At 46.6% G+C, this 142,711-nt stretch overlaps 7 protein-coding genes, 3 non-coding genes and 1 pseudogene across 18 annotated transcripts; 1 reads left to right on the top strand and 10 right to left on the bottom strand.

Moving 5' to 3' along the window:
• Window positions 1-2,190: 2,190 nt before the first annotated feature.
• Window positions 2,191-3,156, bottom strand: LOC140905584 (olfactory receptor 51G2-like). Its single transcript, XM_073329106.1, has one exon. The coding sequence runs from the start codon at window positions 3,154-3,156 to the stop codon at window positions 2,191-2,193; it is 966 nt and encodes a 321-aa protein (XP_073185207.1).
• Window positions 3,157-24,184: 21,028 nt separating this feature from the next.
• Window positions 24,185-25,150, bottom strand: LOC140905583 (olfactory receptor 51G2-like). Its single transcript, XM_073329105.1, has one exon. It carries the CDS (start codon window positions 25,148-25,150, stop codon window positions 24,185-24,187), a length of 966 nt encoding a protein of 321 aa, XP_073185206.1.
• A 14,053-nt stretch (window positions 25,151-39,203) lies between these two features.
• Window positions 39,204-40,160, bottom strand: LOC140918113 (olfactory receptor 52N4-like). The gene has a single exon (XM_073361852.1). The coding sequence runs from the start codon at window positions 40,158-40,160 to the stop codon at window positions 39,204-39,206; it is 957 nt and encodes a 318-aa protein (XP_073217953.1).
• Window positions 40,161-51,316: 11,156 nt separating this feature from the next.
• On the bottom strand, window positions 51,317-52,282 carry LOC140905582 (olfactory receptor 51G2-like). The gene has a single exon (XM_073329104.1). It carries the CDS (start codon window positions 52,280-52,282, stop codon window positions 51,317-51,319), a length of 966 nt encoding a protein of 321 aa, XP_073185205.1.
• Window positions 52,283-71,367: 19,085 nt separating this feature from the next.
• LOC140907314 (olfactory receptor 52P1-like) lies at window positions 71,368-72,854 on the bottom strand. Its single transcript, XM_073332960.1, has 2 exons — window positions 72,803-72,854; window positions 71,368-72,350 (listed from the first exon to the last, which is right to left on the bottom strand). Exons 1-2 carry the CDS (start codon window positions 72,852-72,854, stop codon window positions 71,368-71,370), a joined length of 1,035 nt encoding a protein of 344 aa, XP_073189061.1.
• Window positions 72,855-84,940: 12,086 nt separating this feature from the next.
• On the bottom strand, window positions 84,941-116,275 carry LOC140907299 (olfactory receptor 52B2-like). Of its 8 annotated transcripts, none has more exons than XM_073332904.1 (4): window positions 116,215-116,265; window positions 91,149-91,256; window positions 89,932-90,095; window positions 84,941-88,660 (listed from the first exon to the last, which is right to left on the bottom strand). In XM_073332904.1, the coding sequence occupies exon 4, from the start codon at window positions 88,614-88,616 to the stop codon at window positions 87,666-87,668; it is 951 nt and encodes a 316-aa protein (XP_073189005.1). In that variant the 5' UTR covers window positions 88,617-88,660; window positions 89,932-90,095; window positions 91,149-91,256; window positions 116,215-116,265; the 3' UTR covers window positions 84,941-87,665. The 8 variants fall into 8 exon arrangements, with proteins under 8 accessions (XP_073189005.1, XP_073188980.1, XP_073188990.1 ...); XM_073332879.1 differs by having other exon boundaries at window positions 89,948-90,095; XM_073332889.1 differs by having other exon boundaries at window positions 89,948-90,092.
• On the top strand, window positions 102,836-104,086 carry LOC140905581 (olfactory receptor 52P1-like; annotated as a pseudogene).
• On the bottom strand, window positions 116,176-124,038 carry RPS11 (ribosomal protein S11). 2 transcript variants are annotated; one of them, XM_073332973.1, is made up of 6 exons: window positions 123,942-124,038; window positions 123,235-123,366; window positions 122,572-122,647; window positions 120,973-121,102; window positions 116,742-116,882; window positions 116,176-116,276 (listed from the first exon to the last, which is right to left on the bottom strand). In XM_073332973.1, exons 1-6 carry the CDS (start codon window positions 123,954-123,956, stop codon window positions 116,258-116,260), a joined length of 513 nt encoding a protein of 170 aa, XP_073189074.1. In that variant the 5' UTR covers window positions 123,957-124,038; the 3' UTR covers window positions 116,176-116,257. The 2 variants fall into 2 exon arrangements, with proteins under 2 accessions (XP_073189074.1, XP_073189084.1); XM_073332983.1 differs by lacking the exons at window positions 116,176-116,276; window positions 116,742-116,882 and adding an exon at window positions 118,709-118,880.
• On the bottom strand, window positions 120,049-120,143 carry LOC140905691 (small nucleolar RNA SNORD35). The gene has a single exon (XR_012156930.1). It is a non-coding gene; the product is annotated as a small nucleolar RNA SNORD35 (small nucleolar RNA).
• LOC140905692 (small nucleolar RNA SNORD35) lies at window positions 122,051-122,141 on the bottom strand. The gene has a single exon (XR_012156931.1). It is a non-coding gene; the product is annotated as a small nucleolar RNA SNORD35 (small nucleolar RNA).
• Window positions 122,819-122,912, bottom strand: LOC140905694 (small nucleolar RNA SNORD35). The gene has a single exon (XR_012156932.1). It is a non-coding gene; the product is annotated as a small nucleolar RNA SNORD35 (small nucleolar RNA).
• Window positions 124,039-142,711: the final 18,673 nt, after the last annotated feature.

The raw sequence follows: 142,711 nt of genomic DNA, 5'->3' as shown, positions 1-142,711 counted from the left end.
TCTCCCTGTGCTGGGCCATTTGCAGATGTCCCCACCTTACTCTCCCCAGCTGCTCATTGTGCTTGGCTCCTGGGTTACTTGTGACATGGCCGCCACCCACTATCTTGGCTTTGGCCCCACAGATCATCTGCCTTTCTTTCTCTCCCCATGAGATACTCTCCTTTTGATCAGAAGAAGTGCGTGAATTGGAGCCCTCTCTGTTGAAAAGTTGAAGGGTTTCCAACTCGACTTTGGAACAAAAATGCCCCCTCGCTTGCAAAGGAGCTGGAACTGGCCTGCGTACCTGGCCCACTGCCTCCAGAACTTGGAGATAGGCCTAGTTTCTAGACAGGACCCCAAACTGCAAAAGACCTGGGCACTAATCAGCACTCTCAGGAGAGGGAGAGTTAGAGCAAGAGAGGGCCTTTAAATCTATGAAGAAGAGTATGGCAGACTGTGCAGAACAGAGTAACAGAAGGCTTCATGGTATGCAGATTTCATTTATGAAGGGCATATTAAGGAAGGATTTCAACAAATAAGTAAATATTAATCACAATGATTTACTATGAAGAGCAAGGTAAACATGCTGAAAATTTATATTTTATTATGATGGTATCAATAATGAAGCCACAGTTAAAGTTGAGACAACTTTTGCTCTTAGAGCATGGATTCAATTTCTGTATCTATGAAATATGGTGTAGCCTTACCAGCACGACAAGACTTACTCTCTGAGTGCAGAATGAGTTTTCAGAGAATTTACAAGTCAACCTGCTAAGTAGTTTAGGAATGCATACACGTAGTCTTCCTCCCTTAAAACTCCTTCTTCCTTATACATATTCCACTGAACACCCTAATTCCCTGGACAAAACAGGATACTTTATTCCAGAAGGAGAAGCTTTAAGGGTACAGGACTGCAGTTTTGCTAACTGGGCTTTTTGGGGGTGAAGAATACAAGCTTTCCTTTTGGGAGGCTGTGACCATGGTCGCTGGAGGGGCTATACTGAGAATGCTCAATCAGGGCAAACTACAAGGAATAGGGCAGACAATCCCCAAATCTGGTGCCTTATTCTTATAATTGATTCACCAAAACAGTAACCAAACAGCTTCTATAATACCTTCCTGGTTCCCAAGAACCCAAAATACAGTTCTCTTTAAGCAATCTAGCCCTTGGCTCTCACCCACACAGCCAAATCCATCTATTAAGGGTTATATAAAATCTTATTCACCATCTGTAAAGTTCTACTACTCTCAAGAGATCGGACACATTTCACACCATGTCAAATAAACACTTACAGACAATTCTTATTCACAAATCTAAGATTTATTTTAAACAAAAAGAAAGAGAGTTATTGTGGTATGAATCCAGATATGAATCCAGTTCACAGGTCAGTTTCAAAGCAGAAATGGTGAGGCTGCCGATTTGTAGAAATCCTTCTGGAATTAATGGAAAAACTCATAGTCCAATAGGCAGTGAATAAGCAGAGTGTTTTCAAATTCTTCCATGAGAATTGCAGGGCTAATTCACAAGTCCTCCATCTTGTTACTTGAACATCCCCTGAAAAAGCTTAAGCAGATCTGAGATAGTAAGGATCAGGCCCAAAAGTCCCTTTATAGCTGAAATTCAGCTGATTACCTCTTGTCCCCAAATGACCACAGCAGGTCTTCTTTGGGTGAAGAATAAGTAATGTGCATTTTTCCTTTGAAATAAATCTCGATTTGCTATGTCTACACTGATAACTAGCAGCATTGATTAGCAAAAGGCCATTAACCATTGAAATGGTTCACAGGTAGTTGACTAAAAACTTCAAAGAGAAATAAAGACAATGATATTATTACAACACAAGTTTCATCAAAATGGTAATATCCTCTTTTGACCTCTGAGTCAAGAGAATAGGTCATGAAACATGACTTACAGGAACTGAAATTTATCATCTACAAGCTAATTTGGTCACACTGTTGAACTTGTAATAAGATATCGGTAAACCCAGACAAATACAATTAGTATCTACTTTTGATTCTCCAACAATACAGGCCTATATTTCAAGAACTCTAGTTTATTTACAGTGGCTTTCCTAGCTATACATGAGGAATGGCCCAGGTTTACCATTTCAATACTTTTCTTATATGTCCTTAAGGGTTCCTTTTAGTGACAGAGGCACTTGGACACCATGGGCTATATTGGCTCCGAGAGAGACAGATTAGACAAACCAATCAGTGCCCACATTGGAGTCTGTTAGTGGAATAGTTTTGAAAGATCTTCATGATCCGTTTACGAATCTCTTTCGTTTTCATGCTGTATACAACGGGATTGAGCACCGGGGGGAAGAGGAGGTGGAGATAAGACAGAAGAATTTGACTCTGAGGGAGAGCCTGTTTCTTGAACCTGTGAAGCATAGACAAACTGATCAGCGGGGTGTAGAAAAGCAGGATGACGCAGATGTGGGAGACACAGGTGTTCAGAGCCTTGAGACGCTCTTGCCGGGATGTGATACTCAATACAGTCTGAAGGATCATGATGTAAGACAAGACAATGAGCACTGAGTCTAATCCCAGAGAGGAAAAGAGAATAAACATACCATAGAAGCTGCTGGGTGTTGTGTCTGCACAGGCCAACTTCATCACATCTGAATGCAAACAATATGAATAAGAGAGAGGTTGGATCGTGCTGTATGGCCACCTCTTGAGAAGAATGACAGCTGGGATATGCAGAACACTACCCCTGATTATTATCGCCAGCCCTATGTTTCCTATCCTTTCACTGGTTAAAGTCGAAGCGTATCTCAGCGGGTGGCATATTGCAACAAAGCGGTCAAATGCCATGGCTAATAGTACAGAGGATTCCATCATGGAGAAAGTGTGAATAAAGAAAAGTTGGGTCAGACAGACATCAATGCCAATTTCTCTGGTGTTAAACAGGAAGACGCTGAGCATTGTTGGCAAGGTGGAAAGAGATAAGCCAAGGTCTGTGACAGACAACAGAGAAAGGAACAAGTACATGGGCTGATGGAGATTCTGCTGTGTCTTGATCACAAACAGAATCAGACTGTTTCCTAGAATTGCAATGAGGTGCATGGAACAGAAAGGGATGGAGATCCAGGGGCCATCAGCTTCCAGCCCTGGGATGCCTGCCAGGAGGAATCTTGCAGGACTGATGTTGGTTTCATTGCAGGTTGGCATGATGCACTGGGAAGGTTCTGGTCAGTTTATTCAACCACATCCCCTACAATTAAAAGCAACATTATTAAAAATTTGTGACACCATGACAGAAAATATGACCCATTCTGCCCCAACTCTTCAGACAGGTTGGAGTCAGAACCTTGATTAAAAACCCTGGTGGTACTCACACATCCCCAGATCAGTTAGAACATCCCATTACTAATAATATCCTGTTCTTATATAGAGCTTTGCATTTATAAATCTCAAAGTGATTTACAAAGGAGCATAAGTATCAGTGGGTCTGAGTCAAAGCCCATTGACACTCATAAGAAGGAGGATGTAGATCCTCATTTAACTGAGGGGAAAACTAAAGCACAAAACAGGTAAGTAACTTGTGCAAGGTCACTCAGGAGATCAGTGACAGAAGTGAGGTCTCCCGGCTCTCAGCTGACTGCCCCGTCACTATACTAGTCCACACCCTCTCCCCTAGATGGAGCTTGACATATGAAGACTTGTGTAAACTCATTATTAAAGGGAACATAACAAAAGGCGAGTGGACCTGCTCCTAAACACTGGATCAATGATGTGTATCGTGAATGGTCCATGGGCTGAGAAGCGTTCATAGAAACTACTCAGTGATGACTGACAGGGACTTGTCCAAAGCCACACAAGGAGGCTGTGGTGGAACAGGGAACACAATCCAGCTCTGCTGTGTTTTAGCTCTAAATAAGGATGCCCTCGCTGTTGTACATGATGTTATTATTGGAGGGGAAGGGGCCGAAAAGAAAAGGAGCCTCTGAACTCTGTGAATGTTAGCTCTGTCCTATCTTCATTCTAGATGCCTCCTTTGCTCACACTGGGTGAGATCCACCCCTGTGGAGAGAGCCAGAATTTCCTCAACCGCAAGTGTTGCCATGTGCAAAGTTTACTGTGAAAACCCCTATCCTCAGTTCTATGCATGACTCCGAGGGACATCAAGGGGTCCAACAGGCCCTTACCCAGCAAAACCCTCATTGAAATTAAATTTTGTTGGAGCAATGACAAAATGCTCCATTTTTCCACTTATGGTATCCTAGCAGACACTCCGGGGGGGTTATATGCCAAGCAAGCACCATGCCTCCAGAAGCTGCAGGAAATGCAGGGAGTGCAAGTCACCCTTTCAGAGGTTACTCACACTCTCCCATTGGCTAGAAACTATGGTCAGATTATTCAGTATTTGCCACTGCAGGGTTAATTGCCCCCCTTCCTGTTAAGCATCTGGTGCTAGTGACTGTCAGTCAGGTTATGGGTCTAGATAGACCACAGCTGGGATGTGGTATGGCCATGCTTAGGCTCCTTCTTGCCATACACAGCCCCAGGCAAGTCAATGGTACTTACGAAAAAGTGCCGCAGGGAGTTAAAAACACAATCTGGCTTTCACTGGGTTTTGGTTCTTTACTCATGGAAAATTCCGTGCTACAAGGGTAATGTTTGCACCATCTGGGCCCTCAGCTTGCAAGCACCACAAGGGAGGCACCTGTCTTCCGAGGAGTTTGGGTCCTGTATACAACAATGAATAACGATGCTGATCATAAGAATGTGCAGGTCTCATTGGTTACAGATTAAACGTTCCAAGCAGTTGAGACTGCCTGTCCCTGTCCGTGAAATAACTCCAGTGTGATCAGCGCACTTACCAAAGCCACGAAAGTAGCAGCTGCAGAGTGTTCATCCTTGACTCCTGAGGAAGCAGAGCCTGAACAGCCTGGGCAGCAGCATTCCCTCTCTCTGTCAGGCACGCAGTGCAGCAATGTTTATAACCCAGTGGGTAAAAGCTCTGGAGGACAGATAATCAATTGGGAATCACAGTTGATCACATTGTTACCCGTTTTAGCTCGACCAGCACAAATGGAAAAGACTTAAAAGGTGAATGATTTGAAGTCTTTCTGAACCGACTGGTGCAGTGTCCTGGATTTAGGGGTAACCCAATTCACAAGATGTTTCGCAACATTCAGCAATCGCCCATCTCAGAGCTGGGGTAAATGGTGTAATGCATGAGTCAGAGGACTGGCACTGACTTGCTTTCGGTCAGGATTTGACCCTAATATTTTTTTCTCAAAGAGACGTTAGTTCTTGAAAGGTGCCAGCTTGACAGACCTGGAGATGCCTGTGCTATAAGGAGCCAAAATTCCACACATACTATTGTGGATGGACAGCACCAAGGGTGTACTGTTCGGCACGTGGGCGAGTGAACTTGTAGTCTTTCCATTACCTGGATTTGAAACAATTTATTTTATTGTGCAACTTAAACAAAGCAGCCAGATCTCCCCACAGTTCCAGGGAATCTCCCACAGCCCCCAGGTATATTCTGCAGCCACAACATACATCCTCCTAGGAACAGCCAAAGCCAACCCCACATCCATCCATTCTCTTCTCGTCTCCATCAAGCCCCGCTCCAACCATGAACTCATTATGCAGCCCCTTCTCCAGCCCAGTAATCCTCTCTCCCCAATCCCCTCCTCACCCTGTCACCCGTTTCCCCACTCCAGGCCCAAGAGCCTTCATCCTGCCCTCTCAGTCCCTCCGTGCTGCCCTGCAGCCCCCTGTCCTCCTTTGTCTGTGTTTTCACCTACCTGCATGGTTCCATTCTGGACACCAGTTCTCCTACTCCTGGCCTCTTCCACCTCCTCCCTGTCCCGACTCCAACTGCTCCCCCCAATTGGATCTTTCCCCCAAATCCCCATGAGCAGCTCCCCTCAACTTCTCGTCAGCCCTGTTCCCCAGCCCCTCACACACCATCGGCCCCGCCATATCCCCTGCCCTGAGGGCACAAGGGGGCCTGTCCCCTCTCCTGCCCCTCACACACCAACAGCCCTGCCAGATTCCCTGCCCTGAGAGGACAAGGGGGGCTGCCATTTGCCCTGCCCTGAGATAATCAATATTACTATGTATGAATATATCTCATAATATGTTAATCTATAGAGTAAGTGTACCCGAAGGTGTCTCTGGGTAAGGAAAAAGGAAATTGGGCATGATAGGCTGTGTCCTGATTGTGGAAGGGCCAGCACCCTATAAGAGGGCAAACAACCATGCAGGAGGGGGGCTCTCTCCCCACTCTGTGGTACTCTCTTCACACCAGACACTTCCCTGACCCACTGATCACTACATTAAGTTCAAACCAAATATAAGTTATTAAACAGCAACTGTAAGAAAAATTTGCAAAAAATGGGAAAGGTTCAAGGAAACAAGGAACATCGCTCAGTGGGCACAGGGACATCACAGACAGCTGTCTCTGGGACATAAGGAAAGATCGCAGGCTGTTCCTCACATGTCCCAGGCCTCCTGCCCAGGCACTGACTGCTCTGCTGTGATACTGCAGGAAAGGCACCTTCTCTGGCAGTGGCCACACACGTTCAGGGTCTAGGTGGCAGGACCCTTCTCCCCAGCATCGGCCCTTTCATCAGCTGGGGAGAGCAAGGTGGCTTAGAGAATGACCCATTACAGATAGTTGACAAGAAGACATGAGTAACAGGAGGGAGACATTTGTATTGGAGAAATTAAATTTAGGTTTTGTAATGACCCAACCACTCCCAGCCTCTGTTCAGGCCTAATCGGATGGTATCCAGTTTGCAAATTAATTCCAATTCAGCAGTCTCTCGTTGGAGTCGGTTTTTGAAGTTTTGCTGCTGAAGAATTGCCACTTTTAGGTTTGTTTTTGAGTCATCAGAGGTATTGAAGTGTTCTCCAAGTGGTCTTTGAATGTTATGATTCCTGATTTCAGATTTGTGTCCATTTATTCTTTTGTGTACAGACTGTCCGGTTTGGACAATGTACATGGCATCGTTATTTTTGCCGACACAGACTTTCACAGCTACCACTCTGAAACCTGACAATCCTGAAGAGTACAAGTCAACTTGCTGCTGAATTTCTGCCCAGATCGTTCTTGACATGAACCTGGAACGCTTCCTGAGCCCTCAGGAATAACTTAAATACAGAAATAGGCAACTCACCAAAATGCCACTCTGCAGAGAGACAATATCTCCTTACTGCACCAAGAAGGCAGAGCCCTGAGAATCAGTGTATGAAACTCATGTCTGACACTTGCCATGCTGAACAGCAACTTTATGATTTTCCTGAACAGTCCCTGAAGACTGCCAGATGATTCCCAGACAATTCCCTCAGCTGTGTGAGCAGCAGGAGGAGCAGAAAATAGACATTAGAGAACTTCAGCTGGAGAGCCTCCCCCGGGAGTGAAGAAATGATTCTCTGATCCCAGGGGCTCAGGCTGTCAGGACAAACTGAGTCTTCCAAATTGTTCAGCCTGCTGACAGATGTTTGGCTGTTTGCCTTCGTTCCTTCTGCCGGCTGTACTGACTCTGGCCAGATAGCCCACGCAGCAGGCTCCAGTTGAACTGCCCAATAAATTCTCAGAGTCGGTTCTCAGTGAAGGAAATTGGTCAGTTTTATTGCCAAGGAGCCACTGTGCTAATGCCCCATATCAGTGGTTACATGTACACTAGCACATGTATGCCAAAACAGTGGACTGGCTACATGAATGGCGGGACTTTCTATTCTCTCCTCATTCACAGAAAGACATTGCCTCTGAGATACATCTATATGCACAGACGCAAACAAGTTAAGTATTATGCCTGATGTATCGGGGTACCGCCCTCTAATGTATTGAGATAGCACCAATTTATGTGTCCAGGTGCCATCCATTATCTTGCACATATTGGTTTCCTCAAATATCTCTATCCATTATGCCGTTATCCTGACCTTATCCTTCAGATGGGTCAGCGTCTTCCTGTTATCTTTGGAGAATGGGTTTGGCATCCACGTATTCTGGTATCAGCTTTCTGGAAACTGTTTGCATGTTTATTCTTCTGCCGAGCACAACATAGGAATGTGTGTTTCTGCAATATCAGTCCTGTTCCTGCCACATTCTGTAAGCCGGGCCTGTCCCTTGATCACAACTTAACTTTGCTTTAGAGCTGCAAAGTTTTGACTCCTTTAACCCAGGTCTCATGGCCTCACACCAGGCCTCAACTACACGGGATTATGTTTCAGGCCCTCTTCCTCCTACACAGCTTAACAACTGATGATGGCCTTCTTTCCTGTGTGTAATATACTGCCATCTGCACGATGTGTGGGAAATGATTCCATAAGCTATGGACCAAAAAGCATTTTCAATGGATCGTAGCAGCATAGCTCTGCATACCACCCATGCAGTAGCTATATTTCGTCAATTAGCTGTGAGGTGGAGGCCAAATGACGTGATCCAAAATTAATACAGGCCAAAGGGCACGGAAAATGATTTCTTCTCCCAGGATACTGCCATCCACAGTATTTGTCAGGGTCTTGTTATGAGGTATAAAGTGGATATGTATCTGGCAACTCCCAGTTGTTCTCGTAATTCATCTTCTCTTTTGATTGGCGAAGCATCAAATTTCAATAGTGTGTAGGAAGAGGTTGTGCTATCCTGTGTCAGAACTAGTCCCATGGGGACTTCTCCTCTCACTGTATGATTCCTTCACCACTCCCAGGGCCAAAATCACCTGGCGTTCCTCTCACACGGTATCCCACATTGTACAAGGGAACAGCCAGGGAATTTCCCCAATCTTTGCCCTGCAGCAATTTCAGTACGGTAGTATTTTAGGTAGGTGTGCCCTGCCAGGGTGAGAACACAGGGGAAACGAATCCAACATCTTTTACTTCTGGATCTTTTGTTCGGGCTGCCCTGGTGAGTCATAGCAGCAATTAGCCATAGGCAGTCTGGAGGGTTTTCAGGAAGGCTCACCAGATGGGGGATAAGGCCAGTTCATTACCATGAATAGGTCCTTCACAATCCATTGTCAAGACTGGAAGCATTTTGCCTCGTGGGCATCATTCAGTTGTAACTACATTTGAAATACAGATACATAGTCAATATTCATAACTCCACATACAAAAATGATACATGCACACAAAGAGGTTAATCCTTTTCAGCAAATCATAACTTCTCCAATGACACCTGACAAGACATATCTTGTACAAAATGTATGATAATTATGTCAGAATTATATTAGAATCATTCAAATATGAAGAATATGGGGCACGGTGTCACAACGAGGTCATGAGGAGAATTCCCTCCATGGCTTTTAAGAGATTCAAATGATAGCAGTAAAGCACATTAGAAAACAGAATCTCAACTACACATAGAAAATGATGGGGTCTAAATTAGCTGTTACCAATCAAGAAAGAGATCTTGCGGTCATGGTAGAGAGTTGTCTGAAAACATCTGCTCCATGTGCCACAATAGTCCAAAAAGTTAACAGAATGTTGTGAACCACTAGGAAAGTGATTGATAAGAAGACAGAAAATATAATAATGCCACTCTATAATATAATATAGTATAAAATGCCACACAACAGTCAGCCTGCAGAACTCTTTGCCAGAGGATCTTGTGAAGGCCAAGACTATAACAGGGTTTTAAAAAGAACTCGATACGTACCTGGAGGTTGGGTCCATCAGTGGCTATTAGCCAGGATGGGCAGGGATGATGTCCCTAGCCTCTGTTTGCCAGACGCTGGGAATGGATGACATGGGATGGATCACTTGATGATTCCCTGTTAGGTTCCTTCCCTTTGGGGCACCTGATAATGTCCACGATCAGAAGACAAGGAACTCAGCTAAATGAGCCTTTGGTTTGTCTCAGTATGGCCGTTCTTATGTTCTTATAATCCTCTGAAAGAACTCAATGGGTTTAGATACTAAGATAGGGTGTCTTGTTTCGAGGGGCTGGTGTAGCATGCAGGGCCGCATCTTGTTCTTTGTCAATACTTTGCAACATACAACTCATGGAGGTCTCGGTGCATGGCTGGACCCGCGCCATGTTAAGCCTAGTTTGAAATAAGCTTCATCATATTTTCAGATTCTGTGTTTTGCCAGAACCTCCACTGCTGCCCTCACTTTGGCTTGTGTTGTACACTTTTCTCCCATGGTCACAAAATGATCCATTTCTCAGGTAAGTTGTTTCTCCCTGTAAGCGCGCTGCTGATACTGGTTTTAAGTTTGTTTTTAAGTACTTGGGGGAACCACACAACGGACATCTGAGGTGTCACAGTTGCTAAGAGAGCCCTTCACGGGACTACTGTAGATTCCTACAGCACCTGGTGTGTCATCCCAGGCTTCCGCTGCCACCCTGTGTTGGCCGAGGCTCCGGCTGTCCCCTTTATGCCCTCCTCTGGGTGTGCACGGCCCTTCTGCCTGAGTTACAGCTGCCTGGGTCTGAGAGCTGGAGCTCTTTCAAAAAGAACCACATAGCTTGCGCCTCCCTTTACACATTCCCGTGCCTCCCATAGTTTGAGAACTGGTGCTCTAAAGGGATCGGACTGAAAGCAACTGTCCAGGAAAAGCCCAAGAAATGTCTGTTAGAACCATTGAACTCCCATGACAGCGGCGTCATCATAACACTGGACTCGGACCGGCAAGTTTGCAGTCACCGATGTTTGTAAGTACTGCTTAAAGTTGTGATAGATGACGCCAGCATCCCCTTGCTCAGAGCAATCAATGAATCCTACAAATCGTCCCTTTATTCCCAGATTTTCTGTGTCTCTCTCACACAGAATGCATTTCTTCTGGTTTAAAACTGTGCGCTTCATCCACAATAACTGTGCAGAACCCATTCTCCTGGACTTTCTGAATGATTGCGCTTTTCACAATGTCAGCAGCAGCAACTTGGAAGAACTCTTTCTAGTTAGCGGCTTCTGAGATGGAAAGGACCCTTCGTTTTCTTTCTGAGTGCTTCATCACACTGTGAAAAGAACTTTTCATAGTTCCAGAAAGTTTCCATAGTTTGCTGATTCTTCTCTCTCCTCCTGCCCCCGCCGTGGAATTCCTTGGTTAGACAGGGAAAGAAATATATTGGTGGTTTTTGCAGCATACTCTCCGCTTTCATCTAACACCATCTTGTGAGAATGTGACAACTGTGCCACTCGAGAGCCCACGTCTTTTTACTGTTTGAAAAACTGCCACCTTTCCGATCACTGCTTGTGTATGGCAGATTGTCTATTTTTCCAGCCTCTTATTCCACTTTCAGTGAACGCAGGGGTCTCTCAACTGGAAAACTGTCTGCAAGGAAAAGAGAAAACTGCAGCTGCCTTCTCACTGTACTCTAAAAATGTTTTGTTATATTCCAATGTAAATGAGAAAGACTGAGACACAACTTTGCTTAACATAGTGTCCGTAGTTCACTTTCTCTACTTCTTTGGACTTTATGCCTCTTGATAATCTCAGGCATTTGCATTTCTCTGCTCTTTATTTGGTGTCTTGCTCCTATTACCTGGCCCAGCTGTGGGACTCTTGCTGGTGTTTTTCACTGGCCAGCGGTGGGGGCCTCGGTGGAGCAGGTGTTGGGGGTAGACAAGAGGAGAGGAGGCAATCAGCGAGCAGCAGGCTGGGGAGCCATGGAGGAGGGGTCATGGAGGACAGGAGGGAGTCAGGGAGTGGTGATTGGTGGGCCATGGAGGTGGGCGGAGGAGGAGGGGAGGGACTCAGTCAGTGTTGAGTGGCAGAGTCAAGGGGGTAGGGGTGGAGGAGAGGATGGACGCAGCAAGCGGCAAGAGTGGGTCCGTGGAGGAGGAGAGTCAGTGAGTGGTGGGTGTGGGGCCACAAGGGTTGGAGGAGGGGAGAGACTCAATGGGTGGCAGGGTCTCTCGGAGGAGAAGAAGAGGCACTCAGGGAGAAGCGGCAGGTGGCAGGGGCCTCAGGGGTGGGTGCAGTAGGGACAGGAAGAGGTGGAGCCTGGGCAGAGCCATGGGAGAAAAGCAGAAGGGTCCTTGGGGCAGAGCACAGGTAGGGTCACCATGACCAAGGTGTCCGCACTCTCAAAGATAGCGGGTTAGAGGCTGCATGGCTGGGGAGGTTTAGCCTCCACTGGCCTATTCTGCCCACCACCTATGTAAGGTGGCCCTCCCTGGGCTACTTCCTACCACCGCCCTGCGAATGTCCCAAGGTCTCCATCTGGGGTACGGCAGCATGAAGGGTGTCTGCTCACCCCAAGGCACTTTCTGGTGGTTGTGTGTAGCAAGATCATTCTCCTACTCTCTTGGGAAGCAATTGCCTCTTTCTTTGGTATGGCCGAACCACCCGGGGACAGCTCAGTTCAAACAACAAATAAAGGGGATCAATCAATCCAGCTTTCATATGAGAGATGAATGATTTCCTCTCAGGCTGTCCCTGCAGCACCTCCCTTCCCACAGGGAGGGAGCTTTGGGCAGTTGTTCATGGGGAGATTCTGCCTTCTGTCAGCTCACCTCCCCTGGAGCTGCTGGGAGCAGGCCTGCTCTGCTCGCTGGTCTGCCACAAAATGAGCTGCTCCCCTGCCTTTCTGCCTTTATCAAGCACTCCTTTTCGGACTTGATTTGTCTACCCCATTTTCCAGATAATTTACTGGCTAAATGTTTGGCTTCTTTGAACTCAATTGGAAATGTAGCTACACGTTCAGTGGCTTTGGGAAGTAATCCTGCTGCTTCGTATCGATCTGAGTCTTTGGATTGTCGCAGTTTTGAAACAGCATTTACCATTTCCAGAATCTTTCTTTGGAGCACAATGAAAAACACAAAACTAAAATTTTCCATTAATTTCTTTAATGCTGAAGGCTTGTAAAATTCAACGGCATTTTTGCTGAGAAGAATGATGTCCGTGAGTGCCTTCATTGTGTCTAAACACTGCATGTGAGAGGAAGGAGTGATTCATACTGGTTGTTGATAGGTAAGAAGTTTTTTGCAGGAGTGGTGCGTGAAATTCTGTGGCCTGCGTCGTGTAGGAGGTCAGACTAGATGATCATAATGGTCCCTTCTGACCTAAATATCTATTAATCTATCAATTGTGTAGTCAGTTGCTTGACCAAGTTTTCATTTCTTATGAAATATTTTTCAAATGGCCAAATAAACAATGTCTGGTTTCCTACTCTAACCTCATAGGAAAATAGCGCAGAAAAAGGGATTTATCTGATTCCAGTCTCTGGGAAGCCGTCTCATGCAGTGGTGTTAAATTCACCTTACGCAGAAAGTGTGCTTCCCAAAGTTATACCTTTCAACTTTCACCATTTATTTGAAGATTTCACAAGGTACACATCTCTTTAAACGTCACTAAAATCCAACCCGTCAGTTTGTCCCATTCCCCAATGTAAGCAGGGGAATGCTCCTGCTATTGTGGGAAACTTTCCTGGTTTCTGCACTACCCTGGTGGAGTTGGCGAGTCTGAATCCTCACTTCCACTTCCTTTACCCAGAGGTCTGCCTGACCTCAAGGACTCGCCTTCCACTCTCCTGTGTGGCAGAGTGTAGCCAGACAGCCAGCCCCCCCCCCCACCCCCCCACCCCTCAGACCAGCATTGCTGGAAACACAGGAGGAAGCAGGAACAGGGCACTTAACATATATTCCAGCACAGCCTTTGAAGCTGTGAAAGCACAGGTGTGCTGCTACAATGTGCCTCTGGGAGCAGATACAAGGATTAAGCTCACAGCAGGCAGAGGTCCTGTGACAGACATGGCTCTTAGCCCCTACTAAATAGCGTGATGCACACACACCAACATCCTAGGTGGGAAAATATTTACCCTGATAAAAGAAATGTCCAGTAGTTGAAACTTATTGTTTCTCTCCTTTGCAAGTGTAAACTACTCTTGCAAAAGCTGGCGTCACCCCGACAGACCAGCCTTAATTTGGCATAAGAAAGGAGAAAGAGAATAAAGGAGTACAGAGGTATAAGTAGGGGACCTACAGCACCATGATTTTTGAGTGCTTTTCACTGTCTATCTGCTGGTCAGATAAGTGACAGCCTCCCAAGGCTTCTGCAGCTAAGAGGGTCCCTACGCCTTGTCCCTTATTCGTCTTTCCGCGGAATTGAGTGGCCGATCCTGGCTTGGCACCGCTGGAATCGAGAGATGCAAGGAGGGTAAGAAGCACCCACACCTGATCTCCTATCTTTAGTGTACACATATTTTGAAATAGAGCTCTATACTTTGTTTTCTTTCTTTGGGATTGTGGCTTCAGTTTTGTAACTTGTTTGTGTGTGTAACATCTCTACATTTAAATAAGTAGGCACTAGCAATTTTGTAACCACATGATTAGAATCTAGCTTAATAAATTTTGGTAACCATTTGTGCATAAGCCTGACTTGTTTTCTCTGGTTTACTGTAAAGCAGCCAACACAATTAAAGAACCTCAGCCGTTTTGGCTCTAAAGCCTGGCCATTAGGTGAGAGTACTAAGAGCCTAGCGTTGAGTTGTGCCGCCTCCACGGGGCAAACTCTTGGGGCACCTGTCAGTCAATCCTGGCTGCCCGCTGCGAAGGAGCTCTGAGCTCTAGCAGTTAAAGTCACGGGTGTGGAGAGGCTCTTAGTGCTGCCATTGGGGCACCTGTCAGTCAGTATTGACTGCCCGCTGCGAAGGAGCTCTGAGCTCTAGCAGTTAAAGTCACGGGTGGTTAGGACCTTGGGGCATCCGTCAGCCTAGCCCGGGCTGCCCGCCGCGAAGGGACAGTGCGTCCTAGGGTTAAAGTCACGGATGGTATAAACGGGCATAGCTGGCACCTCACCAAACATCCTTGGCCGTCGGCTAACAGAAATTGGCGTCACGAACAGGATTGTGATATAGGCTGCACTACAGTAACACAATGAAACCAGTCATGATAAACACCACAGAATTCCCTGAGCTAGAGAAAAGTTTGACCCAAGAGGGATGGGGAAATCCTCTGTGGAGCAAAGAACTGCTGGAGAAATATTGGGGAAAACCAGCAGAGATCTGGCAGCATTTCTGTAACTGGAGAACTGCCTGCAAGATGAAGAAAGGGAAAGGAAAAGGTGCTTGTATATGGCTGCTTACTAACGTTTGGCAAGCTGCCTGTAAGGATTATCATGGTCTGGCAATAGAATTTAATAGGCTACAACAGGAAAGGGACACACTGCGCCAGGAATGCCAGAATTTAGATACCAGAGTAAGAACACTGAATAGGGATATGAAACATCTTCAGAAAAGATTACTTCCCTTAATTGAGAAAGAAGGGATAGAACGAAGGGAAAAACTGGAGACTAAAATACGCAGTATCAACCGGGCTAAAGTTGAGACTGCTCTCTGGCTAGACCCTGAGGAATGGGATGGAGACATTTGGGATTCAGCAAATGAGTCCCCCTCCTCTGAGGAGGAAGGTCCCTCTGTAAAATTAAGACCAGCTATCACACATCAGAAATCAGAAGAACATGAGGAAAATTTGAGTGGGGCAGAGCTGGATGAAGAAGGGGATGACAATTATCCATCCACCTCTTCAAAAACAAAGAAGGGAGGTAAAAAGGGAAAAGGGAGTAAAGCTCCAACACACTTTACCAAAATTACCACCCGCCAATATACTCCCATGGAGTTAAAAACAATCCAGGGAGATTTTGCTAAAAAGCCTGAGGAAGGTATAATAGAGTGGCTGGTCCGCCTCTGGGACACTGGGGGTGGATATATACGCCTGACAGCCCAAGAAACTGAGCGCCTTAACTTAGGTGCAGGAATATTCCTGGAACACTCAGAGGGGAACACCCCTAAAACACTTTGGTCTCTGGCTTGTCGATGGGCAAGAGGAATTTACCCAGCAGACCGAGATGAACCCACAGTAATGCACTGGACCAACATAGATGAGGTAAAAACAGCTCTATTAACTGTGGCTGTCATTAGCATGCTTGGCCAAAACCCTCAAGAGTTAGCCTATGAAAGCCCATGGGAGGGTCAGGTAAATGTAGATGATCTCAGACCCCTGCTTAAGGGAGTTCCGAGTAACCACAGGGCTATGGCACTGTCCCTTAGATCAGAAGCTGCAGCACATAACAGTACGTTTCGGGCACTGCTAAACCTTCTGGTGTCATACTTTAGAGAATTCGGAGACATCAGAGCACTGACAGGCAAAGCTAAGATGCGTTCCCTTCAGGGAAACAAGGGGGCACCATCTAAAGGACATAAAAACAAGCGAGAGCCAACCCCAGAGGAAAAGGAGCTTAGAGCCAAGTTGTGGAGACAATGTCTGGCTTTAGGTTATCCCAGAGATGTGATAAATGGACTGCCCACAGAGCGGCTAAAATTATTCACCACCTTTAAAAGAGCTGACTGGGAGACAACTCATGCGACTCCCAGTGCACCTCTGCAGCTCTCTCCTCTTTCCCCACCTGCAGACACCCGGTATACTCCATTGCTGCGGCAACTGCAAGAGTTACCAGAGCAGGGAAACTAGCTTGCGGGGGTCAATCTCCTCTCCTAATAAACCAGCTTAAATCCAAAGAGGAGAAAACAACAGCAAAAGACCCCCGGATACATGTAACTGTAAATGACAAACACATTATTCCTTTCTTAATGGACACAGGGGCTCAAAGGTCCATGATTAAGCGAGAAAGTTTTCAGGGCTCGCCACCTACTGGCGGAAAGCAGGTACTTGTTACAGGGGTAAATGGCAGTACCATAACTTACCCATTAGTTAAGATAAAACTGGATATTCCCTTGCAACCCCACCATCAGCCCCGAAAATATGAGGTGATTTTGGGCAATGCCAACATACTGGGCATGGACGTTTTAAGAGGAAAGAAGGGAAGGATTAATGGGGAAAGATGGGCTTTTGGAGTCAGTTCTGTTCCTCATGCCACCCACCTGGAAGAGGAAAGCCCTCCCCACTATTCTGTAAACTTACTTAGCAGCACGCCTGCTCTCCCGCCCTCAACAGTAACAAACACAAAGCAGTATAATGTCCCAGCTGAGGCCATAAGCCCTGTTACTGACCTGATCAAAGATTTGGAACAGCGAGGAATTTTAATTCGTACCCACTCTCGCTTTAATTCTCCTGTGTGGCCCATCAAGAAACCAAATGGCAAATGGAGACTCACTATAGACTGTAGGAAGCTAAACAGTAACACTGGACCATTAACTGCAGCAGTCCCTAGCATAACAGATATTGTAAACACCATACAAACCTGGGATAAACCCTGGCTAGCAGCATTAGATGTAAAGGACATGTTCTTCATGGTCCCTTTGCAACCAGCTGACCAGGAAAGATTTGCTTTTACTTGGAAAGGTGTACAATACACTTTTACCCAAATGCCACAAGGGTTTAAACACTCACCCACTATTTGCCATGGGGCACTGGCAAAGGTCCTAGATGACCTTATCCTGCCACCCAATGTACAAACTGTGCAATACATTGATGACATCTTAATAGGTGGGAAAACCTCAAAAGAGGTACAGGAGGCTATGAATCAAATCAAAGGAGCACTAGAAGCCCTTAATTTAGAGTTACCAGCTGAGAAATGCCAAGGTCCCTCCCAAGAGATAAAATTCTTAGGTACTGTATGGATGGGAGGTAGGAGGTCTGTGCCTAATGACACTGTGCAAGAGCTAAATCGGGCACCCTCCCCTGAAAGTAAAGATCAATTGAGACAGATTTTGGGAACCCTGGGGTTTTGGAGAAAACATGTACCTGGCTTTGCCATTATCACCAGACCATTGTACAATTTGTTAAAGAAAAGTGCTGCCTGGGAATGGGCTCCTGCACATGAGGAAGCCCTCAGGCAACTGATAGGGGAGATACACACCTATCAGGCTCTGGGTCCCATACATCCTGAAGCCCCACTCCATTTGTACCTAACTGTGGGAGCCACTGGAATGTCTTATGCTCTCTGGCAAGAAAGTGACACTGCTCCCAGACGACCAATTCAGTTTGGTTCCACGTCATGGCAAGGGTCACAGGCTAACTACACGCCTTATGAGAAGGTGCTTCTGGCAGCTTACACAGCCTTGAGAGAAACTGAGGAATTAACTCAGGATAAGGACATCACAATTCACACTCCTCTTCCAATCATTAAACCTATATTGGAAGGGAAAGAGTTACCACCTGGTGTAGCACAAAAGATGACTATCCAAAGATGGGCACTTTACATACACCACAGGGTAGGGAGTGCAGACACTGCACAAAACCCCACTATGATTCAGGAATCCCTATGGAAAGTAGGAATGCCTGATGAATACCGCCTACCTCCACAGCAGTCTCCCATTAAGGATGCTGCCCCATTTGATCCTTCTAAGCCTGAGGGAGTATGGTTCACTGATGGCAGTGCCAGGCTGGTCAAAGGCAAATGGAAGGGAAAAGCTGCAGCAGTGCCTGCAGACCTCTCTGCAGCACCCCTAACTGCTGAAATTGATGGGTCAGCACAACTTGCAGAATTAGCTGCAATTAAACTGGCCTGTGAAGCAGGAGCCACCGCAGTATATACGGACTCCTATGCGGTATGGACAGGTGCCACTCAGTGGATCACTAACTGGAAAAATAGCCACTGGGAAATAGGAGGTAAACCAGTCTGGGGACTGGAATACTGGAAGTGGTTATATCAGCATGCCCTGCAACAACCCCTGTCTATAGGACATGTCTCAGCTCATCAGAGGAATAATACCCCAGCTGCACAGTTAAACGATTTAGCCGATGCAGCTGCCCAGCTCTTTACCACACAAGTAGAATGGGAACGCTTATATTCATGGTTACATGATAATTTAGGACACACAGGAAGTGATGAGTTAGTGCGGCAAACACATATCAGGGGGTGGCCTATCACCCACAGACAGGCTAGAGACCTGGTGCAAGCCTGCACTATTTGTGCTGAGACTAGAAAACATATAGCAGAAGGACAAAGGTTTGCCAGGCTAAGAGATGGAAAAACACTATGGGCAACCTGGCAGGTCGACTATGTCGGACCACTGCCCACTACAAGGCAGAGGTGGAAATACATCTTGACTGGAGTAGAAATTGTTTCAGGGATTGGTTTTGCATATCCAACCCGATTGGCAACAGGGTTGTCCACAGTTATGGGACTAAACCGCTTAACAGCAATTGTCCCAATGCCTCAAGAAATCCAATCAGATAATGGTTCGCATTTTAAGAATAAACTTGTAAGGGAATGGACCCTTAACCATGGAGTCCAATGGACCTTCCACCTTCCATATCGACCTCAATCTAATGGCATGGTCGAGCACTGGAATGGGTTGCTAAAGAATCACTTGAAGCCTACTGATGGCACATGGGGAGACAGACTGGACGAAGTGGTGCAGAGATTAAACAACAGACAGACTCCTACAGGAAGTCCAATCAGCAGGGGATTCTTCCCTACAGGGAAAGCTATCTCCCCTGCCAGAACACCACTGCACAGTTCCAAGTATGCTCCCGGAGATACTGTTGTGATTAAACACCCAGCCCTGGGAACCTTTACCTGCGTTTTGCACGCCTATAAAGAGAAAGGTGTATGGAGTGCCTTAAATGCTGATAAAAGGCTAATAACCATTACAGAGGCTTGGATCGCATCCAAGACCGGCTGACCATGTGATTTATTGCAGGAATGGTCCCATGGTTCCGAGCAACCTGCCAGCTAACCTGTCAGCAAAATGGACCATGCAGCAGACCTGTTTGATCACTAGAGACTACTATGGACTGTTGATATATTTGCCATTACTTATAATAGCAGGTGTAATTTTTGCTTTTGGTTTTAAAATAAGTTTTTTAGCTAGAACACGACCCACCAGAGATATGTTCCTGCAAGCCCTCATGGTCCTTCTGTTGGCTCCAGTCACCTTGGCAATACCAGAACATCCTCTTCGGGGAGCAATCCAAACCATCGCCTCAGCTGCTGGTGCTACAAATTGCTGGATGTGCACCTTGCTGGATTCAACCAATGGACTGGGAATTGAATTTGTACCACTACATGCAGTGGCTGAGAATGGACAAACCTCATGGATGCAATGGTTAGCTCAACACTTGGGATTTTCCCTCTCCCCGTTTTTACATTCGGTTGTAAATACTGTTTTAACCATTTTAATTATTGTAATTGTTTTTTGTGTAACTTTATGTATTATGAAGCGTTTGATTCAAACTGCTCTTTCCTCCACGCAAATCAGATACCTAGAGCTAAAAAGGGATCCTACCCAATTCCGCGAACCCTCATCCTCTAATTTGGTTGTTGGGTATTTCTAGATTTCCCCAAGGAGGGCAAGAGGTGCTGGCATCACCGCCACCTTGCAATCTGGGATGTAGTGTGGTGCATCAGGGGGTGGAATGTAGCCAGACAGCCAGCCCCCCCCCGCCTCAGACCAGCATTGCTGGAAACACAGGAGGAAGCAGGAACAGGGCACTTAACATATATTCCAGCACAGCCTTTGAAGCTGTGAAAGCACAGGTGTGCTGCTACAATGTGCCTCTGGGAGCAGATACCAAGATTAAGCTCACAGCAGGCAGAGGCCCTGTGACAGACATGGCTCTTAGCCCCTACTAAATAGCGTGATGCACACACACCAACATCCTAGGTGGGAAAATATTTACCCTGATAAAAGAAAATGTCCAGTAGTCGAAACTTATTGTTTCTCTCCTTTGCAAGTGTAAACTACTCTTGCAAAAGCTGGCGTCACCCCGACAGACCAGCCTTAATTTGGCATAAGAAAGGAGAAAGAGAATAAAGGAGTACAGAGGTATAAGTAGGGGACCTACAGCACCATGATTTTTGAGTGCTTTTCACTGTCTATCTGCTGGTCAGATAAGTGACAGCCTCCCAAGGCTTCTGCAGCTAAGAGGGTCCCTACGCCTTGTCCCTTATTCGTCTTTCCGCGGAATTGAGTGACCGATCCTGGCTTGGCACCGCTGGAATCGAGAGATGCAAGGAGGGTAAGAAGCACCCACACCTGATCTCCTATCTTTAGTGTACACATATTTTGAAATAGAGCTCTATACTTTGTTTTCTTTCTTTGGGATTGTGGCTTCAGTTTTGTAACTTGTTTGTGTGTGTAACATCTCTACATTTAAATAAGTAGGCACTAGCAATTTTGTAACCACATGATTAGAATCTAGCTTAATAAATGTTGGTAACCATTTATGCATAAGCCTGACTTGTTTCTCTGGTTTACTGTAAAGCAGCCAACACAATTAAAGAACCTCAGCCGTTTTGGCTCTAAAGCCTGGCCATTAGGTGAGAGTACTTAGAGCCCAGTGTTGAGTTGTGCCGCCTCCACGGGGCAAACTCTTGGGGCACCTGTCAGTCAATCCTGGCTGCCCGCTGCGAAGGAGCTCTGAGCTCTAGCAGTTAAAGTCACGGGTGTGGAGAGGCTCTTAGTGCTGCCATTGGGGCACCTGTCAGTCAGTATTGACTGCCCGCTGCGAAGGAGCTCTGAGCTCTAGCAGTTAAAGTCATGGGTGGTTAGGACCTTGGGGCATCCGTCAGCCTAGCCCGGGCTGCCTGCCGCGAAGGGACAGTGCGTCCTAGCGGTTAAAGTCACGGATGGTATAAACGGGCATAGCTGGCACCTCACCAAACATCCTTGGCCGTCGGCTAACACAGAGTCCGTGTAGTGGGGACACAGCTCGGCCCAGGATTCCTGGGAGGCTGAACCCCCAGTCTCATCGTGGGGGCTAGGGTGTTCCCTCGGACTGGGGCTAGGGTGTCCCCACTCCTGGGTACTCTCTTCACACCAGACCCTTCTCGAACCCACTGATCACTACATTAAGTTCAAACCAAATATAATTTATTCAACAGCAGCTGTAAAAAAAGGAAAAAATGGGAAATGTTCGAGGAAACAAGGAACCCCGCTCTGTGGGCATGGGAAACACCACCAACAGCCATCTCTGAGATGTAAGAAATTTTTCCCAATTTGTTCCTCACATGTCACCGGCCTATTGCCCAGGCCCTGGCTGCTCCGTGGTGATATTGCAGGGAAGGAGCCTGGTCTGGCAGTGGGCACACTCCCTCACGCTCTAGGTGGCAGGACCTTTCTTGCCAGCATCTGTCCTCCCAGCAGATTCACATCTCACCTTCTGAGTCTAGCCGTCAACGCCGTCTTCTCTAGTGACGTCTCCCTGTGCTGGGCCATTTGCAGATGTCCCCACCTTACTCTCCCCAGCTGCTCATTGTGCTTGGCTCCTGGGTTACTTGTGACATGGCCGCCACCCACTATCTTGGCTTTGGCCCCACAGATCATCTGCCTTTCTTTCTCTCCCCATGAGATACTCTCCTTCTGATCAGAAGAAGTGCGTGAATTGGAGCCCTCTCTGTTGAAAAGTTGAAGGGTTTCCAACTCGACTTTGGAACAAAAATGCCCCCTTACTTGCAAAGGAGCTGGAACTGGCCTGCGTACCTGGCCCACTGCCTCCAGAACTTGGAGATAGGCCTAGTTCCTAGACAGGACCCCAAACTGCAAAAGACCTGGGCACTAATCAGCACTCTCAGGAGAGGGAGAGTTAGAGCAAGAGAGGGCCTTTAAATCTATGAAGAAGAGTATGGCAGACTGTGCAGAACAGAGTAATAGAAGGCTTCATGGTATGCAGATTTCGTTAATGAAGGGCATATTAAGGAAGGATTTCAACAAATAAGTAAATATTAATCACAATTATTTACTATGAAGAGCAAGGTAAACATGCTGAAAATTTATATTTTATTATGATGGTATCAATAATGAAGCCACAGTTAAAGATGAGACAACTTTTGCTCTTAGAGCATGGATTCAATTTCTGTATCTATGAAATATGGTGTAGCCTTACCAGCACGACAAGACTTACTCTCTGAGTGCAGAATGAGTTTTCAGAGAATTTACAAGTCAACCTGCTAAGTAGTTTAGGAATGCATACATGTAGTCTTCCTCCCTTAAAACTCCTTCTTCCTTATACATATTCCACTGAACACCCTAATTCCCTGGACAAAACAGGATACTTTATTCCAGAAGGAGAAGCTTTAAGGGTACAGGACTGCAGTTTTGTTAACTGGGCTTTTTGGGGGTGAAGAATACAAGCTTTCCTTTTGGGAGGCTGTGACCATGGTCGCTGGAGGGGCTATACTGAGAATGCTCAATCAGGGCAAACTACAAGGAATAGGGCAGACAATCCCCAAATCTGGTGCCTTATTCTTATAATTGATTCACCAAAACAGTAACCAAACAGCTTCTATAATACCTTCCTGGTTCCCAAGAACCCAAAATACAGTTCTCTTTAAGCAATCTATCCCTTGGCTCTCACCCACACAGCCAAATCCATCTATTAAGGGTTATATAAAATCTTATTCACCATCTGTAAAGTTCTACTACTCTCAAGAGATCGGACACATTTCACACCATGTCAAATAAACACTTACAGACAATTCTTATTCACAAATCTAAGATTTATTTTAAACAAAAAGAAAGAGAGTTATTGTGGTATGAATCCAGATATGAATCCAGTTCACAGGTCAGTTTCAAAGCAGAAATGGTGAGGCTGCCGATTTGTAGAAATCCTTCTGGAATTAATGGAAAAAGTCATAGTCCAATAGGCAGTGAATAAGCAGAGTGTTTTCAAATTCTTCCATGAGAATTGCAGGGCTAATTCACAAGTTCTCCATATTGTTACTTGAACATCCCCTGAAAAAGCTTAAGCAGATCTGAGATAGTAAGGATCAGGCCCAAAAGTCCCTTTATAGCTGAAATTCAGCTGATTACCTCTTGTCCCCAAATGACCACAGCAGGCCTTCTTTGGGTGAAGAATAAGTAATGTGCATTTTTCCTTTGAAATAAATCTCGATTTGCTATGTCTACACTGATAACTAGCAGCATTGATTAGCAAAAGGCCATTAACCATTGAAATGGTTCACAGGTAGTTGACTAAAAACTTCAAAGAGAAATAAGGACAATGATATTATTACAACACAAGTTTCATCGAAATGGTAATATCCTCTTTTGACCTCTGAGTCAAGAGAATAGGTCATGAAACATGACTTACAGGAACTGAAATTTATCATCTACAAGCAAATTTGGTCACACTGTTGAACTTGTAATAAGATATAGGTAAACCCAGACAAATACAATTAGTATCTACTTTTGATTCTCCAACAATACAGGCCTATATTTCAAGAACTCTAGTTTATTTACAGTGGCTTTGCTAGCTATCCATGAGGAATGGCCCAGGTTTACCATTTCAATACTTTTCTTATATGTCCTTAAGGGTTCCATTTAGTGACAGAGGCACTTGGACACCATGGGCCATATTGGCTCCGAGAGAGACAGATTAGACAGACCAAATCAGTGCCCACATTGGAGTCTGTTAGTGGAATAGTTTTGAAAGATCTTCATGATCCGTTTACGAATCTCTTTGGTTTTCATGCTGTATACAACGGGATTGAGCACCGGGGGGAAGAGGAGGTGGAGATAAGACAGAAGAATTTGACTCTGAGGGAGAGCCTCTTTCTTGAACCTGTGAAGCATAGACAAACTGATCAGCGGGGTGTAGAAAAGCAGGATGACGCAGATGTGGGAGACACAGGTGTTCAGAGCCTTGAGACGCTCTTGCCAGGATGCGATACTCAATACAGTCTGAAGGATCATGATGTAAGACAAGACAATGAGCCCTGAGTCTAATCCCAGAGAGGAAAAGAGAACAAACAAACCATAGAAGCTGCTGGGTGTTGTGTCTGCACAGGCCATCTTCATCACATCTTGATGCAAACAATATGAATAAGAGAGAGGTTGGATCGTACTGTATGGCCACCTCTTGAGAAGAATGACAGCTGGGATATGCAGACCACTAGCCCTGATTATTATCGCCAGCCCTATGTTTCCTATCCTTGCACTGGTTAAAGTCGAAGCGTATCTCAGTGGGTGGCATATAGCAACAAAGCGGTCAAATGCCATGGCTAATAGTACAGAGGATTCCATGACAGAAAAAGTGTGAATAAAGAAAAGTTGGGTCAGACAGACATCAATGCCAATTTCTCTGGTGTTAAACAGGAAGACGCTGAGCATTGTTGGCAAGGTGGAAAGAGATAAGCCAAGGTCTGTGACAGACAACATAGAAAGGAACAAGTACATGGGCTGATGGAGATTCTGCTGTGTCTTGATCACAAACAGAATCAGACTGTTTCCTAGAATTGCAATGAGGTGCATGGAACAGAAAGGGATGGAGATCCAGGGGCCATCAGCTTCCAGCCCTGGGATGCCTGCCAGGAGGAATCTTGCAGGACCGATGCTGGTTTCATTGCAGGTTGGCATGATGCACTGGGAAGGTTCTGGTCAGTTTATTCAACCACATCCCCTACAATTAAAAGCAACATTATTAAAAATATGTGACACCATGACAGAAAATATGACCCATTCTGCCCCCACTCTTCAGACAGGTTGGAGTCAGAACCTTGATTAAAAACCGTGGTGGTACTCACACATCCCCAGATCAGTTAGAACATCCCATTACTAATAATATCCTGTTCTTCTAGAGAGCTTTGCATTTATAAATCTCAAAGTGATTTACAAAGGAGCATAAGTATCAGTGGGTCTGAGTCAAAGCCCATTGACACTCATAAGAAGGAGGATGTAGATCCTCATTTAACTGAGGGGAAAACTAAAGCACAAAACAGGTAAGTAACTTGTGCAAGGTCACTCAGGAGATCAGTGACAGAAGTGAGGTCTCCCGGCTCTCAGCTGACTGCCCCGTCACTATACTAGTCCACACCCTCTCCCCTAGATGGAGCTTGACATATGAAGACTTTTATGAACTCATTATTAAAGGGAACATAACAAAAGGCGAGTGGACCTGCTCCTAAACACTGGATCAATGATGTGTATTGTGAATGGTCCATGGGCTGAGAAGCGTTCATAGAAACTTCTCAGTGATGACTGACAGGGACTTGTCCAAAGCCACACAAGGAGGCTGTGGTAGAACAGGGAACACAATCCAGCTCTGCTGTGTTTTAGCTCTAAATAAGGATGCCCTCGCTGTTGTACATGATGTTATTATTGGAGGGGAAGGGGTCGAAAAGAAAAGGCGCCTCTGAACTCTGTGAATGTTAGCTCTGTCCTATCTTCATTCTAGATGCCTCCTTTGCTCACACTGGGTGAGATCCAGCCCTGTGGAGAGAGCCAGAAATTCCTCAACAGGGAGTTTTGCCATGTGCAAAGTTTACTGTGAAAACCCCTATCCTCAGTTCTATGCATGACTCCGAGGGACATCAAGGGGTCCAACAGGCCCTTACCCAGCAAAACCCTCATTGAAATTAAATTTTGTTAGAGCAAAGACAAAGAGCTCCATTTTCCCACTTATCTGAGCAGACACTCCAGGGGGTGTTAAATGCTAAGCAAGTACCATGCCTTCAGAAGCTGCAGGAAATGCAGGGAGTGCAAGTCACCCTTTCAGAGGTTACACACACTCTCCCATTGGCTAGAAACTATGGTCAGATTATTCAATATTTGCCACTCCAGGGTTAATTGCCCCCCTTCCTGTTAAGTGTCTGGTGCTAGTGACTGTCAGTCAGGTTATGGGTCTAGATAGACCACAGCTGGGACGTTGTATGGCCATGCTGAGGCTCCTTCTTACCATACACAGCCCCAGGCAAGTCAATGGTACTTACAAAAAACTGCCACAGGTTGTTAAAACAAGCTGGCTTTGACTGGGATTTGGGTTCTTCACTCATGGAAAATTCTGTGCTACATGGGTAATGTTTGCACCATCTGGGCCCTCAGATTGCAAGCACAACAAGGGAGAGACCTGTCTTACAAGGAGTTTGGGTCCTATATACAACAACAAATAATGATGCTGATCATAAGAATGTGCAGGTCTCATTGGTTACAGATTAAACGTTCCAAGCAGTTGAGACTGCCTGTCCCTGTCCGTGAAATAACTCCAGTGTGATCAGCGCACTTACCAAAGCCATGAAAGTAGCAGCTGGAGAGTGTTCATCCTTGACTCCTGAGGAAGCAGAGCTTGAACAGCCTGGGCAGCAGCATTCCCTCTCTCTGTCAGGCACGCAGTGCAGCAATGTTTATAGCCCAGTGGTTAAAAGCTCTGGAGGACAGATAATCAATTGGGAATCACCGTTGATCACATTGTTACCCGTTTTAGCTCGACCAGCACAAATGGAAAAGACTTAAAAGGTGAATGATTTGAAGTCTTTCTGCAGTGACTGGTGCAGTGTCCCGGATTTAGGGGTAACCCAATTCACAAGATGTTTTGCAACATTCAGCAATCGCCCATCTCAGAGCTGGGGTAAATGGTGTAATGCATGAGTCAGGGGACTGGCACTGACTTGCTTTCAATCAGTATTTGACCCTGATAGTTCTTGTGAAAGGTGCCAGCTTGACAGACCTGGAGATGCGTGTGCTATAAGGAGCCAAAATTCCACACATACTATTGTGGATGGACACCACCAAGGGTTTACAGTTCGGCACATGGGCGAGTGAACTTGTAGTCTTTCCATTACCTGGATTTGAAGCAATTTATTTTATTGTGCAACTTAAACAAAGCAGCCAGATCTCCCCACAGTTCCAGGGAATCTCCCACAGCCCCCAGGTATATTCTGCAGCCACAACATACATCCTCCTAGGAACAGCCAAAGCCAACCCCACATCCATCCATTCTCCTCTCGTCTCCATCAAGCCCCGCTCCAACCATGAACTCATTATGCAGGCCCTTCTCCAGCCCAGTAATCCTCTCTCCCAAATCCCCTCCTCACCCTGTCACCCATTTTCCCACTCCAGGCCCCAGAGCCTTCATCCTGCCCTCTCAGTCCCTCCTGCTGCTCTGCAGCCCCCCATCCTCCTTTGTCTGTGTTTTCACCTACCTGCATGGTTCCATTCTGGACACCAGTTCTCCTACTCCTGGCCTCTTCCACCTCCTCCCTGTCTTGACTCCAACTGCTCCCCCCATTGGATCTTTCCCCCAAATCCCCATGAGCAGCTCCCCTCAACTTCTCATCAACCCTGTTCCCCAGCCCCTCACACACCATCAGCCCTGCCATATCCCCTGCCCTGAGAGCACAAGGGGGCCTGTTCCCTGTCCTGACCCTCACACATCAACAGCCCATCCATATCCCTTGCCCTGAGAGGATAAGGGGGCCTGTCCCGCACTCTGCCCCTCACACACCATCAGCCCCTCCGTATTATCTAACCTGAGAGGACAATTCTATTTGCCCTGCCCCTCACAGGCCATTGGCCCCTCCATTTCACTCTTTTGGGCAGTTGTTCAGTGTCATAAATATAAAGGGAAGGGTAAACCCCTTTAAAATCCCTCCTGGCCAGAGGAAAAATCCTCTCATCTGTAAAGGGTTAAGTAGCTAAAGGTAACCTCGCTGGCACCTGGCCAAAATGACCAATGAGGAGACAAGATACTTTCAAAAGCAGGGAGGAGGGAGAGAAACAAAAGGTCTGTGTCTGTCGGTACGCTGCTTTTGCCGGGGATAGAACAGGAATGGAGCCTTAGAACTTTTAGTAAGTAATCTAGCTAGGTATGTGTTAGATTATGATTTCTTTAAATGGCTGAGAAAAGAACTGTGCTGAATAGAATGACTATTTCTGTCTGTGTGTCTTTTTTGTAACTTAAGGTTTTGCCTAGAGGGATTCTCTATGTTTTGAATCTAATTACCCTGTAAGGTAATTTTACAGAGGTGATTAGTTTACTTCTATTTACTTCTTTTTCTATTACAAGTCTTCTTGTAAGAAAAATGAATGCTTTTTCCTTGTTCTCAGATCCAAGGTTTGGGTCTATGGTCACCTATGCAAATTGTTGAGGATTTTTATCAAGCCTTCTCCAGGAAAGGGGGTGTAGGGCTTGGGAGGAAGGTGCGGGGGAGACATTTCCAAGTGGGCTCTTTCCCTGTTATATTTGTTAGATGCTTGGTGGTGGCAGCAATAAAGTCCAGGGACAAAAGATAAAATAGTTTGTACCTTGGGGAAGTTTTAACCTAAGCTGGTAAAAGTAAGCTTAAGGGTTTTTCATCCACATCCCCACATCTGTACCCTAGAGTTCAGAGTGGGGAAGGAACCTTGACACCACCAAATGTCCAGGTGACTGAATCGCTTTCAGTACTAAGTCCTTCACGACCTAGGTTGGCTGATAGCTGATTTTCCCCATAGTTTTGTGGAGACCTTGGACAATTGGAGCAGCAGTGGAGATATTTGCCTATGGTTCATTGCCCTCATACTCAGAACAACCAAGTAGAGCAGATTTGGGTTGAACGTCTCAAACGCGTGGATGCCACTCGGGACAAAGACTTTATTGAATTTGACTTCTTTTCTCTTTTCTTGCTCTTGCTACATTTTAGCAAAGTTACATTTGAAATACTGTTTTCTCAGATGAACTTGATAAAAACAAAACTGTGCAGCAAGAGGAACTTTTCGAAAACATTCTTCATATTTGGGCGCATATGCCGTCAAGGTTCCTCCCCCACTCCTAACTCTAGGGTACAGATGTGGGGACCTGCATTAAAACCTCCTAAGCTTACTTTTACCAGCTTAGGTTAAAACTTCCCCAAGGTACAAATTAATTTTATCCTTTGTCGTTGGAATATCCACTGCCACCACCAAACTCTAACTGGGTTTACTGGGAAACGTAGTTTGGACACGTCTTTCCTCCCAAAATCCTCCCAACCCTTGCACCCCACTTCCTGGGGAAGGTTTGGTAAAAATCCTCACCAATTTGCATAGGTCACCACAGACCCAAATCCTTGGATCTGAGAACAAGGAAAAAGCATTTTGTAAGAGTTTTCTTACAAGAAGACTTTTAATAGAAGTAAAGGAATCACCTCTGTAAAATCAGGATGGTAGATACCTTACAGGGTAATTACATTCAAAACATAGAGAATCCCTCTAGGCAAAACCTTAAGTTACAAAAAAGGTACACAGACAGGAATAGTCATTCTATTCAGCACAACTCTTTTCTCAGCCATTTAAAGAAATCATAATCTAACACATACCTAGCTAGATTACTTACTAAAAGTTCGAAGACTCCGTTCCTGTTCTGAAGCAGCATGCAGACAGACACAGAGCCTTTGTTTCTCTCTCTCCTCCCAGCTTTTGAAAGTATCTTGTCTCCTCATTGGTCATTTTGGTCAGGTGCCAGGGAGGTTACCTTTAGCTTCTTAACCCTTCACAGGTGAGATGATTTTTCCTCTGGCCGGGAGGGTTTTTAAAGGGTTTACCCTTCCATTTATATTTATGACACGCCCCCCAAATCTCAGCTAGGGTGAAACACTGGCTGGGATTTCTTCCTGGAGCTCTCGGAAAAACAGAGTTAATAAGACACCTGCATCTCTAAATATACTACCAAGTACATAAAGACTAACAATATTTTCCACATCTCAAGGACGATTTTAACCAGTTGATTCTGGGAAACTTTCACGGGAGAGTTCATCAGCCACTTTGTTAGAAGCTTCTGAGATGTGTTGGATGTCAAAATCAAAATCTTGGAGGCTAAACTCCACCAAAGAAGTTTTTTGTTATTTCCCATGGCGGTATGAAGCCACTGTACCGCACTGTGGTCGGTTTGCAGGTGGAAATGCCGTCCCCAAACATATGGGCGTAGCTTTTCCAGAGCATAGACAATGGCGTAACATTCTTTTTCAGTGACTGACCAGTTGCTTTCCCTCTCAGACAGTTTTTTGCTGAGAAACACTACAGGGTGGAATTCTTGGTCAGGTCCTTTCTGCATTAAAACTGCTCCCACACCACGCTCGGACGCATCTGTGGTTACTAGGAATGGTTTGTCAAAGTCTGGGGACCTTAGTACAGGGTCAGACATGAGTGTCACTTTAAGCTTATTAAAGGCCTTCAGACACTTTTCGGTCCACTGAATGGCATTTGGCTGTTTCTTTTTGGTTAGGTCTGTCAGTGGGGTGGCGATTTGGCTGTATTGCGGTACAAATGGTCTCTAATAACCGGCCAAGCCTAAGAAGGATAGAACCTGTTTCTTTGACTTTGGGACAGGCCACTTTTGGATAGCATCCACTTTGGCCTGTAGGGGGCTGAAAGTTCCTTGACCCACCTGGTGTCCAAGGTAAGTCACTCTGTTTAGGCCTATTTGACACTTCTTAGCCTTAAGAAGTTAGTCCTGCCCCCCTTATGTACTCAAGGACTTTTTGTAGATGTTCCAGGTGTTCTGCCCAGGAATCTGAAAATATGGCCACATCGTCAAGGTAGGCGACTCCATATTCTCCTAATCCCGCTAGGAGACCATCTACAAGTCTTTGGAAGTTGGGGGGTTCATTCCACAGCCCAAAAGGGAGGACATTAAATTCATGCAGCCTGACATGGGTGGTGAAGGCTGACCTTTCCTTGGTGGATTCATCTAGCGGTACCTGCCAGTACCCCTTGGTTAAGTGCAAGGTAGAGATGAACTGGGCCCATCCCAGTTTCTCTAATAGTTCATCTGTGTGTGGCATTGGATAGTTGTCTGGGCGAGTTACAGGATTTAGCTTAAGGTAGTCCATGCAGAAAAGTATCTCCCCATCTGCTTTGGGAACTAGAACCACTGGAGATGCCTAGGCACTGCCAGAGGGGCGGATTACCCCCATCTGTAGCATATCCTGGATCTCCCGTTCTATAGCGGTTTTAGCTTGAGGAGACACCCGGTAAGGTTGGGCTCTAATTGGGTGAGCATTACTTGTGTCAATGGAGTGGTATACCCGTTCAGTCAGTCCTGGGGTGGCTGAGAACGTTGGCGCGTAGCTAGTGCACAGCTCCATGATCTGCTGTCACTGCATACGCCCAAGGGTCATGGAGAGGTTCACCTCTTCCACACCACCAGCACATTTCCCTTTGTAGTAGACACCTTCAGGCCTCTCAGCGTCATCTCCTCCCTGGGCTGTAAACTGACAAACCTGTAATTCTCTGGAATAAAAGGGCTTTAGAGAATTAATATGGTACACCTTAAGCGTTTGGTTGGAGGTGGGGAATGCTACGAGATAATTAACAGCTCCCAGGTGCTCCTGGACCGTGAATGGCCCTTCCCACAATGCTTCCATTTTATGGGCCTGGAGTGCCTTTAAGACCATGACTTGGTCCCCTCTTTTGAAGGAACGCTCTCTGGCATGTTTATCATATCAGGCTTTTTGCTCTTTTTGAGCATCCTGTAAGTTTTCTTTAGCAAGGGCTAAAGAAGTTCGGAGGGTGTTTTGTAGGTTGGTTACAAAGTCCAGAACGTTCGTTACTGCAGAAGGTCTAAACCCCTCCCATTGCTGCTTCACCAGCTGTAATGACTCCTTAACCTCACGGCCATATACAAGTTCAAATGGTGAAAACCCTACACTGGGATGTGGTTCAGCTCTGTAGGCAAAGAGCAACTGCTGCAACACTGGGGCCCAATCATTGGAGTGCTCATTTACGAATGTACGTATCATGGCCCCCAAAGTCCCATTAAATTTCTCCACCATGCCATTTGTTTGATGATGGTAAGGGGTGGCAACCAAGTGATTCACCCCATGAGCTTCCCTAAGGTTTTCCATCTTTCCTGCCAGGAAATTAGTCCCTGCATCTGTGAGGATGTCGGAGGGCCAACCTACCCTGGCAAAAATGTCTGTTAGTGCCTGGCACACACTTTTAGCCCTGGTGTTGCTTAGAGCTACTGCTTCCGGCCATCAGGTGGCAAAATCCATGAAAGTCAGGGTGTCCTGCTTTCCTCTGGGTGTCCTTTTCAGAAAAGGACCCCGAATATCCACAGCTACTCGCTGAAATGGAACTTCAATGATGGGGATTGGCTGGAGAGGAGCTTTGAACTGGTCTTGGGGTTTTCCCACTCTTTGGCATACTTCACAAGACCGGACATAGGTAGAAACATCCTTGCCCATTCCCTCCCAGTGGAATGACCCCCCCAAACGGTCTTTGGTACTGTTCACCCCAGCATGGCCACTAGGGTGATCGTGGGCTAAGCTCAAGAGCTTTACCCGGTACTTAGTTGAAACTACCAACTGTCTCTGAGGATGTCAGTTTTCCTGGTGTCCAGCAGAAAGAGTTTCCTTGTATAAAAGTCCTCTTTCTACAACAAACCTGGTTTGATTAGAAGAGCTGAGGGGCGGTGGATTGCTCCGTGCCACCATCCAAGCTCTCTGGAGGCTTTCATCTGCTTCCTGTTCGGTCTGGAATTGTTCCCTTGATGCTGGAAACATCAGTTCCTCATTAGATTGTGAACCTATGTTTGGTCCCTCTGGAAGCGATGTTGGGGATGGAGCTGTTTCCGTTGACTGTGAACCGCTCTCCGCTGGGGCACTACATTGGGGTTCAGGCTCCGGCTGAGACTCTTGTGTAGGGTTATCGGCTGCTGCCAGTTCAGGTTCGGTGGTGCCCTCTGGTGTTGGGGTTGCAAGTAGGGGATTCAGTGCTGGTAATGGGTCTGGTGCTGGTTGTTCCGCCGGTTCTGGTTCTGGGACTGGCTCTGTCTGGGTCTCTGGGACTGGATCCACTGCTGCTGTTGCAGACGTTGGCATGGGGTCCGGTTCCATCACCTGTGACCGGGTCCTGGTAGAAGTTTCTGGAATAGAGCTAGGCGTCACGGCTTGCTTAGCCTGGCTGTGGGTGACCATTCTCACCCTCTTAGCTAGCTTCACATGATTGGCCAAGTCTTCACCCAACAGCATGGGGATGGGATAATCATCATAGACTGCAAAAGACCATGTTCTTTTCTTTTTCTTGTACTGGACAGGCAACTTGGCTGTAGGCAAACTGAAAGAGTTGGACTTGAAGGGTTGAATTGTCACTTGGATCTCTGGGTCGATTAAATTTGGGTCCAATAAGGAAGCATGGATAGCTGACATCTGTGCTCCAGTGTCCCTCCATGTGGTGATCTTCTTCCCGCCCACACTCACAGTTTCCCTCTGCTCCAAGGGTATCTGGGAGGTATCTGGGCCTGAGGACCTCTGGTGTGATTCCGGTGCAATGAACTGTGATCTGCTGGGGTTCTTGGGGCAGTTGGCCTTTACATGCCCCTGCTCGTTACATTTAAAACATCATCCAGCTGACAGGTCACTGGGGCGAGTTGGGTTGCTGGAGAACGGTGTGGCGGGACGATAAGGTGTCTGGAGTATTCCTTGGTGTGTAGTTGGAGCCTTGGGCTGCCCCCGGTAGTAGGGTGTGGTCTGAGGGTGTCTCTTCTGGTATCCGCTCCAACTGCAACCAGCGTTGTTCCTCTCTCCTCCCTCGACCCGTTTTGTTCCGGCTTGCCCCGCCTCTCTGGCCATCTGGGACTGCTCGTATCGTTCAGCAGAAGAAGCAAGACTTTCTGCTGAGTCCATTTCCTTATCCCATTAACTCTGTTTTATTCCCTCCTTGGACGTAGTCAGGAATTGCTCCTGAGCTATCAAATCACACATTCCGTCAAAGCTAGTGACACCCCTTCCTTGGACCCATTTATCTAACAGATCCTTCATCTGGTTTTGATAAGCCACATTACTTAGTCCAGGCCCTCTGTTAAGGGTTCATAATTGTACTCTGTACGTTTCAGATGTAATTTGAAATTGCTTTAAAACCAAATCCTTGAACTTATTATAGTCAGAAGCCTCATCAATATGCATCTTATTGAATATGTCCAGAGCTCTTCCAGTTAATTTTGTGAACAATGTGGTCATCTTGTCAGCTTCAGGAATTTGATGGAGAGTGCACAATCTCTCCAAGGTGAGAAAATATTCAGCAATATCACTGTATTCATCATACTGTGGACATAGTTGGTCCCATTTGTGGATTGTTGGGGAAGGATGGTTAGGGTTATCCAGTAGATTCCGCTCAGCCTTTGCCTTCTCCATCTCCAGGGCATGCTTCCTCTCTTTTTCCTTTTCCTCCATTTATTTTTCCTTTGTCTCTATAGCTCTACTGTGGGCAGCCTCTTTGCCTGTTTCTGCCTTGGGCTCTGTCATGTTTGCCTCTCTGTTTTTAACTAACTTTACACCCTAGAGTTAGAAATAAAACAAACAAAGAAAGAAAGAAACAAAACTTGGCTTGTCAAAAACAAAAATAGGTTGTGCTGTAGCCGAAGATGGATGTTCTCTGATAGTGATTGTCAGCCAACAGAAAAACCCTTTAAAAAAAACATAACACTTTTGCATCTGATGAAGTGAGCTGTAGCTCACGAAAGCTTATGCTCAAATCAACTGGTTAGTCTCTAACGTGCCACAAGTACTCCTTTTCTTTTTTGTGAATACAGACTAACATGGCTGCTACTCTGAAACCTAACACCTTTGTCTCCAGGCAAATAGACAGAAAAAGACTCTCGTTGCTCTTAGCTAAAAAAAAGAAAAAAAACTTCGGGTCTGTAAAGACTTGTGCATTTCCCTGCAGGAGGTTAAATACCCTGCCTTTAGGAAGAGAAAACTCCAGCTCACAAAAGACAATCCCCTTTTGTCTCTGCTCTGGCCCCCAAGCAGAGACAAAAAAACCTCTAACTGCTTTCTGCTTAAAATCTGCTTTTTAGCAGCCCAAAGGAAAAAAAAAATCCTTTTAAAATCTGTGCTTCTGGTTCAAAAAATCTCAAAATGATTTCAAGTTAATCCCACCGCTCTGCCACCATGTCAAGGTTCCTTCCCCACTCTGAACTCTAGGGTACAGATGTGGGGACCTGCATGAAAAATCCCCTAAGCTTACTTTTACCAGCTTAGGGTAAAACTTCCTCAAGGTACAAACTATTTTACCTTTTGTCTCTGGACTTTATTGCTGCCACCACCAAGTGTCTAACAAATATAACAGGGAAAGATCCCACTTGGAAACGTCTTCCCCCCCCCCCCTTCAAATCCCCCCAAGCCCTACACCCCCTTTCCTGGGGAAGGCTTGATAAAAATCCTCACTAATTTGCATTGGTGAACACAGACCCAAACCCTGGGATCTTAAGAACAATGAAACAGCAATCAGGTTCTCAGAAGAAAAATTATAATTAAAGAAAAAGTAAAAGAATCACCTCTGTAAAATCAGGATGGTAAATACCTTACAGGGTAATCAGATTCAAAACATAGGGAATCTCTCCAAGCTAAACATTAACTTACAAAAAGACACAACAACAGGAATACACATTCCATTCAGCACAGCTTATTTTATCAGCCATTCAAACAAAACAGAATCTAACACATATCTAACTAGAGTGCTTACTGACTCTTTACAGGAGTTCTGACCTGCATTTCTGCTCTGGTCCCAGCAAAAAAAACCACACAGACAGAGAGAACCCTGTGTTTCCACACACACCCCCCTCCTGCTTTGAAAGTATCTTGTCTCCTCATTGGTCATTTTGGTCAGGTGCCAGCGAGGTTGTCTTAGCTTCTTAACCCTTTACAGGTGAAAGGGTTTTTCCCTCTGGCCAGGAGGGATTTAAAGGTGTTTTACCCTTCCTGTGGCGGTTCAATACAAGACAGGACACGGCTTTAGGCAAGCAAGTGGCTGGTCTGCTGACGGGGTTCTTCTCTGTCAGCTTTTCCACCTCTCTTTTATTTCTCTCCCCCCTGCGCATTACATACTCCGACCGCAAAAGGCATCAACAAAGGAAATCATAGAATCATAGAATATCAGGGTTGGAAGGGACCCCTGAAGGTCATCTAGTCCAACCCACTGCTCGAAGCAGGACCAATTCCCAGTTAAATCATCCCAGCCAGGGCTTTGTCAAGCCTGACCTTAAAAACCTCTAAGGAAGGAGATTCTACCACCTCCCTAGGTAACGCATTCCAGTGTTTCACCACCCTCTTAGTGAAAAAGTTTTTCCTAATATCCAATCTAAACCTCCCCCACTGCAACTTGAGACCATTACTCATCGTTCTGTCATCTGCTACCATTGAGAACAGTCTAGAGCCATCCTCTTTGGAACCCCCTTTCAGGTAGTTGAAAGCAGCTATCAAATCCCCCCTCATTCTTCTCTTCTGCAGACTAAACAATCCCAGCTCCCTCAGCCTCTCCTCATAAGTCATGTGTTCTAGACCCCTAATAATTTTTGTTGCCCTTTGCTGGACTCTCTCCAATTTATCCACATCCTTCTTGTAGTGTGGGGCCCAAAACTGGACACAGTACTCCAGATGAGGCCTCACCAATGTCGAATAGAGGGGAACGATCACGTCCCTCGATCTGCTCGCTATGCCCCTACTTATACATCCCAAAATGCCATTGGCCTTCTTGGCAACAAGGGCACACTGCTGACTCATATCCAGCTTCTCGTCCACTGTCACCCCTAGGTCCTTTTCTGCAGAACTGCTGCCTAGCCATTCGGTCCCTAGTCTGTAGCGGTGCATTGGATTCTTCTATCCTAAGTGGAGGACCCTGCACTTATCCTTATTGAACCTCATCAGATTTCTTTTGGCCCAATCCTCCAATTTGTCTAGGTCCTTCTGTATCCTATCCCTCCCCTCCAGCGTATCTACCACTCCTCCCAGTTTAGTATCACCCGCAAATTAGCTGAGAGTGCAATCCACACCATCCTCCAGATCATTTATGAAGATATTGAACAAAACCGGCCCCAGGACCGACCCTTGGGGCACTCCACTTGACACCAGCTGCCAACTAGACAAGCTCAGACAATAATATGACTTTGATTAATATTCTTATTTACCAGCCTCTATCTACTACAGTCTTTATTCTCAGGCCTTGAGCCTAGGCCGAGGAAGCTTCACACGATTGATGTCCTTATTTTGACTTCCCAGATGGTCCATGTTTCCATGGTCCATGTCCTTGGACAGAGCAGAGCAATGTGTGCATTGCTCCTATACAACAGTCAGGGTGTGCCCTGACTGTTTCCAGGTGCATGAACGCTACATGAACTCTTCACCCTTCCCTTTATATTTGTGACAGGTTGCAATCTCTGTTTAGAAAGCTTATGCTCAAATAAATTTGTTAGTCTCTAAGGTGCCACAAGTCCTCCTTTTCTGTTTCATCTGTTTCACAAACTCCAAGATGAAATCTTGACACCTATTTTTGATGTCTTGGACAATGGGAATGGTTAGTGTGTATTTTGAAAGTTCCAATTGAAAGCAACTTCAAAATCGACTGCGCAAAGCGGAAAGTTATTGGACTCCAAGGCGATATTGCAGTTTAACACAGCACTCCATTACCCAAGTTGTTCAGAACCCCCAGCAGGGGCAACCTAACTATTTCATGCCAGGCGGTGTCAGGAATAAATCAATGGAAACACAGAAATTCTGTCTGATCAAGGATTAAATGCAAGTAAGCATGCTCTTGTCTAAAACTGCAGTTTATTCAATTTTTAGGCACACACAGACATTAGACCAGCCTCTATCTACTACAGTCTTTATTACAGGTTTAGAACTTCCCAGATATTTACCTAACATCTGCAACACTATTTAACAAACGACAGCAGGTTCTCAGTGGCGAGTTGCTCACCAGCAGGGAAGAAAGGATTTCACGAAAAACATTTCTCAAGATGGCTTCAGAGGATTGCTCCATACACTGTATTATCTAAACTTTTTCAACTTCTACAAAACACATAGGTCATAGTGACCTCTACTCAATCATCACTTTTCCTAAGTTTCAATGAACTTTATTTCTCACTTATTTACTTGTCTCATAAGTCCAATCCTTCCATTCTGATTAGCAGAAACTGACAGCTAAATGTTTACTTTGCATCTAAAATCCTGCTTTAAAATTAACCCCAAAGTATGTAATGTTCTATTTTATTAATTCATTGTGGCTGAGTGCACATCTTATGGTTACAATTGGCTTGATCATATTCTGGGGTACACATCCCTGAAATCCAGGGTAACACAATGCAGTTCTCAAAAACACAGTTTCACAACGCTCACCAATAAGCACTAGTAGAATGTCTTCAATTCTTGCAGCACCTTTCCTGTATTAGAACTATCCAGTGGAAACTTTTAGTTTGTCCTCCAGGCTTCCTGAAGAATTGGACATAGGAAAATAAGGCAAATTTTGTTCACTGGATCATTGTACATGTGATAAAGAAGTTCAGTATTGTAGTTGCTTCCTTTGTCTTCGTCTATCAGAAAGCGTACCTTCAGTTTTTCAAGGTGATCAAGAAGTCTGTTCGCACAGGGTCTAATGGAAAGTCACCTTGCTTCAGAAAGATGCAGTATCTTCTAGAGGTCTGGATGTCACTGAAAGGCCGAGTGATACGGTATGTGGAGGTGGGGGTGGATGCGTGACACTGAAAGGGATCAGGTGATGGTCAGAAAGAGGGAACTCAGAAGTGGAGAGAGCAGTGCTTGGTGATGGAATGATAAGAGGTTAGGTGTGAGATGCTTCTCAGACTCTGAACTTCCACAAAATGAGAAGCTCAGACAAACTGGGACAGAACGCCCTTGGTTGACAAGGAAGTATCCTTTCCCCCTCTCATCATGCAGGTTTAAAGTCAGTGGCCCCCAAGTGAGTACATTCTGCAGGTGTATTTGCCCAATTTCTCACGAAGCTCTTTGGTTTTGGCCCCATAAATGATGGGGTTGAGTGTGGTGGGGAGGAGGAAATAGAGGTTAGCCATGATGATGTGAATGTGGGGAGCGATGCCCTGACCATACCGGTGTGTCACAGTGGAGAAGAGGACGGAAGGATAAGACATCATCATCACACAGATGTGTGCTGTGCAGGTGTTGAGGGCTTTCTGGTGGGCTTTCTTGGAGGAGATTCTGAGGACAGCCCTGATGATCAGATCGTAGGAGAGGGCAATGAGTGTCAGGTCTAACAAGTTGATGACAAATGATATCACCAAGCCATACATCCTGTTCACTGTGATGTCCCCACATGACATCTTTGCCACAGCCATGTGGTCGCAGTAGGTATGGGGGATAATGCGGTTGGCACAGAATGTCTGCCTGCTCAGGAGCAGGGGTAGGGGCAGAGCAAAGAGAACAGCTCTCATTAAACACACTAGCCCTAGCTTAGCTATTCTTTCGTTGGTGAGGATGGTGGCATATCTCAGAGGGTTACATATGGCAACATAGCGATCGATGGCCATTGTCACAAGGATGGCTGAGTGCATCCCAGTCCCCGTGTGAAAGAAGAACATCTGGGTGAGACAGCCACCCACCGAAATAACTTCCAATTTGAACCAAAATATACACAGTGCCTTTGGTATGACAGAGCTAGACATGCTGATGTCTGTGAGTGCCAGCATGCAGAGCAGCAGGTACATCGGCTTGTGTAGGGTCTGCTCTTTACCTACAACAAACAGAACCATGAAATTTCCCAACAGGCTGATAATGTAGAACATAGAGAAAGGGATGGAAATCCAGACGTGGGCAGCCTCCAGGCCAGGGATACCCATAAGCATGAATGTTGAACCGTCAGACGGGGTGAGATTGAAAACTGCCATGACTTGGTTGATGTGCACATCAGGCTCAGAAATGCTCAATGTGCCTGTGAAGGGAGAGAAGAACAGTGACGGGGGTTACACACTTTATAACACATAGTAAAGCAAACAGTTTATAGTTCTTACCAATCTAGAAAGGGGGGTGATAAGTGAGGTGGCAACATTTACAAATGGCACCATGTTATTTAGGTGATAGTCAAGTCCACAGAAGTCCTCAGAGAGAGCTGACCAAGCCTGGTCAATGGGTGGCACGATAGCAGATGAACTTGGATGTTGTCAAGGTTCCTTCCCCACTCTGAACTCTAGGGTACAGATGTGGGGACCTGCATGAAAACCTACTAAGCTTACTTTTACCAGCTTAGGTTAAAACTTCCCCAAGGTACAAATTAGTTTTATCCTTTGCCCCTGGATTTCCACTGCCACCACCAAACTTTAACTGGGTTTACTGGGAAATGTAGTTTGCACACGTCTTTACCCCCAAAATCCTCCCAACACTTGCACCCCACTTCCTGGGGAAGGTTTGGTAAAAATCCTCACCAATTTGCATAAGTGACCACAGACCCAAACCCTTGGATCTGAGAACAAGGAAAAAGCATTCAGTTTTCTTACAAGAAGACTTTTAATAGAAGTAAAGGAATCACCTCTGTAAAATCAGGATGGTAGATACCTTACAGGGTAATTACATTCAAAACATAGAGAATCCCTCTAGGCAAAACCTTAAGTTACAAAAAAGGTACACAGACAGGAATAATCATTCTATTCAGCACAACTCTTTTCTCAGTCATTTAAAGAAATCATAATCTAACACATACCTAGCTGGATTACTTACTAAAAGTTCTAAAACTCCATTCCTAGTCTATCCCCGGCAAAAGCAGAATACAGACAGCCACAGACCCTTTGTTTCTCTCCCTCCTCCCAGCTTTTGAAAATATCTTGTCTCCTCATTTGTCATTTTGGTCAGGTGCCAGCAAGGTTACCTTTAGCTTCTTAACCCTTTACAGGTGAGAGGATTTTTCCTCTGGCCAGGAGGGATTTTAAAGGGGTTTACCCTTCCCTTTATATTTATGACAGATGTCAATAACTGAAATGTGTATGCACATTGGAGGGAAAAGCTTGAACTCATCAAACACATAACAAGGTTCTAATTAAACTGTATGAACTCAGGACATGGATCTGCGTGTCATGGTACACAGCTCTGTGAAAGCCTGCTCAAAGTGCAAGGTTTGACAGAAAATAAACAAAACTTTGGAATCCAGGAGGACTGGGATTGGGACTCATATAGAAAAAACAATGTCATTCGATCAGTCAGTAAATGTTTCACCCTCCTCTGGACACCTCTGTGTAGTACTGGGCACCCTTCTCACACATGATATTGCAGAATTAGCGGGGCTCAGGCAAGGGCAACAAGAATGCCGAAGGGTTTGTGGAAACTGTCATACAGTGAGAGGTGAAAAAGACTGGGATTGTTTCCTTACAAAGGAGATCAATTAAAGGGGACATGAGAAAAGTCTATAAAATACTGACTCATAGAGAGTGGATTGAGAATGTGTCTCCCTGTCTCATAAAACAAGATCAAGAGGACATTCAATTAAACTGAAATGTGGTAAAGGAGAAATGGTCTGAAGTAAATAGGATGAAATTCAATAAGCACAAATGCAAAGTACTCCACTTAGGAAGGAACAATCAGTTGCACACATCCAACATGGGAAATGACTAACTAGGAAGGAGTACTGCGGAAAGGGATCTAGGGGTCATGGTGGACGTCAAGCTAAATATGAGTCAACAATGTAACACTGTTGCAAAAAAAGCGAACATCATTTTGGGATGTGTTAGCAGGAGTGTTGTAAGCAAGACACGAGAAGTAATTCTTCTGCTCTACTCTGTGCTGATTCGGCCTCAACTGCAGTATTGTGTGCTGTTGTGGGTACCACATTTCAGGAAGGATATGGACAAATTGCAGAGAGTCCAGAGAAGAGCAACAGAAATGAAGGAATGTCGAGAAAACATGACCTATTAGGGAAGAGCCTCATAAGGTCCCTTCCAACCCTGATATTCTATGATTCTATGATTCTATGGAGGAGGTATAAATACATGAAAGGATGGGGGTCGCTTTACCAAGTGTGAGGTAAGTCTAACAAGATAAATCAATTAACAGAAGGATAACAAGGGAGGAAAATTACCTTTTGAAGTGGTGAGAGAATGGCCCGTTACAGATAGTTGACAAGAAGGCATGAGTAACAGGAGGGAGAAATTTGTATTGGGGAAATTAAATGTAGGTTTCGAAATGACCCAACCACTCCCAGCCTCTGTTCAGGCCTAATCGGATGGTATCCAGTTTGCAAATTAATTCCGGTTCTGCAGCTTCATGTTGGAGTCTGTTTTTCAAGTATTTTTGTTGAAGAATTGCCAATTTTAGGTCTGTTATTGAGTGACCAGAGATACTGAAGTGTTCTCCGACTGGTTTTTGAATGTTATGATTCCTGATGTCAGATTTGTTTCCATTTATTCTTTTGTGTAGAGACTGTCCGGTTTGGCCAATGTACATGTCATCGTTATTTTTGCTGACACAGACTATCACAGCAACCACTCTGAAACCTGACAATCCTGAAGAGTTCAAGTCAACTTGCTGCTGAATTCCTGCCCAGATGGTTCTAGACATGAACCCTGGAACCTTTCTTGAGCCCTCAGGACTAACTTAAATACAGAAAAAGGCAACTCACCGAAATGCCACTCTGCAGAGAGAGGATATCTCCTTACTGCACCAGGAAGGCAGAGTCCTGAGAATCAGTATATGAATCTCACGTCTGACACTTGCCGTGCTGAACACCAACCTTTATGATTCCCCTGAACAGTCTCTGAGGACTTTCAGGTTGGCCAGGATTCCCAGACAATTCCCTCAGCTCCGTGAACAGCAGGAGGAGCAGAAAATAGACAATAGAGAACTTCAGCTGGAGAGCCTCCCTCGGGAGTAAAGAAATGATTCTCTGATCCCAGAGGCTCAGGTTGTCAGGACAAACTGAGTCTTCCAAATTGTTCAGCCTGCTGACAGATGTTTGGCTGTGTGAGTTTCTTTTTTCTGCCTCCTGTACTGACTTTGGCCAGATAGCCCACAGAGCAGGCTCCAATTGAACTGCCCAATAAATCCACAGAGTCGGTTGTCAGTAAAGGAACTTGGTCAGTTTTATTGTGAACGAGGCACTTTGCTAATTCCCCAGATCAGGGTTACAGGTACACGAACACATGTATGCCAAAACAATGGACTGGCTACATGAATGGCGGGACTTTCTATTCTCTCCTCATTCAGAGAAAGACATTGCCTCTGAGATACATCTTTATGCATAGATGCAAACAAGTTAAGTATTACTCCTGATGTATCAGGGTACCACCCTCTAGTGTATTGACGTGCCACCCATTGATGTGTCCAGGTGCCATCCATTCCTTGTACATATTGGTTTCCTCAAATATCTCTATCCATTATGCCGTTCTCCTAACATTATCCTTCAGATGGGTCAGTGTCTTCCTGTTATCTTTGGGGAATGGGTTTGGCATCGAGGTGTTCTGGTATCAGCTTTCTGGAAACTGTTTGCATGTTTATTCCTGTGCTGAGCACTACTTAGGAATGTGTGTTTCTGCAATATCAGTCCTGTTCCTGCCACATTCTGTAAGCCGAGCCTGTCCCTTGCTCACAACTTAACTTTGCTTTATAGCTGCAAAGTTTTGACTCCTTTAACCCAGGTCTCAGGCCTCACACCAGGCCTCGACTACAAGGGATTATATTTCAGGCCCTCTTCCTCCTACACAGCTTAACAACTGATGATGGCCTTCTTTCCTGTGTGTAATATACTGCCATCTGCACTGTGTGTGGGAAATGATTCCGTAAGCTATGGGAGCAAAAAGCATTTTCAATGGATCGTAGCAGCATAGCGCTGCAGACCACCCATGCAGTAGCAATATTTCGTCGATTAGCTGTGAGAAGTAACTGCCACCCTGTGAAGGCCAAATGACGTGATCCGAAATTAATATAGGCCAAAGGGCATGAAAAAGGATTTCTTCTCCCAGGATACTGCCATCAACAGTATTTGTCAGTGTCTTCTTGTGAGGTCTCAAGTGGATATATATCTGGCAACTCTCAATTGTTCTAGTAATTCATCTTCTCCTTCGATTGGGTAAGCATGACATTTCAATAGTGTGTACATCTTTCAGAAATCGATGTAAAAAGAGGTTGTGCTATCCTGAGTCAGAATTAGTACCATGGGGACTTCTACACTCACTGTGTGATTCCTTCACCACTCCCAGGGCCAAAATCACCTGGCGTTCCTCTCACACAGTATCCCACATTGTACAAGGGAACAGCCATGGAATTTCCCCAATCTTTGCCCTGCAGCCATTTCAGTATGGTGCTATTTTAGGTAGGTGTGCCCTGCCAGGGTGAGAACACAGGGGAAAGGAATCAAACAACTTCTACATCTGGATATTTTGTTCGGGCTGCCGTCTCTCCCCCATACTTGCAGGTGTTTCCAGGAGTTCTCTTGTTTGGGGAGGGAAGTCACTAGATGATATCTCACTCCACCTTATGTAGAATTAACATCGAGTGGGAATCCTTTGTTCCAAAAACAGTTCCCAGTCCAATTTGTGGAAACATACAGGTACCCAAAATGGAATTCAGTGTCATGTGGTCTATTCACATGCTTTTGCATGCCCTGCTGAGTCATAGCAGTGATTAGCCATACGCAGTCTGGAGGGTTTTCAGGAAGGCTCATCAGATGAGGGATAAGGCCAGTTCATTACCCTGAATAGGTCCTTCACAATCCATTGTCAAGACTGGAAGCATTTTGCCTTGTGGGCGTCACCCAGTTGTAACTACATTTGAAATACAGATACATAGTCAATATTCATAACTCCACATACAAAAATGGTACATGCACACAAAGAGGATAATCCTTTTCAGCAAATCATAACTTCTCCAATGACACCTGACAAGACATATCTCGTACAAAATGTATGATAATTATGTCAGAATTATATCAGAATCATTCAGCTATGAAGAATATGGGGCACAGTGTCACAACGAGGTCATGAGGAGAATCCCCTCCGTGGCTTTTAAAAGATTCAAATGACAGCAGTAAAGCACATTAGAAAAGAGAATCTCAACTACACATACAAAATGATGGGGTCTAAATTAGCTGTTACCAATCAAGAAAGAGATCTTGCGGTCATGGTAGAGAGTTGTCTGAAAACATCTGCTCCATGTGCCACAATAGTCCAAAAAGTTAACAGAATGTTGTGAACCACTAGGAAAGTGATTGATAAGAAGAAAGAAAATATAATAATGCCACTCTGTAATATAAAATATAAAATATAATATAATATAATATAAAATGCCACACAACAGACAGTCAACCTGTGGAACACCTTGCCAGAGGATCTTGTAAAGGCCAAGACCATAATAGAGTTCAAAAAAGAGCTATATAAAGGATAGGTCCATCAATGGCTATTAGCCAGAATGGGCAGGGAAGGTGTCCCTAGCCTCTGTTTGCCAGAAGCTGGGAATGAGCAACAGGGGATGGATCACTGGATGATTCCCTGTTCTGTTCATTCCCTCTGGGGCACCTGACACTGGCCACTGTCGGAAGACACAATACTGGGTTAGATGGACCTTTGGTCTGACCCAGTAGGGCCATTCTTATGTACTTATGTTTATTTTTGTGCTGAGCTGTCATAAAAATAAAGGGAAGGGTAAAACCCTTTAAAATCCCTCCTGGCCAGTGGAAAAATCCTCTCACCTGAAAGGGTTAAGAAGCTAAAGATAAACTCGCTGGCACCTGACCAAAATGACCAATGAGGAGACAAGATACTTTCAAAAGCTGGGAGGAGGGAGAAAAACAAAGGGTCTGTGTCTGTCTGCATGCTGCTTCAGAACAGGAATGGAGTCTTAGAACTTAGTAAGTAATCTAGCTAGGTAAGTGTTAGATTATGATTTCTTTAAATGGCTGAGAAAAGAACTCTGCTGAATAGAATGACTATTCCTGCCTGTGTAACTTTTTTGTAACCTAAGGTTTTGCCTAGAGGGATTCTCTATGTATTGAATGTAATTACCCTGTAAGGTATTCACATCCTGATTTTACAGAGGTGATTCCTTTACTTGTATTAAAAGTCTTCTTGTAAAAAAACTGAATACTTTTTCCTTGTTCTCAGATCCAAGGGTTTGGGTCTGTGGTCACCTATGCAAATTGGTGAGGATTTTTACCAAACCTTTCCCAGGAAGTGGGGTGCAAGGGTTGGGAGGATTTTGGGAGGAAAGACGAGGAACCCAGATAAATTTTGATGGTGGCAGTGGAAATTCGAGGGCAAAGGGTAAAATAATTTGTACCTTTGGGGAAGTTTAAACCTAAGCTGGTAAAAGTAAGCTTAGGAGGTTTTCATGCGGGTCCCCACATCTGTACCCTAGAGTTCAGAGTGGGGAAGGAACCTTGACAGGTTGAGGAGAGGATGGACGCAGCAAGCGGCAAGCATGGTTCCATGGAGAAGGAGAGTCAGTGAGTGTTGGGTGCAGGGCCACAAGGGTGGGAGAAGGGGAGAGACTCAGTGGGTGGCAGGGTCTCTCGGAGGAGAATGGGAGGCACTCAGAGAGAAGCAGCAGGTGGGAGGGGCCTCAGTGGAGGGTGGAGCATGGACAGAAAGAGGTGGAGCCTGGGCAGAGCCATGGGAGAAAAGCAGAAGAGTGCTTTGGGCAGAGCACAGGTGGGGTCACCATGGCCCAGGTGTCCGCACTCTCAAAGGCGGCGGGTCAGGGGCTGCATGGCTGGGGAGGTTTAGCCTCCACTGGCCTATTCTACCCCCCACCTATGTAAGGTGGCCCTCCCTGGGCCACTTCCTACCACCGCCCTACGAATGTCCCAAGGCCTCCTTCTGGGGTAAGGCAGCCTGAAGGGTGTCTGCTCACCCCAAGGCACTTTCTGGTGGTTGCGTGTAGCAAGACCATTCTCCTACTCTCTTGGGAAGCAACTGCCTCTTTCTGTGGTATGGCCGAACCACCCAGGGACAGCTCAGTCCAAGGACTCTCCCTGCTGGGATAGTCCAAACAACAAATAAAGGGGATCAATCAAGCCCAGCTTTCACAGAAGAGATGAATGATTTCCTTTCAGGCTGTCCCTGCAGCACCTCCCTTCCCTCAGGGAGAGACCTTTGAGCAGTTGTTCATGGGGAGACTGCCTTTCCTCCGATCATCTCCCCTAGAGCTGCCGGTAGCAGGTCTGCTCTGCTCCCTGGTTTGCCACAAAATGAGCTGCTCTCCTGCCTTTATCACGCACTTCTTTTCAGACTTGATTTGTCTGCCCCATTTTCCAGACAATTTACTTACTAAATGTTTGGCTTCTTTCAACTCATTTTGAAGTGTAGCTACACTTTCAGTGGCTTTGGGAAGTAATCCTGCTGCTTCGTATAGATTTGAGTCTTTGGATTGTCGCAGTTTTGAAACAGCATTTACCATTTCCAGAATCTTTCTTTGGAGCACAATATAAAACACAAAACTAAAATTTTCAACTAATTTCTTTAGTGCTGAAGGCTTGAAAATTCAACGGCATTTTTCCTCAGAAGAATGATTTCCGTGGGTGCCTTCATTGTGTGTAATCACTGAATGTGAGAGGAAGGAGTGATTCATACTGGTTGTTGATCAATTGTGTAGTCAATTGCTTGACCAAGATTTCATTTCTTAGGAAATATTTTTCAAATAGCCAAATAAACAATGACCGGTTTACAGCTCTAACCTTGTCAAAGTTTGACTCAGACTCACAATTTATCAGACCACTCTGTTTTATTAGCAAAGCTGCTCTGCTATTACATTTAGAAGTGAGGCCCCCGAGTGGGGCCTGTGTCTTTTAATTTATACAGTTTTTTGGAGAACAAGTTACAGAGAAGTTACAGACAAAAGAAGAAAAAGATTTTAGTCACCACCCTTCGAGATCCCTGAGACCAGTCACGTATCTTCAATTACCTGCCACCCTTAACAATCTCCTTTAACAGCTTCCAGTTAACTTAACTAATTGCCCTTCACACCTTCCATTCTGATGCCTGCTTCTTAGACGCGCTGGCTCTATCTTAATTGCTTCTCCATTCAAAAGCTAACTGTCCCTACGTGTGCTCCCTCAGATACTTTGTAACATGTTTTGGCATGTCCTCTCTTATACAATGTATCCAGCATGTCCCCTTATACAACGTTATACTTATACAATGTTATACTTCCACACCTCATAAGAAAATAGTGCAGAAAAAAGGATTTATCTGATTCCAGTATCTGGGAAGCCGTCTCGTGCAGTGGTGTTACATTCACCTTACGCAGAAAGTGTGCTCCCCAAAGTTACACCTTTCAACTTTCACCATTTATATGAAGATTTCACAAGGTACACATCTCTTTACACGTCACTAAAATCCAACCCATCAGTTTGTCCCAGTTCCCCACTATAAGCGGGGGAATGGTCCTGCTATTGTGGGAAACTTTCCTGGCTTCTGCACTACCCTGGTGGAATTGGCTAGCCAAAGAGTCTGAATCCTCATTTCCACTCCCTTTACCCAGAGGCCTGCCTGACCTCAAGGACTCCCCTTCCACTCTCCTGTGTGGCAGAGTCCGTGTAATTGTGACACAGCTGGGACCAGGATTCCTGGGAGGCTGAACCCCCAGTCTCATCATGGGGGCTAGGGTGTTCCCTCGGACAGGGGCTAGGGTGTCCCCATTCCTGGGTACTCTCTTCACACCAGACCCTTCTCTAACCCACTGATCACTACATAGTTCAAAGAAAGTATAATTTTTAAACAGCAGCTGTAAAAAAAGGAAAAAATGGGAAATGTTTGTGGAAACAAGGAACCCTGCTTTGTGGGCATGGGATACACCACCAACAGCCATTTCTGGGATGTAAGAAATGTTCCCAATTTGTTCCTCACACATCCCCAGACCAGTGCCCAGGCCCTGGCTGCTCTGTGGTGATACTGCAGGTAAAGAACCTGCTCTGGCGGTGGGCACACTCCCTCCGGCTCTAGATGACAGGACCTTTCTCCCCAGCATCTGTCCTCCCAGCAGATTCACATCCCACCTTCTGAGTCCAGCCTTCAACGCCCTCTTCTCTAGTGACGTCTCCCTGTGCTGGGCACCACAGATCATCTGTCTTTCTTTCTCTCCCCACAAGATACTCTCCTTGCGATCAGAAGAAGTGCTTGAGTTGGAGCCCTCTCTCTTGAAAAGTTGAAGGGTTTCCAATTTGACTTTGGAACAAAAATGCCCCCTCTCTTGCACAGGAGCTGGAACTGGCCTGGGTACCTGGCCCACTGCCTCCAGAACTTGGAGATAGGTCTAGTTCCAAGACAGGCACCCAAACTGCAAAAGACACGGGCACTAATCAGCACTCTCAGGAGAGGGAGAGAGAGAGAGCAAGAGAGGGCCTCTGAATCTGTGAAGATGAGTATGGCAGACTGTGCAGAACAGATTGAGAGAAGGCTTCATGGTATGCAGATTTCATTAATGAAGGGCATATTAAGGAAGGATTTCAACAAATAAGTAAATAATAACCACAATTATTTACTATGAAGAGCAAGGTAAACATGCTGAAAATTTATATTTTTTTATGGTGGTATCAATAGTGAAGCCACAGTTAAAGTTGAGTCAACTTTTGCTCTTAGAGCAGGGATTCAATTTCTGTATCTATGAAATATGGTGTAGCCTTAGCCAACACGACAAGACTTACTCTCTGAGTGCAGAATGAGTTTTCAGAGAATTTACAAGTCAACCTGTTAGGTAGTTTAGGAACGCATATACGTAGTCTTCATCCCTTAAAACTCCTTCTTCCTTATATGTATTCCACTGAACACCCTAATTTCCTAGACAAAACAGGATACTTTATTCAAGAAGGGGAAACTTTAAGGGTACAGGTCTGCAGTTTTGCTAACTGGGATTTTGGGGGCTGAACAATACAAGCTTTCCTTTTGGGAGGCTGTGACCATGGTCGCTGGAGGGGCTATACTGCGAATGCTCAATCAGAGTAAACTGCAAGGAATAGGGCAGACAATCCCCAAAACAGATGTCTTATTCTTACAATTGATTCACCAAAACAGTAACCAAACAGCTTCTATAATACCTTCCTGGTTCCCAAGAAGCCAAAATACAGTTCTCTTTAAGCAATCTAGTTCTACTGCTCTCAAGAGATAGGACACGTTACACATCAGGTCAAATACACACTTTCAGACAATTCTTATTCACAAATCTAAGATTTATTTTAAACAAAAAGAAAGAGAGTTAATGTGGTAAAAGATTGTTATACATACAGATATGAACAAAGTTCACAGGTCAGTTTCAAAGCAGAAATAGTGAGGCTGCCGATTTGTAGAAATCCTTCTGGAATTAATGGAAAAAGTCATAGTCCAATAGGCAGTCCATAAGCAGAGTGTTTTCAAATTCTTCCATGAGAATTGCAGGGCTAATCCACAAGTCCTCCATCTTGTAATTTCAACATCCCCAGACAATGCTTAAGCAGCTCTGAGATAGTAAGGATCAGACCCAAAAGACCCTTTATAGCTGAACTTCAGCTGATTAACCTCTTGTCCCCAAATGATCACAGCAGGCCTTCCTTGGGTGAAGAATAAGTAATGTGCATTTTTGCTTTGAAATAAATCTCTATTTCCTATGTCTACACTGATAACAAGCAACATTGATTAGCATAAGGCCATTAACCATTGAAATGGTTCCCAGGTAGTTTACTACAAACTTCAAAGAGAAATAAAGACAATGATATTATTACAACACAAGTTTCATCTTAATGTTAATATCCCCTTTTGACCTCTGAATTAACAGAATAGGTCATGAAACATGACTTACAGGAACTGGAATTTATCATCTACAAGCTAATTTGGTCACATTGTTGAACTTGTAATAAGATATAGGTAAACCCAGACAAATACAATTAGTATCTACTTTTGATTCTCTAAAAATACAGGCCTATATTTCAAGAACTCTAGTTTATTTACCATGGCTTTGCCAGCTATCCATGAGGAACGGCCCTGTTTACAATTTTAATATTTTTCTAATATGTCCTTAAGGGTTGCTTTTAGTGACAGAGGCACTTGGACACCGAGGGGCATACTGGCTCAGAGAGAGACAGATTAGACAGACCATATCAGTGCCCCCATTGGAGTCTGTTAGTGGAATAGTTTTGAAAGATCTTCATGATCCGTTTATGAATCTCTTTGGTTTTTATGCTGTATACAATGGGATTGAGCACCGGGGGGAAGAGGAGGTGGAGATAAGACAGAAGAATTTGACTCTGAGGGAGAGCCTGTTTCTTGAACCTGTGAATCATAGACAAACTGATCGGCGGGGTGAAGAAAAGCAGGCTGACACAGATGTGGGAGACACAGGTGTTCAGAGCCTTGAGACGCTCTTGCCGGGATGTGATACTCAATAGAGTCTGAAGGATCATAATGTAAGACAAGACAATGAGCACTGAGTCTAATCCCAGAGAAGAAAGGATAACAAACAAACCATAGAAGCTGTTGGGTGTAGAGTCTGCACAGGCCATCTTCATCACATCTGGATACAAACAATATGAATAAGAGAGAGGTTGGATCTTGCTGTAAGGCAACCTGTTGAGAAGAATGACAGCTGGGATATGCAGACCAATACCCCTGATTATTATCGCCAGCCCTATATTTCCTATCCTTGCACTGGTTAAAGTCGAAACGTATCTCAGCGGGTGGCGTATTGCAACAAAGCGGTCAAATGCCATGGCTACGAGTACAGACGATTCCATGATGGAGAAAGTGTGAACAAAGAAAACTTGGGTCAGACAGACATCAATGCCAATTTCTCTGGTGTTAAACAGGAAGACACTGAGCATTGTTGGCAAGGTGGAAACACACAAGCCAAGGTCGGTGACAGACAGCATAGAAAGGAACAAGTACATGGGCTGATGGAGATTCTGTTGTGTCTTGATCACAAACAGAATCAGACTGTTTCCTAAAATTGCAATGAGGTACATGGAACAGAAAGGGATGGAGATCAAAGGACCATCAGCTTCCAGCCCTGGAATGCCTGCCAGGAGGAATCTTGCAGGACTGATGCTGGTTTCATTGCAGGTTGGCATGATGCACTGGGGAGGTTCTGGTCAGTTTATTAAACCCCATCCCCTACAATAAAAAACAACATGATTAAAAATATGTGACACCATGAGAGAAAATATGGCCCATCCTACCCTGCTCTTCAGACAGGTTGGAGTCAGTACCTTGATTAAAAACCCTGGTGGTACTCACACATCCCCAGATCAGTTATAAAATCCCATTACGAACAATATCCTGTTCTTATATAGAGCTTTGCATTTATAAATCTCAAAGTGATTTACAAAAGAGCACAAGAATCAATGGGTCTAATTCAAAGACCTTTGACGCTAATCAGAAGGAGGATGTAGATCCTCATTTAACTGAGGGGGAAACTGAAGCACAAAACAGGCAAGCAACTTGTTCAAGGTCACTCAGGAGATCAGTGACGGAACTCAGGTCTCCCGGCTCTCAGCTGAGTGCCCCTTCACTAGACTAGACCACACCCTCTCCCTTAGGTGGAGCTTGGCATATGAAGACTTGTATGAACTCATTATTAAAGGAAACAAAAGAAAAGCAGAGTGGACCTGAACCAAAACATTGGATCAGAACACTCGTACGTTCTGGAAGAAGATTTCAGTCTGGATCCAGATTTCAACTTTTTAGCTTTGGTCCATGATAAAATACTAAATGGTTTAGCTATTTAACAATCCTGTGAGAGGAGAACAATGATGTGTATTGTGAATGGTCCATGGGCTGAGAAGCGTTCATAGAAACTACTCAGTGATGACTGACAGGGACTTGTCCAAAGCCACACAAGGAGGCTGTGGTGGAACAGGGAACACAATCCAGCTCTGCTGTGTTTTAGCTCTAAATAAGGATGCCCTCACTGTTGTACATGATGTTATTATTGGAGGGGAAGGGGCCGAAAAGAAAAGGAGCCTCTGAACTCTGTGAATGTTAGCTCTGTCCTATCTTCATTCTAGATGCCTCCTTTGCTCACACTGGGTGAGATCCACCCCTGTGGAGAGAGCCAGAATTTCCTCAACCGCAAGTGTTGCCATGTGCAAAGTTTACTGTGAAAACCCCTATCCTCAGTTCTATGCATGACTCCGAGGGACATCAAGGGGTCCAACAGACCCTTACCCAGCAAAACCCTCATTGAAATTAAATTTTGTTGGAGCAAAGACAAACAGCTCCATTTTCCCACTTATGGTATCCGAGCAGACACTCTAGGGGGTGTTATATGCCAAACAAGCACCTGGCCTCCAGAAGCTGCAGCAAATGCAGGCAGTGCAAGTCACCCTTTCAGGGGTTACACACACTCTCCCATTGGCTAGAAACTATGGTCAGATTATTCAGTATTTGCCACTCCAGGGTTAATTGCACCCCTTCCTGTTTAGTGTCTGGTGCTAGTGACTGTCAGTCAGGTTATGGGTCTAGATAGACCACAGCTGGGATGCGGTATGGCCATGCTGTGGCTCCTTCTTACCATACACAGACCCAGGCAAGTCAATGGTACTTACGAGAAGGTGCCACAGGGAGTTAAAGACACAAGCTGGCTTTCACTGGGATTTGGGTTCTTCACTCATGGAAAATTCTGCGCTACATGGGTAATGTTTGCACCATCTGGGACAACAGATTGCAAGCACCACAAGGGAGGGACCTGTCTTCCGAGGAGTTTGGGTCCTATATACAACAACGAATAACGATGCTGATCATAAGAATGTGCAGGTCTCATTGGTTACAGATTAAACGTTTCAAGCAGTTGAGACTGCCTGTCCCTGTCCGTGAAATAACTCCAGTGTGATCAGCGCACTTACCAAAGCCACGAAAGTAGCAGCTGGAGAGTGTTCATCCTTGACTCCTGAGGAAGCAGAGCCTGAACAGCCTGGGCAGCAGCATTCCCTCTCTCTGTCAGGCACACAGTGCAGCAATGTTTATAACCCAGTGGGTAAAAGCTCTGGAGGACAGATAATCAATTGGGAATCACCGTTGATCACATTGTTACACGTTTTAGCTCGACCAGCACAAATGGAAAAGACTTAAAAGGTGAATGATTTGAAGTCTTTCTGCAGCAACTGGTACAGTGTCCCGGATTTAGGGGTAACCCAATTCACAAGATGTTTCGCAACATTCAGCAATCGCCCATCTCAGAGCTGGGGTAAATGGTGTAATGCATGAGTCAGGGGACTAGTACTGACTTGCTTTCGGTCAGGATTTGACCCTGATATTTTTTTCTCAAAGAGACGTTAGTTCTTGTGAAAGGTGCCAGCTTGACCGACCTGGAGATGCCTGTGCTATAAGGAACCAAAATTCCACACATACTATTGTGGATGGACACCACCAAGGATGTACTGTTCGGCACATGGGCGAGTGAACTTGTAGTCTTTCCATTACCTGGATTTGAAACAATTTATTTTATTGTGCAACTTAAACAAAGCAGCCAGATCTCCCTATGGTTCCAGGGAATCTCCCACAGCCCCCAGGGATATTCTGCAGCCACAACATACATCCTCCTAGGAACAGCCAAAGCCAACACCACGTCCATCCACTCTCCTCCCTACTCCATCAAGCCCCGCTCCAACCATGAACTCATTATGCAGGCCCTTCTCCTTGCCAGTAATCCTCTCTCCCCAATCCCCTCCTCGCCCTGTCACCTGTTTCCACACTCCAGGCCCCAGAGCCTTCATCCTGCCCTCTCAGTCCCTCCGTTCTGCCCTGCAGCTCCCCGTCCTCCTTTGTCTGTGCTTTCAGAGTCCACGTAATGGTGACACAGCTGGACCCAGCATTCCTGGGAGGCTGAACCCCCAGTGTCATCGTGGGGGGGTTTGAGTTTTCCCTAGGACAGGGGATAGGGTGTCCCCACTTCTGGGTCCTCTCTTCACACCAGACCGTTCTCTATCCCACTGATCACTACATTAAGTTCAAACCAAATATAATTTATTAAACAGCAGCTGTAAAAAAAGGAAAAAAAATGGGAAATGTTTGAGGAAAAAAGGAACCCCGTTCTGTGGGCATCGGAAACACCACCAACAGCCATCTCTGGGATGTGAGAAACGTTCTCAATTTGTTCCTCACATGTCCCTGGCCTAGTGCTCAGGCTCTGGCTGCTCTGTCGTGATACTGCAGGTAAGGAACCTGCTCTGGCGGTGGCCACACTCCCTCAGGCTCTAGGTGGCAGGACCTTTCTCCCCAGCATCTGTCCTCCCAGCAGATTCACATCCCACCTTCTGAGTCCAGCCTTCAATGCCCTCTTATCTAGTGACGTCACCCTGTGCTGGGCCGTTTGCAGATGTCCCCACCTGGCTGTCCCCAGCTGCTCATTTTGCTTGGCTGCCGGGTTACTTGTAACACGGCTGGCATCCACTGTCCTCGCTCAGGCCCTGCCTCTCCACACTGTAGCTTAGCCTTGGGACCCATTGGCGCAGCTGGTCTGTGCCGACCTGGCTCTGGTCTGCTCCAGCTTCCCAGCTCTTCCTCCGACTCGACTCTGCCTTTTAACTCAGAGCTTCTTCTCTGGCTCCAGTCCATCTGTAAAGGGTCCCAGATTTCTCCTGAATTTGGAGTCTAAAGTCATTTAAAAACTCTATTTCTTGAAACAACAGATTGGGTTTTTTTTTTAATTAATACTTTGGTCTATACATCAAGAAAGAAATGGAAAATTTTGTTAGCTATCTAGTACAGATTTGATTTTTTTTTAAAAAAAGCAACAAGCCCCAGCAGGACTTGGCCCACATTAGCTATAAAACTTTGAGATGACAATCAGATTCAAAATCAAGAACCCAGTACTGGTACTTGTATCTCGACTGAGGGTTGGCAGCTGTTTAAAAAAAAACCCAGAGAATGACGATCTTAAAAATAATCCAAAAGGAACCCAAAACATATGGAGTGCAAAAACAACAATAGCATTATTATATTGTTTATTTCTAATTGCATTCAGTGATGGTAGTCAATGTCCATATTTGAAGTTGAATTAGTTTGTTACTGTTAGTCTCTAAAAAGCAACATTTCATCCTTGCTGTCTTCATCAGAAGTAGGATGCTTCTGCTGTTGGTCATACATGTAAGCAGTGACCAGTGCAATCATTTCTTTCATTGGTGCATGTTACGATATAGATATTCCGGCCTGTCTGTAAAGGCCAAACTCTAAGAATTTAGGTGTATTCTTATCACTTAGCTAGTTCTAGAGGTACAAAAGACAGAATCAAAATCACTGTCTGCCGGTGTAAGGGCCTTCTCCTACTGTGACAGTCTGAGGCCCTGTGCTTATGCTAAGGTCTTTGACTAAGCAGCAGAGGCAGCCATAAGCTGGGAAGCGAACGGTCACCTCCTCACATTCCAAACTAGTCACATTGAAAGAAGGTGCTATTGGGCTGTTATAATACAATCCTGTCCTGATAATGCCTATCACCTCTAGAGAAAGGGAAATGCCTAGAAAATGTAAAAGGAAACTTAGTTTGATAGCATCCTGTCTGGCAAGAACTCACTTACCAATAGCTGGAATGTGAAATCTTCATTTCTGTGTTGTTCTATCATTGTAGTCCCCATATCCCTATTGTTTGCTTGTATAAACTCTGTCTGGTTCTGTGATTGTTTCTGTCTGCTGTATAATTAATTTTGCTTGGTGTAAACTAATTAAGGTGGTGGGATATAATTGGTTACATAATCATGTTACAATATATTAGGATTGGTTAGTTAAATTTCAGGAAAATGATTGGTTAAGGTATAGCTAAGCAGAACTCAAGTTTTACTATATAGTCTGCAGTCAATCAGGAAGTAAGGGGGGGAATGGGAACAGGGAATGGGGGTGGGGAAATTGGAATCATGTTTTGCTAAGGGGGGGAATGGGAACAGGGACACAGGTAAGGCTCGGTGGTGTCAGAGCTGGGAAGGGGGACACTAAGGAAGGAAACTGGAATCATGCTTGCTGGAAGTTCACCCCAGTCAACATTGAATTGTTTTCATCTTTGGACTTTGGGTATTGTTGTTCTCTGTTCATGCAAGAAGGACCAGGGAAGTAAGTGGGTGAAGGAATAAGCCCCCTAACAGTGCAAACTGTTCACAACAGATTTTGTGTAGTTGCATATATGCCCTAACAAGAATATTTTATAAAAGTTCCTCTTGCATCTTGTTGCTCAGTTTTGTTTTTATCTAGTTCATCTGAGAAATCAGTATTTCATATTTAGCACTGCTAAAAAGGTATCAACAGCAATGAACGATTAAACAAGCCAAGTTCACTATAGCCTTTGTCCCCCAGTATCATCCCTGTGTTTTAGACCATTAACCCAAATCTTCTCTACTTAGTTGTTCTGAGTATGAGGCCAGTGAACCATAGGCAAACCTCTACACTGCTACTCTAATTGGTCAAAGTCTCCACAAAACTATGGGAAAAATGAGATATCAGCCAATCTAGGTCGTGAAGGACTTAGTACTGCAAGCGATTCAATCACCTGGACATTTGGTGGCAATCTCTGTTTCATCTGTTTCACAAATTCCAAGATGGACACCTACTTTTGACATCTTGGACACAGGGAATGGTTAGTTTGTATTTTAAAATTTCCAGTTGAAAGCAACTCTAAAATTGACTGCGCAAAGCAGTAAGTTATTGGACTCCAAGGCGATGTTGCAGTTTAACACAGCACTCCATTCCCAAGTTGTTCAGAACCCCCAGAACGGGCAACTTAACTATTTCACGCCAGGCAGTGTCAGAAATAAAGCAATGGGAACTCAGAAGTTCTGTCTGATCAAGGATTAAATGCAAGCATGCACTTGTCTAAAACTAAGGTTTTTATTAGATTTAACCACACAGACACATAAGGAATAGGTTTAGAACATCCCACATATTTACCTAACATATAACATGGAACATGTTATGATAACATGGAATGATATTTAGTAAATGACAAAAGGTTTGCAATGGCCAGTTGCTCACCAGACAGAGAGGAAGGGTGTCAGGAAAAATGTCTCTCAAGATGGCTTCAGAGGACTGCTCCAAAGTACACTGTATTGGCTAATTTTTTATAACTTCTACAAAACACATAGGTCATAGTGACCCCTACTCAAGCATCACTTTACCTAACTTTCAATAAACTTCATTTCTCACTTATTTACTTGTCTTATATGTCCAGTCCTCCCATTCTGATTAGCAGAAACTGACAGCTAGATTTTGACCTTGCATCTAAAACCCTGCTTTAAAATTAACTCAAAAGAATGTAATGTTCTATTTTATTAATTCATAGCGGCTGAGTACACATCTTATGGTTGCAATTGGCTTGATCATATTCTGGGGTACACATCCCTGAAATCCAGGGTAACAGTGCAGTTCTCAAAAGCACAGATTCACAACTCTCACCAATAATCTCTAGTAGAACGTCCTTAATTCTTGCAGCACCTTTCCTGTATTAGAACTTTCCAATGGAAACATTTGGTTTATCCTCCAGGCTTCCTGAAGAATTGGACATAGGAAAATAAGGCAAATTTTGCTCACTGGATCATTGTACATATGATAAAGAAGTTCAGTATTGTAACTGCTTTCTTTGTCTATCAGAAAGTGTAGCTTGTCAAACTGATCAAGAAGTCTGTTCACACAGGGTCTAATGGAAAGCCACTTTGCATCAGAAAGATGCAGTATCCTCTAGTGGTCTGGATGTCACTGAAAGGCCGAGTGATAGGGTGTGCGGAGGTGGGGGAGGATAAGGGACGCTGAAAGAGATCGGGTGATGGTCAGAAAGAGGGAACTCAGAAACGGAGAGAGCAGTCCTTAGTGATGGAGTAATAAGATGTTAGGTATGAGGTGCTTCTCAGACTCTGAACTTCTACAATGATAAGCTCAGACAAACTGGGATAGAGTGCCCTTGATTGACGAGGAAGTATCCTTTCCCCCTCTCATCACACAGGTTTAAAGTCAGTGGCCTCCAAGCGAACGTATTCTAGAGCTGTATTTGCCCACTTTCTCGCAAAGCTCTTTGGTTTTGGCCCCATAAATGATGGGGTTGAGTGTGGTGGGGAGGAGGAAATAGAGGTTAGCCATGATGATGTGAATGTGGAGAACAATGCCCTGACCAAACCGGTGTGTCACAGAGGAGAAAAAGAAGGGAGTATAAGACATCATCATCACACAGATGTGTGCTGTACAGGTGTTGAGGGCTTTCTGGTGGGCTTTCTTGGAGGAGATTCTGAGGACAGCCCTGATGATCAGACCATAGGAGAGGGCAATGAGCATCAAATCTAACCCGTTGACTACAAATGGTATCACCAAGCCGTAAATCCTGTTCACTGTGATGTCCCCACATGACATCTTTGCCACAGCCATGTGCTCGCAGTACATGTGGGTGATAATGCGGTTGGCACAGAATGGGAGCCTGCTCAGGAATTTCAGTATTTTGCTGTGCTGGAGGGAATGGATATTCCTGTTTTTGTGTCTTTTTGTAACTTAAGGTTTAGCCTAGAGGGATTCTCTATGTTTTGAATCTGATTACCCTGTAAGGTATTTACCATCCTGATTTTACAGAGGTGATTCTTTTACCTTTTCTTTAAATAAAATTCTGCTTTTACGAACCTAATTGATTTTTCATTGTTCTTAAGATCCAAGGGTTTGTGTCTGTGTTCACCTCTACCAATTGGTGAGGATATTATCATCAAGCCTTCCCCAGCAAAGGGGGTGTAGGGCTTGGCGGGATATTGTGGGGGAAGACATCTCCAGGTGGTCCTTTCCCTGTTCTTTGTCTAAATCACTTGGTGGTGGCAGAGTATCAGGTTTTTAACCTAAGCTGGTTCCCAAGGCAAGAAAGAAATCTGTGCCTTGGGGAAGTTTTAACCTAAGCTGGTAAGAATAAGCTTAGGGGGTCTTTCATGCAGGTCCCCACATCTGTACCCTAGAGTTCAGAGTGGGGAAGGAACCTTGACACAACAGTTACAGCTAAATAAATATTTTAGAAAGCCTATACACCAGGGGTGGCCAACCTGTGGCTTCAAAGCCACATGAGGTTTTTCAGAAGTTAAGATGCGGCTCCTTGTCTAGGCACCAACTCCGGGCTGGAGCTGCAGGCACCAACTTTCCAATGTACCAGGGGTGCTCACTGCTCACCCCCAGGCTCTGCCACAGGCCCTGCCCCCACTCCACCCCTTCCTGCCCCCTCCCCTGAGCCTGCCGTGCCCACGCTCCTCCCCCCCCCAGAGCCTCCTGCACACCACAAAACAGCTGATCAGAAGGGAGAGGGAGGCACTCATTGGCAGGGCTGCCAGTGGCCAGAAGGCACTGGGAGCAGGATGGGGGAGCTGCTGACATATTATTGTGGCTCTTTGGCAATGTACATTGGTAAATTTGGGGTCCTTCTCAGGCTCATGTTGGCCACCCCTGCTATATACCCACGGATTTCAAGGCACAAGAAAATCTCTAGCTGTTAAGCATTAGGGTGACACCCTCATGATCGTCAGGTCATCCTCTGTATCCACCCACTGCTGGGTTTCTTACACCTTCTTCTGCAGCACCTGAGAGAGAGAGGACACTGGACTAGATGGACCGTCAATCTGATCCATGATGCAATTCCTATGTTCAAAAGGAGCCAGGTTTCCCCCATGGAAACACAAATTATCATGCTAGGCTATGACTTTGTGCTCAACAGAATGGGCACGAAGGTCACAGGGTCTTGTATTTAGGGCTACAGGCCTGCACCGCTGTTACTTCGCTTGTTTCGTTTGGTGAGACACTTTCTTGCAAGCACCCAGACTTCTCGGAGACATAAGTTATAGGTGTTAACTAACAAGTGTAAGCAGAAACAAGTGTCAGCAACTCAGCCCTGTTGCTGACAAGTGTCAGCAACCAGCTAGTCCTGCTCATACCTGAATATCGATGAAGTTTGCAGATGACAAAAATTGGGGGATCATAAATAATGAAGAGGACAGGTCACTAGTTCAGATCAATCTAGATTGGTTGGTAAAGTGGGTGGAAGCAAACAATATGTGTTCTAACATAGCTATGTAGAGATCTACATCTAGGAACAAAGAATGTAGGTGATGCTTACGCAACGGGAGAATATTGGGGAAAGCACAATAACTGAACAAATTAGAGGGTGTGAAGGCATAATTAGTTAAACATGAGCTCCCAGTGTAACCAGGTGTCCGAAAGAGGCAATGTGATTTTGGGATGATAACCAGGGGAATCTCAAGGAGAGATAGAGAAGTTATTTTACCTCTGTATTTGGCAATGGTGCGACTGCTGCAGAAATCCTCTGTCCAGTTCTGGTCTCCATGATTAAAGGTGAATGTTGATACACTGAAGAGGGGTCAGAGAAGAGTCACAAGAATTAGTAAAAGATTAGAAAACCTGCCTTATAGCGATCATAGAATCATAAAACTGGAAGGGACCTCAAGAGATCATCTACTCCTGTCCCCTGCGCTAAAGGCAGGACTAAATATTATCTAGACCATCCCTGATAGGTGTCCAACATGCTCTTAAAAATCCCCAGTGATGGAGATTCCACCACCTCCCTAGGCAATTTATCCAGTGCTTAACCACTCTGATAGTTTGGAATGTTTTCCTCATTTCCAACCTAAACTGCCCCTGCTGCAATTTAAGCCCATTTCTTCTTGTCCTATCCTCAAAGGTTAAGAAGAAATTTTTTTCTCCCTCCTCCTTGTAACAACCTTTTATGTCCCCTCTCAGTCTTCTCTTCTCCAGACTAAACAAACCCATTTTTTTCAATCTTCCCTCATAGGTCATGTTTTCTAGACCTTTAACCATTTTTGTTGCTCTTCTCTGGACTTTCTCCATTTTGTCCACATCTTTCCTGAAATGTGGCACCCAGAACTGGACACAATACTCCAGTTGAGAACTAATAAGCGCAGAGTAGAGCGGAAGAATTACTTCTTGTGGCTTGCTTACAATACTCCTGCTAATACATCCCAGAAAGTTGTTTGCTTTTTTTGCAACAGTGTTACACTGTTCACTCATATTTAGCTTGTGAATGCATCCGATGAAGTGATCAGTAGCTCACAAAAGCTTATGGTCAAATAAATTTGTTAGTCTCTAACAAGTGCCACAAGTACTCCTTTTCTTTTTATTATGACCCCCAGATCCTTTTCCACAGTATTCCTTCCTAGGCAGTCATTTCCCATTTTGTACGTGTACAACAGATTGTTCTTTCCTAAGTGGGGTACTTTGCATTTGTCCTTATTGAATTTCATTGTATTGACTTCAGACCATTTCTCCAGTTGGTCCAGATCATTTTGAATTTTAATCCTATCTTCCAATGCACTTGCAACCCTTCCCAACTTGGTATCATCTGCAAACTTTATAAGTGTACTCTCTATGCCATTATCTAAATCATTGATGAAGATATTGAGCAGAACCAGACCACAAAATGATCCCTGTGGGACCCCACTCCTTATTCCCTTCCAGCATGACTGTGAACCACTGAAACTACTCTCTGGGAATGATTTTCCAAACAGTTATGCACCCACCTTATAGTAGCTCCATTTAGGCAACAGACTCAAAGAATTTAATCTGCTAAATTTGATAATGATGGTTAAGGTGTGATTTGATAACAGCCTGTAAGTACCTGCACAGGGAACTAGTATAAATTAATAGGCTTTTCAGCAGAGCATACAGAGGTGTAACAGGATCCAATGGCTGAAAGTTGAACTTCAAGAAATTCTGACTGGAAATAAAGTGTACATTTTTTAAATGGTGATAGTAATTCACCATTGGAACAATTTTCCAAGGGTCTTGGTGGATTCTTCATTGCTGAGAATTTTTAACTATTTCCAATACATTGGTAGTTCCAATTTTACTAGGTAAGTCCCTTGATGTTTCTGACAATACTGAACATTTCAAGTCACTTTGCTGATGAATTCCTGTGCAGATAGTTCTTCACATGAACCCTGGAAACTTTTCTGAACCATCAGCACCAACTTTAATCCCAGAAAGAGGCAACTCACTGAAATCCCGCGCATCAGTGAGGAAATCTCCTTACAGCGACAGGAAACCATGACCCTGAGAATCAGTGTATGCGTTTCACATGTCTGACACTCGCCGTGCTGGACAGCAACCTTTATGATTCCCCTAAACAGTCCCTGAGGACTCTCAGGTTGGCCAGGACTCCCAGACAATTCCCTTGGCTCCATGAACAGCAAACAGGAAAAGCAGAAAACAGACCATAGAGAACTTCAGCTTGAGAGCCTCCTGTGGGAGTGAAGAAATGATTCTCTGATCCCAGGGGCTCAGATTATCAGGACAAACTGAGTCTTCCAAACTGTTCAGCCTGTTGACAGATGTTTGTTTGTGTGTGTTTGTTCTTTCTTTGTGCTGTACTGACTCTGGCCAGGTAGCCCATACAGCAGGCTCCAATTGAACTGCCCAATAAATCCACAGGCTCGGTTTTCAGTGAAGAAACTTGATCAGTTTTATGGCCAATGAGGCACTGTGCTAATGCCCCACATCAGTGGTTACAGGTACACTACACATGTATGCCAGAACAATGGACCGGCTCAGGGAAAGGTAGAACCTTCTATTCTCCCCACATTCAGAGAAAGACATTACCTCTGAGATACATAGAATCATAGAATATCAGGTTTGGAAGGGACCTCAGGAGGTCATCTAGTCCAATCCCCTGCTCAAAGCAGGACCAATTCCCAATTTTTGCCCCAAATCCCTAAATGGCCCCCTCAAGGATTGAACTCACAACCCTGGGTTTAGCAGGCCAGTGCTCAAACCACTGAGCTATCCCTCCCCCCAACCTCTTTATACACAGATGCAAACAAGTTAAGTATTACTCCTGATGTATCAGGGTGCCACCCTCTGATGTATTGAGGTGCCACCCATTGACGTGTCCAGGTGCTATCCATTACCTTGTACATGTTAGTTTCATCAAATATCTCTATCCATTATGCCGTTATCCTGACCTTATCCTTAAGATGGGTCAGCGCCTTCCTGTTATCTTTGGGGAATAGGTTTGGCATCGAGGTGTTCTGGTATCAGCTTTCTGGAAACTGTTTGCATGTTTATTCTTGTGCCGAGCACTACTTAGGAATGTGTGTTTCTGCAATATCAGTCCTGTTCCTGCCAGATTCTGTAAGCCGAGCCTGTCCCTTGCTCACAACTTAACTTTGCTTGAAAGCTGCAAAGTTTTGACTTCGTTAGCGCAGGTCTCAGGCCCCACACCGGGCCTCGATTACAAGGGATTATGTTTCAGGGCCTCTTCCTACTACACAGCCTAGCTATTGATGATGGCCTACTTTTGTGTGTGTAATATACTGCCATCTGCACTATGTGTGGGAAATGATTCCATAAGCTATGGGACCAAGAGGATATGGGACCAAAAACCATTTTTGATTGATCGTTGAAGCATAGTGCTAGTTGATTAGCCTCTGAGAAGTAACTGCCACCCTGTGGAGGCCAAATGATGTGACCCAAAATTAATACAGGCCAGAGGGCATGGAAAAGGATTTCTTTTCCCAGGATACTGCCATCAACAGTATTTGCCAGTATCTCTTTGTGAGGTCTAAAGTGGATATATGTCTGGCAACTCCCAATTGTTCTAGTAATTCATCTACTCTCTGCATCGGGTAAGCATCAAAGTTCAATACTGTTTTGGTATCTCAGAAATCTGTGCAGAAACCAATTGTGCTCTCCTTCATCAGAACTAGTACTATGGGACTTCTCTACTCATTGTGTGATTCCTTCACCACTCCCAGGGCCAAAATCACCTGGAGTTCATCTCACAAGGTATCTCACATTTTACAAGGCAACGGCCATGGAATTTCCCTAATCTGTTGTCCTGCGGCCATTTCAGTATGGTGGTATTTTATGTAGGTGTGCCCTGCCAGGGTGAGAACACAGCTGTAAAGGAATCAAACCACTTCTACGTCTGGATCTTTTGTTCAGGCTACCATCCCTCCCCCATACTTTCAGATGTTTCCAGGAGTTCTCTTGTGTGGGGAGGGAGGCCACTAGATGATGTCTCACCCCACCTTATATTGAATTAACATACAGTGGGAATATTTTGTCCCAAAACCAGTTCCCAGTCCACTACAGGTACCCAAAATGGAGTTCAGTGTCATGTGGTCTGTTCACATTCCTTTGCATGCCCTGCTGAGTCATAGCAGTGATTATCCATAGGCTGTCGGGAGCGATCTCAGGAAGGCTCACCAGGTGGGGGATAAACTTCTCCAAACGCTTTTTGTTTCCCCTAATGGCCCATTACCCTGAATAGGCCCTTCACAAACCGTTGTCTAGACTGGAAGCATTTTGCCTAGTGGGTGTCATTTAGGTGTAACTACATTTGAAATACAGATACATAGTCAATATTAATAACTTCACATACATAAATGGTACATGCACATCAATAGGATAATCCTTTTCAGCAAATCATAACTTTTCCAATGACACCTGACAAAACATATCTTGCACAAAATGTATCATAATTATATCATAATAATACAACTATGAAGTATGTGGGGCACAGTGTCCCAATGAGGTCATGAGGAGGATCCCCTCCTAGGCTTTTAAAAGGTTCAACTGATAGCAGTAAAGCACATTAGAAAACAGAATATCAACTATACATAAAAAATGATGGGGTCTTGTCAAGGTTTCTCCCCCACTCTGAACTCTAGGGTACAGATGTGGGGACCTGCATGAAAACCTCCTAAGATTACTTTTACCAGCTTAGGTTAAAACTTCCCCAGGGTACAAATTAATTTTACCCTTTGCCCTTGGAATTTCCACTGCCACAACCAAACTTTAACTGGGTTTACTGGGAAACGTAGTTTGGACATGTCTTTCCCCCCAAAATCCTCCCAAACCTTGCACCCCACTTCCTGGGGAAGGTTTGGTAAAAATCCTCACCAATTTGCATAGGTGACCATAGACCCAAACCCTTGGATCTTAGAACAATGAAAATGCATTCAGTTTTCTTACAAGAAGACTTTTAATAGAAGTAAAGGAATCACCTCTGTAAAATCAGGATGGTAGATACCTTACAGGGTAATTAGATTCAAAACATAGAGAATCCCTCTGGGCAAAACCTTAAGTTACAAAAAAGACACACAGACAGGGATAGTCATTCTATTCAGCATAGTTCTTTTCTCAGCCATTTAAAGAAATCATAATCTAACACATACCTAGCTAGATTACTTACTAAAAATTCTAAGACTCCATTCCTGTTCTGTCTCCGACAAAAGCAGCATACAGACAGCTACAGACCCTTTGTTTTTCTCCCTCCTCCCAGCTTTTGAAAGTATCTTGTCTCCTCATTGGTCATTTTGGTCAGGTGCCAGCGAGGTTACCTTTAGCTCCTTAACCCTTTACAGGTGAGAGGATTTTTCCTCTGGCCAGGAGGGATTTTAAAGGGGTTTACCCTTCCCTTTATATTTATGACAGGTCTAAATTAGCTGTTACCACTCAGGAAAGAGACCTTGCAGCCATCGTAGAGAGTTCTCTGAAAACATCTACTCAATGTGCCACAACAGTCAAAAAAGTAAACAGAATGTTCAGAACCACTAGGAAAGGGACTGATAAGAACACAGAAAATATAATAATGCCTGTATATAAATACCACACCATGAATACTGTGTGCAGTTCTGGTCACCTCATCTCAAAAAAGATCTATTTGAAATGGAAAGTGTGCAGAGAAGGGCAACCAAAATAATTATGGGTATGGAAGAGCTTCCATGTGAGGAGACATTTTCAGCTTGGAAAAGAGACAACTAAGAGGGGATATTATAGAGATCTATTAAATTGTGTCTGGTGTGGAGAAAGTGAATACGGAAGCTTTGTTTACTCCTTCACATAACAAGAGAACCAGCGGTCACCCAAGGAAATTAATAGGCAGCAGGTTAAAAACAAAGAAAAGGAAATACTACACACAACACACAGTGAACCTGTGGAACTCATTGCCAGGGCATGTTGCACTGGTGAGCCCACGTACAGAGTATCACATCCAGTTTAGGGTCCCACACTTCATAAAGGATGTGGACAAACTGGAGAGAGTCCAGTGGCAAGAAAAATGATTAGGGGGCTGGGTCACATGACTTATGAAGAGTGGCTGAGGGAATTGGGCTTATTTGGTCTGAAGAAGAGAAGAGTGAGAGGAGATTTGATAGCAGCCTTCAACTACCTAAATTGGGGTTCCAAAGAGGATGGAGCTAAACTGTCCTCAGTGATGGAAAATGACAGAACAAGAAGTAATGGTCTCAAGTTGCAGTGGGGGAGGTTTAGGTTGGATATTAGAAAAAAACTATTTCACTAGGAGAGTGATGAAGCACTGGACTGGGTTACCTAGGGAGATGGTGGAATCTCCATCCTTAGAGGTTTTTAAGGCCTGGCTTCAGGAAGCCCTGGCTGGGATGATTTAGTTGGGGTTGGTCCTGCTTTGATCAGGGGGTTGGACTAGATGAGCTCCTGAGGTCTCTTCCAACCCTAATCTTCTATGATTCTAAGCCAAAAATATAACTGGTCCAAAAAAGAACTAGATAAGTTCATGGAGGATAGGTTAATCAATGGCTGTTAGCTAAGATGTTCAGAGATGCAACCCCATGTTCTGGGTGTCCCTGGACTCTGACTGCAAGATGATGCGACTGAATGACAGGAGTCAGATCCCTCAATAATAGCCCTGTTTAGTTATTTCCCTCTGAAGCACTTGGCATTGGCCCCTGTCAGAAGACTGGATACTGGAGTAAATGAACAATTGATCTCACCCAATGTTTCCATTCTTATGTTCTTATGAGAGTCTCCTTTTTATTCTTTGCTTACTGGACCTCATAGCCGATGGGGCCTACATGCCCCACTATCTCAAATGGTCCCTGCCATTGAACCAGTAATTTTAACAGTAAACTTGGTGTTAGGGGCTTATTCCTTCACCGGCTCACTTCCCTGGTCCTTCTCGCATGAACAGAGAGCAACAATACCCAAAGTCCAAAGGTGCAAACAATTTGATGTTTATTGGGGTGAACTTCCAGCAAGCATGATTCCAGTTTCCTTCCTTAGTGTCCCCCTTCCCAGCTCTGACACCACAGAGCCTTACACCTGTGTCCCTGTTCCCATTCCTGCCCTTAGCCAAACATGATTCCAATTTCCCCACCCCCATTCCCTGTTCCCATTTCCCCCTTTAGCAAAACATGATTCCAATTTCCCCACCCCCATTCCTGTTCCCATTCCCCCCCTTACTTCCTGATTGACTGCAGACTATATAGTAAAACTTGTGTTATATCCCACCACCTTAATTAGTTTACACCAAGCAAAAGTAATTATACAGCAGACAGGAACAATCACAGAACCAGACAGAGATTATACAGACAAACAATAGGGAAATGGGGACTACAGTGATACAACAACACAGAAATGAGGATTTCACATCCCAGCTATTGATAAGGGAGTTCTTGCCAGACAGGATGCTGTCAAACTAAGTTTCCTTTTACATCTTCTAGGCACTTCCCTTTCTCTGTTGGCGATAGGCATTATCAGGACAGGATTGTATCCTAACAGCCCAATAGCACCTTCTTTCAATGTGACTAGTTTGGAATGTGAGGAGGTGACCGGTCGCTTCCCAGCTTATGGCTGCCTCTGCTGCTTAGCGAAAGGCCTTAGCCTAAGAACAGGGCCACAGACTGTCACAGTAAGAGAAGGCCCTTACACCGGCAGACAGTGATTTTGATTCTTTCTTTCTTTTATACCTCTATAACTAGCTAAATGATAAATATATAGCTAAATTCTTAAAGACTAGGCTTTGCAGACAGGCCAAAATATCTATATCCTAACACTTGGTAATAACAATAACACCCAATCACCCAGTCTGAACACTTGTAGCTGGACCCCTTGATTATAGGCCTTCTCTGTACCCATTGTGCATTTAGCAAAATTCTTCTAGAAAATGCCCACAGAGGCTTGAAGAGATTTCTTATCTGAAGAATGTATTGTACTATGTTCATTGCCTGGAGTCTTTGCTCTTTCATATTTCTCCAAGCAGGTCTGAAAAGCCTCAAGACTGCTTCCCAGACAGCAGTTCAAAGGGAGAAAACTTGGAGCCTTGACGCACGTTCCTGATAGCAAAATGGAGTTCGACCTTCACGGCCCTCCTGTCAGGCGACGTCTTCATCCACTGGGCCTTCTTCCCATGGCCCCACCTTGCTCTCCCCAGCTGCTCATCACGCTCGGCTGCCATGTTACTAGTAGCATGGCTGGTGTCCACTACAATGGCTGTTGCCCAACAGGTCCCTGCTGTAGCTCATCCCTGGCTCCCTGCTGGTTTGTGCTGTGCCAGATCCCGGCTCTGGTCTGCTCCAGTTCCACCTCCCCAGCTATGCCTCAGTGCTGCTGCTCTGCCTCCATCCCAGCTCTGGCTCTTCTGGGTCATGGCTGCCATTCTGCCTCTGGCCCAGCTCTGCCTTCTGGGCTGCTTCTCTGACCCCTCTGGTTCTGGCTGGGGTGGCCAGATTCCTACTGCTTTAATAGCCCAAAATCACTTAAAAAATCACCTAAAAGTCTATACATCAAATAACAAATGAAAGCTTTCTTTAGATACCTAGTACTGGTTTGATTTTTTTTAAAAGCTAGAAGCCCCAGTAGGAATTCATCCACATTATCAACAAACCTTTGAGATGATAACCAAATTCAAAATCAAAATCCCAGAACTGATACTTGTATCCCAGTTGAGGGTTGGCAGGTGTTTCAAACAATAAATGGTAAAGGACGGCATCAAAAATAGCCCAAAAGTAGCCCAAAACGTATGTAATGAAAAAAACCCAATAACATTATAATATTATTTATTTCTAAATGCATTCAATGATGGTAGTCAATGTCCACATTTTGTGTTGAATTATTTTGTTACTGTTAGTCTTTATATGGTTTATCCTCCAGGTTTCCTGAAGGATTGGATGTAAAATAATCAGATAAATTTTGCTCACTGGATCACCGTACATGTGATAAAGAAGTTAATCATTGTAGAGTTTCTTTCTTTTCTCTTTGGCTATCTGAAAGTATGGCTTCTGTTCGTCAAACTGATCAAGAACCCTGTTCTCACAGGGACTAATGAAAAGCCACTTTGCATCAGAAAGCTGCAGTGTCTTCTGGTAGTCTATGAGTTAGGGAAAGGCCGAGTGACAGGATGTGTGGAGCTGGGGGCTGAAGGGTGACAATGAAAGAGGTCAGGGGATGGTCAGAGAGAGGGAACTCAGCAACAGAGATATTGCTATATAGTCTTGCTTGTCAGCCAGAGATAGAATTTTGGGTTTGACTTTTTGATACTCTTATACCTTATACTAATTTGTGTGAACAAAGCAAAAAGACCCTGTGTGTGTTGCTTCTGCCTGGCCAGATGGGTTTGTTAGTAAAATGGCAAGAGATAAGGGATAGAACTAAAAATGTTACAGGGTGTGATGGGAGTGTAATATCTGAGCATACGCTGAAAGGCTGCCTGGCTCCTTTCTCAAGCCAAGGTCGAACAACTCATTAGGAGGGGCAAGGGAGATTGAGGGAGGAGGCATAAAAAACACTAAAGCCAAAGAAAAGACTGGCCTTGGTCAGAACTCAACCTCTCTCCTTACCTCTCTGATGGGATATAAAAGGGGTTGGATGAAGACCCCAAATTCACGACTTTCCAAAACAGAACATGACCATAAGTTGTAAGGGGTGGGATTGGGGTTTGCACTGCAGGTATATTTGGGCCTGCGAAGGAGGGGGAGGTGGAAAAATGGGAATGGGGAACACTGGGTAAAATGGGGGACACGGGGTAAAGGCTCTGCGGAGTCAGAGCTGGGAAGGGGGACATGGGATAAAAGCTCTGTGGCATCAGAGCTACGATCAGAACACGGGGTACTGGACTCTACCAGTGTGTAGTGCTCTGGACATGCTTGTTTGGAACTAACCCCAGTAAACACTGTATTGCTTGCACTTCTGACTTCTGGTCTTCTGCTTTCTGTCTGCATGACAAAAACCAGGGGACGGGTGAAGGGAAAGCCCTCTACAGGAGGGAGCAGTGTTTGGTGATGAAGTGATAAGCCATTAGGTGAAAGGAACTTCTCAGACTGTGAACTTCCACAATGCTCAGCTCAGACAAACTGGGACAGAGCACACTTGATCAATGAGGAGGCATCCTTTCCCCCTTTTGTCACATAGGTTTAAAGTCAGTGGCCCCCGGTGATCACCTTTTGCAAGTGTATTTGCCCACTTTCTCACGAAGCTCTTTGGTTTTGACCCCGTAAATGATAGGATTGAGCATGGGGGGAATGAGAAAGAAGAGGTCGGCAAAGATAATGTGAATGTGGGGAGCGATGCCCTGACCAAACCTCTGTGTCAGAGTGGAGAAGAGGAAAAGAATACAAGACGTCAGCATCACACATATGTGTGTTGTGCAGGTGTTGAGGGCTTTTGGGTGGGCCTTCTTGGAGGAGATTCTGAGGATGGCCCTGATGATCAGACCATAGGACAGGGCAACAAGCATCAGATCTAACCCAATGACAACAAAAGCCATCACCAAGCCATACGTCCTGTTGACTGTGATGTCCCCACACAACATCTTCACCACAGCCATGTGCTCACAGTAATTGTGGGGGATAATGCGGTTGGCACAGAATGGCTGCCTGCTCAGGAGCAGGGGCAGGGGCAGAGCAAAGAGAACAGCTCTTACCAAAGCCACTAGCCCTAGCTTAGCTATTCTTTCGTTGGTGAGGATGGTGGCATATCTCAGAGGGCTACATATGGCAACGTAGCGATCGAAGGCCATTGTCACAAGGACGGCTGAGTGCATAACAGAAACCGCATGAAGGAAGAACGTCTGGGTGAGGCAGCCACTCACAGTAATTCCTTTCAAATTGAACCAAAATATACACAGTGCCTTTGGCACGACAGAGGTAGATATGCCTATGTCTGTGAGTGCCAGCATGCAAAGCAGCAGGTACATTGGCTTGTGCAGGGTCTGCTCTTTGCCTACAACAAACAGAACCATGAAATTTCCCAAAAGACCGATAATGTATAATGTAGAGAAAGGGATGGAAATCCACATATAGGCATCTTCCAGGCCAGGGATGCCCATTAGGATAAATGCTGAAGGGTCAGAGTGGGTGAAGTTGAAAGATACCATGAGGTGGTCAATGCGTCCATCAGGCTCAGAAATTCTCAAGGTGCCTGTGAAGGGAGAAAAGCACAGCAAGGAGTGGGGGTTACACACTTTATAACAAATAGCACAGAAAATATTTTATAGTTATTAACAATCTAGAAAGGGGTTGAGCAGCGAATGGCAACATTTGCAGATGGCTCCAGATTAAAGTCCAGAGTCCTCAGAGGGAGCTAACCAAGCCTGGTGAATGGACAGCATGATGGCAGTTGAACTTCACTGTCAATAACTGCAACGTGAATGCCCATTGGAGGGAAAAGCTTTAACTCCTCAAGCATGTTACAAGGTTCTAATTTAACAGTATGAACTCCGGACATGGACCTGGGTGTCATGGTACACAGCTCTGTGAAACCCTACTCACAGTGCAAGCAGAAACTAAGCAAAACATTGGGATCCTTGAGGAGTTGAATGGGGAATCATACAGAAAATGCAATGCCATGAGATCTGTCAGTCAATTCTTTACCCTTCTCTGGACTCCTCTGTGTAGTACTGGACACTTTTCTCACACAGGACATTGCAGAACTAGAGGGGTCCAGGGAATGATCAAGGGCCCGCGGAAATTCTCATATGGAGACTGGGATTGTTACCTTACAAAAGAGAGAAATAATAGCCGGTATGAGAACAGACTATAAATTACTCTTAGAGAGTAGATCAGAAATGTGTTCTCCCTGTCTCATAACACAAGATCAAGAGGACATTCAATTAAACTGAAATGTCGTAAATTCAAAACAGATAAAAAGAAGAATGCTTTCTTCACTCAATGCCTAATTAGACTGAGGAACTCATTACTACAAGAGATAATTGAGGCCATGAGCTAAGCAAGAATCAGTAAGGTTTGGACATTTACATGGATAGTGAGATTATCCAGTTATAATAGTTACAGCTAAATAAATATTTTTGAAAGCCTATACACCCATGTTTTTCAGGGTACAAAACAATCTCTAGCTGTTAGGCATTAGGGTGACACACTCATGACCTTATACACTCCATCCACCCACCAGCCGGGTTTCTTACACCTTCTACTGCAGCACCTGGGACTGTCACTGTCAGAGAGAGGAAACTGGACTAGGTGGACCATAGGTCAGATCCGTGATGCAATTCCTATATTGGAAAAGAGCCAATCCCTCATGGAAACAGACATTATCCTGGTTGGCTATGACTTTGTGCTCAACAGAATGGGCACTAAGGGCACAAGGGTTTCGGTATTTAGGGATAGAGGTTCCTCCCCCTCCGGGTCCATATATTATTTAAATGGTGAGAGTAATTAAACATCAGGACAATTTACCAAGGGTCTTGGCAGATTCTTCATCAGTGAGAATTTTTATATCAAGGTTGGTTGTTTCTCTAAAAGATCTGCTCTATAAATAATTTTGGAGAAATTCTTAGGCCTGTGTTATACAGACTAGATGATCACAGTGGTCCCTTCTGGCCTTGGAATCTATGAACATGTCCCCAGGAGTCAGCTGGAGGCATTTTCCTTGCAAACTCCTGTCTGAGCTTACGGAAGGCAATTTTTTCTATTCATGACCATGTTGAATTTAGCCCTATGGGGAGAAATTCTTATTTGACTGTGGAGCCTTGGACATGTTACATGAGGTGTGTATTTCACGAGGCTGAGAGATCCCATGAGGCTCTGCATGGATGAATGTTTTAGGTGAGAAAAATAATCACTTGACCCCATAAAATCTCTGCACTGAGGAACGAATGTACAAGTGTCACCATGAATGGCTAACAGAGCTGGCTAACTAATGGTCCCAGAGCATCCTGGGTTTAACATCTGTGTTCCAGTGGCCCACTCTTTCAGACAGTTGCCAGTGGCTACTGCACATGGCAGCTGTATTTACCTTGGCCCTCACATGTCCCAGAGTTGCCTGCTCTCATTATACAATGTGCATGCTTCTCAGCTTGCTAGTTATTCCTGTGTAGCAGTCCCTGAAGCTGCACACGGTGTGTATGGGTGTACCCAGAGCAACAGCACAGCTTCCCTGGCATTTGCCACTCCCTGTGTGAGATTTCTCACAGGTGAGACACAGTCACTGATCTTCCCCGTGCCAAGGGAGCAGGCATGACGGGAGACACCTCAACCCCTGCAGAGGAAGATGTGTGGGGAGCGTGGAGTGCCTCGACAGTTGTGGGAGCCAGGGGTGACTGGGGAACATGGAGAAGACTCTGGCGACCAGCGTGTTGTTGGAATCGGGGCAGCCTGGGATGGGGAAGAAGAGTATGGGCAGGGGGTCAGAATATGATGGGAGATAGGACCACCTGAGGAGCAAAGATCAACGGTTCTTTCCACCGGTGAAATGCCTGAAGTTATGTAATTAGCATTCAACAACAACAATTGGAAACACCCAGGATGCCATTCTGTGGCTTGCCAAGGCAAAGAGACCCTGAGACGCTCCCAAATGCATTCGGGGCCAGGAAAGGTCCCAGCACTGGCCTTGGACCAACAATCACACAGAAAAATTCAATTTCACCAGCGCTGCCTGTCCGTGTACATGCCGCTCTGTGCAGCTACAACCACCAGCGCTGCCCGGCTGTCTGTATACGCCCCCTGTCTTTCCCCACAACCCCAAGCGCTGCCCGCCTGTCCGTCTATGTCCCCCACCCTCACAACTTTCAGCCCTGCCACACAGTGATACCCCTCACTGAGGACCAAATCCAGGTGCCAGACCCCACAGTGACAGCTCACAGAAATCCCTCCTCAGACTCGGTTAAACTCAGTGCCTGCCTGCACCGGGAAAAGGGGGAGATCAAACTGAACTGCCTTTCTGGGGGCAAAAGGAACCCCAGCAGCAGCTCAGCCTGTGCTGGGAAGGAGAGAGGGAAAGACCTGGCGGGAGGGAGAGAGGACGTAGAGACTAAAAGGAGCCAGCATGAGTAACTCTGCCTCAAAGTGACCCAAAGCTTTAACGTATCGCAGCCCATTAGAAATCCAGACACCCCTTCCTGAGGCTGCTTTTCCATGTTGGCATTTGCTGATGTTACCACAAGGCTGTAGTGGGGCTGCTCATGGGAGGAGAGATGGTCCGAATGGGGGACATTGTCAGAGACAATCTGTTACTGTGTGGTCCTCGTTACATTACAGTCTGAGATACACACACACCTGCCCCAGGATGCCTCGTTACGCCTCTTCGGTCTGTGCATGAGCAGGATGTCCATTCCCTATTTCACCCAGTTTCAGGACTCCATGCCACTGTGATCTGGCTACTGCATGTCCCCCCACCGTTCCACAAAGACACAGACACTTTATTCCTGGACCTCCCCTTAGTGAGATTTCCAAAACCGCCTGCTTTCCTCTAAGCCACAAACATGTTTTTCTTTTTCCTGCTTTTTGGTGCTTCTCGTCCTCTCCAAAACCAGATATGCAGGGGCACAAAGAGAGCAGACCCCTCTCCCCCCTACCAAGTAATTGTTTTGAACCTCTAAGCCTGCGAGTTTGAGATTTCAGCAACTCTCCTGTCAGTTCCTCTGTGGTCCAAACAAGCTCACCTGTCCTTAGATGCCACTGGATGACTCCAGTTGAAGTCACTGGAGGCTCATGGCTGGTGTAAACCAGGCCATTTTTTTAACTCCCTCAAGTGGATTGAGGGTGAAGTCCTGGCCGAGTTCGGAGTTTTGCCATTGAACTCAATGGGACCAAGATTTCACCCTTAGTGTTTAACTTTTGGCTGCCAGCTGTGAAAATCACGGCTTCAAGTCCTCCTGCAGAAAGCACTATTCTGTTAGGGTGCTGAAAGAGTCTGAAGGAAACCCCCAGTTCATGTGGCGTTCTGAGACCGGGCATGAGAGATGGGGATTTCAAAACACAGGGGCCCTGATTTTGCTCTCAGGGTGGCCAATGGCAATCTGGAGTGACCCACTGAAGTCAGAATGTGAGAGTAAAATCTGGCCAGTGTCTGACCCACTCTCATTGTGAACCCTCTTTTTAACACAGATGCACACTACAGAGGCTTTGGCTGCACTTCTTAACAGGACACTGACATTTGGAAAACTTGAGCGAATCAGAGGAAAATCCACACAGCCCAAAAAACAGGAAGCTACTGAAATGGATAGAAGGACACAGTAAGAGACAAGGAAGTAATCTTAAAAACGAATATTTGTCTAAACTATTTACAATAATTGTTTTGCTCCAATTTTACCAGGTAAATTCCTTGGTGTTTCTGACAATACTAAACAGTTCAAATTGCTGTGCTGGTGAATTCCTGCCCAGATGGTTCTTGCTTTGAACTCTGGAACCCTTGCTGAGCCCTTAGCACTAACTTTATTGGAGAAACTGGCAACTCACCGCAATCCCACTCAGCAGAGAGAGGAAATCTCCTTACGGCGACAGGAAGGCAGAACCGTGAGAAGCAGTGTATGAGTCTCACATGTCTGACACTCGGAGTGCTGGACAGCATTTATGATTCCCCTGCACATTCCCTGTGGACTCCTAGTTTGGCCAGGACTCCCAAACAATTCCCTGGGCTCCTTGAGCGGTGGGGGGGAGCAGAAAATAGACCTTGGAGAACTCCAGCCTTCAAGCCTCTCCCAGGAGTGAGGAAAACAGACCTGGAGAACTTCAGCCTGCAAGCCTCTCCGAGGAGTGAGGAAATGATTCACTGATAATAAGGGCTCAGATTGTCAGGGCAAACTGAATCTCACAGACTTGATAGAGTGGTCCGGCACTACTGAAACCCCGGAGAGAAAAGAAACAGCCAAGGCTTAGACGTACTCATCTCTCTATCAGCATTTCCGTGCTGCTGCCCATCGTCATAGAATCTAAGCATCTCCTCCTCTCCTTCCCGCTGACGAGCCCTGCGCTGAATCCCTCATAACGCAACACGCAATGGAAAGGCTCTCGCACATCCTTGTTTCAAACACAGAGTAATAGCCCCTCCCATTTGATAGCCTCTCTCTGACAGAGTGCAGCACTGATTCCCCTGCTCAGTCATAAACCCCACCTAGTGCAATATTGTGTCATGGGCAGGACCAGCTTCCTTAGCCCTGTCGGTGATCAGCATGTGCCCTGAAGCCTGGGGACTGCTAGAATCACTGCACCAACTATAACTGGGACAGGGAAGGTGAAGGGAGATGTTCAGAGGCACAGATGTGGGTTAGGTGTCCAGTATCCATCCGCATTCAGTGCAATTCTGATGCCTACTGCCTCCATGCCTTTGACAACCTCCCGCTATGGTCTAGTGGATCGTGCTCTGGCTTGGAACTCAGGAGACGTGGTAAATTCCTGAGTTGGCCACAGTCGTCCTGTGTGACCTTGGACGTGTCAGCTCAGAAGCTACTCTGTGCCTCAGCTTCCCCTCTGTAAAAGAGGGATAGCACTTCCCTTCCTCGTGGGGTTGTTAGGATAAAAAACCTTTAACTATGATGCCCCCAGATGGGGACCAACAGTGATGAGGGTCATATGAGGACCTGGAGGTAGAGCTGTGCTTGTTAATCTCAAAAGGCATTCTTGCCTATTTCAGGACTCCGCTCCATGGTGATCTGGAGACTGCACACCCTGCCCCACACACTAGGACCTCCCCCAGTCAAAGCAGGAACAAGGGTGTGAAGTCCTGCACCCCTATGCTCCCTATCCCCTTCCCCACAGCTCCTGTTGATAACACCTATCCAGTCTTGTGGGAACTTTATTAAGTCTATAGCTTTGAGAGTGTCCGTGTATTGTTTTCATTGGCCTCCCAGCACACATGCTCCCATTTTCAACTGTCCATAAAGTATGGCTGTGGAGAGTCACATATCATCTATACATACAAGATGACCAGTCCAGCAAAGTTGTGCTTCTGTGATGAGGGATTCAATATAGAGCGTCCCTGCTTCATAGCTGTAGAGAAGAGTGCTTACCATGACAGAAACTAACTTTGGCGTGAAGTCAAATGCCTCTCCCATTCCGCAGGTGGCAACAAAGCTAACCGTAGGCAGAACTGGCTTTGGAAATGTTCTACACAAGTCCGTCATTGATCATGGTATCATTAGATAAAGTGCTGCCAAGATACCGCATTTTTTTCTACTGCATCGAGCAGTGGGCCATCAATTGTGATTTTGGGGGCAGACTACATTTTTTCTGGAGGAGGCTGGTAAAGCAGTTCAGTTTTCAAGAGTCCAAATTGCTTTGCTGATCTAGAAAAGCAGTTGATTAGAAGCTGCATGTCTTCAACGGTACGTGCTACCAGTGCACAGCCATCAGTGAAAAGGAACTCCCTAGCAAGCAAATTCATCACTTAAATGTGTGTATGAAGGTGACGGAGGCTGAAGATGCTGCCGTCTGTGTGGCATTGCATATAAATACCCTGGTCGAAGTCTTTCAAAGTATCTAGCACAAAAGAGAATGGTAAATAGTGCAGGTACGAGCACACCACCCTGCTGAACACTGTTTATGACATGGAAAGGCTCTGATGAAACACTCTTGCCAGCATGCCAGCATGGAATGAGTGTGCGATGGTGATGAATTTGTGCAGGCTCCCAGCTTTGTGCAAGATCCACCAGAGACCCTCATGATTAATAGCATTAAAGGTCTTCATCAGGTCTACAAACACCATCTAGAGATCCCAGTTTTGTTCCCAGCACTTTTCTTGTATTTGGCGAGAAGCAAAAATCATATCCGCTGTTCTGTGTTCCACACAAAGGCCACACTGACGCTCTGAAATGATGTTATCGGTGCCAAAATCTTCCCAGCAATGGAAAGAAAGGAGATACCATGATGGTTGTTGCACATTGCTTGATCACCTTTCAGTTTGTATATATGAACAGCTGAGGCATCCTCGAAGTTTTGAGGCATGGTCTTCTGCCCCCAGATGGTGTTGAAGAGCCACATGAGCACTGGAGACATGTGGTAGTCACCATGCTTATAGACTTCTGGCAGTATTCCATCTAAACCAGGTGCCTTTTCTTGTGACAATTATTTGATGGTATCTTCTGTCACCATAATACTTGGCGGCATAGCAAAAATTATTTAGGGTATGGAATAGCTTCCATATGAGGAGAGATTAAAAAGACTGGGAGTTTTCAGATTGGAAAAGAGACCTCAACTAAGAGGAGATATGATAGAGAGTTATAAACCTGTGAATGGTGTGGAGAAAATGAATACAGAAGTGTTGTTTACTCTTTCACATAACACAAGTGCTAGAGGGCACCAAATGAAATTAATGGGCAGCAGGTTTAAAACAAACAAAAGGAAGTATTTCTTCAGACAACGCACAGTCAATCTGTGGAACTCATTGCCAGGGGACGTCATGAAGGCCAAAATATAATGGGGTTCAAAAAAGAATTAGGTAAGTTCATGGACGATAGGCCCATCAATGGCTATTAGCCACATGTTTAGGGATGCAACCTCATGCTCTGAGTGTCCCTAGCCTCTGACTGCCAGGTGATGGGACTGGATGACAGGAGATGGATCCCTTGATTGCCCTGTTCTGTTCTTTCCCTCTGAAGCCCCTGGCATTGTCCATTGTCAGAAGACAGGGTACTGGACTAGATGGACCATTGGTCTGATCAAGAATGACCGTTCTTATCTGTGTCTCTTTTTTCTTCTCTGGGTGTTGGACCTCATAGCCAATGGGCCCCACGTGCCTCACTACCTCAAATGGTCCCTGCCATGGAACCAGTCATTTGAACAGCAAGCTTGATAGTAACAATAACACAAAATCAACAAGTTTGAACACTCACCGCTGGACTTTTTGTTATAGGCCTTCTCTTGTACCTGTTGTGCATTTAGCAAAATTTTTCTAGCAAACCCCCCACAAATTCTTGAGGTATTGAACTATTTTCATCATTGTTCTTCCCTGTTTCTCTTAGCAGGCCTGGAAAGCTTCGAGGCCGCTTCCCACACAGCAGTTCAAAGGGGAAAAAATTTGGAGGCTTGAGACACCTCTCTGACAGCAAAAAGGAGGTAGGAGAAGAGTTGGTCCCAGTATTTGGGATCCGAGGCTACAGACTTCTTTAACGTCACCATCAAAGTTCTGTGAAATCACTCCACCAACCCATCCGTTTGGGGATGGTAGACTGATGTTCCTAATGTTGTTACCCTCAGTAGATCACACAGCTCTTTCACTGGTTGTTAGGTCCTTGAACAGTAAGGATTTCTCTCTGTATTACCTCCTTGGAGAAGAATTTCATAAGCTCAGTTGTGATGTTAGGTGTGTAGCCCCTCTCCTGTTCCCGGCCTAGTATGAGGTTGCTCAAGATAGGGCAAGCCTGCCTTGCAACTTTTTACACAACTTTGGGAAATGGGCCTGAGGCTCCTTCTGTGTTCTATTTTGTGTGTCAGTGTGTGTTCGCCTCAGGCCAGACTCGCTCAGACAAACCACCAGGAACAAGGCTTTATTCTGTAAAGAACATAGGACAGGATTACAGTCCAGCAGCCTCCTCTCTGCTTGCCTGCTATGTGCTCCCGGCTCAGTCAATGCTGAGACCTGCTGCTGGGCGGGCAGAGGGTACGTCTTGGCAAGAACCAGGAAGTTCTCCCAATATGCCACAGTTTGTAGTCCACAACTGGTAGTTCCCAGGGCTGCTGTTGAAGCACACTGGACCTTGGGCTACAGCTCCATTGGTGGGTTAGCTTTGGGGTATGTAGCGCATAGTCAAGGATAATGAAGACATATTGATACCTCATCGTGCTCTTTTCTACAGTCACCACAAAGTCCATGCCTATCATTTTGAATAGGTTATCAACATGGGGGAGTGGGATGAGAGGGACTTTAGGTATTCCCCTAGGGCTGGCCAGTGTAATAGAGACAGAGAGTCTGGAGCATTGGGCCTGGTGCAAGATCTGAGGCCTGAACAAGAGGCTGTGAACCAAAGTCAGGCCATGTATTAAAGCAGATGCTCAAAAGTTCATTGTCCAGACATGGACTTGGCAAAGTTGTTGCTCGTGTACTAGGCCCTAGATAGTTACCTAAATGTATTCCAGGTAGTGCAGATACATCCCAGTCTAGTACAAGATAAGCTGCTTTGACTAAATAATAAATAGGGATATTTTGTCTAAGATATCAGGAACAAGAGAAGGTAACAAACAGGCGTCCTGAAACACAGAAGATGGTATGTAAGTTGTTTATCCCAGTTGTTTGTCTCAGTCTGTAAATGTTGGGGTAACTCACCTTAACCCTTTGTGTGGCCTTGGGGACAGCAGAGTCTCCTGCTGCTGACTGAATCACTCCTTGCCCCTGGGCACTCATGTGTTAATATACTTGTGACCACTGAGCTCGGACTGTGTCTTGAGGGCAATAAACCTTGCCGAGTGCCTTTGTCACCAAACCGTGCCTGTGATCTTTCTTCATGAGTAACACTGAGGTCTGTTTGAATGAGCAGGCTGCCTTGTCTGCTAATACCGATAATGCTGGAGCTCCAAGGCCAGAAGCACTGAGCAGCCTGAACCGCGTTGACATGGGCAGAGGGGGAATCTGCAGCTCTGAGTTGCTGCGGGGAGTCGGGGGACCCGGAGCTCTGAGCTGTTGGGGCTGCAGCAGGGGCCACAGAGCTCTCAACCACCACGGCGGTGATATGTGCTGGACCACCGCTTGGGCTCTCATCCCCCTGCTCGGGCTTCAGTCTCCCATCCTTAAACCCTCCCCCATTATTTTTAGTAAAGATCACAGACAGGTCACAGGCTTCCGTGAATTTTTGTATATTGCCCACGACCTGTCTGTGACTTTTACTGAAAATAACCCCATCAAAATATTAACCTTAGGCATGAATGATCATCTGGTCTGCCACGCATTCCTGAACAAACTTGTGTTACCGGCCAGCATAGCCATTCCCTGGCTGAATGCATTCTGGATGCTGTCGAGGGCTGTGGTTATTGCAGGCTCACTGACCTGGCTTGACATGTCATCCACAGCACCATCTTGTTCCCTCCCCTGTTCCTACCAACTCTGTCGGTTCTGTGCATCCTCTCACCGAGGTGTCAGCCTCCATCTTGTCAGTCGGCCGTTCCCCCCATTCTTTCAGAACTTCACCAAAGTGGTTCTAGTCCCTCCCCAATGTGACCAGAAAGGCCAGATACTGGAAATAATTTCCCTAATAAGTTTATTAAGGTTTAGCACAATTAAGTTTCCACACAAGAAGTCCTTTATTAGTCCAAAGGCCACTTGGTGTTGATTACACCCAAAATATAATTACAAGCAGATCCGCACTTACATGTTATATCCTAGCAACAATACAGTTATATGCATTAGTTAAATATTGACAAAAGGATCAGGCTAGGGAAATACCTTCCCATCATGGCGTGACTCCAGAGGGGTAAGGAAAACCTCTGACAAAGGAAACTCTAAAAAAAATTTGCTCTTTATACACTATAGCAGCATTTCCCAAACTGGGGTCCGTGGTATTCCAGGGGGTCTGTGGGCCCCGTTGATGAACTCCTCCCCCTCCTTCCCTCAACTTCTCCCTCTCCCCCCAGCACCTCTTTCATGCCGGGGAACTGCTGTTCCCCAGCGTCAAGGAGGTGCTGGGAGGGAGGGGGAGGAGTAGGGACTCTGGCTCCCCGCTCCTCCCAGAAGTGGCTGGCTCATCCCTGTGGCCCTTGGGGGTTTCCAGGGGGGCCTCTGCCTGCTGCCCCGCCTCAAACGCCTACTCCACAGCTCCCATTGGCTGGGAACTGCAGTCAATGGGAGCTGCAGGGCAGTGCCTGTGGGCATGGGCAGCACGTGGAGACCCCCTGCCCCCCCTCACCTAGGAGTCACGGCCAGAGAAATGTGCCGGTCACTTTCTGGAGCCACCTGAGGTAAGTGCCGCCTGGACGGAGCCTGCACCCCTCACCCAAATCCCCTCCCAGAGCCCACACCCTGCTTGCACTCCTGCACCCCAACCCCCTGCCCCAGCCCAGAGGCCACACCCCACACCCAAACTCCCTCCCAGAGCCCACATCCCACACCGTGTCCCGCACCCAAACTCCCTCCCTGAGACCACACCCCACAACCACTCCTGCACCCCAACCCTCTACCCCAGTCTGGTGAAGGTGAGTGAGGAGGGGGAGGGGGAGCAATGGAGGGAGGGGAGGGGGAGTGAGCAGAGAAGAAGGGGGGAAGGGGTGTGACCTTAGGGAAGGGGCGGGGAAAGGGCTGAGTGGGGCTGAAGCCTGCCCTTTGACCCCATTAACACAAGACTAATGAGTGGGTCCCTCTTTTCAAGGTTTTCTTATCTCATTTGCCATATCTCTCCCTAACTACTGGACTAAGAATTTCTTTTAAAACAAACTTACATAATTATTTACTGCACCTGGTTCCAATTAACCATGTTTTCTTTCTTTTTATCATGTCAACCCAAACCTTAAATAAGATAGGTTTCAGAGTAGCAGCCGTGTTAACGCTGGTAATTCAAGGGTCACTATAAGCCAGCCCTGATGGAGCGTTCCCAAAAGTGGGGGGGCCAGGGACCCCACCCCTCTGTGGCCGTACCTCTGCCCCTTGCACCCGAGGCCCCGGCCCTGGCTAAGTCGGAGCGGTCTGAGAGCCATGGACCTTCATCTGCCCATAGTCGGGGGACCAAGAGCAGCCCCCGACCTGTGGGCCTCCTACCCAGGGCAGGTGGAGGGTTCGCAGCGGCAGCTGTCTGGATGCATGGCTCTTACCCTGACCCGGCTCCAGATGCGGGACAGAGCCTCGGAGCCACAGCCCGGCTATGATAAGAGCCATGCATCCAGGCAGCTGTTAGGAGCTGCAGACCCGCCACCTGCCCTGGGCGGGGGGCCACAGGGGTGGGGACACGGGCCAGGGCTGCTCTCTGCCTCTTCCCTACCCTGGGCAGGTGGAGAGTCTGCGGTGCAGCACCCCCTGCTGCCCGGGCTCCCCGTCCAGGCTCCAGCTGTCAGCCTGGCCAGGGGGGCAGGACCTTGGGGGGAAGAGGATGGGCCAGGGGCCCATGGCGAATAGTGGATGGACCATGACCCCTGTCCCGTCCCCACCCCCATTCTGGCATCGATGCTACAAACTTAACACAAACTACCCCTTTCTTTACAAGAGCAGGAACTGGGGTCACAGTGGGTAGGGTAGTAGCACGCTGTGCCCTGTCCCAGGGAGGATATTCTGGATGTTAGGCTCTGGAGTTCTAATGGCAGATTAACCATTAAGTAGGTGGGGCCTGCCTGCTGTGACTGCCATGAAACCCAGCTCCCTTTCTTTGAATCCCTCATCGCCTATCCCCGCTCTCCGGCGTTCTGTTTGTAACTGTTTCCTGTTTCCACAGTTGTACTTCAGAGAATGCTGACATTCCTGGCCCAAGGCCTTGGCTAAACTGTTGGTCAAAGCGCTGCACATCAAGAATAAGGAAACTTCTTTCTTTTATTCCCATCTCTGACTTCAATGTGTGAGTGTGACATCAAGTTTCAGGCCCTTAAACTGAGAGATCTCTCTAATGGGGATAGACTCCCTCCCCACCCCTCTATTCCCTCCCCATACTTCCACCCTGCTGCTCTGGTGGCTTATAATTAGGCTTGGTAGAATTCAGTTTTTAGTTTCTTATAACTTTGCTGGGTAGTTTCAACTGTTTGTTTTTAAGCTTTTTGGTATTTTTATAAATTTTAATTTTCACAGTTGTTGCCGGCACCCAGTGCCAGAGGCGAGCAACAGCAGGGGGTTCGCTGCCCAGTGTGCGTCACCCAATAATCACAATGGGGTGGAGAAGCAGAAAAGTTTATTTGAAGCTTCAAAGAAGGTACAGGGAGATTAGAATCTCAAATCCTGCACACAGAGCAGGAAGTTACACAGGATTTTATACATCCTTTCTTCAGCATACTTATCCAATAGCAAGCTGCCCTAAGTATCCATATAGCCAGCCAATCCAGTTACCAGCTAGTTCCCTTGTTCTCTATACCAGCTGTTAAACCATACATAAAGCTGCTTTATTCAGCATTGTTCTTCCATATCCGTCTTGTTTGGCCTTGTTTAGTTTCAGGCAGTCTGACTCTGCAACATATTGTTGCAGATCCTCAGCATAACTGCTGCGAGTGCCTCCAGGCAGGGGGCCCAAGGACACTTGGGCCTGGTGCGAGGGGGCTTCATCAACACTCGTGGTCTTCCATCCCCTCGAGTTACCTAGTGGCCATGCCCCAGTGTCCCCAGCACAGTTGTGGGAAATTAATGGGGGGAGGTCAGATACATTTTTAATGACAGTAGAAGTTGAGATTTCAAAGAGTTCAAGCTTTTATACACAGAGAGGTGGGTGAGGTAATATCTCTGTTTGGGTCAACGTCGGTTGGTGAATGGAGGGAGGGATAGCTCAGTGGTTTGAGTATTGGCCTGCTAAACCCAGGGTTGTGAATTCAATCCTTGAGGGGACCATTTAGGAATCTGGGGCAAAAATTGGGGATTGGTCCTGCTTTGAGCAGGGGGTTGGACTAGATGACCTCCTGAGGTCCCTTCCAACCCTGATATTCTATGAATGAAAGAGACAAGCGTTTGAGCTCCACAGAGCTCATAGGCACTCAGACCCGGAGAAGAGCTCTGTGGCCCTTGAACACTTGTCTCTTTCACCAACAGAAGTTGGTCCAATAAAAGATATCACATCCCCCACCTTGTGGCTCTCATATCCTGGGACCAACAGGACTGCAAAAACCACAAGGTGCCAAGATATAACAAAGTAAATATCCTAAACTCAGAAATGATTTGTTGAGTTATCATTCACTAGTCCATTTGTAACAAGCCTAACTCAGAGTCTAAATTACTGGATTTTGACTCTAAGACTATGTCTACACTTTTGTTGGTATAACTTATGTCACTCAGGGGGTGTGAAAAAAATACACCCCCGGAGCAACATAAGTTTCACCAAAAGAAGCGTCCATGTGGACAGCGCTATGTCGGTGGGAGAGCTTCGTCCACCAACATAGATACCGCCGCTCATTGGAGGTGGTTTAATTATGTCAACGGGAGACCTCTCCCATCAGCACGGAGCAGCTACATGAGTGATCACACAGTGCAGCTGCAAGCTCACAAGTGTAGACATGGCCTGACAAGTTCTCAAGCAGCGTTTTTCTGGCTTCCTCTTCCTGTAAATTTCAATTATGATCAATGGAAATATGTTAGTGGGTTTGTGTGGGTACAGTAAAATCAACAGCTAATTTCTACGTTATTATCTGCAAAAACCACAGAGTTTTCAGGTGCGAAGTTATCTTAGATAACAGCCTAAGTCTTCAATAAACATTTAATTAAAAATGAAAAGAATGGAAAATATTTTGGATAGGAAGAGCTAACACCTCCCATCAGATCCTTACGGTGGAATTCAGCTAAGAGCTGAACACAAAAGGGGCTGTACAATGGGAATGTGTATCTGGTAGGTGCTTCAAAGTGTGAAATAAGGATTTACAGATGCTCTTCTTACTTCTGGACTGTGGTAAATGGAGTGTCAAAAGGAACTATTTTGGGGAGTCACATGTGGGGCCCAATCCTGCATTCCATGCACCCTCAAAACCACCATTAACTGATTTAATGGGGGTGCAGTGACAGCTGAAAGGCCCCTTGATAGAAAATCCTGGCTGTTGGGTTACTTGTCTCTATTTGTCATGTGCATAGTTCACATAGACTAGGTCATCTCTTTCATCTTCATCAGACCACATGACTGATTCCCCTCCTACTGGTACAGGGAAGCGAAATCACACCTGGGCCCCAGAGGGGATTCACTGCAAACCCTCTCTCAGGGATTATATTTCTATTTTTCCAGAGGCTCCACAGGAGTCCAGATGCCCCAGAGACATGCTGGCTGGCTATGGATCCTGGCCTGACACAAACCTCACCACTGGACTTTCTACTGCAGGTACCTTGTGCAGTGCTTAATTTGTGCCAGGCCTTTCATTACAAATTAAGCCCTGGGAGGAGGCAGTGGGGCCCAGGTGCAATGAGGGGGTGGGAGCCCAGGGTGCCGTTTTCCTAAAGGCCAGCCCTGGCTCTGTCCAAGTCTACAGTTAAGAAAACAAATCCAATATTTTTGAAAACTTTGAGATACAAGAGTAAAAGACATGACCCAACACAGAGTTCAGCAGGGCAGAACGTGGGTAAAAATGTACCTCTCAGAAATACAGTAAGGGCCACATCTTCAGCAGGTGCTTATCAGCGTAGTGACTCTGACTTTAATGGAGCAATGCCAGTTTACACATGCTGAAGATCTGGTCCTTAGGTCCTATCAGCTTCCATTTGTGATCCTTTGTTTCTCTTTGTTTTCTAACTGCCATGCTTTAGTCTTAGGAGAGTCTCACAATTCCTCTGACCAGCAAACACTACACCATGGAGCCTGAGATGAGGAAGAGACCATCTAAAATGGTCTAACACCAAGTTTCCTGACGGGCCTCACTGGAGCCCACAATTTCCATCTGGTTTATTTCTAAGGGGATAGCATCCCAGTCACAGCATTCAGCACCGCTGCCCTGCCTTGAAGAACAGGCGGACCACCTTTTCCCAAATTAGCTTCGTTTTCACTGCATAGACGATGGGGTTTAACATGGGTGGAAGGAGCACGTAGAGATTGGCCAGTAGGATGTGAAAGTTGTGGGGGACGTTGTGGCCAAACCGATGTGTGAAAAAGGTGAAGAATGCTGGCATGTAAAACATGGATATGACACAGATGTGGGAGCTGCAGGTCCCAATAGCTTTGAGCCGGGCGTCCTTGGTCGGGAGCCTAAAGACAGCCCTGAGGATGAGAACGTAAGACACAACAATGAGCACAACATCCAATCCTGGTGATAAAAGAGTTGTAGTAAAACCATACCAGATGTTGACAGCTATATCGGCACAGGCCAGCCGGGCTATGCCCATATGCTCACAGTACGTATGAGGCATAATGTTGTGTCCACAGTACGGTAGCCTCCAAAGGAGAAGTAGTGTTGGGAACATCACACAAAAGCTTCTAGCTAGAGCCGCCAGCCCTATTTTGGCTATTACTGAATGTGTTAGCACAGTCGTGTATCTCAAGGGATCACATATGGCAATATACCGATCATACGCCATGGCCAGCAGGATTGTTGACTCAGCAATAAAACTAATATGTGTAAAGAGCATCTGGGTCAGGCAGGCATCGAAAGAGATTTCCTTGGAATGTGCCCAGAATATGCTCAGAGTTTTGGGCACTGTAGAGGAAGACAATATTAGATCAGAGATGGCCAGCATGGCCAGGAGAAGGTACATGGGCTCATGGAGGCTTCGCTCCGTCACGATGACAAATAATATGGTAAAATTTCCGAAAAGTGTGACGATGTACATCAGGCTGAATGGGATGGAGATCCAGATGTGCAGCTCCTCCATGCCTGGGATGCCAATCAGGAAGAAGGAGGCAGGATGAAAGCTGGTTTGATTGAGAGCTGACATGATGTGACGAGGCTTCCTGTCTGAATTCACCCAGAGTCCCTTCCCTATAGACAAATAAAATATCACATGCCATCAATAATGAGAAGTACTTTGGATTTCTATAGCACCTTTCCTCTGGGGATCTGTGACAAAGTGGAAATGTTCTTAACGTTTTCTCTGAATACCGTGTGCCTCCGTTTCCCCTATGTGTTACTCAAGTATCTAGGTGGTGGGACAGGGGTGTGTGATCGTTGCAGAGACCCCTAGAGGGCAGATGTGACTGCACACTGGCTGCCTTGGCACAGACAATGGGTGACACTCTGTATCCTGGCAACTGATAGCCAGAGCCCACCCTCTGCAGGGAGCCAGCTGAAGGTGTTGGAGAACAAAGGGAGAGGTGTAGGCCAGGTGACCTGTTTGCCCAGGACAGATACAAAGCAGGGAGGCAGGGCAGCTGGGAGTGATGGAGCCCATCTCCTGGTTTGGGACTCAGGGGCAGAACCCAGGGCTCTGGATCCCCCCTCAAGGTGGACTTTGCTGTAACTTCCTGCTTTTTTGTGCTAAAAAGATCTGTTCTATGCTGTGTTCCCAACGACTAATTAACCCTTCTGTTTTACAGTGGCGGCTGGGTCGCTGCTGACTGCAAAGTTGGTGTGCAGGGTCCCTTTGGGGGTGCGTGAGGCTTCCCCAGGTATCCCCTTCAGGTGGACTCGCTGCAGGGCGCTCACGGGGTGAGCAGGGGCCTGAATGCTCAGAGGTCAGACCCAGGAGGCGTGGAAGCAGAGCAGGCTTCTTCCCTGGTGATAGGTGCCCTGAGGGGAGACGCTGCCCCAGAGTCCTGTTTGACTTCATTCAGAGCGACGCCAGAGCACCAGCCTGTCACTCCGTGACAGGATCCCAAAGTGATTTACAAATATCGTTGAATTAGCACTCACAACCCACATCTGAGCTGAGGAGCCATCCATGTACACGTTTTCACTATAGAAAGTAATAAAGGCAATGCAAATACGTGCATTTTACAGATGGGGAAATTGAAGTACAGAGAAGATCATCGACTTGCCATGTGCACTGAGCAAATCAGTACTAGAGAGCAGAATAGAACCCAGGAGTCCTGACAGTTCCCTGCTCTAACCAGACCGGCTATTATTATTATGAATTTGTTTTCTAGTACCCAAAAGTCTACCTGTCAGGTGGCAGAAGATGATTACAGGGGGTTGGACTAGATGACCTCCTGAGGTCCCTTCCAACCCTGATATTCTATGATTCTGTGATTACATAATAGTGGTGCATTGGGACTGATTGCTATTTACTGTGCATAACATGTTAATTCTGTTACCTATTCATCCACCCACCCTCTTTTGACTCATGTTTTTGTCTGTTTCTTCTGCCTCTCATGCCTTATCTTTGTCCCAGAGGGTGAGCCCTTTGAGGCCGGGACTGTGGTTGTGCAGAGCCCAGCCCAGAGGAGGTCTGATCATTGATTCGCAGCTCTCGGGACTGCTGTAATACAAATAATGACAATAATGCAAGCGTCTTTGCAGTACATATAGCAGACAAGGACCATGCCCTAAAGAGCTTGCAGTCTCAGACACCAAACCTGTAAAGGCCACAAATAGAGGGAAAAAATAGCTGAACTTTGAGGGCCAAATTCAGAAGCAGAGGTGTAAGGAGGTATAAGTCTGATGAGATGTGTCAGTTACACCGCTCAGGGAAAGTGAGCCGGCAAAGCAATTCAGGGGCTTAACATTTGCCCACCCCCAGTTTGTGCAGTCGGGGCTCAAACAGCAGCCTGCTGTCTAAAGAGCTGCCTGGTGGTTTGCATCACTGCCCTGACTGAGTGCTCTGCAGCTCTTTGCATGCCATTGGTGCAGACATTTAATCTGCCCCTTGCATTTCATAACATCTTCCTGCGTGGCCTCTGAATGTGCTCAGCTGACCAAGCCTGTACATCACACTGGCCAAATGTCACATTCCCCTCTAGTGACTGGGCCACTGGAGGATAAAAGCCTACTATTGCTCCCACCTAACAGAGTTACCTCTTCAGTGCAGATGGTAACCGTTCTGATGAGCCAGGCAGGGAGGTGTTACACCTACTTTCCTTTAATCCACACTCCAGTCCTTTTTGGTCTTGTCTACACAGGGGAGTTAATTTGCACTGAGTTTGTTCACACTAAGTGGTGCATATTAGATGGTACACACTGACTGTGTGCACATTGTCAACTGTTTTCTTATTCAGTATGTATCTCGATGGCTGGGCAGTGTAAATGCTCAGCATTCTGGGTGAGTATCCCATGGTGCTTTGCTTCACGGCTGGGCTCTATGTATTCTGGGACTTTTCTCTTTGCAATTGTGGGATTCGTAGCAGCACTTTGCCAGAAGGGAGTGGAATCCTTAGACCTCCTTCCACCTGCTTTGCCAGTTGTTTGCACTGTCCCCCATGGTTGCATGCACGCCTCTAAAAAACAGCAAAGCCACTAATATGGACAATATTTAATTAAACTAATAAAGTTCTGGTGATTAAAAACTGGGGTATAGAGAGATTTAGGGACTCACCCAAGGCCACACAGGATGTCAGTTGCAGAGTCTCGACCGGAGCTCAGACTGTCCAGGCTCCTAGTCCCTTGTCTATCCATCAGCGCAAGAGACTCTGCTGCTATTTGCCTGTTGCATTGAAAGAAATATCCTATTCCTATCCTAACTTTACAGTGAGGACAAAAAACAAACAAACAGATGATGTGGTCATATTATACGGTAACACTCTTTCCATTCCACTAGAATCTCAGGAGGACACTAAACAGAAGATACTAACTACCGCAATGTTTAAATCAACAGCTCCAGATAACTTGCCACCAAGAGTTTTCAGAGCTGGCTGAGCAGTTCACCGGACCATTAATATTGATTTTCAAGATGTCTCAAAACACCAGGGAATTTCCAGAAGACTGGAAGAAAGCAAATGTGACAATATTTAAAAAGGGTAAATGAAATGACTGGGTAATTATAGGCTTGTAGGTCTGACAGATCCCGGGTGAGATAATGGAGCAGCTGATATGAGATTCAATTAATAAAGGAGGTTAATATAATTAATGTCAATCAACATGGGTTTACAGAAAACAGATTCTGTTGAACTAACTTGATATCTTTTTTTGAGTTTGGTTGATAAAGGTAATAGTGTTGACGCAACAGACTTAGACTTCCATAATTCATTTGGCTTGATACTTCATGACATTTTGATTAAAAAACTAGAAAGATAGAAAATTAACTCTGCACACATCAAGTGACTAAAAACCTGGTTAACAAATAGGTCTCCAAATGTAATGTAAACAGGGAATCATCATCAAATGCTTCTAGTGGGATCCCACAGGGATCAGTTTTTGGCCCTACGCTATTTCACATTTTTATCAATGGCCTGAAAGAAAACGTAAAATCATCGCTGATAAAGTTGGCAGACAATACAAAGATAAGGAGAGCGGTAAGTAATGAAGAGGTCACGTCAATGATTTGGTGACTGATTTGGTGAGCTGAGTGCAAGCCAACACTATATGTAAATGTATATATCTAGTAACATAGCACGCAGGCCATACTTACAGGATGAGGGACTCTATGCTGGGAAGCAGTGACTCTGAAAAAGATTTGGGGCTCGTGGTGGATAATCAGCTGAAAATGAGCTCCCACTGCAACGCTGTGGCCAAAAGGACAAATGCAATTCTCGGATGCATAAATGGGAATCTAGATTAGGAACAGAGGGGTTATTTTACCCCTGTATTTGGCACTTGTGCAACAACTGCAGGAATCCTGTGTCCAGTTCTGGTACCACAATCTAAGCATGATGTCAATACATTGGAAAGGATTCAGAGCAAAGCCACAAGAATGATTACAGGATTAGAAAACATGCCTTATCGTAATAAACTTTAGGAGCTTGATCTATTTAGCTCAGCGGTTCTCAAACTATGGAGCAGGGTGCAGGAATGTGTCAAGGGAGGCACAAGCTCTGTGGACGCTTTTTAAAGAGCTCTGGCTGTCAGCCCTGGGTGGCTGGGGCTCATGCAGAAGGGCCGTGCACACCCAGGAGGTGAGGATAAAGGGGACAGACAGAGCCCCACCACCCAGGCTCTGGCTATTCTGCCCCCCAAATCACTCAGCCCCCAGGTGGCAGGACTCCAGCTGTCAGCCCTCGAGGTGGGGTGGCGGGGCAGCAGGAGTACAGAAGTAAGGGTGGCAATGGAGTGCTAAGCCTGCTGTAGGGTGACCAAATATCCTGATTTTATAGGGATCGTCCTGATTTTGGGGTCTTTTCCTTTTGTAGGCTCCTATTACCCCCCACCCCCCTCCCGATTTTGCACATTTGCTGTCTGGTCACCCTAGTCTGCTGTGAAAAAATTCATATTGCCACCCTTGCTAACTGGTGCAGCACTGCCCTTGTAACGCCGACAGATCCCAGGCATCGGTGGGCAGGATCGAACCAGGGACCTCAGTGCCTGAGCCTCTACAGCATGAGCTCAAAGCCAATGGGCTGCTAGCTAAGGCTGTAAAGCAAACTCGTTAATCTCGTTCTCTAAGAGGTCTCGGTGCCACTAGACGGGACAGAGCACCACACCCAGGAGGTGTGTGGGTTACACCTTCACAGCTGGGCACCTAGCCATCAGCCACTGCTCTCCACTTTGCCTCCACAGCTGGGCACCTAGCCATCAGCCACTGCTCTCCACTTTGCCTTCACAGCTGGGCACCTAGCCATCAGCCACTGCTCTCCACTTTGCCTCCACAGCTGGGCACCTAGCCATCAGCCACTGCTCTCCACTTTGCCTTCACAGCTGGGCACCTAGCCATCAGCCACTGCTCTCCACTTTGCCTTCACAGCTGGGCACCTAGCCATCAGCCACTGCTCTCCACTTTGCCTCCACAGCTGGCTGGCAGTATATGTACTGGGAGGAGGGCATGAAGGACTACAGACACGAAGAAGGGGAGCCCGATCAAATGAGGTTGAGAACCACTGATTTAGCTTCTACTTTGAACTGGAACTTCCAATGGTCCCAAAATTTGACTGGCCGTTTGGGGCAAAAAGGGGCAACATTATGAATCCGTCCGGAAGCAGGGACTGAGTTCTCTCTTGCATGTGTTTGTGCAGCACAGGGAACAAAGGGCACTCAGCCCAGTTGGCACTTTTGGTGATATAAATGTTAAATGATAATGAGCAGGTCAGAAAATGGCTGTGTCCCCCCTTGAGCGGGCAAGTGACATGCCCCCCAGCTTTGGGCCTAGAAGCTGCATCTCCCGAAGGCATTACCCTCCCATCTGCAGATCCCTGCCTCTCTAATCACTATCCCCATCCCACTGAACCCTGCTGAATGCCGGAGACCTGCCCTGAACCCAAACATTTCATGCAATCGACTCACCAGGCTCCTGCCCCGGCCGGGGATGAGGAATCTCTGCCTGTATCCGGGTGGGGAGTGGCAGGTGGTGAGGAATCTGCACTGACCAGGGCTGAGACACAGGGATATTTATACTGCCGCCCTGGGAATCCCAGCAGGTGGCTCAGAACCAGTAGGGAGCCCAGGGTCAACATGACTTTAACCCTGACTCAGGTGGTGAAGTGGAGCAGCAAATTAACTGTCTGAGCCTGAACTCCCTTTTCGCCTGGCTGCAAGATATCTCCTTGGATTATAACATGGAACATGAGGAGCAGGCCCCAGGACCATCCCAAAGCATTACATCGTGCTGTGCTTCACATCAGGCATGATGCAATGTACAAGCTTAAAGTGAGCAGGTTACATTGCCTGCCTCCAGCTGGGCCCACAGGGAGGATAATGGACCAAATGTTATCATGGCTTGCAGGGGGTGTTGTTATTTTTTCATCTCATGTGCTAGAGGCCTGTGATTTGGAGCCAAAGGGTGCCAGGTTGTAGTCTCAGGTCCCCAAGTGTGTACGTGCGATTGTGTCTGTTATCTGCCACATGTCATTTTGTTACCATGGGCGTGTTGGTACGAAGGTTCAGCTTGAAAGTGAATGTCCTGAGGACACTTTCTGCTTAGGAGACATTGCTGTGAGAGCAGAGATGATAGAAACAATCCAATGGAGAGCCAGGGTGGGAAATGGAGAACTGAGGGCTGGGCCACGCGAGAAACAAATACAGAGAGGTTGTGCAAAAGGAGCAGAGAGCAATTCTGATGAAAAAGGAAAGAAGCCCAAATCTGGATTCCTAACATTAGGCATCTAAAATCTGGTAAAAGAGGCCTGGTTGCCGTTAGCTCGAATGTCATACTTCTTACTTTCTCAAATTGAATCAGAATTTGGTGAGTTTAAATTTTCAGGAAACAAAATTGCAAAATTAGATTTGCCCAAAGAATCAAGCTGTTCACAGAGCACTGAACTCCTTGCAGTTTGTTTATTCCTCGTTTATATCAGCAGTAAAAGGCTTCTAACAGCTGTGTAAATGTTTAGCAGAACAGGATTCTGCCCGTAGATGTAGAATCACAGAATCATAGAAATGAAGGGCTGGAAAGGACCTCAAGAGGTCACCTAGTTCAGCCCCCACCCCGTGCTGAGGCCAAGAAAACCTAGATCATCCCTGACAGGGGTTTGTCCAACCTGTTCTTAAAAACCTCCAGTGACAGGGATTTTACAAAAAGAAAAGGAGTACTTGTGGCACCTTAGAGACTAACCAATTTATTTGAGCATGAGCTTTCGTGAGCTACAGCTCACTTCATCGGATGCATACCGTGGAAACTGCAGAAGACATTATATACATACATATATACATACAGAGACCATGAAACAATACCTCCTCCTACCCCACTGTCCTGCCTGTCCTCCACTCCATTATCCCAGTTTGACAGTGAACCATGGTCTTTGAATGCAGTTTTTCCACCAGTTGAGCACCAACCTTAGAGTAATTTCATCGAGAACACATATCTCTAGTTTGCTTATGAGAATGTCATGTGGATTGTACAGAAGCACCCAGAGGCCCCAAATAAAAAAAAGGCCGCCTTGTTCTGGAGGCTGTCCAAACATCTAGTAAAAAACAGTCCTTGCCCAGAGAAGACAAAACAAAGAGCGGGAGGGGAAGTGACGTGCCCAATGTCCTGCAGCCATTCAGCGCCAGAGTGAGGAATAGAACCCAGGTCTAATGCCCTTAGCCACCCTGATTTCCAGCCTCCTTTTCCCTGGTGTGATTCTCTGGCCTTAACAAATGCAATCTGACCCCCCCCCCCCCCCAGCTCCATTCAGAATACTGCTGCAAAGATCTTTCTCCTAGCCTGTTGCCCTTACCATGTTGCCGATCCCTGCATCTGTTCACCGGCTCCCACTTCGTTGTGGCATCAAACACAAACTACCTGTCTTCACTTCGTCAACCCTTCGCTGGCTGTCGCCATCCAGTGACAGAGATGGCAATTTCCTGCATTATCCTTGGAAAAACCATACTGAATTGGAGTTTGTCGTATTAGAGGCAAAGGTTCTGTGTGATTGTGGAGTGCAATTGCATGTAACCTCTCTAGGGGAGAGATGGGATGTGGACCCTGGAAAGCGCTATGAACTTCAAAGGAGTATACTGAACAATGGGCCAGATAAGAATGGGTTTTGGGGGCAAACAGGGCTAAATGGCTTTCTGGGGATCTCTACCAGGAGGTGAATGCAAATTTCCCTTCCCCGATTATGTGAAAACCCAGCCCTTTGAAGCCTTTGAAGGCTCAAGGACAAAGTCCCAAGCTATATAAGGGAAAGAGTTATTCATGGGGTGTGAGTTCTAAGCTAAGGCTGTTAACTGGTAAACCCTTTGTGGGCTTTGAACTGATCACACACCCCACCTTCCCTGCCCCAGTTCATAGCCTTCGAAGAGGAAGCAAAGCACAGATGCTGGCCTGTTTTAATTTATGCCCCTTTCTTTTGGACCCGCTTAGGCTGGATTTCCACTTCCAAATCACATGCATCGATTCCGTGGGTGCTCTGGAGCTAGAGCACCCACGCGAAAAAAAGGTGGGTGCTGAGCACCCACTGACAGCCCCCCTGATCAGCACCTCCCCCTCCCTCCCAACACTTCCCACCCCCTGCAATCAGCTGTTCCACGGTGTGCAGGAGGTCCTGGGAGGAAGGGGAGGAGCAGGGGAAGGAAGAGGTGGGGGAGGGAGAGGAATGGGGGTGGGAAGAGGCGAGGCGGGGTGGAGGCTTGGGGGAAGAGGTGGAGAGAGGGCGGGGTCCGGGGTGGAGCAGGGGTTGAGCACCCATTGGGAACTAAAAAGTCAGCGCCTATATTCCAAATGATACTTATTTGGCTTGACTAATCCCTTGAACCTTTCAGAGTAGCAGCCGTGTTAGTCTGTATTCGCAAAAAGAAGAGGAGTACTTGTGGCACCTTAGAGACTAACCAATTTATTTGAGCATGAGCTTTCGTGAGCTACAGCTCACTTCATCGGATGCATACTGTGGAAAGTGTAGAAGATCTTTTTATATACACACAAAGCATGAAACAATACCTCCTCCCACCCCACTCTCCTGCTGGTAATAGCTTATCTAAAGTGATCACTCTCCTTACAATGTGTATGATAATCAAGGTGGGCCATTTCCAGCACAAATCCAGGGTTTAACAAGAACGTCTGGGGGGGGGGGGGAAGGGGGTAGGAAAAAACAAGGGGAAATAGGTTACCTTGCATAATGACTTAGCCACTCCCAGTCTCTATTCAAGCCTAAGTTAATTGCATCCAATTTGCAAATGAATTCCAATTCAACCGTTTCTCACTGGAGTCTGGATTTGAAGTTTTTTTGTTGTAATATAGCAACTTTAATGTCTGTAATCGCGTAACCAGAGAGATTGAAGTGTTCTCTGACTGGTTTACGAATGTTATAATTCTTGATGAATTATAACATTCATAAACCAGTCGGAGAATACTTTGGATACTTTAGATAATAGCTAATGCTCCCCAGGTCTTCACTAATCCCCAGTGACTAGAGGCGGAGATTTTGGGAGCCGTGGGAGAGTTGGAATGGGATCTTGGATTGCAGTCGCAAATTTACTTGCTTTCACGTCCACAAAGAAAGCCCTGATCTCTGCACCCGCCGTGGGACTCCCGGATTACAGTAAACCATTTTTTCTCTTCAGTCACGAGCAGCGGGGAGTGGCCAGCGGTGTCCTATTGCAGTACCTAGGGGATCGCCCACACCCCATAGCTTACGATTCCATACAATTAGACCCTGTCATTCGGGGATCAGTCTCCTGTGTGCGGTCCACAGCCGCTGCGGCCCTTATGGTGGACCGGTCACACCCTATTGTTCTGGGGCACCCTCTGACTGTCTGGGTCCCCCACGAGGTTGAGGTTCTCTTAAAACACCATACAACACAGGGGCTGTCTCTGCTGTGGGCACACAAATACAAGTGGATTCTGCTGGCCGCTGACAACATCACCTTTTGCCGCTGCAATGTCCTCAACCCTGCTACACTGACACCCCTTCCGGAGGATGGCACGCCTCACCATGTATGTATGGACGTCGTCACTGAGAGCGGTAAGCCTCGCCCGGATTTATGCGACCTCCCTCTGAAAAACCCGGACCTGTCCCTTTTTACCGATGGCTCCTCCTTCTATCTGGAGGGCCAGCGGGTATTTGGCTATTCCATCACTACTCAAACAACCGTTGTAGAAGCAGCCCCCCTTCCACCTTCCTTTAGTGCTCAGGGCGCGGAATTACACGCTCTTAGTAGGGCTTGCTTGTTGTCTGTTGGGAAATCTGTTACCGTGTATACAGACGGTATACAAGCCTATCTCCTTGCAAACCGGGGGGGGGGGGAGGGGAAGGGGTGTTGCGCTCTTGTGTCTTTGTGAATCAACACCGCAGGGTGAAAACCGATATCCACACCCTTATGCAGCAGGCCACCTCGCTTCACTGTGTCACCCTCGACGACACCAGCACCGGATTCCATGATGCCTGGAGCTGGCTCACCTCCTGGCTGCCAGACTTGGGGAAGGTGTATTTTGTACCTCATTCTTATGGCTGTTTCTGTTTTTGTATTATTCTTTGTATGCCTACAATGCTGTGGTATGTGCTGCTGACAAATTTTAATCTTGCATCGAGGTTATTCTGCCCCAATATAGTTTACTGATGTAACCCTTCTGCCTGTCAGAGTTGGCAGCAACAAGGGCCGGGTTCAGTATCTGGGGGTTCCATTCCAATAACACAATGCAAACCGGCTCGAGCCCCCACCCAGTGACCTGGGACAAATATATACCACCCCCGCTGGGCACCTCCAAGAGGCAATACTTCCTCTCTCGCAAGCACCTAGTCTGAGTGTAGCAAAAAGCCTTTTAATAACAGAGAGAAACAATGTGGCATTATGTTGGGGAAACACCATCAACAGGATTCATAACACAACCCATGAGCAAAAAACCCACCCAAGCAAATTGGGATGTGTCCTTTCCCTTTGGTTCTTGAGTCCAGCAACCCAAAATCACCCGAAGTCCCAAAAGTCCAATGACCCCAAAGTCTCTGTCCCTGGTCAGGGCAGCCCCAGAGTTCAAAAGTTTATCTGCAGAGTTTTACCTCCCAACCTGGGTGGAGATTGCGGGGGGGGGGGGGGGGGGGGGTTAAGGGGCACCTTACGTGGTCCAAAGCTGATGGCCCCACCTCTCCATAGGGCTCCGCTCTGCCAGCCGCCCCATGAGCTGCTCTAGGCATCCGACAAACTGCTCTGCTCCACCAGCCGCTCTGCTCCGCTCGCCGTCCCGCAAACTGCTCCACCATGTATCTTCAGGCTCCCCCACTACTTAACACAACGCTCAGCGATTTCAGCTCTTAGTCAGTTCAGCTCTTTGGTGGTTTCAGCTTGTAGCAGGGGAGCCTCAGTGCTGGTGCACCATTAGCCCAAAGTGAATTCAGCTCAGCAGCCTGTGACTAGACTCCTTATGAAATCAACATTAGCTCTGATATACCACAGTGGAGAGAGGAGGAAGTGCAATTAGCACTAAAGACCCTCACCAGGGGGCTCATGCCACCAAATATTAATACCTGTCCCCAGCCTCTCTCAATTCACAGAGTTTTGTAATCATAGAATTTCAGGGTTGGAAGGGACCCAGGAGGTCATCTAGTCCAACCCCCTACTCAAAGCAGGACAAATCCCCAATTTTTGCTCCAATCCCTAAATAGCCCCCTCAAGGATTGAACTCACAACCCTGAGTTTAGCAGGCCAATGCTCAAACCACTGAGCTATCCCTCCCCCATGTCCCTTGCCTAGCGAGTGCTACTTAGTTGATGGCGAGTCCCGCCATCATAACAAAAGGCCAAGTACAGTTCCACTGTCCTTGATTCCCATAATCAGGGTAATAACAATTTATTCTTCCTGCCCCAATAACAGAGACACTGGGGATCCCACAGCAGCCAAAGTGACCATTTGGGCAGCTATGGCCTCATTCTAGGCAGGGTGGATGTGCCTATGCAAATGAGATCAGTCTCTGAAGTTCTTTTCCACAACTTGCCACACCTCTCCACCAGATGTCAGAGTGGAGCTCATCCTGACTCTGCTTACACTGACGTACATAAGAAAAGGAGGGACTGTTAGGGGAAATCCTGTTAGGGGAAGATCCTGGGAACTACAGGCCAGTCAGCCTCACCTCAGTCCCTGGAAAAATCATGGAGCAGGTCCTCAAAGAATCAATCCTGAAGCACTTGCATGAGAGGAAAGTGATCAGGAACAGCCAGCATGGATTCACCAAGGGAAGGTCATGCCTGACTAATCTAATCGCCTTTTATGATGAGATTACTGGTTCTGTGGATGAAGGGAAAGCAGTGGATGTATTGTTTCTTGACTTTAGCAAAGCTTTTGACACGGTCTCCCATAGTATTCTTGTCACCAAGTTAAGGAAGTATGGGCTGGATGAATGCACTATAAGGTGGGTAGAAAGCTGGCTAGATTGTCGGGCTCAACGGGTAGTGATCAATGGCTCCATGTCTAGTTGGCAGCCGGTATCAAGTGGAGTGCCCCAAGGGTCGGTCCTGGGGCCGGTTTTGTTCAATATCTTCATAAATGATCTGGAGGATGGTGTGGATTGCACTCTCAGCAAATTTGCGGATGATACTAAACTGGGAGGAGTGGTAGATACGCTGGAGGGGAGGGATAGGATACAGAAGGACCTAGACCAATTGGAAGATTGGGCCAAAAGGAATCTGATGAGGTTCAATAAGGATAAGTGCAGGGTCCTGCACTTAGGATGGAAGAACCCAATGCACAGCTACAGACTAGGTACCGAATGGCTAGGCAGCAGTTCTGCGGAAAAGGACCTAGGGGTGACAGTGGACGAGAAGCTGGATATGAGTCAGCAGTGTGCCCTTGTTGCCAAGAAGGCCAATGGCATTTTGGGATGTATAAGTAGGGGCATAGCGAGCAGATCGAGGGACGTGATCGTTCCCCTCTATTCGACATTGGTGAGGCCTCATCTGGAGTACTGTGTCCAGTTTTGGGCCCCACACTTCAAGAAGGATGTGGATAAATTGGAGAGAGTCCAGCGAAGGGCAACAAAAATGATTAGGGGACTGGAACACATGAGTTATGAGGAGAGGCTGAGGGAGCTGGGATTGTTTAGCCTGCAGAAGAGAAGAATGAGGGGGGATTTGATAGCTGCTTTCAACTACCTGAAAGGGGGTTCCAAAGAGGATGGCTCTAGACTGTTCTCAATGGTAGCAGATGACAGAACGAGGAGTAATGGTCTCAAGTTGCAGTGGGGGAGGTTTAGATTGGATATTAGGAAAAACTTTTTCACTAAGAGGGTGGTGAAACACTGGAATGAGTTACCTAGGGAGGTGGTAGAATCTCCTTCCTTAGAGGTTTTTAAGGTCAGGCTTGACAAAGCCCTGGCTGGGACGATTTAACTGGGAATTGGTCCTGCTTTGAGCAGGGGGTTGGACTAGATGACCTTCTGGGGTCCCTTCCAACCCTGATATTCTATGATTCTATGATTCTATGAAATCAACCTAGTTAGTATATGTGACTCCATTTTGGGTTTCCTCTTGGCCATTAACTAGAAGCGAGCACATTACGTACCAAGGGAGGATCCGTCAAGGTGGACAGCTGGACAGTTTCAAGATAAGGGAAACAAAGGAGACAGGAACCAGCCGACATGCCTGAAATAGTTCCTAATTCAGCTTTTTTGCATGGGAAAGGTGGCTGCAGGGGATTGGTAATAGATAAGGAGATGGCCTGTTTATTGGTTTAGGCCCCCCCGAGGCACACAGGCACGATGTTTTGCCAACAGTATATAATCTTTGTGTAACCTGTAATCTGGGACCCATTCTGCTTAACAGAACGGTACCACACTCGAGTGCAATAAACCTACCAACTTTGAGACACTCTGCAGTCTGTCTTTATTTGGTTGCCTCAGCCTAGAAGTGAACTGTACGTGTCCTAACAAGAATAATTTGTAACGATGGCTATTAGCTAGGATGGGCAGGGATGATGACCCCAGTCTCTGTTTGCCAGTAGTTGGGAATGGATCACTGGATGATTACCAGTTCTGTTCATTTCCTCTGGGACACCTACCATTGGCCACTGTCAGAAGACAGGATACTGGACTAGATGGACCTTTGGTCTGACCCAGTGTGGCCGTTCTTATGTTTCTCATGTTCTTATGCTCTATAGAGCATGGGCCGTATAAGTGGGTTTGTCTACACATCCTTTAGCTTGAAGTCTGTGTTACATTTTACAGTTCATTTCTGCTCCCCATCCAGTTCTGAGTTGAATGGCAGAAGCTGCTTCCTTTGGCAGAAACAGAGAAGACATAGCTGGCTGGGTCAAGTGAGCTCAGCACAGTTGTGAGGAGAAGGGGAAAGCCAGCATCAGCAAGTGGGGGCTAATCAAGTAAAAAGCAGAATTAGCCAGGGAGGGGAAGGGGAAGCTGAGAGGAGGCAGAACCCAGGGAGGCCAGTTAGTGCCTGGCTGAACCAGGTGAGGTGTGTGTGAGCCTGACAGCACCCACACCTGAGTGCTGAACCCAGCAGGTCTCAGCTAAGAAGCCTGGTGCCAGCGAAGTCAGCACCAGCCCAGGCCCCCCCGGCAAGGGGAGGGACAGGATTATGTTATGGATATTCATGCAGCATGGTTCACAGGGCACTGCAGAGCGACAGAGGGGATGGGACCCTGCTTTGGAATGAGGCTAAGAGCAGGTCTAGCTGCTGGGTTCCTCCAGCATCACCCTCGCTACTATCAACCTCGCTGAGACCGTAGAAACTAGGAGACCCGGTGTTGCTGGGTTGAGACTCCTCTGCCCCTATTCTTGCTTCCTCCAGGGACAGCAATTCCAAGTGCACAGGGTGCTGTGAGCAGCACCGGGCAGCGTCCATACAGAATTGGTCTCTCCTTTGGCTTGGTCTCCCTTCCCTGTTTTATTGTGTCCTTATTCACAGGCAGCACGAGCTGCAGTGAACACAGCTGGAGAACCAGGGGCCAGCCATGGCTGCTACCAACCTGACACCTTCAAACCCTGCCATGTTCCTGCTGCTGGGCATCCCCAGGCTGGAAGAAGCTCACGTTTGGATCTCGGTGCCCATGTGAACGATGTACTTGGTGATCATCGTCAGGAACTGCGCTATTCTCCTAGCCATCGCCACAGAGCCAGCCCTGCACCGACCCATGTGCTATTTCCTCTGCATGCTGGTAGCCATCGACCTGGGAGCTTCCACCTGCACCCTGCTGAAATTGCTCTGCATCTTCTGGTTTCAGGCCAGGAAGATCAATGCCGGGGCCTGCTTGGCCCAGATGTTCTTCATTCACTCCCTCTCCATGATGGAGTCGTCTGTGCTGTTGGCCATGGCCCTGGATCACTACGTGGCCATCTGTGCTCCCTTGGGCTACACCTCTGTCTTCACCGGCCGCCTCGTTGCCAAACTGGGCGTGGCGGCCATAGCCAGGGGGGCGCTGCTCATGAGCCCCTGCCCCTTTCTGATTAAAAGGATGTCCTTCTGCTGGACCAACGTCATCCCACACACTTACTGCGAGCACATGGCTAAAGTGAAGCTGGCCTGTGGAGACACCAGCATTAATCATGCCTACGGCCTCAGTGTGGCATTGCGAGTCATAGGTGGGGACCTGCTGTTTATCGGTCTGTCCTATTTCCTGATTGTCCGTGCTGTTCTGCACCTCTCGTGCTGGGAGGCCTGGCTCAAGGCCTTTGGTACCTGCAGCTCCCACATCTGTGTCATCCTGATCTCCTACACCCCGGCCCTCTTCTCCTTCTTCACACACCGCTTTGGCCACCATGTGGCTCCCCCTATCCACATCATCCTGGCCAACCTCTACCTCCTGTTCCCAGCCATGTTGAACCCCATCGTGTACGGGGTGAGGACCAGGGATATCCGGGAGCGAGTGCTCAGGGTGATCCTGCAGAGCACAGGTACCCCCAAACCTAGGCCCGACAGGGGCTCCATCCTCCAAAGGCCACCCAGCCAGTTCCCCCAGGCAGAGATTCCTGTGCACGCGGTGCTCCCTCCCAGGGGCCTCGTCTCAGGGTCTGTAAAGCAATAACTTCCTATGGCTCCCTGATAGATTGCACCAGCCAGGAGGGGCCCATATTCCGGCTGCGAGGCACGGCAGCCCTGAGTTCTCCCAGCGCCACAGAGAGTGAACCTGTCTGGGACTCCAGGGGAGAAGCCATTGCCTCTGATTCCCACCTTGACCCGGAGACAGTCCCAGGGCCATAGGCACAGCATGGGAGACTGTATCCTGGAAAGCAGTGACTGAAAAGGACTTACGTCAGCATGGGCAAGCAATTCGACATGAGTTCCCAGTGGGATGCTGTGGAACAAAGGGCTAATGTGGCATTTAGGTATATAAATTGCAGAAGCGAGAAGGAGCAGGGAGGTGATTTGCACATCTGTAGGGGGCTTCGGTGATGGATACTGCATCCAGTTCTGCATCCAGTCCATATTTTACAGAGCTGGTGATAAATTTGAGAGGGGAAGAAAAGAGCCACAAAAATTATTTGAGGGCCTATATAGCAAGAGACTTAAAAAGCTCAACCTTTTAGCTTATCGAACAGGAGACTGAGAGGGGACTTGATTACACTGTGTAAAGACCTTCTTGGGGAGAAAATCCTAAATACTAACGGGCTCTGTAATCTAGTGGAGAAAGGCAGAACAAGAACTCATGGCTGGAAGCTGAAGCCAGACAAATTTAAATTAGAAATAAGGCATAATTTTTAAATAGTGAGGCACTTAACCATGGAACAGTCAACCAAGGGAGGTTTGGTGCATTCCCCAGCTCTTGTTGTCTCCAGATCAAGGCTTAGCTACCTTCCTGGAAAATACTCTTCAATCAAACACAAGTTACTGGGCTCAATGTAAGCGTAACTGGGTGAAAGTCTGTGGCCTGTGTTAGGATATAGATATTCAGGCCTGTCTGTAAAGGCCTATACTCTAAGAATTTAGGTGTATTCTTATCACTTGGCTAGTGATAGAGGTATAAAAGAAAGAATCAAAACCACTGTCTGCCAGTGTAAGGGCCTTCTCTTACTGTGACAGTTTGTGGCCCTGTGCTTAGGCTAAGGCCTTTGGCTAAGCAGCAGAGGCAGCCATAAGCTGGGAAGCGAAGGGTCACATCCTCACATTCCAAACTAGTCACATTGAAATAAGGTGCTATTGGGCTGTTAGGCACTATCAGGACAGGATTGTATTCCTATCACCTCCAGAGAAAGGGAAGTGCCTAGAAAATGTAAAAGGAAACTTAGTTTGATAGCATCCTGTCTGGCAAGAACTCACTTATCAATAGCTGGGATGTGAAATCCTCACTTCTGTATTGTCTTGTCATTATAGTTCCCACTTTGCTATTGTTTGTCTGTATAATCTCTGTCTGGTTCTGTGATTGTTCCTGTCTGCTGTATAATTAATTTTGCTGGGTGTAAACTAATTAAGGTGGTGGGATATAATTGGTTACATAATCATGTTACAATATGTTAGGATTGGTTAGTTAAATTTCAGGAAAATGATTGGTTAAGGTATAGCTAAGCAGAACTCAAGTTTTACTATATAATCTGTAGTCAATGAGGAAGTGACTGGGGTGTGGGGGGGTGGGTGTGTGAGATGGGAACAGGGAATGGGGGTAAGAAAATTGGAATCATGTTTTGCTAAAGGGGGAGATGGGAACAAGGAATGGGGGTAAGAAAATTGGAATCATGTTTTGCTAAAGGGGGAAATGGGAACAGGGAATGGGAGTAAGGAAGTTGGAATCATGCTTGGCTAAGGGCAGGAATGGGAACAGGGACATAGGTGTAAGGCTCTGTGGTGTCAGAGCTGGGAAGGAGGATACTAAGGAAGGAAACTGGAATCATGGAAGCTGGAAGTTCACCCCAATAAACATCAAATTGTTTGCACCTTTGGACTTCGGGTATTGTTGCTCTCTGTTCATGTGAGAAGGACCAGGGAAGTAAGTGGGTGAAGGAATAAGCCCCCTAACATGTTGGTGCCGGTGACTCGGATGCATCGCATTGGATAGGTGAGTGGCAGCCTGTAAGTCCCCCTCCCCAACAGTCCGCGCAGCTGCTTGGAGGGGGTATCGCGAACTCTCGTGATGGTAGTTGCGGGTTCTGGCAAGCCAGGGTAAAGGATTTTTTGGATAAATGGATAAGGGAGGACCAGGGCCCATACCAGGTACAGGGGTCAACCTGGGATAAGATTAAAAAGGAAATGGAGGAAGTGTTAGGGGACCCAGAGGTATGGGGGGTGGCTGAGGAGCCCACCCTCCTTGGTATATGGGTAGGGGAAGAAGGTCCCTGCCCATCGGGACTGAATGCCTCCCAGGGAAAAGAGGCACTTCAGTCTGCTTGAGAGGTTTGAAGTAAGGGCAGCATTATGGGAAGCTGCCAGAAATCTTTCAAGTTTGGTGCTGCTTCAGCAAGGGCTGCTGAAGGGTTGTAAATTAGTTAGGGGTAGTGAAAGATGATTTGGCACAAAAGGGTTTAAGGTCAAAATCAGAGTTAACAGACCACCTTTAGAGACTGGATCTGAGACTTGGTCCTGGGGGAGTGGAGGAAAAAAAAAAAATAAAATAAAAGTTTCAAAGTGCAACCTGCCTTTCCACACTCTTTTGTTTTTCTGAAGTTTTAATGGAGGGTACTTTGGATACTTATGTGAGATGTCAAGAAGGAAGTTTTTGTTTAATGATAAAACCCAGTTATATACATGTAACTGTATGTGCAACTCTGTGCAGTCACATTGGATGGAAGCTTGGTAATTAAATTATCCAAGGGGGTCAGGTAGAGTGGCTACTCCCACCACTATGCTTCTGTCCACAGAAGCCTTTATAGCTATTCTGAGGAAAAATGGGCCCTTTTCCCACAGAAATGGTCTATAGGGGACTGCTGCAGGCAGCAGGTAGAGAGACAATCTAATCAAAATTATTTGACTTTTGGGTAATGTAATCAAAATCACTAAAGGATGGAAGGGGTTTCTACTGGAACTTAACTTGGCTGCCCCTGGTTGTGTCTAGTTGTACAAGATGGAAGTGTAATTGGGGTACAGTTGTGTAAAAAAGAGTAATCACAGTGCAAGGGATGTTAGGCAAAACAGAATTTTGTGTGTGTGTGCACAGGTAAAAGAAAAGGAAAAGGGGAGGAATGATGGGAACACTGAGCCTTGGGATGGCTCTGGGGGATCAGATTGTTGCTTTGGTGGGTTCTGCATGAAAACTCTGTAGGCATGGGGGAGGCAGTTATACCTTGTGTAAAATTAATTTGGCTAATATGATGTTATGGAGGTTAAACTATATGGAAGGAATTTGCATTTTCCCAGGACATGTGCAGTGTATATTGGAAAAGGAGTAAAAGAAATGCAAATAAAACATGGTACTTCATTAAAATCCTAATAGGGCTCCAAAAGGAGCCACAATAGGTTGTGCTTTCTTTTTCAGATCGCTGTGTTTTGAAGCAGGAGATGAAAGTGGAAAGTGATCAGAACTCTGGTGGAAGTAAAATGCTTCCCTTTTAAGACAGTGTCTGAGCTGCTAACAGCTTTGGATCCAAAAGCAAGCTAGTAAGCCTCTGTGTGTAAATGCAAATTAAATAGCTGATGGGCACAAAGGAGCTGCAAATAACTGAATACATCTGGTCAGCAAACAAGCTACTAGAAGACTCAGATTATGGCCCTTCAGGAAAGGGAGGTGAAAAAAACAAGTCAAGCCTGAAAATAAGGGGGACAGGTTAACCTTAAGGGGTGTGTGTGTGTGTGTGTGTACAGTGCTAAAATCTGAAGCTGTGTCTCAGCTATTACCTGAGAATAAACTTAAAGCTTGGTACAGCAGAGAAACTATTGCAAACTTGGTCTGTTGTACAAGAGGGGAAACTGAGGTACACCATCTCATAAATTTCATAAATGACCAGTGAGTGAGGGAGTTCACTAGCCTGACTATAGAACAAAATAAGGACAGTCTGGAGGTAATTCTTCTGTTTTTCCTGCAAGTAGCAAGGACATTTGTAAAAGAAAGTGGTATTATTATTAAGCAATAATCTGTCCCCACCATGGGGAAGGAAATTGTTTCTTTTGTTTTTCAGACACTCTACAAGCAAGCTGGCGCCAGCGGGAAAAATAACCCCGAATACCATGGATCTATGTTTTGTGTTGTTTGTCTGTGGTGTTTGTCTTGTTGCTAGCATTGTTGTGTTTTAATGAACAGAAAACCTCATGATGTGGGTGGGGGATGGCTTCCAAAGGCTGGCCTTGGGGGGGAAGATGTGTATGGGAATGCAAATTCTCAACTAGGAGGCCAGCACCTGTGTAATAGCTACCATGATACCTGGAAATGGAATGGCAACTAAGGTGGCCCCCACAAGCCCTATGGAAATAATGAGAAGGGGAGGAGCTCACTGGAAATCAATGGGGGTGTGTGTAAAATAGTGTAAATTAATAGAAGATGTTTGGATGTGCCCCTTTCTTATGACTATAGAGGAGCGGGATCAATGGCCTATGCAAGGGGTGGACAATTGGGTGTACTGTGTATAAGGTGTTTTGCTGGGAATGTACATATTACTGGGGGCACAATTACACCAGCCCATAACCAAACTATACCCATCTACATGCTGCTATATGGACTTTGGTGCACAAATGGATCTGTGAATCTTATTGCTGTGAATAAGCCAGGGCTTACTGCCTGATTCCATACCAAGTGGTCAAGCTGGTTTGGACAATATCCCATTTCTCTGTGAACATTCAATGGACTTGTGATATGGACAAAAGCATACAAAACTTGAAGGAGCAGCTTGTTGCAACTGCCAGCAACTGGACACAAGATCGTGACCCCATCGAAGGAGGAGAGGCAGTATTTTGGGGGTGTCTCGGATGTTGGACCATACTGCAGTGGTCAGGACTCAGTGTTGCTGTGGATTTTGTATTGTTAACTGTACTTGTGTTACGTTGCATAGGGAGATAACCTATTAGGAATGTAATAAGCCCTCCAAACCCTGCAGTGTACTAGATAACCCGGACCCAACCTTCTCAGGCCCACTCTAATGGGAAGTCTGGAACACTAATTGGAATAGGTGTGGTATGCCCGTATGAGAGAAGGTGCAGGGCACAATACTACACAAGGGGCAGTGGGACAAATGGAATATCGACACCTTCCACCTTGATGCCTGGCCCTATCAGGAAATGTGTCGCCATATGTCCTATGCTTTTCCAGGGATACCTGGGCAGGAGGATCCCAAAAGAAAAAGAAAAAAAAGGGGTGGAGTGTTAGGATATAGATATTCAGGCCTGTCTGTAAAGGCCTATACTCTAAGAATTTAGGTGTATTCTTATCACTTGGCTAGTGATAGAGGTATAAAAGAAAGAATCAAAACCACTGTCTGCCAGTGTAAGGGCCTTCTCTTACTGTGACAGTTTGTGGCCCTGTGCTTAGGCTAAGGCCTTTGGCTAAGCAGCAGAGGCAGCCATAAGCTGGGAAGCGAAGGGTCACATCCTCACATTCCAAACTAGTCACATTGAAATAAGGTGCTATTGGGCTGTTAGGCACTATCAGGACAGGATTGTATTCCTATCACCTCCAGAGAAAGGGAAGTGCCTAGAAAATGTAAAAGGAAACTTAGTTTGATAGCATCCTGTCTGGCAAGAACTCACTTATCAATAGCTGGGATGTGAAATCCTCACTTCTGTATTGTTTTGGCATTATAGTTCCCACTTTGCTGTTGTTTGTCTGTATAATCTCTGTCTGGTTCTGTGATTGTTCCTGTCTGCTGTATAATTAATTTTGCTGGGTGTAAACTAATTGAGGTGGTGGGATATAATTGGTTACATAATCATGTTACAATATGTTAGGATTGGTTAGTTAAATTTCAGGAAAATGATTGGTTAAGGTATAGCTAAGCAGAACTCAAGTTTTACTATATAATCTGTAGTCAATGAGGAAGTGACTGGGGTGTGGGGGGTGGGGTGGGCATGTGGGTGTGTGAGATGGGAACAGGGAATGGGGGTAAGAAAATTGGAATCATGTTTTGCTAAAGGGGGAGATGGGAACAGGGAATGGGGGTAAGAAAATTGGAATCATGTTTTGCTAAAGGGGGAAATGGGAACAGGGAATGGGAGTAAGGAAGTTGGAATCATGCTTGGCTAAGGGCAGGAATGGGAACAGGGACACAGGTGTAAGGCTCTGTGGTGTCAGAGCTGGGAAGGAGGATACTAAAGAAGGAAACTGGAATCATGCTTGCTGGAAGTTCACCCCAATAAACATCGAATTGTTTGCACCATTGGACTTCGGGTATTGTTGCTCTCTGTTCATGTGAGAAGGACCAGGGAAGTAAGTGGGTGAAGGAATAAGCCCCCTAACAGCCTGTGCTATACAGGAGGCCAGATTGGATGATCTAATGGTCCCTTCTGGCCCTAAACTCTATGAATCCATGAAGCAGTGGCCCAGCATGAATCCACCCCACCTGCTACATGGGCAAAACACATCACAGCAGGAGGCACTTGGTTCTGCATTCAAAGGGAGGCAGCCCGATGCCTTCCTCACATGCATGTCAGCCCCAAGCATAACTGCTCCTGCTCCGATATCCTCTCCCTCCTTTCATCACTCTGAATTCACTCGTGTTTGTGACAAAGCGGGAATTTTCTATCATATTTTTTATTAATCCTATATGTTCCTCAGTTTCCCCTACGTGCTGCATGGTGACCTAGGGGATGGAATAGGGTTGTTTGTCTTCAGGGCAGGCTGAGACACAGGTGTGAATGGTGCCTAGTTGTCCGGGACTTGGACCCCATAACAATGGAGCTTTTGGATATATCTACACAGCAATTAGATACCTGCAGCTGGCCTGTGCCAGCCAACTCAGGCTTGCAGGACTGTTTCATTGTCCTCTTCATTTACCTCTTTCCCAATTTTTGCAATTCCTGCAAACTTGATCAGGGATGATTTTATATTTGTTTCCAGGTCATTGATAAAAGTATTACATAGCATAGGGTTAAAAACTGATCCTTACAGGACCCCACTAGAAAAATACCTACTCAGTGATGATTTCCCATTACATTTTGAGACCTATGTATTAGCCAGTTTTGAATTAATTGAATGTGCATCATGTTGATTTTGTATTTTTAATTTTTTATCAAAATGTCATGCAGCACCAAGTCAACTGCCTTACAGAAGTCTAAGTATATTACACTGGCATTATTACCTTTCTCAACCAAACAGTTAATCTTGTTTTAAAAAAATCTAAGAGACTTGACAAGAGTAACTGTCTCAAGTTGCAGTGAGGGAGGTTTAGGTTGGATATTAGGAAAAACTTTTTCACTAGGAGGGTGATAAAGCACTGGAATGGGTTCCCTAGGGAGGTGGTGGAATCTCCATCTTTAGAGGTTAAGGTGAGGCTTGACAAAGCCCTGGCTGGGATGATTTAGTGGGGGATTGGTCCTGCTTTAAGCAGGGGCTTGGACTAGATGATCTCCTGAGGTCCCTTCTGTCATAAATATAAAGGGAAGGGTAAACCCCTTTAAAATGGAACCAGTCCCAGAACCGGAACCAGTAGAACAACCAGCACCAGACCCATTGCGAACACTGAATCCAGTACTTGCAACCTGAACACAAGAGGGCCCCACCAAACCTGAACCGGCAGCAGCCCATAACCCTACACAAGAGGCTCAGCCGGAGCCTGAACCCCAACATAGTGTCCCATCGGAGAGCGGTTCAGTCAACGGAAACAGCCCCATCCCCTACATCGCTTCCAGAGGGACCAAACATCGGTCCACAATCCCATGACGAACTGATGTCTCCAGCATCAAGGGAACAGTTCCAGACCGAACAGGAAGCAGATGAAAGCCTCCAGAGAGCTTGGACGGCAGCATGGAGCAACCCACCGCCTCTCAGCTCTTCTAATCGATCCAGGTTTGTTGTAGAAAGAGTACTTTTATACAAGGAAACTCTTTCTGGTGGACACCAGGAAGACTGGCATCCTCAGAGACAGTTGGTAGTTCCAACTAAATACTGGGCCAAGCTCTTGAGCTTAGCCCATGATCACCCTACTGGCCATGCTGGGTGAAGAGGACCAAAGACCGTTTGGGGGGAGTCATTCCACTGGGAGGGAATGGGCAAGGATATTTCTACCTATGTCCGGTCTCGTGAAGTATGCCAAAGAGTGGGAAAACCCCAAGACCAGGTCAAAGACCCTCTCCAGCCACTCCCCATCATTGAAGTTCCATTTCAGCAAGTAGCTGTGGATATTCTGGGTCCTTTTCCAAAAAAGACACCCAGAGGAAAGTAGTCCATACTGACTTTCATTGATTTTGCCGATGGCCAGAAGCAGTAGCTCTAAGCAACCCCAGGGCTAAAAGTGTGTGCCAGGCACTAGCAGACATTTTTGCCAGGGTAGGTTGGCCCTCCGACATCCTCACAGATGCAGGGACTAATTCCCTGGCAGAAACTATGGAAAACCGCTGGGAAGCTCATGGGGTAAGTCACTTGGTTGCCACTTCTTACCACCAAACAAATGGCATGGTGGAGAAGTTTAATGGAACTTTGGGGGCCATGATACGTTAATTCATAAATGAGCACTCCAATGATTGGGACCTAGCATTGCAGTAGTTGCTCTTTGCCTACAGAGCTGTACCACATCCCAGTTTAGTGTTTTCCCCATTTGAACATGTATATGGCCGTGAGGTTAAGGGGCCATTACAGTTGGTGAAGCAGCAATGGGAGGGATTTACACCTTCTCCAGGAACTAATATTCTGGACTTCGTAACCAACCTACAAAACACCCTCCGAACCTCTTTAGCCCTTGCTAAAGAAAACTTACAGAATGCTCAAAAAGAGCAAAGCGCCTGGTATGATAAACATACCAGAGAGCGTTCCTTTAAAGTAGTAGACCAGGTCATGATCTTAAAGGCGCTCCAGGACCATAAAATGGAAGCATCATGGGAAGGGCCATTCACGGTCCAGGAGCACCTGGGAGCTGTTAATTATCTCATAGCATTCCCCACCTCCAACCGGAAGCCTAAGGTGTACCATATTAATTCTCTAAAGCCCTTTTATTCCAGAGAATTAAAGGTTTGTCAGTTTACAGCCCAGGGAGGAGAAGACGCTGAGTGGCCTGAAGGTGTCTACTACAAAGGGAAAAGTGCTGGTGGTGTGGAAGAGGTGAACCTCTCCATGACCCTTGGGCGTATGCAGTGACAGCAGATCAAGGAGCTGTGCACTACCTACGCGCCAACTTTCTCAGCCACCCAGGACTGACTGAACGGGCATATCTCTCCATTGACACAGGTAATGCTCACCCAATTAAAGTCCAACCTTACCGGGTGTCTCCTCAAGCTAAAACTGCTATAGAACAGGAGATCCAGGATGTTACAGATGGGTGTAAACCGCCCCTCTGGAAGTGCATGGGCATCTCCAGTGGTTCTAGTTCCCAAACCAGATGCAAATGGGGAAATACGTTTTTGCGTGGACTACCGTAAGCTAAATCCTGTAACTCGCCCAGACAACTATCCAATGCCACACACAGATGAACTATTAGAGAAACTGGGACGGGCCCAGTTCATCTCTACCTTGGACTTAAACAAGGGGTACTGGCAAGTACCGCTAGATGAATCCGCCAAGGAAAGGTCAGTCTTCACCACACATCTCGGGCTGTATGAATTTCATGTACTCCCTTTCGGGCTGCGAAATGCACCTGCCACCTTCCAAAGACTTGTAGATGGTCTCCTAGCGGGATTAGGAGAATATGCAGTCGCCTACCTTGATGAAGTGGCCATATTTTCGGATTCCTGGGCAAAACACCTGGAACATCTACAAAGAGTCCTTGAGTGCATAAGGGAGGCAGGACTAACTGTTAAGGCTAAGAAGTGTCAAATAGGCCTCAGAGTGACTTACCTTGGACACCAGGTGGGTCAAGGAACTATCAGCCCCCTACAGGCCAAAGTGGATGCTATCCAAAAGTGGCCTGTCCCAAAGTCAAAGAAACAGGTTCAATCCTTCTTAGGCTTGGCCAATTATTACAGACGATTTGTATCGCAATACAGCCAAATCGCTGCCCCACTGACAGACCTAACCAAAAAGAAACAGCCAAATGCCGTTCAGTGGACCGGAAAGTGTCAGAAGGTCTTTAACCAGCTTAAAGCTACACTCATGTCTGACCCTGTACTAAGGGCCCCAGACTTTGACAAACCGTTCCTAGTAACCACAGATGAGTCCGAGCGTGGTGTGGGAGCAGTTTTAATGCAGAAAGGACCTGATCAAGAATTCTACCCTGTAGTGTTTCTCAGCAAAAAACTGTCTGAGAGGGAAAGCAACTGGTCAGTCAGTGAAAAAGAATGTTACACCATTGTCTATGCCCTGGAAAAGCTACACCCATATGTTTGGGGACGGCATTTCCACCTGCAAACCGACCACAGTGCGCTACAGTGGCTTCATACCACCACGGGAAATAAGAAAAAACTTCTTCGGTGGAGTTTAGCTCTCCAAGATTTTCATGTTGACATCCAACACATCTCAGGAGCTTCTAACAAAGTGGCTGATGCACTCTCCCGTGAAAGTTTCCCAGAATCAACTGGTTAAAATCATCCTTGAGATGCAGAAAATATTGTTAGTTTTATGTACTTAGTAGTATATTTAGAGGTGCATGTGTCTCATTAACTGTTTTTCCTAGAGCTCCAGGAAGAAATCCCAGCCAGCATTTCACCCTAGCTGAGATTTGGGGAGCGAGTCATAAAATAAAGGGAAGGGTAAACCCCTTTAAAATCCTGGCCAGATGAAAACTCCTCTCACCTGTAAAGGGTTAAGAAGCTAAAGGTAACCGCCCTGGCACCTGACCAAAATGACCAATGAGGAGACAAGATACTTTCAAAAGCTGGGAGGAGGGAGAGAAACAAAGGGTCCGTGTCGGTCTGCATGCTGCTTTTGTCGGAGACAGAACAGGAATGGAGTCTTAGAACTTTTAGTAAGTAATCTAGCTAGGTAAGTGTTAGATTATGATTTCTTGAAATGGCTGAGAAAAGAACTGTGCTGAATAGAATGACTATTCCTGTCTGTGTACCTTTTTTGTAACTTAAGGTTTTGCCTAGAGGGATTCTCTATGTTTTGAATCTAATTCCCCTGTAAGGTATCTACCATCCTGATTTTACAGAGGTGATTCCTTTACCTCTATTAAAAGTCTTCTTTTAAGAAAACTGAATGCTTTTTCATTGTTCTAAGATCCAAGGGTTTGGGTCTGTGATCACCTATGCAAATTGGTGAGAATTTTTACCAAACCTTCCCCAGGAAGTGGGGTGCAAGGGTTGGGAGGATTTCTGGGGGGGAGACGTGTCCAAACTACGTTTCCCAGTAAACCCAGTTAAAGTTTGGTGGTGGCAGTGGAAATCCAGGGGCAAAGGATAAAATTAAGTTGTACCTTAGGGAAGTTTTAACCTAAGCTGGTGAAAGTAATCTTAGGAGGTTTTCATGCAGGTCCCCACATCTGTACCCTAGAGTTCAGAGTGGGGAAGGAACCTTGACACCTTCCAACCCTGATATTCTATGAGTCTAAGATTCATTTTCATAAACCCACATGGATCGGCGTTAGTTACATTACCATCCTTTATATCTTTGTTAACTGAGTCCCATATCAGCCATCCTATTGTTTTCCCAATATTAATGTCAGGTCTCTAATTATTCAGGTGTGGCTTTTGGTCACACCAGTTCAGCCAGTTTACAGAAGCTATGCTGAGCTGCTGGGCTCTTAGGCACCCAGGAATAGCTTTGCTTGCTGATGGGAGAGACCTTTGCCTGCAGCAGCACTGACTGGATGCAGCCCAAGGCCAGCACATTGAGTACGCAGACACAGGGCTTCAGCCCAGCCAAAATCCCCTCACTGCGAAAACATCCAGAGCACTAGTACTGTTGGGCACTCCCTCTTTCACCTGCGCCGGCCTTCAGGCCCACAACAGTCAGACAGCCATCTGGTCTTCTGTGATTACCAGGCTTAGAGATTTATCCTAGTTGTGAGCTCAACTTTGTAAACTAAACATTCTTAATATGTCATAATAACCTTGAACAATAAACTCATGGAAAAAAGGTGCAAAAGGGACTTAATTTAAGCAAAAAGGCTTCCTGATATAACTCAAGGCATATGTTAAGATCGTGCTTTGTAAACAAAAGTGGGAGACTGGAAATCAATATAGCAAAACTGATTTATCAGAAATTAGACCTACTTGGTGAACAAAAGGATGAGTGGATGGGCTATTCCACCCACGATCACTCCCCTTCGGAGTCCCTACAAAAAAACGACAAAAGGGAGTTTGAGAGGATAGACACAGGGTTACATTAACACCCTTCACTCTTTGGGCCCATATCGTCCCTCAGTTTAAAGTAATACAACAGTGTGACGGCAAAATCTTTCCCTTTTCTCCTCCCACAGTTTACACTCCTCCTCCCTCAGGCTGTCTGACCCAGTGTTCTGCATGTGACAGAAGCCCAACCACCCTTTCTCTACCTTTTGAGAGACAGTTTCTACTACCAGGCTCTTTCCCAGCATGGCACACAATTCCCATAGTCCCTCTGGAAACTACGGACTACAAGTGCATGAGTTCCATGCTGACCCAGGGCAAGGGTGATGCAGGGGCCCAGGCCTGCTTTAAATAGGTAGCAAGCACCTCTTCTAGAGCTTGGACACCCCTGGGCATGTCCCACCCAGACAAAGGGCTAGAAAGGCCATGGCACAGAGCTCTCTGTGACCCACCTGAGTTCTCCAACCCAGCTCAGCGCTGTTAGCCATGCAGCCCAAACCACGTTCAGCTTCACCTGGTGCAGCAACAATCCCCCCTCAGAAGGTCCTGTAGCAAACTCTTTGTAATTATGTATTCTGGCTGCTGCAAGGCTTCTGGCCACCCAGGGAAGGAAAACGGGACAGTTAGGCTAGGTCTACATGACCACGGTAAGTCATCCTATGCTACACAAGTCCAGCCACATGAACAACAGCGCTGGAGTCGATGTACCTTAGGTCGAATTACTGCAGGGTCTACTCCGCGGGAGGTCGACCAGAGAAAATCTCCCTTGACTTACCTTACTCTTCTCCTCTGGGGGCAGAGTACAGGGGTCCACTGCAGAGCAATCTGCAGTCGCTTTGGTGGGTCTTTACTCAACCTGCTAACTCGACCGCTAGTCTCAAAGACACAACACTTTGAGAATCACAGCACCTAGCAAAACCACAGGAACACCAAACCCCAAAGCCAAGTTAGGCTCCTTATGCAATTCCCAAAGCTAGCCCAGGCAGGGAGAAATTAAGCTAGCCCAGGGAAGACAACAGGGGTATGTGCTAGACCCCACATCTCTCAGAGACAGAGACCTAAGTCCAGGGATACTCCTGTTTTGCAAGCCACCAATGGGAACTTCGTGGCTGGAGTAAGGTGGTTGACACCTAAGCTACCTTTTAAGGAAACAAGTTATATACCTGCCTCACTCCACAGGACATGGTGAGGAGTGAGTGTGGTGCCCACCTTGTAACTTTCAGCCCAGGCAGAGCATCCAGCTGGGATGAGAGAACTAGGTTTAATTCCCCCCTCAGCTTGATGGGGAAAAAGTGCTCCCCCACCACTGAGATATAGGATGTTTGATGTAGGGCTCACTCATCTCTTGCTGAAGCTGCTCCACTACAGATAGAGCAGGGGGACTAGAGGCAGGGTCTCCCCACCACTTGACTTTAGGCACCCACTAAGTAAATATTTATCCAGAGCAAAACCATTATTAGGCTAGAGAGCAAGAGAAGCAATGACTAACCCTAATGTGGGCAACATGAATCCAGTCTAGCCTTTCATTGAAGGATGAAATTTTATAACAAGTTTAATCTACAGCCATTGGCTAGCAGCATTCCAATTTTTGGCATGGATATGTAGGAACTGGGGAAGTGACCTTGTAGCATCAATATACAGTAGAACCTCAATTACAAACACCACACCTCCTTAAGAACCAGAAGAAGGTAGTCATACAACAACAAAAGACCAAAAAACCAACCAAATACAGTACAGTGTTAAAAAAGATTTGACAAGGCAAGGAACTGTTTGTGTTTGTTTCATTTAAATTAATTTTGTTAAAAGCAGAATTTTTCTTCTGCATAGTAAAGTTTCAAAGCTGTATTAAGTCAACGTTCAGTTGTAAGCTTTTGAAAGAACCACCATAAAGTTTTGTTCCGAGTTACAAATATTTCAGTTATGAACAACCTCCATTCTCAAGGTGTTTAACTGATGTTTTACTGTACCTAAAGCACACCCTTTTTTTTTTTTTTAAAGAAAAACCTGTTTTTTGATATTAGAAATTTTGGTCTTATTCAGACTTTCACAGACTATGAAAGTCTTGAACTAGCAGGGCTAGGACAGGAAGAAGTGAAGCCTGATTGAAAAAGGAAGTGAATACACTTAAAGGCAAACACATCTGGGAGAAGAGTTTCACTAAAAATGGAACCCCACCTCTCTGAAATCTCACTAGATTGTTCAGCTGGCTGGTACCATGGAGCAAGCAAAGATTTGTATGTGGAAAGAGTGCAAAGCCCTCCTCCCCACCTTTTTTTGAGCACTTAGAAGTAAGATGGCCCAAGTAGCACTCCTGGAGATACCCTAGGACCTGGAGCAAGACCACTATATCCTTTTCTAAGTCCTGCAGTCTCATGTCCCTTAGATTGCCATCCCTGCTCATTTCAGATCACAAACTGAACAGGTTTTTACAAAAGTTTTATTCAGCCTGATCATCCATTTATCGCCTTTAAAACTTCTGGAACTGCTTCTTGGTGCCAGCAGCCTTTGTGACCTTGAGGACGTTGAACCGGACTGTCTTGCTGAGGGGACGGCATTCCCCCACAGTCACAATATCCCCAATCTGGACATCCCTGGAAAAAAGCACAGCTGCTTTTAGATAGCTAAACAGCAGATTCTTTGCCACCAGAAATTTGTTCCTGCAGCACAAATGTGCCAGCCCAGCACTGAAGAGACTAAAGGCAAGTGAGCAAGACAACACTGAGAAACAGATTTCATGAAGACACCTTCTGCTGTTATTTAAGTGCCAAACAGGTGGCATTTCAGTAAGTGAGAGGTCCTCCATCCACCTCTAAACAAGGTCCTTCTAACCTTTGGTTTTGGCATGTGTGAAGCAAGCTCCAATATGCAAGACAGATAGCACACAAAGTTCCCACAGGAGACGATCAATCAAAATTAAAAACAAGTACTTGAGGACCCATTGCCCAGGCAAAGACTAGGTGTTTCCCTTGCAATCTTCATCTAGATATTTGGAAAAAGCTTCTTGCTTGGTTCTCAGGCACCTGAATTTGAACTGAAATGCTAATCAAGGACCTCCCAGAGACAAGATGATCAGAGTGGTGTTAAGCTACAGGACCCCCTCTCCCTACTCTCAGTACTTTTATCTTCACATCATTTGAAAGATTCCCTATATTCTGCTCTAGTACCTTTCTTCTAAGCATCTGAAAGAGCTTTATAAATACTTATTTCAGAGTAACAGCCGTGTTAGTCTGTATTCGCAAAAAGAAAAGGAGTACTTGTGGCACCTTAGAGACTAACCAATTTATCTGAGCATGAGCTTTCGTGAGCTACAGCTCACTTCATCGGATGCAGCCGATGAAGTGAGCTGTAGCTCACGAAAGCTCATGCTCAAATAAATTGGTTAGTCTCTAAGGTGCCACAAGTACTCCTTTTCTTTTTATAAATACTTATGAAACTTTACGATCTTCAGGGAGGTAGGCAAGTAATGCTTGGTTACCGAGGGATAAATAAAGATTAGAGATGAAGTGACTTACTCAAGAGTAAGTCAGACAGCACCAAGAATAGGGATTCAGTCTTTACTCTAAGTTCCCTGTCATAAGTACTGCAAGAAGGCTTCCTCCCAGGAAAACTCATAAAATCTTTGACATTTACTAACTGGACACAAGTCACATGCAGACAGCTCACTTTATAAACTTCCCTACACATACAGGTTTGACAGTTTGCCAGAAAGTACCTGCACAGAGAAGCATTTGCTACTAGGGGCAGCCAGACCAGAACATGTTTTATGGTTCAGCATTGCCAGACTGGCATTTTCAGCAGTCCCCCTTCATCACAGGGGGCTCTGCAGACCATCGTGAGTTTAGACATCACCACCACCAAACAGGCTCTAGGTCAGGAGTGGCAAAAGCACAGTGCATGTAGTTTTACAGTGTTGCCTCACTTCATTTACGTTTCTAGACAGAAGTGCAGTCACCAACTACAATTCTGGGTCTCTCACGCTCCCCCTTTGATCGGAACAGCTTTCTGTTTGGGCCGAGACTGAGCATAGTATAGCTCTTGCAGCACATCTCAACTTCGAAGCACAGGCATGCTTTAACCTTAACACCACACTAGCAAGACAGGTGAGCGATTTCTATTTTACATATAGGAAAATGGAGGTAGAAGATAACCAGCTTGCCCATGGTCACAGTCTCTATCAGAATGGATTAATACAAATAACCTGACTCCTCATCTTGAGCCCATCATTGCACTCTGGGGTCTGTAGTCTCCAGGGCTTCTATCTGGGTTAGTGAATGGCACAGGCCTGGTCTACGCTAGCGGGGGAGGAGGATCAATCTAACTTCACTATGTTATATGAATAACATAGCTGAAGTTGACCTACTTAGATCTACTCACCATCTTCACTGCGGTGAGCCTACTGCTGGCACTCCCCCGTCGACTCCGCCTGCACCTGTCGCTAAAGTGGAGTAACGGAGTTGACGGAAGCGCGCTCCGGGGTCGATTTATCGCATCTAGACTCAACAAGATAAATCGACCCCCGCTGGATCAATCGCTGCCCGCCGATCCGGCGGGTAGTATAGACACCAACAGATGGACTATGTAATGACCTATGTAGAGCCATCAGGGCTCAGATTAGTGGTGCTGTGTTCCTCCCTTCAAATCACTGCTAGACAGTGTAGCCTCCAGAACTACTCCTGCGCTCACCTGAAGCAGGGGGAGAGATGTACAGACATATTCTTGTGGCGTTTCTCGAAACGGTTGTACTTGCGGATATAGTGTAAATAATCCCTGCGGATGACGATGGTACGCTGCATCTTCATCTTGGTAACCACACCTGCAGGAATAAGGGGGGGTGGAGCGGGAAAGAATGTAAAGCACTCTTAGTTGTGGTGTTTGGTCTACAAAGTTATTCTGGTCATGTTTTTTGGTTTTTTTATTTAAAACCAACACAGCTTTGCTGGTATCAGCCCTAGTGCAGACACGTACCACTCTAATTGTGCTTCTGCCAGTATACTTTTGCTGGTTCAGAGAACTGATATAATTGCATCCACACTAGAAGGGCTTTGCAAGTTTAGATACACCAGCATAAGTACAATGGCAAAAGCCTCCTAGTATAGATAAGGCCAGAGACTTCCCAAAAGAAGCTCCGGTCTGGAGAGTAACACTCAGGTAATATAGACTCAGGCAGGAGACCGTCAAGGTTATGTAGCAAATTTTCCTATTATGCTACCCTGTAACTCTTACCAATGGTTTATAGTAAAATAAATCCAATACAATATAGTGCACTTACATAACTCCTTACAAAGCTTAAACCACCAACCTTGATTGTACAGACTGGAGACAGAGGAAGAGACTTGTCCCCTACCTTTCCCTGGAATGTTCAATAGGACCCTATACTTGGAGCTATTGATTACCTGCCCCACTGCTTTACCCATCCTCCTTCACGCACTAACAAAGGCACTACATTCCCCTCTATCCTACCCCGTATTACATTCAGAAGATGGCAGCTAATTAGTTATTCCTAATACTTGGTAAGGATTGGTTAGCTCTCTGAAATCCACTGTAGATTAGAAATGGATTACTCAGAATTTAAGCTTCAAAGGATGGTATCAGATAATTTGGGGCAACATTAGCAAGTCTGTAGCCTCTGCATGCATTTTTCAACAGCAACATGCCCCCTGAAGTGGATGTTCTCCTCACTATTGGGTCAATCAAAACAGTTCTATTTCAGTGTAATGGGCTTCTCCTAAGAAGGGTACTGCCACTGTCTCCTGGGTCCTTTCGCCAGGCATCAGCAAAGCCATTTGGCAGTGTCGTCAGAGTCCCTTCACCATGAGACTTGGAAGACCATCGTGAGAATAGCATCATTTGCAGCTCAGGACCATAGCAGCAGTGAAAAGAGGAGATAGTAATTATTTCTGGTAGGGAGCGTACAAACCCAGAGGAGGCATTTATTGTCTTAGGATCTGAAATCCTAAAGAGTGGGCTGCGCATTAAAGGCAAGAAATGGCTACCACCTTTAACAATAACCCCATATGCTGGGGTCTCTAGTTCCAGCAGGCTCAGCCACAAGGACATCTGCAACATGCTCTAGCCTATGCAAGTTCCAAACAATCCTGTTTTCCATTAATAAGCTCATATGCCTACATTTTGTTTAACTGATGGATCCAGATTCAAAACAGCTCTACTCACGCAGGCCTGCAAAGGCCATTCCCCACAGGGTGTTCACGTAACCAAAAGGTTTTGAAATTTATCCGAAGTAATAATTCTACTCACAGAACAGAAGCGTTTCTTAGGCCTTACCTGACAGGATACGACCACGAATAGAGACATTACCAGTGAATGGGCATTTCTTGTCAATGTAAGTGCCCTCAATGGCCTGAAAACAGAGAAATCTGACATCAGTGCTCTGGAGCTAAAAAGTTAGTGAGTGCTGCAAAAACCTACCATCAATGAAAACTTGTTGCACCCCAGAAGGTGAATCTGGGTGCTACAAGAGGACTGGTACTGCAAGTCTGAGGCACACTGCCTCCTTTATTCCTGTCTGTATGAACTGACATCAGCAAGGCCACTCGGCAACTATCCTCAAAGCCCCTTCACCTGTGGGACTTGGAAGACCATCGTGAGAAAAAACATCACATGTCAGCATGGAAAAGAAACTGCTTTTCATAACCTCCTGGGTTATTCCCTGGCTGTTAACCTGCTACTGGGACAGAAATATTCTGGCCATTGACAGTCTGAATTTATTATCTCTATCCTACTGGATTTTAGTCTCCTAACCCAAACGTAGTACTCTCTCTAGACTAACCCTTTCATGAAGATATTAAAAGGCTTAACAAGCGCCCCTTAAAGCGTCAGCCTCTGCGGGAAGAACAAGTGAAGGAGTCACCCCCAAGGAACAGCAAGCCCAAGCCAGGGCCGGCCGCGGGGCGGCTCACGTCTATCCACCCACAAGGGCATTGTTACCTCCTTGGGGGTCTTGAAGCCCAGGCCGATGTTCCTGTAGTAGCGGGGCAGCTTCTCCTTGCCCCCCTCCCCCAGCAGCACGCGCTTCTTGTTCTGGAAGATGGTGGGCTGCTTCTGGTAGGCCCGCTCCGTCTGCGCGGGGGGGGCGAAGGAAAGCCGCGTTAGGGCGAGGGCGGCCGCCACGGCAGCGCGGCCCCGCTCGGCGCCGGCCCCGCGAAGGGCAGCGGGAGACGCGGCGCGGGCCGGCCACGTCCCCAGGGCTCCGCGTGGGGCAGCCCCCTCCCCACCCCCGCTCCCCTCTCCCCCGCCCCCCACCCCAGCCCCCTCCCCCACCCGCTCTCCTCCCCCCTCCCCACCACAGCCCCCTCCCCCCCCGCTCCCCTCCCCCCTCGCTCTCCTCTCCCTCTCCCCCGCCGCCCACCCCAGCCCCCTCCCCCACCCGCTCTCCTCCCCCCTCCCCCCCCGCTCCAGCCCCCTCCCCCCCCGCTCCCCTCCCCCCTCGCTCCAGCCCCCTCCCCCCCCGCTCCCCTCCCCCCTCGCTCTCCTCTCCCCCCGCGAGCCGCGTCCCCGCCTCAGCCCCGGGCCGGGCCGAGCCGAGCCGCCCCCCTGCAGCGCAGGGGCTGGTCCCGGCGGCGGCTGCGTGTCCCCCGAGCCGGCCCCCGCCGCGCCAGACCCCAGCAGGCCCCGCCTCGGAGCGGAGCCCTGACCTGCGTGTCCGCCATCTTGCACGGCGCGAGGCAAAAGAGGCCCCAAGTGCCGCACGGGGCCGCTTATCCGCCGCCGCGCCGGAAGTGACCTCACTACGCACCGCTCCGCCGGAGCAGGGGGCGGTGCTGATTCAGAAAGGGAGTCCGGTTCAGACCCCGCCCCCCGGAACGTGCGCGGGCCGCCCCTCAGCAGCCATCGCTCTGTGGGGATAGCCCACTCCCAGCTCCTAGCAGCCATCGCTTTGTGGGGATAGCCCTCTCCCCACCCCCGGCAGCCATCGCTCTGTGGGGATAGCCCACTCCCAGCTCCTAGCAGCCATCGCTTTGTGGGGATAGCCCTTCCCCACCCCCGGCAGCCATCGCTCTGCAGTTGGGTTCCTTGTTTCACAGGCGCTGCAGGCTGCCAGTAGCTTCTTGCCCTGAAGCCAGGGCTGGTGCAAGAGAAAATCGAGCAATGCGTGGGCGAGATGGTGGGCGTGAAGGGGCAGGGTTGCATTGACGGTTGTAGCTTCAAAGCCAGCCCACGGGATCCCAAATCGCTGCTGGCAATAGACAGGGACTGAGCTGAGGAGAGCAGAGGGAGCTGGGCGGTTTCCAAGTGTGTTATTTTAAGAGAGACAGTTCCGGAGGTGGGAAGGTCCGGAGAGGGAAGATGGCCGCAGCTCATCTGGAACAGACCTGTCTGGGCCCCAGCAGCCTCCTCCCCAGCACCAGAGAGACCCAAGCAATGTTCGTGGCTCAGGTTCATAGAATCTCAGGGTTGGAAGGGACGTCAGGAGATCATCTCGTCCAACCCCCCGCTCAAAGCAGGACCAATTTTTGCCCCAGATCCCTAAATGGCCCCCTCAAGGATTGAACTCACAACCCTGGGTTTAGCAGGCCAGTGCTCAAACCACTGCGCGATCCCTCCCCCCTCCTGCTGCTGCGGCTGCGGGTTGGGCTGCTGAGATGAGGGGAGAGGCATAGCCGCCGACTTCTACTCGCACCGATGGGTGCTCGACCCCCACCCCGCCCCCCCACATTCAAAGGTCCCCGCTCCAACTCCGTCCACTCCCTGCCCCGATTCCAACTCCTTCCCCAAATCCCCACCCAGGCCCCACCTCCTCCCCTGAGTGCGCCACGTGCCTGCTCCTCCCGCCTGCCTCCCAGAGCATGCTACGTCACCAAAGAGCTGTTTGGCGGTGGCAAGAGCTGGGAGGTAGGCGGAGGAGTGGGGATGTTGCCGAGTGCCGAGAGGCTGAACAACAGCTTGAGTTGGTTCGTTACCCCGTGTGCTGCACCCAATAATCACAACGGGGTGGAGAAACAGAAAAGTTTATTTGCAGCTGCAAAAAGGTACAGGGAGAATAAAATCTCAAATCCTGCACACCAAGCAGGAAGTTACACAGGCTTTTATACATCCTTTTTCCCAGCATACTTATCCAATAGCAAGCTGCCCCAAGTATTCATATAGCCAGCCAATCCAGTTCCCAGCTAGTTCCCTGATTCTCTGTATCATTTGTTAAACTATACATAAAGCTGCTTTATTCAGCATTGTTCTTCCATATCTCCCCTGTTTGGCCTTGCTTAGTTTCAGGCAGTCTGACTCTGCAACATATTGTTGCAGATTCTCAGCATAACTGCTGTGTGTGCCTCCAGGCGGGGGGGCCAAGGACACTTGGGCCTAGTAGGCAGAGCTGCTGCGAGTGCCTCCAGGCAGGAGGGGGGGCCAAGGATACCTGGGCCTAGTGCGAGGGGCTTCATCGACACTCGTGGTCTCCCATCCCCTCGAGTTACCTAGTGGCCATGCCCCAGTGTCCCCAACAGGGATACGGCGCGCTCAGGGGAGGAGGAGGAGGTGAGATTGTAGGGGTGGGGGCTTGGCTGCCGGTGGGTGCAGAGCACCCACTAATTTTTCCGCGTGGGTGCTCCAGGTGGTTGGGGCTGCAGAGAAGCCATCCCCTCCCCACAAGTTCTGCCCTCTCAGGAGTCTGTTTCCAGGCATGACCAGGGAAAACGTTGCCCTCACCCCCAATGCACGTGATTATTTAAGGTTTTAGATTCAATCATATACAAAAATATGGGTCTGCTGGCTAGCTGCTCAGAGTGGGGGGCTGTCTTACCCTCTCCTAACCTCTGAGGTTGGGGAACAGCCATTTTATCCCTATTCATCCTCCCACCCACTCTCCTCCCCTCCCCCCGCGATCCCCAAAATCGGGTGATTCCAGCTGCGAAAAAATCATGAGATGATGAGTAGCTTTAAAAATACCCAGCCCATTCACCAGCCTCACAGTGAACATCAGCAGCTTGGAACACACAGGAGCTGGGTAAATTCAAGGTCTCTGCAGCGGTCTTCATTCCCCAGCAATAGTTCTTGTCACCCCTCAGTGAGGGGTGGGTAAATACTCCCCTCCCCACTATGCGAGAGGCTCAGAAAGTGACTGGTTTCTCTGTTGTGCTCAAGATTGACTAAAACTTTCACTCCTGCCCACTGTGCATAGGGCCCTGTTGTGAGATGTTCTCTTCAGGACTCTCGTCCACTGGTCTGTATGGAGCTGGTCATGGCTGGAAACAGACTCCTGAGAGGGCAGAACTTGGGGGGAGGGGATGGCTTCTCTGCAGCTCCAACCTCCTGCTGTTTGAGCCCCCCACAGCAGAGTCAATGCAATGTTTTCTAAAGCGCACAGAGACCCAAGACACTCTGTTCCTTCCCCCCCACACCTTCTTCTTCTGCAGGTGGGGAAGGGATGGCTGGAGGGGACACTGCTCCAGTGGGGCATTTTCAGGAAGATGCTGATGGGTGTGTCCAGTGACGAGAGGAGTCGGGTATGAAAACCTGCTGAAGCCTGTTTGAAATGGAGTCTAATGTTCGGTACAAGCTCATTGTGGGTTGGGAGGCGGAATTCCCTGCACTTTGGAAGAGGAAACCTCTCCTCTGGAGTAGAAAGAGAGAGCCTGAGACATGAGGCCTGGTATAAGAGGCCCAGTATGAGGCCTGAACTAAAGTCGTGGTCAAGGCTGGCTAATATAAAGCAAAGTTAGCTTTCTTTTGACATCCTTTCTCCCTGGCAGGTGAGCAACTGGCTACTGTGAGCCTGCTGTTAATTATTCAATATCATTCCAGATGCTGGATAATTATCTGGGATGTTCTCTACCTGTTGCGTATGTCTGTGTGTGCTTAAATCTAATAATCTGCAGCGTTAGACAATAGCATGCTTACTTCACCCTGGAGTCAAATAACTTACTGCTGTGTGCAGTCAATTTTGGAGTCGCTTTCAGCTGGAACTTTCAAAATACACACTAACCATTCCTGTTGCCCAAGACGTCAGAAGTGGGTGTCGAGATTTCATGTTGGAGTTTGTGAAACATATGAAACAGAGACTGCCATCAAATGTCCAGGTGATCGAATCACTTGCAGTACTAAGTCCTTCATGACCTAGATTAATTCACTGGCCCTGTACTCAGAACAACCAAGTAGAGCAGTTTTGGGTTGAAGGTCTTGAACATGGATGCCACTGAGGATGAAGATTTTAGTGAACTTGGCTTGTTTGCTCTTTCATTGCTGTTGCTGCCTTTTAGCAACTCTGCAGTTGACAGATTTTTCTCAGGTGAACTTTATAATTACAAAACTGTGCAACAAAATGCAAGAAGAACTTTTAGAAAACGTTCTTCATGTTAGGGGTTACATGCAACAACGCAAAATCTCTTGTGAAGAGTTTGCACCAATGAAAGAAATGATTGCACTAGTCACTGCTGATATGTATGAAGATCAGCAGAAGCATTCTACTTCCAAAGAAGACAGCAAGGATGAAATGTTGCCTTTTAGAGTCTAATAGTAACAAACCAATTCAATTCTCAGTGTGGACATTGACTACCATAATTGAATGCAATTAGAAATAAATAATATAATAATCTTATTGTTCTTTTCAGATTACATTGGTTTTGGGCTCCTTTTGAGCTATTTTTAACACGGTCATTTGCCGTTTTTTGTTTGAAACACCTGCTAATTCTCAATCAGAATACAAATACCTGTATTGGGGGGTTGATTTTGAATATCTTTTTTCATCTCAAAGCTTTGTTGCTAATGTGGACAAACTTAGAATCATAGAATCATAGAATATCAGGGTTGGAAGGGACCCCAGAAGGTCATCTAGTCCAACCCCCTGCTCAAAGCAGGACCAATTCCCAGTTAAATCATCCCAGCCAGGGCTTTGTCAAGCCTGACCTTAAAAACCTCTAAGGAAAGAGATTCTACCACCTCCCTAGGTAACGCATTCCAGTGTTTCACCACCCTCTTAGTGAAAAAGTTTTTCCTAGTATCCAACCTAAACCTCCCCCACTCCAACTTGTCCTAGGGCTTATAGCTTTCTTTTTTTTTTTTTTTTCCCCAATCAAATCTCTACCAGGTATCTAACAAAAGCTTTCAAGAAATAGATTAGGCTACTTTTGGGTTAGTTTTCAAGTGATTTTGGGTTATTAATTCAGTAGAAATGTGGCAATCTTTTGAGCTGAGCTGCTGGCAGAGCAGCAGCAGCTAGAAACACAAGGGCTAGAGAAGCAGCCCAGAAGGCCGAGCTGGGCTGGAGCCAGAGAAGCAGCCCTCAGCCAGAAGGTTGGCCTGAAGAGCTGGGGAGCTGCAGCTGGAGCAGACCAGAGCAGGGAGCTGGGTTGGCACCGACCAGCTCCACCAACAGGGAGCCTGGGCTGAGCTACAGGGAGAGCTGCGGGGCCAGAGCCAGGTTACTGGATGCCGGCCGTGCCACAAGTAAGATGGCAGCCGAGTACAAAGAGCAAGGTGGGACCCTGGGCAGAGGGCCCAACGCAGGGAGAAGTCACCAAACAAGAGGGCCTTGAAGGCTGGACTCAGAAGGGGGTACATGAATCTGATGGGAGGGAGAAGAGTCCTGCAACCTAGAGCCTGAGGGCATGTGGCCACTGCCAGAGCAAGTGTCTGACCCACAATATCACAGCAGCAAAGCCAGGGTCTGGGTAGAAATCATAGAATCATAGAATATCAGGGTTGGAAGGGACCCCAGAAGGTCATCTAGTCCAACCCCCTGCTCAAAGCAGGACCAATTCCCAGTTAAATCATCCCAGCCAGGGCTTTGTCAAGCCTGACCTTAAAAACCTCTAAGGAAGGAGATTCTACCACCTCCCTAGGTAACGCATTCCAGTGTTTCACCACCCTCTTAGTGAAAAAGTTTTTCCTAATATCCAATCTAAACCTCCCCCACTGCAACTTGAGCCCATTACTCCTCATTCTGTCATCTGCTACCATTGAGAACAGTCTAGAGCCATCCTCTTTGGAACCCCCTTTCAGGTAGTTGAAAGCAGCTATCAAATCCCCCCTCATTCTTCTCTTCTGCAGGCTAAACAATCCCAGCTCCCTCAGCCTCTCCTCATAACTCATGTGTTCCAGTCCCCTAATCATTTTTGTTGCCCTTCGCTGGACTCTCTCCAATTTATCCACATCCTTCTTGAAGTGTGGGGCCCAAAACTGCACACAGTACTCCAGATGAGGCCTCACCAATGTCGAATAGAGGGGAACGATCACGTCCCTCGATCTGCTCGCTATGCCCCTACTTATACATCCCAAAATGCCATTGGCCTTCTTGGCAACAAGGGCACACTGCTGACTCATATCCAGCTTCTCGTCCACTGTCACCCCTAGGTCCTTTTCCACAGAACTGCTGCCTAGCCATTCGGTCCCTAGTCTGTAGCTGTGCATTGGGTTCTTCCGTCCTAAGTGCAGGACCCTGCACTTATCCTTATTGAACCTCATCAGATTTCTTTTGGCCCAATCCTCCAATTTGTCTAGGTCCTTCTGTATCCTATCCCTCCCCTCCAGCGTATCTACCACTCCTCCCAGTTTAGTATCATCCGCAAATTTGCTGAGAGTGCAATCCACACCATCCTCCAGATCATTTATGAAGATATTGAACAAAACCGGCCCCAGGACCGACCCTTGGGGCCCTCCACTTGATACCGGCTGCCAACTAGACATGGAGCCATTGATCACTACCCGTTGAGCCCGACAATCTAGCCAGCTTTCTACCCATCTTATAGTGCATTCATCCAGCCCATACTTCCTTAACTTGCTGACAAGAATACTGTGGGAGACCGTGTCAAAAGCTTTGCTAAAGTCAAGAAACAATACATCCACTGCTTTCCCTTCATCCACAGAACCAGTAATCTCATCATAAAAGGCGATTAGATTAGTCAGGCATGACCTTCCCTTGGTGAATCCATGCTGGCTGTTCCTGATCACTTTCCTCTCATGCAAGTACTTCAGGATTGATTCTTTGAGGACCTGCTCCATGATTTTTCCAGGGACTGAGGTGAGGCTGACTGGCCTGTAGTTCCCAGGATCCTCCTTCTTCCCTTTTTTAAAGATTGGCACTACATTAGCCTTTTTCCAGTCATCCGGGACTTCCCCCGTTCGCCACGAGTTTTCAAAGATAATGGCCAATGGCTCTGCAATCACAGCCGCCAATTCCTTCAGCACTCTCAGATGCAACTCGTCCGGCCCCATGGACTTGTGCACGTCCAGCTTTTCTAAATAGTCCCTAAACACCTCTATCTCCACAGAGGGCTGGCCATCTCTTCCCCATTTTGTGATGCCCAGCGCAGCAGTCTGGGAGCTGACCTTGTTAGTGAAAACAGAGGCAAAAAAAGCATTGAGTACATTAGCTTTTTCCACATCCTCTGTCACTAGGTTGCCTCCCTCATTCAGTAGTCCTAGGATGTGCCCAGCCACGTCACCATTATGAGGATTCTGCCACACAGGAGACTGGAAGGGGAAACTCAGGCAGGCCTCTGGGAAAAAGGAGTGGGAGTGGCGACTCAGACACTTTCCCTAGCCAATTCCCCTGGGGTAATGCAGAAGCCAGGAAACTTCCCCACAATAGTTTCCACTTTCACTGGGGAATGCAACTGACTACACAATTGATCAACAATCAGTATGAATCACTCCTTCTCTCAGATTCGGTATTTAGACACAATGAAGGCGCCCACATAAATAATTCTCCTAGAGCAAAAATGCCATTGTCGTTTGCCAGCCTTCAGCATTAAAGAAATTAATGGAAAAATTTAGTTTTGTTTTTCTCATTATGCATCAAAGAAAGATTCTGGAAGTGGTAAATGCTATTTTAAAACTGCTACAATCCAAAGACACAGAGCTATACAAAGAAGCAATAGTACTTCCGAAAGCCACTGATCTTGTAGCTTCATTTCAAAATGAGTTCAAAGAAGCTCAATGTTCAGCAAGTAAATTATCAGAAAAATGGGGCAGACAAATCAAGTCTGAGGAAAAGTGTTTGAGGAAGGCAAAAAAGCAGGGGAGCAGCTCATTTGTGGCAGACCAGGGAGGAGAGCAGACCTATTACCGGCCGCTCCAGGGGAGATGAACTGAGGGAAGGCAGAATCTCCCTGTGAACAACTGCCCAAAGGTCCCTCCCTGAGGGAAGTGAGCTCCTGCTGCAGGGACATTCTGAGAGGGAAGCACTCATGTCTCATATGAATGCTGGGTTGTTTGCTGTTTGGACTATCTCAGCAGGGGAAAATCCTTGGACTGAGCTGGCTCTCAGAGCTTGGTCCATACAGCTAGTAGAGGCAGTTACTGCCCGAGAGCAAAGGAGAATGACCTCCCTACATGCAGCCACCAGAAGGTGCTTTCGGGCGAGGAGACACCCTTCATGCTGCACTACCGCAGATGGAGACCTTGAGACTTTCACAGGGAGGTGGTAGGAAGTGGCCCAGGGAGGGCTGCCTTACATAGGTGGCATGTATAGTAGGCCAGGGGAGGCTAAACTTCCCCTGTGGTACAGCCGCTGACCTGCTGCCTTTGAGAGCATGGACGCCTGGGCTGTGGTGGCCCCACCTGTACTCTGTCCCAAGGCTTACTCCTGCTTTTCCCCCATGGCCCTGTTCATGCTCCCTCTCTTCCTGTCCCTGATCCACCCTTCATCAAGACCCCTATCACTTCTTGCTGTGTCCCTCCTCTTCTCCCCCAGGAGGACCCCTGTTCACTGAATTTCTCCCCTCCTCCACTCCCTGCATCCTCCTGCTCGAGTCCCCACTCGCTCTTCTCTTCCACGCTCCCTCCCCGGTGCCCTCCTGCCCACCGCTCGCTCAGTTCCTCCTCTTCTCAACCCCTGGCCCCGAGGCCCCCACTGCCTGCTGCCCGCCAGTGGAAAAGAGAACCACATTTAAAAGTGGGCCCTAATTGCTGATCCCCTGTGTTTCAGTGCCCTTAGCTGAGTGGCTCTACCAGGAGCAGGCAAGGCAGCAGGAGGAGGATACCCCCCAAAGCTGAGCCAGCCAATGAAAAACAGAACCACATTTAAAAATGGGCCCTGACCCCCCATGTTCCAGTGCCCTCAGCTGAGTTGCTCCAGCATCAGAAGGCAGAACAGCAGGAGGAGTCCCACAGCTGGGCCAGGTATAGGAGCCAGAGATCAACCAAAAGAGCAGAGGCATGCAAATCATAGAATCATAGAATCATAGAATATCAGGGTTGGAAGGGACCCCAGAAGGTCATCTAGTCCAACCCCCTGCTCGAAGCAGGACCAATTCCCAGTTAAATCATCCCAGCCAGGGCTTTGTCAAGCCTGACCTTAAAAACCTCTAAGGAAGGAGATTCTACCACCTCCCTAGGTAACGCATTCCAGTGTTTCACCACCCTCTTAGTGAAAAAGTTTTTCCTAATATCCAATCTAAACCTTCCCCACTGCAACTTGAGACCATTACTCCTCGTTCTGTCATCTGCTACCATTGAGAACAGTCTAGAGCCAATGGTCTCAGACAGGTGACTAAATGCCACAGGTGACTAAATGGCACAAAGTCCAAAGAATAAAAGTGAACTAGGCCACTAGAATAAGCCAAGTTGTATCGCAGTCTTTCTCATTTACATCAGAATGTTAGAAGATAGTTTCATTTCTAGAGTATAGCAAGCAGGCAGATGCAGTTTTATGCTTTCCTTGCGGACAGTTTCCCATTGGAGACCCTGTATTCACCGAAAACGGAGTAAGGAATTGGAAAAATGTAGGAAAAAAGCTTCAGAAACATATGACCTCCAATACACAAGCAGTGTCCTGAAAGGTGGCATTTTTTCAAACCATCAAAAGAAGGGCTCTGTAGTGGCATAGTTGTCACATTCTCACAAGATGGTGTTACTGTGATAACTGCTGATATTGTGAAAAGCACAACCATTCGGAAAGTCCAGGAGAACGGTTTTTGTATTTTTCTTGTTGACCAAGCACAGTTTTAAACAAGAAGAAATGACAGTCTGTGTGAGAGACAATTTCTAGGATTCATTGATTGCTCTGAGCGAGGGGATGCTGGCACCATCTATCACCACATTAAGCATTTCTCACAAACGTCGGGGATTGCAAACTTGCCGGTCGTAGCATAATGTTATGATGCGGCCACTGTCATGGCGGGCCAATCATTCCAATCAGACATTTGTCATTCTTTTCCTGAACCATTGCTTTCAGTCAGATCTGTTTAGGGCTCCAGTTCTCAAACTATGGGAGGCACGGGAATGTGTAAAGGGAGGTGCAAGCTATGTGGTTCTTTTTGTAAGAGCTCCGGCTCTCAGCCTTGGGCAGCTGGGGCTTGTGCAGAAAGGCCGTGCACACCCAGGGGATGGGATAAATGGGATGGCGGGAGCCCTAGCCACCACTGAGCTCTACACTATTCCCACACAGGGCTCTCTTAGCAACTGTGACACATCGGATGTCCACTGTGTGGTTCCCCCAAGTACTTTAAAACAATCTTAAAACCATTAGCAGCTGATGCTTACCTGAGAAATGGATCATTTTGTGACAAAGAGAGAAAAGCGTACAAGACAAACTGAAGTAAGGGTAGCAGTGGAAGTTCCAGCAAAATGCAGAAGCCTAAAAGATGACAATGTTTATTTTAAACTGGGCTATACATGGAGTGGGTCCCGCAATGCACTGGGGCCTCAATGTGTTGTATGCAGTGAAGTACTGGCAAATGACAGTATGGGGAACTGCAAGCTACACCAGCGTCTCGAAACAAAACACACGTCCTTAGTATGTAATCCTGTCGAGTTTTTTCAGAGGAAGCTCATAAGTTGACATGACAAAAAAAGTTGTTCAAGTGCACAGCACTGTTAAAATGAAGGCTACCAAACTTCTTACTGTGTGGTTTTGCACATTGCCAAAGCTGGTAAGTCACAAAGCATAGATCATTAACTACTACTTCCAGCTGTAAAGGATACGTGCGTGGTGATGATAGGAGAGAAAGTAGCATCACAGCAAGACTTGATGCCACTTTCTAATGACACAGTTTCACGCTGTATTGTGGAGAAGGCCACTGATGTAAAAGAGCAGCTCCTAAAAGTTTTTGACAGAGTCTATATTATTCAATTCAGATAGATGAGTTGACCGAAACAGTACAACCTCAGAGTTACGAACACCAGAGTTGCAAACTGACCAGTCAACAACACACCTCATTTGGAACCAGAAGTACTCTATCAGGCAGCAGCAGAGATTAAAAAAAAAAACAAACAAAAAACAGTACAGTCATGTGTTAAATGTAAACTATTAAAAAATAAAGGAAAAGCAGCATTTTTTTCCTGCATGGTAAAGTTTCAAAGCTGTATTAAGTCAATGTTCAGTTGTAACCTTTGGAAAGAACAACCATAAAGTTTGGTTCAGAGTTATGAAAATTTCAGAGTTACAAACAACCTTCATTCCCAACGTGTACATAACTCTGAGGTTCTGCTGTATAGCAAATGCTGCACAGCTGCTGGTGTACATTCACTTTCCTACAGCAATAGAATTAAAAGAGAAATTTCTGTTTTGCTGCCCATTTCCAACACGAGCAACTGGTGAAGAGCTTTCTAAACAATTAAATAGTTTTATCCAAGACACAGGCCTTGACTGGGGACATTGTTTTGGAATTTGCAGCAATGGAGCACAGTCTATGATAGGATGACATCACAGGCCTGTGAGAAGGGAAAAAGAAGTGGCTCCCTCAGTAACCTGGAATCATTGTATGATCCAAAGACAGGCATTCATAGAATATAAGGGTTGGAAGGGACCTCAGGAGGTCATCTAGTCCAACCCCCAGCTCTAAGCAGGACCAATCCCCAACTAAATCATCCCAGCCAGGGATTTTTCAAGCCTGACCTTAAAAACTTCTAAGGAAGGAGATTCCACCACCTCCCAAGGTAACGCATTTCAGTGTTTCACCACCCTCCTAGTGAAAAAAGTTTTTCCTAATATCCAACCTAAACCTCCCCCACTACAACTTGAGACCATTACTCCTTGTTCTGTCATCTGCTACCACTGAGAACAGTCTAGATCCCTCCTCTTTGGAACCCCCTTTCAGGTAGTTGAAAGCAGCTATCAAATCCCCCCTCATTCTTTTTTTCCGTAGACTAAACATCCCCAGTTCCCTCAGCCTCTCCTCATAAGTCATGTGTTCCAGTCCCCTAATCATTTTTGACAGGTTTCAGAGTAGCAGCCGTGTTAGTTAGTATCTAAGGTGCCACAAGTACTCCTTTTCTTTTTCCTAATAATTTTTGTTGCCCTCTGCTGGACTCTTTCCAATTTTTCCACATCCTTCTTGTAGTGTGGGGCCCAAAACTGGACACAGTACTCCACATGAGGCCTCACCAAAGTCGAATAGAGGGGAATGATAACGTCTCTCTATCTGCTGGCAATGCCCCTACTTATACATCCCAAAATGCCATTGGCCTTCTTGGCAACAAGGGCACACTGTTGACTCATATCCAGCTTCTCGCCCACTGTAACCCCTAGGTCCTTTTCTGCAGAACTGCTGCCGAGCCATTCGGTCCCTAGTTTGTAGCGGTGAATTGGATTCTTCCGTCCTAAGTGCAGGACTCTGCACTTGTCCTTGTTGAACCTGATCAGATTTCTTTTGGCCCAATCCTCCAATTCGTCTAGGTCCCTCTGTATTCTATCTCTACCCTCCAGTATATCTACCTCTCCTCCCAGTTTAGTGTCATCTGCAAACTTGCTGAGGGTGCAATCCACACCATCCTCCAGATCATTTATGAAGATATTGAACAAAACCGACCCCAGGACCGACCCTTGGGGCACTCCACTTGATACCGGTTGCCATCTAGACATGGAGCCATTGATCACTACCCGTTGAGCCCGACAATCTAGCCAGCTTTCTGTCCACCTTATAGTCATTCATCCAGCCCATACTTCTTTAAATTGCTGGCAAGAACACTGTGGGAGACAGTGTCAAAAGCTTTGCTAAAGTCAAGGAACAACGCGTCCACTGCTTTCCCTTCATCCACAGAACCAGTTATCTTGTCATAGAAGGCAATTAGATTAGTCAGGCATGACTTGCCCTTGGTGAATCCATACTGACCGTTCCTGATCACTTTCCTCTCCTCTAAGTGCTTCAGAATTGATTCTTTGAGGACCTGCTGCATGATTTTTCCAGGGACTGAGGTGAGGCTGATTGGCCTGTAGTTCCCTAGATCCTCCTTCTTCCTTTTTTTAAAGATGGGCACTACATTAGCCTTTTTCCAGTCATCTGGGACCTCCCCTGATCCCCATGAGTTTTCAAAGATAATGGCCAATGGCTCTGCAATCACATCCGCCAACTCCTTTAGCACTCTCGGATGCAGCGCATCCGGCCCCATGGACTTGTGCTCGTCCACCTTTTCTAAATAGTCCCGAACCACTTCTTTCTCCACAGAGGGCTGGTCATCTCCTCCCCATGCTGTGCTGCCCAGTGCAGCAGTCTGGGAGCTAACCTTCTTCGTGAAGACAGAGGCAAAAAAAGCACTGAGTACATTAGCTTTTTCCATATCCTCTGTCACTAGGTTGCCTCCCTCATTTAGTAAGGGTCCCACACTTTCCTTGACTTTCTTCTTGTTGCTAACATACCTGAAGGAACCCTTCTTGTTACTCTTAACATCTCTGGCTAGCTGCAACTCCAGCTGTGATTTGGCCTTCCTGATTTCACTCCTGCATGCCAGAGCAATATTTTTATACTCTTCCCTGGTCATTTTTCCAATCTTCCACTTCTTGTAAGCTTCTTTTTGTGTTTAAGATCAGCAAGGATTTCACTGTTAAGCCAAGCTGGTCGCCTGCCATATTTACTATTCTTTCTACACATTGGGATGGTTTGTCCCTGTAACCTCAACAAGTATTCTTTAAAATACAGCCAGGTCTCCTGGACTTGGAAGGCATGAGATGCGCTGTCCTGAGGTTGGGGGTTCCACGACCACCACCCCCAAGAGGAGAAGGCGGGTGGTGGTGGTCGGGGACTCTCTCCTCCGGGGGACTGAGTCATCTATCTGCCGCCCTGACCGGGAAAACCGAGAAGTCTGCTGCTTGCCAGGGGCTAAGATTCGTGATGTGACGGAGAGACTGCCGAGACTCATCAAGCCCTCGGATCGCTACCCCTTCCTGCTTCTCCACGTGGGCACCAATGATACTGCCAAGAATGACCTTGAGCGGATCACTGCGGACTATGTGGCTCTAGGAAGAAGAATAAAGGAGTTGGAGGCGCAAGTGGTGTTCTCGTCCATCCTCCCCGTGGAAGGAAAAGGCCTAGGTAGGGAGCATCGAATCGTGGAAGTCAACGAATGGCTACGCAGATGGTGTCGGAGAGAAGGCTTTGGTTTCTTTGACCATGGGATGGTGTTCCATGAAGGAGGAGTGCTGGGTAGAGACGGGCTCCATCTTACGAAGAGAGGGAAGAGCATCTTTGCCAGCAGGCTGGCTAACCTAGTGAGGAGGGCTTTAAACTAGGTTCACCGGGGGAAGGAGACCAAAGCCCTGAGGTAAGTGGGAAAGCGGGATACCGGGAGGAAGCACAGGCAGGAATGTCTGTGAGGGGAGGGCTCCGGCCTCATACTGGCAATGAGGGGCGATCAACAGGTTATCTCAAGTGCTTATATACAAATGCACAAAGCCTTGGAAACAAGCAGGGAGAACTGGAGGTCCTGGTGATGTCAAGGAACTATGACGTGATCGGAATAACAGAGACTTGGTGGGATAACTCATATGACTGGAGTACTGTCATGGATGGTTATAAACTGTTCAGGAAGGACAGGCAGGGCAGAAAAGGTGGGGGAGTAGCACTGTATGTAAGGGAGCAGTATGACTGCTCAGAGCTCCGGTACGAAACTGCAGAAAAACCTGAGTGTCTCTGGATTAAGTTTAGAAGTGTGTGCAACAAGAGTGATGTAGTGGTGGGAGTCTGCTATCGACCACCGGACCAGGGGGATGAGGTGGATGAGGCTTTCTTCCGGCAGCTCACGGAAGCTACTAGATCGCATGCCCTGATTCTCATGGGTGACTTTAATTTTCCTGATATCTGCTGGGAGAGCAATACAGCGGTGCATAGACAATCCAGGAAGTTTTTGGAAAGCGTAGGGGACAATTTCCTGGCGCAAGTGCTAGAGGAGCCAACTAGGGGGGGTGCTTTTCTTGACCTGCTGCTCACAAACCGGGTAGAATTAGTGGGGGAAGCAAAAGTGGATGGGAATCTGGGAGGCAGTGACCATGAGTTGGTTGAGTTCAGGATCCTGACGCAGGGAACAAAGGTAAGCAGCAGGATACGGACCCTGGACTTCAGGAAAGCAGACTTCGACTCCCTCAGGGAACGGATGGCCAGGATCCCCTGGGGGACTAACTTGAAGGGGAAAGGAGTCCAGGAGAGCTGGCTGTATTTCAAGGAATCCCTGTTGAGGTTACAGGGACAAACCATCCCGATGAGTCGAAAGAATAGTAAATATGGCAGGCGACCAACTTGGCTTAATGGTGAAATCCTAGCGGATCTTAAACATAAAAAAGAAGCTTACAAGAAGTGGAAGGTTGGACATATGACCAGGGAAGAGTATAAAAATATTGCTCGGGCATGTAGGAATGTTATCAGGAGGGCCAAATCGCACCTGGAGCTGCAGCTAGCCAGAGATGTCAAGAGTAACAAGAAGGGTTTCTTCAGGTATGTTGGCAACAAGAAGAAAGCCAAGGAATGTGTGGGCCCCTTACTGAATGAGGGAGGCAACCTAGTGACAGAGGATGTGGAAAAAGCTAATGTACTCAATGCTTTTTTTGCCTCTGTTTTCACTAACAAGGTCAGCTCCCAGACTGCTGCGCTGGGCATCACAAAATGCGGAAGAGATGGCCAGCCCTCTGTGGAGATAGAGGCGGTTAGGGACTATTTAGAAAAGCTGGACGTGCACAAGTCCATGGGGCCGGACGAGTTGCATCCGAGAGTGCTGAAGGAATTGGCGGCTGTGATTGCAGAGCCACTGGCCATTATCTTTGAAAACTCGTGGCGATCGGGGGAAGTCCCGGATGACTGGAAAAAGGCTAATGTAGCGCCAATCTTTAAAAAAGGGAAGAAGGAAGATCCTGGGAACTACAGGCCAGTCAGCCTCACCTCAGTCCCTGGAAAAATCATGGAGCAGGTCCTCAAAGAATCAATCCTGAAGCACTTGCATGAGAGGAAAGTGATCAGGAACAGCCAGCATGGATTCACCAAGGGAAGGTCATGCCTGACTAATCTAATCACCTTTTATGATGAGATTACTGGTTCTGTGGATGAAGGGAAAGCAGTGGATGTATTGTTTCTTGACTTTAGCAAAGCTTTTGACACGGTCTCCCACAGTATTCTTGTCAGCAAGTTAAGGAAGTATGGGCTGGATGAATGCACTATAAGGTGGGTAGAAAGCTGGCTAAATTGTCGGGCTCAACGGGTAGTGATCAATGGCTCCATGTCTAGTTGGCAGCCGGTATCAAGTGGAGTGCCCCAAGGGTCGGTCCTGGGGCCGGTTTTATTCAATATCTTCATAAATGATCTGGAGGATGGTGTGGATTGCACTCTCAGCAAATTTGCGGATGATACTAAACTGGGAGGAGTGGTAGATACGCTGGAGGGGAGGGATAGGATACAGAAGGACCTAGACCAATTGGAAGATTGGGCCAAAAGGAATCTGATGAGGTTCAATAAGGATAAGTGCAGGGTCCTGCACTTAGGACGGAAGAACCCAATGCACAGCTACAGACTAGGGACCGAATGGCTAGGCAGCAGTTCTGCAGAAAAGGACCTAGGGGTTACAGTGGACGAGAAGCTGGATATGAGTCAGCAGTGTGCCCTTGTTGCCAAGATGGCCAATGGCATTTTGGGATGTATAAGTAGGGGCATAGCGAGCAGATCGAGGGACGTGATCGTTCCCCTCTATTCGACATTGGTGAGGCCTCATCTGGAGTACTGTGTGCAGTTTTGGGCCCCACACTTCAAGAAGGATGTGGATAAATTGGAGAGAGTCCAGCGAAGGGCAACAAAAATGATTAGGGGTCTGGAACACATGAGTTATGAGGAGAGGCTGAGGGAGCTGGGATTGTTTAGCCTGCAGAAGAGAAGAATGAGGGGGGATTTGATAGCTGCTTTCAACTACCTGAAAGGGGGTTCCAAAGAGGATGGCTCTAGACTGTTCTCAATGGTAGCAGATGACAGAACGAGGAGTAATGGTCTCAAGTTGCAGTGGGGGAGGTTTAGATTGGATATTAGGAAAAACTTTTTCACTAAGAGGGTGGTGAAACACTGGAATGCGTTACCTAGGGAGGTGGTAGAATCTCCTTCCTTAGAGGTTTTTAAGGTCAGGCTTGACAAAGCCCTGGCTGGGATGATTTAACTGGGAATTGGTCCTGCTTCGAGCAGGGGGTTGGACTAGATGACCTTCTGGGGTCCCTTCCAACCCTGATATTCTATGATTCTATGATTCTATGACTCCTTTCCCCCTCATGTTATTCTCCCAGGGGATCCTGCCCATCAGTTCCCTGAGGTTGCCAAAGTCTACTTTTCTGAAGTCCAGGGTCTGTATTCTGCTGCTCTCCTTTCTTCCCTGTGTCAGGATCCTGAACTCGAACATCCCATGGTCATTGCCTCCCAGGTTCCCATCCACTTTTGCTTCCCCTACTAATTCTTCCCAGTTTGTGAGCAGAAGGTCAAGAAGAGCACTGCCCCTAGTTGGTTTCTCCAGCACTTGCACCAGGAAATTGTCCTCTGCCCTTTCCAAAATCTTCCTGGATTGTCTGTGCACCGCTGTATTGCTCTCCCAGCAGATATCAGGGTGATTGAAGTCTCCCATAAGAACCAGGCCTGCGATCTAGTAACTTCCGTGAGTTGCTGGAGAAAGCCTCATCCACCTCATCCCCCTGGTCCAGTGGTCTATAGCAGACTCCCACCACGACATCACCTTTGTTACTCATGCTTCCAAACTTAATCCAGAGACACTCAGGATTTTCTGCAGTTCATACCGGAGCTCTGAGCAGTCATACTGCTCTCTTACATACAATGCAACTCCCCCACCTTTTCTGCCCTGTATTGGCTGCTAAGAAGATGGCAGAGGAGCTCAGCAATGTTCATTCAGGTGCAGTAAATATTATAAACTGTATAATGTTGTGCCCGATTAATTCAAGGGTTTTTGCCCTTTTATGCAAAAAGATGGGGGCAAACTTCATACAGTGGTTGTTACGTGCAGAAATTTGTTGGCTGTCCAGGGGCAACATGCTTACAAGACCATGTGAACTGCATAGAATCATAGAATCATAGAATATCAGGGTTGGAAGGGACCTCAGGAGGTCACCTAGTCCAACCCCCTGCTCTAAGCAGGACCAATCCCCAACTAAATCATCCCAGCCAGGGCTTTGTCAAGCCTGACCTTAAAAATATCTAAGGAAGGAGATTCCACCACCTCCCTAGGTAATACATTCCAGTGTTTCACCACCCTCCTAGTGAAAAAGTTTTTCCTAATATCCAATCTAAACCTCCCCCACTGCAACTTGAGACCATTACTCCTTGTTCTGTCATCTGCTACCATTGAGAACAGTCTAGATCCCTCCTCTTTGGAACCCCCTTTCAGGTAGTTGAAAGCAGCTATCAAATCCCCCCTCATTCTTCTCTTCTGCAGGCTAAACAATCCCAGCTCCCTCAGCCTCTCCTCATAAGTCATGTGTTCCAGTCCCCTAATCATTTTTGTTGCCCTCCGCTGGACTCTTTCCATTTTTTCCACATCCTTCTTGTAGTGTGGGGCTCAAAACAGGACACAGTACTCCAGATGAGGCCTCACCAATGTCGAATAGAGGGGAATGATCACGTCCGTCGATCTGCTGGCAATGCCCCTTCATATACATCCCAAAATGCCATTGGCCTTCTTGGCAACAAGGGCACACTGTTGACTCATATCCAGCTTCTCGTCCACTGTAACCCCTAGGTCCTTTTCTGCAGAACTGCTGCCGAGCCATTCGGTCCCTAGTCTGTAGCGATGCATTGGATTCTTCCATCCTAAGTGCAGGACTCTGCACTTCTCCTTGTTGAAACTCATCAGATTTCTTTTGGCCCAATCCTCTAATTTGTCTTGGGCCCTCTGTATCCTGTCCCTACCCTACAGCGTATCTACCTCTCCTCCCAGTTTAGTGTCATCTGCAAACTTGCTGAGGGTGCAATCCACACCATCCTCCAGATCATTAATGAATTTATTGAACAAAACCGGCCCGAGGACCGACCCTTGGGGCACTCCACTTGATACCGGCTGCCAACTAGACATGGAGCCATTGATCACTACCCGTTGTGTCCGACAATCTAGCCAATTTTCTATCCACCTTATAGTCCATTTATCCAGCCCATACTTCTTTAAGTTGCTGGCAAGAATACTGTGGGAGACTGTGTCAAAAGCTTTGCTAAAGTCAAGGAACAACACGTCCACCGCTTTCCCCTCATCCACAGAGCAAGTTATCTCATCATAGAAGGCAATTAGATTAGTC

The sequence above is a fragment of the Lepidochelys kempii genome, chromosome 1 (assembly GCF_965140265.1).
Source record: "Lepidochelys kempii isolate rLepKem1 chromosome 1, rLepKem1.hap2, whole genome shotgun sequence".
In the NCBI taxonomy this organism is placed as follows: Eukaryota; Metazoa; Chordata; order Testudines; family Cheloniidae; genus Lepidochelys; species Lepidochelys kempii.
The sequence above is the reverse complement of the archived record's forward strand: the minus strand, read 5'-3'. Positions and strand labels throughout refer to the sequence as shown.

Bases quoted from the DNA above. Each gene is read 5' to 3' on its own strand.
- LOC140905584 (XM_073329106.1), bottom strand. From the start codon at position 3,156: ATGCCAACCTGCAATGAAACCAACATCAGTCCTGCAAGATTCCTCCTG.
- LOC140905583 (XM_073329105.1), bottom strand. From the start codon at position 25,150: ATGCCAACCTGCAATGAAACCAGCATCGGTCCTGCAAGATTCCTCCTG.
- LOC140907299 (XM_073332879.1), bottom strand. From the start codon at position 89,990: ATGAGAGGCAGAAGAAACAGACAAAAACATGAGTCAAAAGAGG. The intron at 88,661-89,947 runs GTGGGTGGATGA...ATTTGTCTATAG, and splicing joins AAAACATGAGTCAAAAGAGG to GGAAGGGACTCTGGGTGAAT.
- LOC140918113 (XM_073361852.1), bottom strand. From the start codon at position 40,160: ATGGCAGTTTTCAATCTCACCCCGTCTGACGGTTCAACATTCATGCTT.
- LOC140907314 (XM_073332960.1), bottom strand. From the start codon at position 72,854: ATGTCCTGTGTGAGAAAAGTGTCCAGTACTACACAGAGGAGTCCAGAG. The intron at 72,351-72,802 runs GTAAAGAATTGA...CTCCCTTCACAG, and splicing joins ACAGAGGAGTCCAGAGAAGG to GCACCTTGAGAATTTCTGAG.
- RPS11 (XM_073332973.1), bottom strand. The intron at 122,648-123,234 runs GTAACAATGCCC...CTCTGTTTTCAG, and splicing joins GCTTCAAGACCCCCAAGGAG to GCCATTGAGGGCACTTACAT. The intron at 116,883-120,972 runs GTGAGCGCAGGA...CTGGGTGGCCAG, and splicing joins CATCTCTCCCCCTGCTTCAG to AAGCCTTGCAGCAGCCAGAA.
- LOC140905582 (XM_073329104.1), bottom strand. From the start codon at position 52,282: ATGCCAACCTGCAATGAAACCAGCATCAGTCCTGCAAGATTCCTCCTG.